The 144,179-nt window shown below is 36.9% G+C and overlaps 1 protein-coding gene across 1 annotated transcript; it reads left to right on the top strand.

Annotated features, from left to right (window-relative positions):
* The first annotated feature begins 61,677 nt into the window (after positions 1-61,677).
* LOC132370190 (transmembrane protein 59-like) lies at positions 61,678-143,704 on the top strand. The gene is given in 4 exon segments (XM_059929932.1): positions 61,678-62,044; positions 62,148-62,233; positions 143,190-143,439; positions 143,442-143,704. Coding segments are annotated over 4 exon segments (966 nt in total).
* Positions 143,705-144,179: the final 475 nt, after the last annotated feature.

Below are 144,179 nucleotides of genomic sequence, written 5' to 3'. Positions count from 1 at the left end.
GGGCAAACCCTAAGGTTAGAGATTCTCACTATTGGAATAATACTGCTTTCAGCCCATTTGGAGAGACAAAGAAGATGTTTAGAAGATATTGGGTTGGCCAAAAAGTTCATTTGGGTTTTTCTGTAACTTCATCTTAAGGAAAAGCCCAAAAGAACTTTTTGGCCAACCCAAAACATTTTATTTTTATTTTTATTTATTTATTTATTTGATGTGGACCATCTTTAAAGTCTTTATTAAATTTGTTACAATATTGTTTCTGTTTTATGTTTTGGTTTTTTGGTCCCAGGCATGTGGGATCTTAGATCTCCGACCAGGAATCAAACCCATACCCCCTGCATTGGAAGGCGAAATCCCAACCACTGGACTGCCAGGCAAGTCCCAACCCAATACATTTTAAAAAAATGAATTCACATTACTAAATCCAGTTCAATTTTAACATAACAGTGGACTTAACTTAAATTCTTTGAGTTGTATCCATCCTCAAATTGTATCTACCTAGTGTAGCACTAATAATCTTAACTCAAAATAATTAATATACTTACTTGCTTCATCTCTTTATATAATAGAAATAGTTTCAAACTATTATTATTAACGTTGCTATTATTAATTAAATTTCTGAATGGAATAAAATAATTATTTCCATTTGGTTCTGCGCTTATTGTGCATTTTGCTAAGGTTATACAGTCAGATTATATGCTATGAAGTCCCATTCTTTGTGTGGCTACCGTTAAGATTAATATACCCTTGGGTTGACTTGTTTCAGTTTGTTTTTAATCTCAAGGAATTATCTTGCTTGTTTTTGAATAGTAATTCATTTATAGGATTCAAAAGTAAACTATATAGATAGGTATACAGAGATTTTTTGGTTCTTGTTTACATCCCTGCAGTAGCCACCCTGTTCTCCATGTCCCTCCTTCATTAGTAAATTTCCCTATGGACCAGCTATTAACAGGTGACAAGTGACAGGTAAGAGTTATTTGCAGGTGAGAGGAAGCATTTAGAGTAGCTGTCTGGGTTTCTCAGCTCAAGGGCTCCCTCTTCTGTTAAGTGTCAAACAGTTCATTTAATAAAGGCTTGTACTTTGTTCTTCAAATTTCAAAATCTTTTTTTTAATGCTTTCCCTGTTTTCCTGTCTTGATCATTTCATTCTCAGACTTTTTCATAGCAGTTACCCTAAGGATGGTGCTCTCCCCTCCCTGGGGATGGGGGTGGGGGGAGCATTGTATCTGCAGGGTTTTCTGGGCTCTGCCACTGCTCTTGCTGATACTGTAGCTCTCCCACCAACCAAACCAGCCATTCTGATGCCCACTGGCCTGCCTCACTGTTGTTAACTTCCCCTCTGACTCTGCTGCCTCAAGCAGATTTCTGTCCCTCTGCATGCACACTTGTTTAGTGTGAGGGAAGATGAATCTGTAGTTTTTCTCTACCTGAAGGTACTGATTGGTCTGTTATTATTAGTACTAGTCCTATAGGACTGCTTAAAGAATTTTCTTGTTCTGTAGGATTTTTAAAGAGAAAAAGTGAGGGAATTGGAGTCAGGGCTGTAGCCATACTCCTACAGGAATATAAAACCCTTGAGGCTTTCTCAAGGCATCTGCCATTAGAACAATCTTTATCCTACCCCTGAGTGTAAACTTTGCCAGAAAACGGAGAAGCCAGCTGAAGGAGGACTTGAGGATCAACAACTAGAGTAAAATCACACACAGAGTCAAGACAAGACGCTGAAAGCACTCTGCTTTTCTTTCAGATATTTCCTACAGAGAGACCCATCTAAAGCAAAGTGCCCTCAACTCTGTTAAGTATCCTTAAATGCCTACATAGTAGAAAAAAAATGCTGGCCATCAAAGCAGTCTCCGAGAGCAACAGATATTTCTAACATCTGGAACAAGGTTTTAAACTCGGTCCCTTAATTCAGTGATCTAAATTAACACATACAATTCTCAGAAATTGTTTTCATATTTTTAAAGAAAATGTACATACTAAGAAACTATGGAAACCTATTTGACGTTGAAATGATTCCATCACAATTAAAAAAAGGATTCTAGTCCTTACATATACTTTTTAAAATGTTTGTTTCTGGTGTTGATTTCCTAAATTATTAAAAGTAGTAGAGGGGAGGAAAAATAATTTCCCTTCTACTCTTGGCTAAGACACCCTTATAACAAAAGACAGATTAACAGTAGAAAAATAGAAGTTTAATAACATGCAAACCTCCTGTATACATGGGAGATACCCAGGAAAACTAAGTAACTCCTCCAAATGGTCCAAGTCACCACCTTAAATATTATATCCAGCTAAAGACAAAGAAAGATGTCAGGTGGGGAAGTCCAGTCATAGGAAGTTACCAGAAAAAGCACAGTAAACACAGGTATAGTTGTTATGCCTTCTCTGTTGACAAGAATTTCTGGAGATTTGATCATCTTTCTCTGCCTGGTGCAGAGAGGGAAACAGCCTTACAAGTGGAGGTTTATCTTATAAACGTAAATGTCTCTTATAAAAGGTAACTTTTACTTTTATTCAGTTTTCAGAGCTTCTCCTTTGCCTGCAGTTTCTTAAAAAAAATAATAAAAAATAAATAAAAACTGTAAAATAATTCTTACGCCAAAAAGGCATATTTTGGGGTGGCAAATTCTGCTTGCCTAGAGTAGCAATGGTCCAGCTCTAGCTCAGAAAAGCAAAACATGTTGATATGCATAGCACATCAAGACAATTACTGTACCAAGTAGTTTTGTTTTGGTTTTGGTTTTTTGGTTTTATTCATTTCTTATTTTAGTTTCAAAAGCTTAATGTGGGGGCTTCCCTGGTGGCGCAGTGGTTGAGAATCTGCCTGCTAATGCAGGGGACACGGGTTCGAACCCTGGTCTGGAAAGATCCCACATGCCACGGAGTGGCTGGGCCCGTGAGCCACAACTACTGAGCCTGCGCGTCTGGAGCCTGTGCCCCGCAACGGGAGGGGCCGCGATAGTGAAAGGCCCGCGCACCGCGATGAAGAGCGGTCCCCGCACCGCGATGAAGAGTGGCCCCCGCTTGCCGCAACTAGAGAAAGCCCTCGCACGAACCGAAGACCCAACACAGCCAAAAATAAATAAATAAATAAATAAATAAAGTAGCTATAAAAAACGCAGCTTTCTAAAAAAAAAAAATGGTGCACATCAAAAAAAAAAAAAAAAGATCACTCAAAAGCTTAATGTGGTTTTACCTGGTCATGGTCTGATAATTTGCAATCCAGTAGGGGAAGTGAAAGAAAGAAAAATTCGACAAAAGTTAGGAAGTGGTAGAAAGAAAAAATAACAACAAAAAGAAATCAGGGCTTCCCTGGTGGCGCAGTGGTTGAGAGTCTGCCTGCCAATGCAGGGGACGCGGGTTCGAGCCCTGGTCTGGGAGGATCCCACGTGCCGCGGAGCAACTGGGCCCGTGAGCCACAACTACTGAGCCTGCGCATCTGGAGCCTGTGCTCCGCAACAGGAGAGGCCGCGATAGTGAGAGGCCCGCAAACCGTGATGAAGAGTGGCCCCCACTTGCCACAACTGGAGAGGGCCCTCGCACAGAAATGAAGACCTAACACAGCCATAAATAAATAAATAAATTTTTAAAAAAAATTAAAAAAAAAGAATAACAGCAGATACTATTTAAAAAAAAAAAAAAAGAAATCAGAAAACATAAAATGGGATTAATAAATCAGTCAGTCAGTCAGTCAATTTGTTAGAGGATGAATAATTTATTGAGTAGCTACTATCAGCTCCAAGCATGACATAGCACCGTACAATTTCCCAAGCATTGATAAGAGCCATGAAGAAAATAAGAGGGTTAATGAAGTAAGACTAGGCAACTGATTTCATTAGGATGAGCAGAAAAGTCTCAAAGAACCTGATATTTGATTTGAAATTTGAATAAAGAAAATTGTTCCAGGCTGGTGGATATTCACCTCACATTTCAATGTCTCAGGACATTACAACTTGATTCCACTTTTATTCTACTTCTCTTCTTCTAGAGAGAGCACATTTTGTCATGTGTATTTCCAAAAAATGAATTAGGTTAAATTGCCTGTAGTGGTTTATTAGAATTGTTTTAATCTTCTTGGGGTCTATATTTATTTCATATATTTTTTTTTTTTAGAGAAAGAGCATTTCTCTTTTATGACTTTTTTTTAAATTAATTAATTAATTAATTAATTAATCTGTGTCGGGTCTTCATCACGGCACTCGGGATCTTCGTTGCAGCATGTGGGATCTTTTGCTGCGGTGCGCGGGCTTCTCTCTAGTTGTGGTGTGCAGGTTTTCTCTTTTCTAGTTGTGGCGTGGGCTCTGTAGTTTGCAGCACGTGGGTTCTAGTTGAGGCGCATGAGCTCAGTAGTTGTGGCGCGTGGGCTCAGTTGCCCCACGGCATGTGGAATCTTAGTTCCCCAACCAGGGATCGAACCCGTGTCCCCTGAATTGGAAGGCAGATTCTTTACCACTGGACCACCAGGGAAGTCCTCATACTTTGATTTCTAAAATTATTTGTTCCTTATCTCTTTTTTCATACTTCCAAAGTTTGTATATGTTATTATCATTTTTAAAGTTTCTGTTTTTATTAACTCTATTCATTTTTATTACATAAATTTCTACTTTTCCTCTTTTAATTCCTTCTTATAATTTGCATGGGCTTATTTTGTTTGTTTCCTAACCTAATATGAAAGTATAGTTCACTAATGTTTAATCTTTTAATTTTTAGTACATTAATTTAAGGCTGTCAATTCTCTCCCTTCTTGTCTCAGGGCCTTTGCAGTCCTTCTGCTTGAAGATGTTGTTCTGTTGCCATCTTGCCTCCAGTGGCCCTATCTTCATATTTTTCTGGAAACTTAAGATTATATTTTTAATGTAATTACTCTTTGTCACTATGTCTAAATGTTCTAGTTGATTTTTTTAAATTTATCCTTCTCAATACAGGGCAGATTCTTTTCATCAAAGAACTCTTTCTTCAATTCTACAGATTATCTGTTTTATTGTCTATTTATGTATTACTTGTACTCCTTCTGGACCTCCAGTTAGATGTTGGAACTATTGGATGTATCCTCCATGTTTCACAACTTTTCTCTCATATTTCCCAGCTCTCTCTCCATCTGTGGTGATTTCTTGTTTAATTCTTTAACAAGATCGTCCAGAAACTAATTAATCTTCTTTTCAGTCCATTCTCATCTTTTATTTTTAATTTCAACAACAGTTTTTATTTTTGAGATTTCTAGCTTTTATTCCCTTACTTAATAGTTCTTATCTTATGACTACGGTTTACTCTTCTACATACTCCAGATGAAGTTAAAACATATAAAGTCTTAGAAAGGTGCTGGTCACATGGAAATAATCAATGATAGTTTTTGTGATTAGTATTATTATCCTTATTTGAAGGTACAATTCTGCCTCCTCTGTTATCATTTTTCTCATGTTTCAGTTCTTCCATATGTTTAACTTTTTTTTCTGTCTTGGATATTTTGCTCTGTTAGATGTGTTGATTGTGTGCTCATCTTAGGGGCTAAGTTTTCATTTAGACTATCTCCTGTATCTATTTGTGCAGACAGTTTAAAGAGAGTAAAACATATGTTGGATTCTAGCACAGTTGCCAAAAATGGTAGTCTTTTAATGGTATTCTCAGTGCTAGGCTTCCACATATTTCCAGGGGAACGCTAATATGGTTTCATGTATTTATCAGATCTGTTAAGAATAAGTAGAAGTTCAGTATTCAGGAATGTTTAGAAAAGTCTGGATTAATAGAATTAATTTTACTATCAAGTTAAGTCAAGCTTTAGAATTAGAAAAATAAATGTAATGAGAAAATTTATCATACAAACTCTGAAGTCAAACATGATTTACAGTTGAAATATTTTAGTTTCAACTCTTTATTACTGGATATTCCTTTGGTGACTGCATTTAACTTCAGTAAACTAAGATGAAAGAAAAGTTGCTAGGTGCATTATTATCATTTGCTCTTTTGTTTTGCCTCAGTTTTGATATTTCTTAACGTCACTCTCTTGTTATATCTGTGTTTCTTTTCTCCCAATCTTTATTTTTAGAATACTCTTACTTAGTAATAAATTTTACAGCTCCATTTTTATAATCCATGAGGAATTGCATATGAAGTTAGTAAAAATACTACTATGGAATCCCTCTTAATTGTAGTGTCTTCAATGTACAACAGATGGAAGATGTCTTGGTATGCATCCAAAAGAACTATATACATATCTACTACTGTTCAAGGAAGTAAGGCTCATTTTCTTTAAAAAATAATTTTAAGGGCTTCCCTGGTGGCGCAGTGGTTGAGAATCTGCCTGCCAATGCAGGGGACACGGGTTCGAGCCCTGGTCTGGGAAGATCCCACATGCCGCAGAGCAACTGGGCCCGTGAGCCACAACTACTGAGCCTGCAAGTCTGGAGCCTGTGCTCCGCAACAAGAGAGGCTGTGACAGTGAGAGGCCCGTGCACCCTGATGAAGAGTGGCCCCCGCTCGCCGCAACTAGAGAAAGCCCTCACACAGCAACGAAGACCCAACGCACCCAAAAATAAATAAATAAAAATAAATAAATTTATAAAAAATAAAAAGTAAAAAATAATAATAATTTTAAGTTTAAGCGACTACAAATTAAATTGTTATTCGTTTCCTAAACATTCTGGGTATCTTTACAAATTCTTTAATCTGGATGTAGTCAAAGAGAAATTTAGGGGGCTTCCCTGGTGGCGCAGTGCTTGAGAGTCTGCCTGCTAATGCACGGAACATGGGTTCGAGCCCTGGTCTGGGGGGATCCCACATGCCACGGAGCAACGAGGCCCGTGAGCCACAACTACTGAGCCTGTGCATCTGGAGCCTGTGCTCCGCAACAAGAGAGGCCACGATAGTGAGAGGCCCGCGCACCGCGTTGAAGAGTGGCCCCCGCTTGCCACAACTAGAGAAAGCCCTCGCACAGAAACGAAGACCCAACGCAGCCAAAAATAAATAAATAAATAAAAATTTTTTAAAAGTTTAAAAAAAAAAGAAATTTAGAAGAGTAGGTTTGATGATTGCATTAAATATGTGACATCATTGACTCAATACCTAATGCATGACCCAATACTTTGCAGTTGAATCCATATATGATATATTTGGAAGTGCAGAAAACTGCAAAATGATTGTCATTTTGAAAAGATTACTATCTTAAGGAGGTTATATAACTCTAATAAAGAATCAGATGATTACTCTCATTCCTTGGCTATGTTATGATAGTCTTGCAAATTGAAAGAGAACATAATTTTCAATGAATGAACGAACAAACATTAGAATCTAAATTTGAGCCTTAGTGTCTCAAATTTTTAACTAGTACAACTATTGAATTGTTGCCCGTTTAGGCACATGACAAAAGATAAATTTCTAAAACATATAAAGGCATGTCCTCTGATGTAAAATATTCTTTGATACATAAACATGACTTCTGTACATTGTCACAATGCCATATATAATTGTGTTTTATTTTTCATTTTCTTCTTTCATAAAATGTGGCATTGTAATTATATTCTGGGCCTTTACTCTGTATTTTAACATGATTTTATCAGAATTGTATATCTCCCATATAACAACAGCACCACTGACAAGTGGACAGAGTTCACATATTGCCCAAGAATTTCAAATTAAAATATTTATGAATTCATTGTGCTATATAAGATAATAAGTGCAATAGCAGACCCTTTATTGGCCAACTGTCCATCTGTTCCCACAGTAATTCATATCTGGAAGAGAATATAATCTTGAGCTGGAAGAGACAACTGCTGTCAGTTGCCAAACCCATATTTTTCCTTGGTGCATTAATCTGGTCAGTAACAGCACTGTTACCCAGGGGGACATATTTAGAGAGGAGAAAATAAATCAAAATGTTGAAAAGGTTTTGTAATAAGAATGAACAGAGTCAGAATAGAATTCTGCAGACCTATTTGTTCTTCAAAATAAAAGACCAATTATGAACGGAAACAGAGCCTAAACTTTCAGAAGCATTTAAAGGTTAAAGTAAGTTTTGAAATTAGAAACAATTTTAAAACAGTAGAATTAATGATTCATAGACTATTTATAAAATATTTTTGAAAATGGTGAGAGAAGGCTTATGGTTTTTTAATGAAATGAAGTAATTGGCTTTTGTCAATTCTAGTTAAAATGTATTTCCCACAGCTGTGCAAGTGTCATATTTGGCTGAATAATGACAAAATTCAAAGTATTTTGTTGTCTTAAAGATTGGTAAAATATAGTGGGTAGGGAATAACCACATAGTGTGTGAGAATAATGTTGATATACACATATAGACATTTAACTTCAGTTTTCCAAGATTGCAAAAGAACAATATGCTAAAAACAAGAAAGTTTTCTCCTACTGGCTCTAAACTTTCTCACTAATTTTATCAGTCAATCACAGAAGCAGAACTACTGCAATACACACATACAACAGGTTACTGGGATTGGACCTTACAGAATTTAGGAAGCTGGTTAAATAGACTTTGGGAGGTTGTTTATTCTCTGTCTGGTGCTACAGCCTAAAGTCAGCTAGGCAGGCAATAAGGAAGGGAAGATGGACATCCAATGGGGACAGCAAGACTAAGAAAATTTCAAGGGTAAGTGAAATCTATGTGGACTGAAACCTGCAGATAAGTGAACCAGCAGATAAGTGATAATACATGTAAACCTGCCTTGTGCCTGGTGACCTGCTTTTACCTCACGAGTGTAAAAAGAATACAGCTGCTATTTCACTACTCTCTTCCAATTTTCACAAAGAAATCTGGCTCAAACTAGCCCAGAATGACATAGGGAAGAAATTTCTGCGAAATGTAGTTCTAGCTTTGACAAGATGACACAATACAATTCCACTACAATTTACCCCTTGTCAACCTGACATTTCTATACACCTTTATTAACTATAGTTATCATAATTTCTAAATAAAACAAGAGCAAAATTCTGTTTCCATATAACATAATACAACTGTCTTGTGTACAACCTTCTCCTCAAAATAAGATACAAAACCCCTTTATCTGTCCTTCATGTTCATTTCTCTTCTACATAAGTCACATTTCCTCTTTGATATCTTATAAATCAAATAGTATGACTACTACTAATACTTCTTACATTACATGTTAGGCAAATTTAAGAGGAAAAGATTTTAAAAGTTAACACATACACAAGTATATACATATCAAAGTAAGGAAAACTATCCATAACAATTACAGTTCTCAGTTTTGCCATTGGTCATGTGATCATAATTGATATCTGTAACTATATTGTTCTACCACCTTCTGCCTTCAGCAAGAACCTTGGCTAGTTATGATTTTAGTTGAGGTCATGAGACTCCCTCCTATGTTAAATTGTTCTCATTTTCCCAGAGACTTAAATCACTGTGTAGGGAATACTAAGAGGTATCCCAGAGAATCTTCTGCAATTTTTACCCCATTGTGTCTTAACAACCCAATTGCTTTTTGACAATCAAGATCAATCGCCTCAGCCAGAACACCAATGATCTCTGCCTATTGATTCACTAATATGAGGAGCCCAAAGAAACTAAGTTCTAGTTTAAACTTTGAGTTTAATGAAACTATTGATGTAGACCTTAGTTAAAATACTTCTCCCTTGGTAACTAAGACAAGCAGAGCCCAGAGGTGTTGAGAACAGGCAGAAATAATGATGTCAGTGGATCTCTCAGGGAAATAGTGGGAAAAGTCACTTCTTTTTCTTCCCTTGTTTCCTGGATTCATGAATCCCAGTTATGAAGGAAATAGAACCATATGTTAGTTGCTCATATAGACCATATTTCACATCCTGGAGGACATTACCCCAGCCCCAAAAGATTTAGGCATCCAGTTGGCATTTCAGAAGGCCACGGCTCCATCACATCAGGCCAGTTGCTCCGAGTGGTAGGTATCAAAAGAACAATAAATTTCTTGAGCATTTCTGCACTTTATGACCTATAAAACAAATTTCTTGGTCCCAAGCTATGCTGTATGGAATTTCATGATGGGGAATGAAACATTCCTTAATATCGCAGATGATGGGCTTGGCAGAAGCATTGCAGGCAAGGAAGACAAATCCACATCTAGAATAAGTATCTGTTCCTTTGAGAACAAAATCCTGCTCCTCTCTTGATGGAAGAATGTAGGTGGTGTCCTGGAGAAACCCTGCTGGAGAGTATTTTTTTGGAGATGTATTTCATAGACACCACACCACCCTCGTTCCTCATGAAAAGGCATTTGCATTAAAATTGGCTTCTTATGTATTGTGTACTTATCTGCTGCAGGCATTGATGCTTTTGTAAAGTCCTGATTGTTTTTGTTTATGACATCTCGGTTGGGGGCTGTAGAAATGATTATGACAGCAGACACAATGAGAGGGGAAAGCTGTAAAAAATTAAATTTTCATGTCCATATCTTCAGCAGCACATTTTTAATATTTTGAGCACATATTATAATTTGCTTAAAAATTAAATATCTGTCCATTCTAGGTTTAATTTGAGAGTCTGAAAGTCTGAGACATTTGTTCCATTTAGGTGGGCCATATCCTATATCCTACCTATTATTGCTAAAATTGTGTCCCCTAATTTCATATGTTGAAGTCCTAGCTCCCAGTACCTCAGAATATAACTGTATTTAGACATAAGGTCTTTAAAGAGGTGATTAAATTAAAATGAAGTCTTTAGGGTGGGTCTTAGTCCAATATAACTAATGTCCTTATAAGAAAAAGAAATTTGGACATATAGAAAGAGATACAAAATGTGCACACACAGAAAGACAACAATGTGAATACACAATGAGGAGACAGCCAGCCATCTGCTAGCCAAGAAGAGAGGCCTCAAGAGAAATCAAAATTGCCAACACCTTGATCTTGGACATATAGTCTCCAGAATTGTGAAAATATACATTTGTTATACAAGCCACCCACTCTGTTGTATTTTGTTATGGAAGCTCTAGGCAACTAATATGCCACCTAACTGGTATCGAAAAGTTTATGTACATGTTTTTCTCTTTGCAAGGTTATAAACACTTGAGAATAGTAACTATGCCTTTTCACTTTGCATCATCATCACAGCAACATGTGGGACAAACTAATTTATCAATAAAGATTTGTTAAATTAATAACCAAAGAAAAATAACATTTAGATTTTGATGTGATTAAGTGGTAAGAAGATATTTTAAGTTTGGAATGGCATAGCCATTAAATCTTGGAAGTTATTATATTTTTGGAGCAAATATCTTTTATTTAAAAATAATGACAGGGCTTCCCTAGTGGCGCAGTGGTTGAGAGTCTGCCTGCCGATGCAGGGGACGCAGGTTCGAGCCCTGGTCTGGGAAGATCCCACATGCCGCGGAGCAACTAGGCCCGTGAGCCACAACCACTGAGCCTGCGCGTCTGGAGCCTGTGCTCCGCAACAGGAGAGGCCGCGATAGTGAGAGGCCCGCGCACCGCGATGAGGAGTGGCCCCCACTTGCCACAGCTGAAGAAAGCCCTCGCACAGAAACGAAGACCCAACACAGTCCAAAGTGAATAAATAAATAAATAAATAAATAAATAAATAAAAATAATGACAAAAATGTCTTATGAAAATAATTTTTTTTAAAAACTGTAAAACCTTTACCAGTGACACTTGGGACAAATAATGAGACTCAAGCATATGGCACTTCTTCACGCATGTTTGTGCTAGAATCACAAAGCACTTACACGTCCTTCCTTCTTCACTCTTCATTCAACTTTCTGTTTGCCTTTCAACCATTCATTCATTCAGCAAACATTTATTAATGGATTGCTTACTGTGTGCCAGTTACTAGGACTAGAGAGATAAAGGGATGGTCATTCTTTCAAGAATAATTTATTTTTATAAAAAATAATTTGGTGAGTTACATACATTAATAAAAAGGTCTATTGAGACTATTTCAAGGCAAAACTCTCTATAGAGTAATGGCACCTTAATTACTCCATAAATTGATAATAAAAGACAGTTGAATTCACCTGAAAGCACTAGTGTCAAACAATTTTCCTCACCACTTTTCCACAAAATATAGGATCCAGATGTTGGAGAGTGGTGATTGGTGGTGGAGGACAATTACTACAGTTTTTCTCTTGATATGTGCTGTCCAGCCAGGCACATAGCCCTGTCCAACAATAGAATCTCATTATTGGACTGAAATTCATAGTAGACATTGCTCAGTATAGGACAACATGCCATCTGACTACATTAAGAAGACTGCATTGAAAATAATTTCTAAGCAACATATCCTCTTCAGATCTTGTGAATTCCATCTTCAAAGCATCTGCTTAATTAATTAATTTGCTCCTCTTCAACAAAAATAACACTTTGAATCAGCCTTTCTAATTCCGTGGTCTTATAGATAAAAGTTCATCATCATACCACCAACCAATTCTCTCTTCAAAACACTGACCTGATCATCTCATTTCCTGGCTTAAGTCTTTCCAGGTCTCCTCTTGGTCTACAAGGAGCCACCAAACTCTCTGGCAAAGTAAATAAGGCCCTTCACAATCTAGAGCCCCATCTTCCCTTTTAAGCCTCTGCCCTTCTGTATTCTTGTTCCATGCACATTGGATAAGTCACCATTGCAAAGACTCAGGTGCTCTCTTGAGTTCCTTTGCCAATGCAGACACTCCTCCCACGCCTGGAACTCTGCATGCCCTGCATCATCTGCCTTGTACTCAACTACTCATCCTCACTTCATTCTGCAAGCATGTATTAAACACCAACTAAGTTTTAATTACTGCACTAGAAATGAAGGATAAAACGATGATTAGAATGTGTTTCCTTTATTCCAAGGTAGTACTGGGGAAAATGTGCATGTAAATAAATGTCACGATTTTACAGAAAAAGTTGTACTATAACAAACGAGATAAAATGATATATGAGAAGAGGAAAAATAATGAAAAGTCTAAAGGAAGTGACTTTGGAGCTAAAATTTAAAACAATGTAAGAGGCACAAGTGTGAGGAAAAGCAGAGATTGAAAAGGGCACTCCAGGCAAAGGGAGCAGAATATACAAAAGCACAGAGGTGAAGAAGAGCTGGAAGTGGGTAATTTGCCATGATTGTCCTGGAGGATAAATGTGCAGAAACAGAGGGAGAAAGAAAAGTATACAGATTCAGTTCTGTGGTTTAAATGTGTCAAGACCTACCTTCAAAACCACATTTCTGTGACCACTTCATTAAACTAACTTATATGTCAGAGCCTTCCCATCTCAAATCACATACCAAGACATTTGTTCTTTTCATATCTGATATGTATTTAAACCTTTATTTACAACATGTCTGTATGTATATAAACATGTATGTACTCTTAATATAGAATTTTCTTCTCATTATAGATTGTTCTAAAATACTATTCAAACATGAACACAAAAGCTTGGGAAAATATCGGGTACATTAATATTTTGTAAATATTTTAGCACATCTCTATTTTTTGTTTAATCACACTTACTTGCACGTGCTTCAAAAATAAAGAAAATGTAATTATTGTATAATGGCTCATCTGAATTTCTATTTATAAACTATTTTATTCCCAGAAGGGCTTACTTTTAAGAGAATTTTATAAAGGCAAATGAGCAAGTAGTTTCACTCATTAATTAGACTTCTTGTGAGATTTGTCCAAAAAAAGATAATTGATGTTCTTTTCGAAGGACAAAATGAGTGTTCTATAATATAGAAACTATAATTATCCCTAAACAGGTTGACAGGTCATAAAATAATACATTCATTACATAAAGTTACAATAAAATATCAATTTCAAGTTCAGCAATCTGTCTTTATGTGTAATATATTTGCTTACTTATCAAGTGTTCCTGTCAGATGAACACACCTCTTTTTTTTTTTCCAGTTCACTAATTAACATTGGTTAAAGGCTTTCACTGAAACCTCTAAACACATCAATATAGCTTCCTTACAGTTACTGAGTAGAAATAGTAGATGTCTCCTTTACCAGTTTCCTAACTTTGCTCCCACTTAAAGTTGAAAGAGAATCTCAAAAATTATGAAAAATAAGAAGTGAAGTTAAAAGAATTACCAGAAAAATACAACAGTGGTTAGAAATTAGAAACTGAGGTATGACCTTTATCTTACTCTTTAAAACTGATGATTAACTTTCCCCTGTGTGTGATTGTGTGTGTGTGTGTGCATGTTTTAAATCTTTAATTATTTTTCTTCTTCTCCCTTCTATTAAGTACCACTACACGGCTCACCTACCTCAACCTCAGTGTCCCTTCCTGATAAACACTTTCTCTTTATACTTCTCATGTCACCAGAACTGCTCATTCTGTTTCTTGTTCACATGTTGACAGCATGGCAGAGAGGTTCAGAGTATAGGTTCTGAAGTCAGAACACAGGGGTTTGAATTCTAGCCATGTTGCTTATAAATTGTGTAAGGGTGGTGGGAACAATTAACTGAGAAGTTGTGGGCATATTAAGCTTCTAGAGGCAATATACCTGGGATCAAAGCTTTATTCTTCAATTCACATTCTCTGTAAAATCCTGGGTAAGTTGCAAATGTCCATGGGCTTTGGTTTCAGCAACTGCAAAACATAGATATCAACAGTACCTACTGTTTTAAGTATTAAAGTAGTGACTGTCAGATAAATGTCAGCTATCATATAAGATATTGTATAAGATTCTTACATAGGTAAGAATGTATCTTGGTACCTGGCATATGTTAAGCAGTCAATAACTTATTTGATGCATTGATTTTATTAGTAATAATAGATACCATGATGTAAATATATTGTCAGTTATATGGTTGTTTGTTTAATGTTTTCCCCCCATTATACAGAAAGATCTGTGAAGATAACAATGGTATCCATCTGTTGGATACTGTATCCCTAAGACCTAACCCAATGTCTGGCATATAGAAAATGCTCAATAAATATAGCCAGCAATGAATGAATTGATCTTTCCCTTCAAGTGAAAATTATGCAATCAGCTAACTTGCAGTAACTTCTTGGAGCTTTTGTGAGATTTCAATTAAATACATACATTAAAATTACCTAGCATACTGCCAGAAACATGGTGAGTACTCAGTAAAAGTACAGTGTTTCCTCTTCTTCCGGATCACTAAGAAAACCCGTATATCTCTTCAATGCATCACATTTGTGATCTGTGTCTATAATATGCATCTCTATTCTGTTATTAGGATAATTTCCAGGACATTAAATGGTTGTTCTTTTATAACTTTTATCCATTATTGTAGTTTCACTGCGAAAATCATTTATGGAGCTTCTTACAACACAATTCCAGAAGTTTTCCTTAAACTGACTTTTAACATTTGTTCCTCCTGTAGTTTTTTGTACCATTTTGGAAAATCACACTGAAAATGAGGTTAGACCAGGTGATCTCTAAATGGTATTCCAACACATATTTGTTTGTACTCTCTGTTAAGAGAATAGTGAATTTTTAGCAACCATAGGAAGAACATGCGTGTCCCTGAACAACACTGTGCAAGCATGCAATCACACATACACATACACACACACACACACACACACACACACACACACACACACAGTCCTAACTGAACTGAAATTTATCTCATCTTCTGTCCTGCATTCCACTGAGGTTTTCCAGTAGCTGGTGCTCTAACCAAGACTTCTAACATTTTAAGCCATAGACACTAAATGTGGACAGCTACATTTGTCTCCTCTCACAATTGAAATTCAAAGACTATAGAGCTTTGCTGAGAAGAAGCACAGGGAAAGCTTTTATCTCTAGCATGTTTAAGGGACAGGTCAGAAGAGGCACTTGCATCATTAGGAAGCTATAGGAGGCCCTGAGTGGCTGTCTCATCTTTCACCTCTGCTGTGGAATAATTCTGGTATTGAGCCCCTTTGTCCATGGGTATGCTGCCAATTTAGCTAGTTCCTTAGATTTCATGTTTTACTGAACATTATTTGAGGCAGGTCAACAACTCTGCTCCAGGTTTAATGACTGTGATAGTCATAGGTTCAGATCACTGTCGGGACAGTTCACAGACTTTCTCTCTGTCACTTATAATTTACTTGAATAACAATGTGCGGCTGACATTTATGAAGCAATATTTAATAGGAGACAGATGCTTTATTGAGTGATTTGTATACCTGTTGTTTAATTATAATCTTGAGACATTGGTTATGACTAAATAACGTAAGAATTGTTTGTGGTGTAGGTTACACAATTATGTGAATATACTGAAACTGCTGAACTGTACAATTTAATTGAATGAATTGTATGCATGTGAATTATATCTTAATAAAACTTCTATAAAATCAGTTTGAGTTGTTTTTCCTTTTCTACCGCTGCTGGACAGAGAATCCATAAACATTCCAGTGCAATGCAGTTCTCTCTGGATCTTCATTCTTACCATACTCCAAACCCTTCACTCTCCTACTTGACACAGAGAGACAATTTTCCCCCATCCCTGCCCCATTTGTTTCTGCTTCTGAGATTGTTTTTACTTATTTCTCTCTGAATGAATACTCTTTTTGCATATATCCATATTCCTAAATCATTTAGTCATGTCATAAAAATTGAGAATCTATTGATTCTATGTGCTCAGCACTGAGCAAGGCACTGGAGACTTCAAAACAATATATGAGTAATAAAATATATAAAAGATTCCTTTTGTACTTCCCTGATGGCGCAGTGGTTAAGAATCTGCCTGCCAATGCAGGGGACACAGGTTAGATCCCTGGTCTGGGAAGATCCCACATGCTGCGGAGCAACTAAGCCCGTGTGCCACAACTACTGAGCCTGCGCTCCAGAGCCTGCAAGCCACAACTACTGAGCCCATGCGCCGCAACTACTGAAGCCCACGTGCCTAGAGCTGGAGCTTTGCAACAAAGAAGCCACCACGATGAGAAGCCTGTGCACCGCCACGAAGAGTAGCCCCAGCTCGCCGCAACTAGAGAAAGCCTGTTTGCAGCAAGGAAGACCCAACGCAGCCAAAAATAAATTAATTAATTAAATTAAATAAATAAATTTTTTTAAAAATTCCTTTTTTGCTGAAAGGAAACTCTCTCCTTAAAATTCTCTAGTGCTTCATTAGAGCATCTCTTGGTATCATCTAGTGCTTCATTAGAGCATCTCATGGTATCCTCTACCATGCCTTATGATGTCTGCATTCCTTATGAAACTTCCTAGCTATTCTGTGGACTTCTGGTACAGAGACTCACAGTTAATTGTCCATCTCCCAAACCACATGATTCTTTAAGTTGAGCATTACGAAGACTTCATAAATAATTTGTTTAAAGATCGAAAAATATGTAAATGGTAGAATAAACATCTTCAGCATCAATTCAAGAATGTTTACACCCCCCAAAATCTCAAATCTTTATGGATTTATGCTATAAATTCTTGGCATATTCATTCATTCATCTTTTTGTCCATTCATGTAATGCGTTACTTTTGAGTAAACACCATGTGCCTGACGCTGAATTAAGAAATGGAATCATGGAGACATATAAAAAGACCTAATCTTTAATTAATATCAATTTGGAGAAATTGATATATGAACAAATAAATCCATGCTTAGTGAAAAGATCGCCAAAAATTATGTAAAGGGAAAAATTATCTATAAAGGAAGAATTGATTCTACTTGTGAGGGAAATGATTAATCAAAGAGGTGCTTTTGGTGTGGAGGTGGGGAGAAGTGATTCAACTCAAAAGAAATAAACAGAATCAGGGTCAGGAAGAAAGCCTGGTTTGACTGGAAATTTTCAGATATGTGAGAGTATTGGAATATAACTGCAGATGGGAGATGTTTAAAGAAATGATGAATGGTGAGGACAGACAATGGCTATATTACGGACAGCCTAGTATATCATGCTGAGGATATTTAAACCTGGAAATCCACAGAAATCTGTCCTCTAAATCACATGACACTCTACTTTGATCATTATAAATGTTTCCATATAGAATTTACTGAAAGCATTCTGGTGACATTACCATTTTGTCCTATAGTGTATTGAAGTTTTTTTTAATATTGTATTGATTTTCTATTTTGTATTAACTTTCATGCTAGACTGCTAGGTTTGGATTTAGGCTCTGCTATCTACTAGGCGAGCTGCTTTGGACAAGTTATCTAAATTCTCTGATTTCAATTTTGACATTTGTAAACTGACAATAAAAATAATGCTCACCAAGTAGGCTTTTTTAATGGAGACTGAATTAGTATATATATATGTTAAGCACATAGAACAGTGCCAAACATGTAGGAAGCATTTCCTGCCTGTAAGGAAAGTGATTCTTCACCTTTGCATGTTGCAAAGGGGTAAAATACATTTTTTTATACCATGCTATAGCAATGCATCATTTAAGCACTATTATATGTGATAGTTGTCACAGTGGTTTCTTTTTTGAAATATGGTGTAGAAAGCTTGAAACTTTGCAAAGCAAATATGCCTCATTTATTGTTAATTTAAATAGATACATACAGTCATGGGTGAGGATCAGACCCTAGACAAGACTGTATTATATTACTTTCTGTTTGAAATCTGATCAGATTTTGATTTATATCATTTTGATTTTATTTTACATCACTTTGATTTTAATCCCTATTTTTAAAACTAGTACCTATTTAAATGAGGAGACTAGTCTGTTCCCTTGACTTATCTCTCTCTACTCACCATCATGAATTCCTATCAGAGCCAACCTGAATTACTCCTGGTCCTTCATATGTAATATGCCTGCTTCCATCTAAAATAAAATAGTAACAATAAAATAACTCAAAATATAGAATTTATTGGAAGATTACTTTGTGCAAGTCACTTTATATACTTGTCCAGTTTAATCCTTCTAACATTCCTATTGAGAAACTACTACTATAATTCCAAAATATTAGATAAGGAATGTGAAGTACAGAGAGACTAAACCACTTTCCCAAAGTTACATTATTCTTCTCATTAGAAAAACATTTCATCATCTGTCTTTACACTTCCCATGTACACACCAGCTGATGTGGTCAGTGAGTTCTCCTGGAAGGTAGGACATGAACTGGTGCCCAAAGAAGATTCAGTTAGTTACAGAGGCAAAGTAGGTACTAGCTTTAGAAATAGAGATAGTAAGCCAAAACAATGTCAATACAGGTGTTAAAATGTACTACAAAATTATAGAAACAATTAAAAATTATACCACTAGAATAGAGAATCCTGAAATAGGCTCACACATATATAGCTTTCTTATATGTACAGCTTATAGCAACAAAGATGTCCCTGGAATACAGAGAGAAAAGGATGAATTTTTGATTTAAAAAAATGCTGAGAAAATTGGATAATGTTATATCCTTCACCTCATACTATACACAAAAATATAATGTATCAAGTACTTTAAATTTAAACATGAAAGGTTAAAAGTTAATGCTTCATAAGAAAATATAGAAAACATGCTTCAAATGATTCCTTCTGACATAGCAGTAAATGCCTAAGTGTTTTTCTTGGATGGAGATCTTGTTTACTGAGAATATAGTAAGCCCTCATATACAACTGCTGGATATGGCATGAAACAGAGGCAGAAACAGTGTTTTGTTTTATTCAAATCAAAAAATTTCCTGTTTTTTAAATGAAAATAAGAATCTTATATACATCAGTCATTCAAAATTGGGATCAGGACAGAGTAGCTGTTCTAGTTTTAACTTTGATTCAAAACAAGATTCTAATAAATCAATCAATGATTGACAATCAATTAAAAAGTATGACTTCTATTATTAAATATACTATAGATCTGTTAACTCACCTCCTTTTAATTAACTACTCTAATATTTGGTAATCAGTTCCTGTAGCCTTTTTCTTTTCCTTTATGTTTTTTTAATCTATTCTTGAGTCTTGGTATTTCTAAATATATTTTTAAATCAACTTATTTACATATAAAATGTTTAAAATATGCTAAGATGTGGAGTGATAGTCTATTAAAAATAAAAATAACATGGTGGAGAATTAACACTTTTACAATATCGACTCTTTGAGTCCATTAACATGATGTATGATTCTACTCATTTAAATCCTTAGGTTCTCTCAATAATCTTGCAGTTTTCAGGGTTGAGTTCTTGCAAAATTTTCAGTATTTATTCCTTGTTAATATTTCATTTTATTTTCCATTTTTGTGTTGATATATTATATATAAACATTTTTAATCCAGAAAAAGAAAATTTCACGTATTAATTCTAACAGTTTCTCTGCATATTCATTCAGAGATTTTAGGTACACAATCCTGTCATCAATGAATTATGGTAACTTATTTTTCCTTTCTAAACCTTATATATTTATTTTCTTATTTTATCCTCCTATAAATTACCCACAATAAAATGTTAAACAGAAATATTATTAATCAACAGACTTGTCTCATCTCTGATTTCAAGAAGAAAAATTTTAATGTATTGTCAGTAAGTATGAAGTTGCTTTAGGTTTTCTGTAAGTACTCTTTATCAGCTTAAGGAAGAACTCTACTAGTTTGCTGATAATTTTTTAATTATAAATATTGAATTTTTATATTATTTTCTTCATTTAGTAGGATAATTATATATTTTTCTCTGTGCTTGCCTTATCAATTAGTGATAGTGGTCTCAATTTCTCTCACTGTTTGTGGATTTGTCTACTATTACTTTCATTTTTGACGATTTTTCCAAATTTACTTAAGGTAATACTACTGAGCATAAAAATTTAGAATTATGACATATTCCTAGTGGACTGACTTCCTTATAACTATGAAATATCGTTCTATCTCTACTAGTATTTCTTACCTCAAAGACTGCTTTGTCTGATATTACAATATTTTTTTTTAACTTTTTTTTTTTAATTTATTTTTTATTTTTGGTTGTATTGGGTCTTTGTTGCTGTGCACCGGCTTTCTCTAGTTGCGGCGAGCGGGGGCTACTCTTTGTTGCAGTGTGCGGGTTTCTCATTGCGGTAGCTTCTCTTGTTGTGGACCACGGGCTCTAGGTGCACGGGCTCAGTAGTTGTGGCACATGGGCTTAGTTGCTCCGCGGCATGTGGGATCTTCCCAGACCAGGGCTCGAACCCATGTCCCCTGCATTGGCAGGCGGATTCTTAAGCACTGCGCCACCAGGGAAGCCCCAATATTGCAATATTTTTATCCGCTTTCTTTGAGTTTGATTATGGATGGTCTACCATTTTCCATTTTGGGTCTTTATGGTTAAGATGTGTCCTTTACCCCGAATAGCCAAAGCAATCGTGAGAAAGAAAAATGGAGCTGGAGGAATCAGGCTCCTGGACTTCAGACTATACTACAAGGCTACAGTAATCAAGATAGTATGGTACTGGCACAAAAACAGAAATATAGATCAATAGAACAGGATAGAAAGCCCAGAGATAAACCCATGCTCATATGGTCACCTTATCTTTGATAAAGGAGGCAAGAATATACAATGGAGAAAAGACAGCCTCTTCAATAAGTGGTGCTGGGAAAACTGGACAGCTACATGTAAAAGAATGAAATTAGAACACTCCCTAACACCATACACAAAAATAAACTCAAAATGGATTAAAGACCTAAATGTAAGGCCAGGCACTATCAAACTCTTAGAGGAAAACATAGGCAGAACACTCTACGACATAAATCACAGCAAGATCCTTTTTGACCCACCTCCTAGAGAAATAGAAATAAAGACAAAAATAAACAAATGGGACCTAATAAAACTTAAAAGCTTTTGCACAGCAAAGGAAACCATAAACAAGATGAAAAGAAAACCCTCAGAATGGGAGAAAATATTTGCAAATGAAGCAAGTGACAAAGGATTAATCTCCAAAATTTACAAGCAGCTCATGCAGCACAATATCAAAAAAACAAACAACCAAATCCAAAAATGGGCAGAAGAACTAAATAGACATTTCTCCAAAGAAGATATACAGATGGCCAAGAGGCACATGAAAAGATGCTCAACAGCACTATTAGAGAAATGCAAATCAAAACTACACTTGGGAAAGAACAAGGACTACTTTGAACCTTTGAAGTAGTGTTTCATATTTTAAAATACCTTCCATTTGTATTTTAATTGGCTTATTACAATTATGCAAGGCATCTGAATAGGTAAAATTTTATTTTTTCTTTTACTTTTGTATTTTAACTTTTATCATTCAAACATTTTGTCATCACCTAAATAAGCTAATATTCAACATCATTTAACAAAATCTTTATTTTTTTCCTTTCTTACAAGGGGAAATATATGACCCATAAAAAAATACTTTGGTCTTTAAAATTCAACAGAAAATTTAAATGGCTTTAATTATACAAGCATACAGGAAGGATGACTGAAAAATCTTCCCCCAGACCAGTCAACTTTATTCAAATGTTTAATAACATATTCCAGCCATATCAAATATGTATGTTTTATTTAATCTTAAAAAGTATTTGACTTTATATATTCATAAAGGTAGATTGCTCTACTATTTAAGAGTATATTTCAACTGCATATTTTTATTCATATTCCTTTAATTTCTCTGCAATACCAATTTTTAAGGCCCAGTACAAAAGTATCTTACAGCTAATGCATATTGAGAAAATCATATACATTATAACCTTGCTCTGCATAAAAACTATTTTTTGAGTAGTAATATTTCTGATATGTGATCCAGGCAAAGATATCAAGTAAGTTATTCCGTAGGACTAAACTAGCACATCTTGAAGACTGTGGTAGCATTAGAAAAAAAATGTGTTCCTTAAAAGGAACTGTCTGTTAATATATTGATAACATTCCTGTGTCTACCTTAAATTCTTGTCCTCAAGAATACTTAGGGGGCTTCCTTGGTGGCGCAGTGGTTGAGAATCTGCCTGCCAATGCAGGGGGCATGGGTTCGAGCCCTGGTCTGGGAAGATCCCATATGCCGTGGAGCAACTAGGCCCGTGAGCCACAACTACTGAGCCTGCGTGTCTGGAGCCTGTGCTCCGCAACAAGAGAGGCCGCGACAGTGAGAGGCCTGTGTGTCTGGAGCAAGGTGATGAAAGAGAAAGTCAACAAAAAAGAACTTTGGAGAGGTAAAAAAGAAGTAGAAACATACATGGCCTTATAGATTCACATGAAAATTTATATTTTATTATTCTAAGAAGTGATATTTTTAATCATAAGAAAGACATTATCTGTTCCGTGTTTTTTTAAAGTATGTTGTAAAAGGGCCAAAATGGAAGCAGGGAGAACAGTTAGACCTAGTGAGAGATGGCGGTCACAAGGACTAGGTTTGTACCAGTGAAGATAGAAAAAAGGATATATTTGTGGGTTAACTCTCAAGGACTTGGCTATGGATTAAGTACAGAGAAGAAAGGGGAAAAAGCAATCAAGAAGTAATCTTAGAATTTGGCTTAATCAGAGAGTAATGTCATTTACTGAGACTGGGACAACATAGGAGGAATAAATTTGATAGGGGAAGGAATCAAAGGTTATATTTTGGTAGAATAAAATTGAGATCAATGAACCTCATAGTTTTTTTTAACTTAGAAATAGCCTTAACAATCATTTTATGTGTTCTGTCCACAGAATAGACTTGTGAGGGGAAATGACTGCTGTCTTCAAAAACTGGAAGACATGCTCAGTAGAAAAGAAATGAGACCTGTTTTGTGTGAACCCAGAAGGCAGAACCATTTGGTGGGAGCTATAGGAAAATCAGTTTTGTTGAATATAAGAGTGGTCTAGGGGACTTCCCTTGTGGCGCAGTGGTTAAGAATCTGCCTGCCAATGCAGACATGGGTTCGAGCCCTGGTCCAGGAAGATCCCACATGCCACGGAGCAACTAAGCCCATGCGCCACAACTACTGAGTCTGCGCTCTAGATCCCACGAGCCCCAACTACTGAGCCCACGAGCCCCAACTACTGAGCTCACATGCCACAACTACTGAAACCCACACGCCACAACTACTGAAGTCCGTGCGCCCTAGAGCCCACGCTCCGCAAGAGAAGCCCCCACTCGCCGCAACTAGAGAAAGCCCACATGCAGTAACGAAGACCAAACGCAGCCAAAAAAGAATAAATAAATAAATTTTTTTAAAAAGAGTGGTCTAATAATTACAGTTATCCAATTAGTTAATGTGCTATATCATATGAATGGAAACTTCATCTCTACAGAGGATTCTACAAATTAGACAGCCATTTGGAGAAATGGACATGGGTAAAACAAATATTGAATAGATATTTAGACTAGATGGCCTTTAAAGTTCTTTTTAACGTAGAAATGTAACATTTCAGGAGAATAATCATTGTATAAGCTGAATAAATAAGAAGTCAGTTTAAGTTGACAACTAGGCTTGGTGTTGAAACTTAGATTTGAGTCTAACGAGGGCATATTTAATGTGATATAATTAGATAATAGGAATTCAAGGCTTCTTGACTTGAACTAAAGAATTAACTTACATACAAAATCTTTCCTGAGATCAATGAAATATTTTTTATATATATAAGGCTTAACTTACATCCAAAATATTTCCTGAAATCAATGAAATACTTTTATATGAATAAGGAATTTCATGGCAGCCATTACTGAGTTTACTCCATTAATTTTTTTGTTTTTTAAAGTATATTTTTAAATTTGGGGCTATGTTTAGATTTACACAAACACTGCAAAAATCTTACAGTTAGTTCACATACACCCCTCATCTTGCTTCAGTTCCTCCTATTGTTAACATCTTACATTATATACATTTTTTTAAATTAATTAATTAATTTACTTATTTTTGGCTGTGTTGGGTCTTCGTTTCTGTGCAAGGACTTTCTCTAGTTGCGGTGAGCGGGCGCCACTCTTCATCGCGGTGCGCGGGCCTCTCACTATTGTGGCCTCTCTTGTTGTGGAGCACAGGCTCCAGACGCGCAGGCTCAGTAGTTGTGGCACACGGGCTTAGTTGCTCCGCGGCATGTGGAATCCTCCCAGACCACGGCTCGAACCCGTGTCCCCTGCATTGGCAGGCAGACTCCCAACCACTGCGCCACCAGGGAAGCCCCATTATATACATTTTATAGGTAAAAACTAAGAAACCAACATTGGTACATTATTATAAATTAACTCCAAACTTTATTTGGATTTGACCAGTTTTCCTGTCAACGCCCTTTCTTGTATTAGACCCAATCTAGGATAACACAGTACATTTAGTCATCATGCCTCCTTAGTGGCCCTAGTATTTGTCTGTATCATTGTTTTTACTTTTTTTTTGTGACCTTGACTATTTTGACGAAGACTGGTCAAGGATGTTTGTAGAATGTCCTTCAAATTAGAATTGTCTGATGTTTTCCTCATGATTACACCAGGGTTATAAGTTTTTGGAAAGAACATGAGAAGTACCCTTCTTATAACGTCATATCAGGGGTTACTTGATATTACTAATGATGTTGACCACGATCACTTGGTTAAAGTATTGCTTACCAGGTTTGTCCACTACAATGTTAGAATTTTTCTTTATCGTATTCTATTACTTGAAGTGAGTCACTAAGTCTAGCCCATACGAAAGTGGGAGAGTGGAGACTAAGTTACACCTTGGTCTTTCTACGTATATTATTTGGCTCCAATAACTTTTAAAGGCTTTATTTTTGTTGTTATAGCTTGTTTAAGAAAGGCAACATTTCCTAAAATAGAACTAAGTATTCTAGATTACCTTTTTCTCTAACATTTAAAACATTAGCCCAAAGGTTATACAATATTAAATATTCTCATGAAATTGCAAAAGAGCATAACTATACCCTTTAAGTTTGTGTATAGATATTAGAGGATGTATAGTTAATATTAAAAGTACAACTTGTCCTATCTGTGTATCCAGAATACCAATTTTTTTTTTAATTTAAGCAGAAATGCACATTAGATGCATTCTTATATAATTAAAGAAATTGAACTTAAGAATGATTTTACACTGGAAAGAGAAACACAACTTATCTCCAGGATAAACACCACATAACCTTTCAGTTTAACATATAACCTTTGTCAGGGAAATAATTTAACAATGTATATATGAGCCAAATTTTGTGTTTAGTTTATCTTTTAAAACACTTTTAGTTTTTTTTTTTTAATTTTTTTTTTAAGTACATATATTTTTTTTAATTAATTAATTAATTATTTTATTTTTGGCTGTGTTGGGTCTTCGCTTCTGTGCGAGGGCTTTCTCTAGTTGTGGCAAGTGGGGGCCACTCTTCATCGCGGTGCGCAGGCCTCTCACTATCACGGCCTCTCTTGTTGCGGAGCACAGGCTCCAGACGCACAGGCTCAGTAGTTGTGGCTCACGGGCCCAGTCACTCCGCGGCATGTGGGATCTTCCCAGACCAGGGCACGAACCTGTGTCCCCTGCATTGGCAGGCGGATTCTCAACCACTGCGCCACCAGGGAAGCCCCCACTTTTAGTTTTTATGCAGAATAAGGATTTTTTTTCATTTTTCATTCATGAATATCCATTAAAACAATTTATTCTTTCTATTACTTCCAGAGTAAGCTATAAGAATGTAAAATTGAAGACAAATCATTTATAGACCTTTGTTTAAGTCTTCTAAAATATGAAGATTGAATACATGAATGATATAATCAAACAAATAAGATTTGAAGGAACCTAGTAGAAATTTTGTTCATAGTAAAATCGATATTCAAGTGGAAGTAAAATAAAGCAGAATTACCTAAGACTCTGAATGGGAAAGAACTACTGCACTAGCGGCCGCCTGGGCCGCCAGACCCGGTGCCACCCCAGCCCAACGGCGACCCCCACCGAGGGCGGGGACAGCCTGTTCGCTCTCAGCCAGACGCTGAGCCCAGTGCTGAAGCCCCATCAGGGGCCACCGCAGAGGCTCAGTCCTCTTCCCTGGGCGGCCGTTTTTAAACGCAGCAAGCTCAGGCGGATGAAGGCCGTGTGCACAGCCGAGCGGGAAAAGGCAAGCTCTGCCCTGAGAGGATGGTACGGCCCCAAACGGGTCCCTGATAAAACTTAACATATTTATCAGTATGCTAAATCATGAATATTATCCATAAATAGACATCCATCCCAGAAGTAAACACTTTCTATATAAGGTAGTTGATGAAGCTAATGAAATCATTTGGACCTTATACACAATGCTATATTTATGTTTATTGGCCCATATTTCAGTTTCCTTCATCCTTGCTCATTAATGGATGCAAACTTGAATTATTTAAGTATTTAATAATGTTTTCTGTTCTTAAACACTTATTTCTTTGTTTGCCAAACTTTGCAGATCTCTGCAGATTTTTATTTCATATGAAAATTTTAAATTTTGTAAAAAAAACACTGATTTATAAATACCATTTTCAATACATAAGAGAATCTAAGAACAACATTTATTAAAAGTCTCACAAAGCCTCCCTACTTTGAAAGGTTCTTATAGATATCATGGAAAGATGGTGGATTTACTGCTTTCATTCTCAGTTGATTTCCAATTACAATTTTACTTAATTGGCTTCTGTATAAGTATTAACATTTGCTACAACACAATAACTAGAGAGTTGTAGTGTGTGGCAAAGAGAACTGTATATTTAAGATAAGAAAAATTGGGTCAAAGATTGTTGGCTTCAATGACATTGATCCAAGACATTTATCTTAGAGTTAACATCCAACCACATGGACAATAAAATCACCCTGACAGCGACAGAATTTGAGGTATAGAAATAATCTATGATTCAATTGCCAAAATCTTCCAAGGTCTTCTGTGACAGTAACACAGAGGCTTATATAAAAACTTATACAAAAAGAGGCAATAACACAGAGGTATGAGGAAAGGTCAAGAGGGCTAATGAAGAGGTTTTTAAAATATGTTTGTTTCAAGAAAGTGAAAAGTAATAGCCTCAGCCTCTAGTTTAAGTTCCTCCATGTAAAGAACTTGTAAGTTATCATCCCCATGCTTACAACAGAAAAAACTGAACAAAATGAAAATAAATAGATTTTCTTTAATCTATAAGAGAACTGAGGTTGCAGGACAAAGAACGAGCCTGATATCTGAAGAGACAAACATATGCAGAGAATCATAGTCATGTTCTGATTATTGCAACAGAAGTCCCTCAGGCAATAAACTGATATGAATACTCAAACATTAACTTAGACTGATTGATGGTGGCTAAGTGCAGACCAGAATGAGAGTGAGAAACTCCGAGGGGCATAATTTTCGGGGGAATCCCATACTTTGTGGACTTTACACTCAATCCACCAGGTTCTCTAAGCAAAGATATAAGAAAGCCTTCCATGACTCTGGTTGGGAAAGGTAAAGAGCACTTATTGATATTTATGATATACAGCCAGAACCTTCTGCATGACAAAAGCCTACTCTGTACCACGCCAACAAGGCTTACATAATAACAGTGGATTACAGCTAGAAGAGCTATAAGATACAGTTTCTTTGAGGAGGAGTACTTAGGGAAGCTCAAAGTCAATATAGAAGACAAAAACAAGGACACCTGAAAACTCTGAAACCTAAGTGATCTATAGCTATGTTAAATATTAAGCATAGTTCAATTCCCACCTTAATTAACATAAATCCTCACATTGAAGACCTATATACTCAATTACTAATACTCAATGCAATATGTCTGCACTTCAACAAAAAATTACCAGGCATGTGAAAATGCAAGAAAAAACAATCTGAAGAGACAAAGAAAGCATCAGAACTAGTATCAGATATGACACAGATGTTGGAATTATCAGACAAGCATTTAACTATGATTAATATGTTAAGAGCTCTAATGGAAAAGTAGACAATATAAAAGAATAGATGAGTTATGTAAGCAGATATGTGGAAACTCTAAGAAAGTAACAAAGATAAAATCTAGCAATTAAAAACATTGTAACAGAAATTAAGAATGCCTTTGATGAGCTCTTTAGTAGACTAGATATAGCTGAGGAAAGAATTACTGAGCTTCAAAATAGTTCAGTCAGTACAAACTTCTCAAATGGAAATACAAAGAGAAAAAGAATTAAAAAAAAAAACTAGAACAGAACATCCAAGAACTGTGGGACAATTTCAAATAGTATAACATACAATTAATTAGGTTACCAGGAGGAGAAAAAAGAGAGTGTGGAGCAAAAAATATCTGTATGTGAAGTATTAACAGCTAAGAATTTTCCAAAATAATTATGAAAACCAACCCACAGGCACAGGAAGCTCAAAGAAAGCCAAGGAAAAAAATTACACCACCATTACTGTCCTCTCCACACACATACACATACATCATCTTCAAACTTCAGAAATCCAAAGACAAAGTGAAAATGCTGAAAGAAGCCAGAGAAGGGAGAGATAGCACCCATAAAGCATAATTATAAAAATTACAGTTGACTTCTTCTAAGAAATCATGAAATTAAAGAGAGAATGACATGCATAAGGGATTGAATGAGGGAAAGGAAGTCCATCTAGAATTCCACTCAGTGAAATTATCCTTCAAAAGTGAGAGAGAAATACTTTCTCAGAAAAACAAAAACTGAGGGAATTCATTGCCAGCAGATCTACCCCAAAAGAAATTTTAAAAGAAGTTCTGACGTAAGTCAAAAACTTAGATCTACATGAAGAAAGGAAGAGCGCTGAGAAATGAATAAATGAGGTAAAAAATATTTCATTTTTCTTACCCTTAATTGATTGAAAATAGAACCATTTTTTAAAGCAATAAGAGTAGCAATGCATTAGGTCCGGGGTCTCCAACCCCCAGGCCCAATCCGCAGCCTGTTAGGAACTGGGCCTCACAGCAGCAAGTGAGCAGGGGGCAAGCAAGCGAAGCTTCATCTGCCACTCCCCATCGATCCCCATCGCTTGCACTATCACCTGAACCATCCGCCCACCGTCCGTGGAAAATCTGTCTTCCATGAAACCAGTCTCTGGTGCCAAAAATGCTGGGGACCCCTGCATTAGGTCATTATATTATATGAATAGAAGAAATGAATGACAGTAATATCACAAGGGACCAGAGAAAGGAACTGGGGACACTGTTATAAGGTACCTTCACTACACATGAAGTGGTACAATACTATTGGAAAATGGACTTAGAGTAATTTAAAATGAATATTGTAAACTCCAGCACAACAATGCAAAAAAAAAACTTTTGAAAAGAAGTATAACTGATATGCTAAAAGAAGAGATAAAATGAATCATAAAATTCTCAATAAAGCCAGAGAAACCAGTAAAGAGCTTCTATGTAAAAGAGATATATGGGAAGTTACCATCTTGGAAGATGGTTTTGGTTAAGGCAAGCAAGTAGAGATGATATTGTGCTGACAGAAGAAAATATAGAAAGTTTTACTTTAAAATGTTAAACATATATTGAGTGGTAAGGAGGGCCTAGTGGGAAGTATTGGGAAGAAGATTGGGCTAAATAAATGTAAAAAATTAAATTACAACAAAACAAAACATTGAACTAGTTGAACAGCATCAATGAATATTTAAGGAAATTTTAATCAACACTTTTGAATAATTTTTATATAAAAAATTCTAATTTGAATCAAAATTCATTTATCAAAAGAAATTTCAATATAATATTTGTCATTTAAAGAAAAGAGGCCTTTCAGTTAAAAAAAATAATTGCACCCTTGGAAATACAATTTAAAGAATTTAAATTATCTGAATTTTTGTTAGTGGCAAGAAAGATGTTCCAGCCAATAAAAAACAAAAGTGATAAATATTCTTCTGCCATTTCTTACCACCTACTCATACCACGTTCATCACAGATGGCAACTATCAAACATTAAGGATTATAAATAACCATTTTGAGTATAATATCTGATTTATAAAAGAAGCCACAGAAGCAAGCTCATTTTCAAAAATGGAAAAAGTTCTTTTCCTTATAATTTTAGAATCTAAATAAAATGTGGTGGCTTATTTTAACAGACTCCAGGTAGACTCACCCAAACCTTCTATGTTTTGGCCTAAGTTTAAATGCAAATATAATTTTCTATATAGACTATGACATGGAAATCAAAGATTGTTCTTGGATTGTCTGGAAAACAGAAGCAGATCTGATTCCACAGATGACTAGGTAACCCAGGAAAGCTAAAAACCTCAGTCAAATAAATAAACTGCAGGCAATAACATTAAGAAACCATGCTAAAAATACTATTTTACAGAGAGTTGAATAAAATAAGAATATAAATCATTGGAAAAACTAACACAAAATGACAATGAAAGGAAGTCTTTGTGTTTCTTCAGAACTACAGCAAAGACTTTCTTTTCAAAAAAGAAATTGATCTTTTCAGCCAAGTAGATTATCTGAGTCTGCTGGAATAGACTTTGAGATATGAATAGATCATGAAAGCTCAAGAGATATACTAACAAGATTTACCTAAACAGCCATGAATACAGCGACCATACAATTTATTGTTCAAATGAGAACATTTCCAGGATAGAAAAGTGGCACCAATAATGCAAAGATGACAGACAGAAACCAGTACTGTCCCGAGTGAACCACAACATCTAGTCATCCTGGCATGAATCACAATAATATAAAAGCTATACTTTCCTCAAGCTTACCAACACTTGTGTGGAACACAACTGCAAGGGGCACATTACCCATGTTATGTTGTGTTCCAAGGGCACCAATCACATAGAAATCACTGTGAATAGCGCCCCTGGAGCTGTGTAGTGTGGTGGTCCTTGGTCCTTATTCCAAGCCAGGCAATTTTCTTAGGATTTAATCCATATTAATTTACTTATTACTCAAAAACTCTGAAATGCTTTTTACAGATGAAGAAACAGAGATTGATTGAATAACCTGCCCAGAGTCACACAGCTAAAATTGGTTGAGTAAAGATATGAATCCAGAAGGTCTGGCATTCCAATTCCTATTTTAATCACTGCCTATACACCTCCCCATTAATTCCTTTTCTCTAGTATAAATTTTCTTTAATAATCAGGACAATAAGAGGATAAAGCTTTTAGGATGCATAAATTTCCCAAAAGGTATTCTATTCAAATAATTTCCATTACATTAATAGGGGATCTGCATGCAAAATAATAACTTGTGAGTTGGGAATATTTCACAAAGAATAGGTTAAAGTGATAGACTGTAAGTCAGAGCTTTACCTCTGGCAATTTTGTTTTGAATTGTAAAAATTAAATGAAGAAACCACATGTTTTTTAGAATTGTATTCAAGTATTCAATATTCTTGTTTCATACTTCCAGGCTCAATGAAAAGGGGAAATTGTGTGAAAAAATTCATACTTCTCCTCCTCCTGACAGTCAGATGACAATTTTTTGAACTAGTATCATAATATGAATGTTCTCCCAATAAATTATTTTCCTAATGAAGGAATTCTAAAACCTGTTTAAAATCAGATCAAATGTGAAGTAAAATACATATATAGTATTCCCACACATTTGTATACCATGTTTGTCCTCAATCCCAAACATAACTATGCAAATCACCCAAGAGAAAAGTGGGTGCAGAATGGGAAGAGAACTAATCTAGAATGTGTGTTAGGAGGAGACTATTCAGAAAATAGCAAGAAAAAAAAGTGAATGAATGATCAAAGATAAAATATTTAGCATAGGGATAGTTCTTTTCCTCTTTATTTAGCTTCTAGCTTTTCAACATTCAGTCTAGGGAAAAATTTACGTCATAACGAACAATGAATATTACTAATGTGTTCCATTTTTCTGTGCGACAAGAATCAACTTCTTGTTGTTACAGAGACCCCTTTCTATAGAGGTTGCTACAGAGGTTATTTGACTCCCTGGACTAGTTGCTACAAATAGTGGGTTGGCTTCTAGGGCTGACTGTTGCAGATTGTTGGTCATTATTCTATAGTTATGTACGGTGTAGCTATCGCCATTTGCATATTCAGTGTTTCAAGTGTATAAAGGTCCAGCCCCCTCCATCCAATTTTGGACAAATATGAAAGATTTTCTAGCTCTAAATCTACCTGTAAGGTCAGCTGAGGACTTTATTGGAATTCTCCATCTTCTCAATCCTGTTTCCTTTCCACCCCATGCATAGATATTGCCACCAAGATCACTCCCTAATAAAGAACTGATCTTCAATTTCCATTTTAGAATCTTTTTCCTTGGGAACGCAACCAGCACCAAGCCATAAGAGCTCTGGCTGCCCCAGGTCCTGCTTGCCTAATCCATAGACTGAAGAGCTCAATATATGGCGCACCCCTAGCCCATGTGTATCACACCAGTGTACTGAGGCACATTAGTGCCCAAGAACTACTAGTTCAACCTACTAGGGTGTAGTTCAAGCTGCTAGGAAATAACTTAGGGAAAACTCCTTCAAAGTTACTTAGGAAAAAGTTATTACAAACAGCAGTAAGCAACTAGCCACCCTGGCCCCATCTGCTGTTCAAAGAGCCTGGAGAGACAATGGGAAAACCACTGTGAATGTAGAAATCCCATTGATTCAAGTTACATTTAGTGATTTATCATAAGAATTATCCTCCTACATGAATTATTGTGAAAAAAATCATACATATATTCATGTAAGCAAGCATTAATAAATGAGAGTAAATAACTGCTTAAATGTGAGTGAATGTTTTGTATTTTCTAATATGAAAAGGTAAAGATATATTTTGACCAAAGGTTTACCACACTCTCAGAGGCTTGAGACCCCTGCTGTTGATAATTGTTTTTTCTAGGGTACTATTTATATCATGGGAAGTGGGTTCTCCTTTCTCCTAAGAATTGCAGAGCAAATGAGTAAACTCAATGAGTGAAATAAGGTAATACGTTAGAAAACAGAGAAACTGGTGCGAGAACACTATGGTTCTGCAATCTTGCTTTTATTGTTCTGTTATCCTTCTCATGTGCATCGGCAGGGGTCCCTAGGAAAATCCTCTATGTGCAAGATCTGAACCCTTCAAGCCAATGCTAGCCTTTGACAGAATTTTCCCTTTTTTATCACTAGGTTTTAAATTATAACCACAACAATGCAACTTCTGTAATACAGTAGTTCAAATATAGGTGTAAAGGCTGTGTTTGAATTGTAAACATGTAATAGACTTTTGGTGATATAATTTGAAAGAAATAAAGCTTCACTTGTACATGGGAAGCCAAGCCTATAAATGCTTGGCCACTTCTAGTATAGAAGTCTTGGCTACAAATAAACAACATAAAGGGTGGTCTTCTCTCCAAGGCAGTAATTGTTAATGCACTTAAAGAGCTAAGAAAATTGCAGAGTATTTTCTTTTAGCAACCCATTAAATTTCAGGACTATGTCTCAGATATAATCTAACTTACTACATTTAAAGTTTATCTGTAGTACTTGCAATTCTTATTACCCAGGAGACCTCAGCCTGTCAAAGTAGAACTTTTGTTCCCCATGTTTATCGTTGTTCTTCTTCAGAGGGTTTTGTAGGAACATAATATTTAAAAGAAAGGTTGGTCTCAAATGGGTAGCCAATACCATATCCTTCCAACTGGCCTTGGTTGCATACACACATTCACTAATTAGACCTCTTTTACCAAATAGAAAACTCATATTCAGGCATATTCTTAGGTCATTTTCCAAACTACTTCGTCATTTCTTCATGGCAATTATTCATTCTAAAGTCGTAACATAACCATTCCACAATGGGCAAAGCATTTGCCATTCATCTGCAATCATAAATACCTAAGAACAAAAGTGATTAACTGAGGATGAAAATATATGAAAGCCCAACAAAACATGTACCTTAAGATTTTTTAAATTATCTGTTCCAAATGGCTCTGCAAAAACAAACAAAAAAAAATTGAAGCATAATGTTTGACAACAGTTTCTGGTTATTTTTTTCTATTTTGTACATGTCTGCCTTTCATTACCTCCTCAGGTTTCAGGAAGACACAAGCTAATGAACAGAATTACTAAACAGCATGCTAATTGCCCTTGAGTGCAGACCACATTTAACAAAATGTGTCATGTTTCTGATCTATTTCTGCCCCCACGTTCAGTGAGATGACAAAAGAGGGGTTGAAAATGTCTTCGTATTCCCTAGAGAAAATACCTTTGATTTAAAGGACATAAGGCAGAGATTTAATTGCTAACCAAAAATATAAGCTACTACCTTCACGACTCCAAAATTTAACAGCAAGCTTTCATCATCTTCCCATGTCTTGAAAATGATCAATACTTATCTAATGGTTATAGCTTGCTATAAAGAAAACAACAATAACTATAACGCTATTTATGTGAAATAAATAACCACTGTGTTTTAAATCTTAATAAAACACTGATCTGATGCTTAAAATCTGTCAACCAAGTCTTTTTTTTTTTAATTAAATTACCTAAAGCCTAAGAATAAAACACAGATATTCTCTGCAGTTTTCTTACTTTTTCATAGTGCTCTTTAAGTAACTTAAAAGTTTGTTCCCATAATCTATGTTTTCTTTGGCTTAAAGACACAAAAGTTAGAAGTAGCTTTGCCTCAGGTCCTCCCCAAGACAGGTCAAAGGCCCAGCCACCAACCATCATTATAGGTAAGGTTGCCCAGCAACCAATCCTCCCCACCAATCTGGAGCTGCCTGAGTACATCAGTTCCAAAAGCAACTAAACACAGATCAATTATTAAGAGAGCAAATAAGAAAAAAAGAGAACATGTTAGTGGAGTGCCCCGTGGATAAATGGTTTGAGAGTTTTAAAGAGAAAAATTTCTGCAAGATCTCTCTCCCTCTCTCTTTTTCTTTGTGTAAACACATGTGCAAAGAAAGATCTTAACAGAAAGAACTTCATTAATGATCTACTTCACAAGTAATTCTTGTGCTATAGCAAGACTTTGTGGTGTATTTATACTTCATATCACATCTTAGCAACTTTGGGGGTGATAAGTTTTGTTCTTTTTAATATAGTTTTTCTTTATTTTGGATACCTTGAGCTTCTGAACATCTCACTCAGACTCTACTCATTGAGGAATGGTTTTAATCAATTATTGTATGTCCAGAGAGAATTTATTCAGTTTAAGAATTAATCACTGGATTCCTTTCTTTCATAGACTTTCTAGTGTCTCATTGGTACCACTTCTAAAAAGGTGAACAGATTGAATGAGAGAAAGTAAAATGAAAATCAATCGCAGCTCAATTCCCAATATATGATAGAGAAAAACTTCATTCATAAAATGAAAAATTTGAAATGGACGCTATTGCAGTATGGCTACTTTAGGAAGCAAACCTTAAATGAAGTTTAGGGTTCACGATATTTATTAGGGATTGTCTTTGGGATCAATATATATGGAAGGGAGTGGAAGGAAGCAGCACTAGGTAGAGGGTGCAGTTGAGATGCAAGCTTGACTATTTCAGTGGACTCCACAGGGAATCTGGAGCTGCAATGGCCCCATCAACGTTGTCTCATGGGTGGCAGAAAGAGCCAGGTTAATATACTTCCATCTTGATCAGTCATTGGATGTTGGCCATGCATGGAAGGGCATGAGCTTGGGCAAGGCAGCAATCCCTGGAGAGGCTGAGAGCTGAATGCTGTCCACTGACAGCACTCCCAGAAGCAGAGGCAACAAGAATTCTCTTGAAGGAGGATCTAGGTGGTGAATCTCCATGCCCACAACAGACGCTCCCCAAAGTACTTTGCAGTCATCCTCCGTTCCTCCACTTCTTGATGATGCCTCATTTCCCTTTCCTTATATTTGCCGTCAATGCCAGTGTTTCTCAAACTCAATTATGGATTTCATTTAATAACAATAAAAAAGTATATCAGAGATATTCAGTGTTGATTTAAAGTTCCATAAGCATAAAGTCTTTTAAATATCTGCAAATTTAAATTCTTTAAATTTATACCTCTTAAAATTTTATAAAAAATTAAGTTTAAAATATAAATGTAAGCAAATAACAAGAACTTCCAATGTAACATTAATATGTTAGATAATCTTCTCTTGGTTTAATAGCTGAAAGATCAAACCTCAAAATAGATATATTTCTCTGGTTTGACAATAATAATAATAGTAGTAGTAATAAGTAATGCAAAGTAAGCTAACTGTAATAAGTTTGGAGAAATGGTATCATACTTAAAATTCTTCTACAGAACAGTCCTTCAATGCTTGTTTCAATAAGATGACATTTAGCCACCCTCTAAAGTTCTGCTTTTCCTTGCAGATATGGTTATCATTGAGGCATATAGTACGCCACACTGAGAATCAGGAGAGAAAAACTCACATAATAATAATAAATAATGTTTCCTCACTATACGTTATTCAATCTTTAAAGCATTTTACTTGCATTCCTTCATTTAACTCACAAGAGAGAAGTATGTGGTAGGTTCTACTAATAACACATTTTATAAAGAGTAAGACTGAGGCACAGAGAATTTTAAAAACTAGCACAAGATCTCAAAGCTTGACTGTGTTTCTGTGTGAATATATACTCACATGTATTTTGAATTTTATAATTATATTATTACATTTTTTATTTGATGCAAATATACTATTTTGTTATATAATCCAACTGTCTCAAAATCATTAATTTTGTTATATTTTAGCGTGAATCATAAGCACAAAGTATTCACGTTTTCTACAATTACAGTATTTCAAATTACCTAGTGATTTCAAAAATATTTTATAAGATATTATGTAAATAAGGTTCAAAGTTAAAATATATATGTTATAGTTAATGAAAGAAAGAATAATCTGACTAATTTGGAATATGGAACATCTTACTACCAGGAAAGGGAGAGGAGAAGCAAAATCCTCTAATTTTATGTATGAGTAAAAATGGTTCTTATAAAGGTTAATAACCTCTGTAGCAAGTGACAAAAAAAAAAAAAAAAAAAACTGACTTCAGGGTTTAACTCTTGATAATTATGTTATAATGTTTCCAAAATTTACTGAGGAAAAATATTTCAGACAGAAGATAATAAGAGTCTGAATTAATGAAGTTGAGATAGAGAAACAGAGTTTATATTTCAAATGCCAGAGAAAGTCAAAAAAGCATAAACACTGAGTATTTGTCATTGACTAATCTAGTAAATGGTAAACTTAGCTGTATAAAAACCACAGTGTTAAAAAAAAAAGGAGATGCAGTTATATAATGATTTCTTTGCATAAAGAAACATTTTAGGGTCGGAGGAGAGAAGATGGCGGAAGAGTAAGACGCGGAGATCACCTTCCTTCCCACAGATACAGTAGAAATACATCTACACGTGGAACTGCTCCTACAGAACACCCACTGAACGCTGGCAGAAAACGTCAGACCTCCCAAAAGGCAAGAAACTCCCCCCGTACTTGGGTAGGGCAAAAGAAAAAAGAAATAACGAGACAAAAGAATAGGGACGGCACCTGCACCAGTGGGAGGGAGCTGTGAAGGAGGAAAGATTCCCACGCACTAGGAAGCCCCTTCACGGGCAGAGACTGTGGGTGGCAGAGGGGGGGAGCTTCGGAGCCACGGAGGAGAGCGCAGCCACAGGGGTGCGGAGGGCAAAGCGGAGAGGTTCCCGCACGGAGGCTCGGCGCCGAGCAGCACTCACCAGCCCAAGAGGCTTGTCTGCTCAGCCGCCGGGGCGGGCGGGGCTGGGAGCTGAGGCTCAGGCTTCCGTCGGATCGCAGGGAGAGGACTGGGGTTGGCGGCGTGAACACAGCCTGAAGGGGTTAGTGCACCACAGCTAGCCGGGAGGGAGTCCGGGAAAAAGTCTGCAGCTGCCGAAGAGGCAAGAGACTTTTTCTTCCCTGTTTCCTGGTGCGCGAGGAGAGGGGATTCAGAGCGCCGCCTAAACGAACTCCAGAGACTGGCACGAGCCGCGGCTATCAGCGCGGACCCCAGAGACGGGCGTGAGACACTGGGGCTGCTGCTGCCGCCTCCAAAAAGCCTGTGTGCGAGCACAGGTCACTCTCCACACCGCCCCTCCCGGGAGCCCGTGCAGCCCGCCACTGCCAGCGTCCCAGGATCCAGGGACAACTTCCCCGGGAGAACGCACTGCGCACCTCAGGCTGGTGCAACGTCACGCCGGCCTCTGACGCCGCAGGCTCGCCCCGCCTCCTCCGTACCCCTCCCTCCCCGCGGCCTGGGTGAGCCAGAGCCCCCGAAGCAGCTGCTCCTTTAACCCCGTCCTGTCTGGGCGGGGAACAGACGCCCTCAGGCGACCTACACGCAGAGGCGGGTCCAAATCCAAAGCTGAACCCCAGGAGCTGTGCGAACAGAGACGAGGAGGGGAAATCTCTCCCAGCAGCCTCAGAAGCAGCGGATTAAAACTCCACAAACAACTTGATGTGCCTGCATCTGTTGAATACCTGAATAGACAACGAATCATCCCAAATTCAGGAGGTGGACGTTGGGAGCAGGATATATTAATTTTTCCCCTTTTCCTTTTTTTTTGTGAGTGTATATGTATATGCTTCTGGGGGAGATTTTGTCTGTATAGCTTTGCTTTATAATAGCTTTATTTTACTTCACTATATTATAGCCTCTTTCTTTCTTTCTTTCTTTCTATTTTTTCTCCCTTTTACTCTGAGCCGTGTGGACGAAAGGCTCTTGGTGCTTCAGCCAGGCATCAGGGCCGTACCTCGGAGGTGGGAGAGCCAACTTCAGGACACTGGTCCACAAGAGACCTCCCAGCTCCACGTAATACCAAACAGCAAAAATCTCTCAGAGATCTCCATCTCAACATCAAGACCCAGCATCACTCAATGACCAGCAAGCTACAGTGCTGAACACCCTATGCCAAACAACTAGCAAGACAGGAACACAGCCCCATCCATTAGCAGAGAGGCTGCCTAAAATCATAATAAGGCCACAGACACCCCAAAATACACCACCAGACGTGGACATGCCCACCAGAAAGACAAGATCCAGCCTCATCCACCAGAGCTCAGGCACTAGTTCCCTCCACCAGGAAGCCTACACAACCCGCTGAACCAAGCTTAGCCACTGGGGACAGATACCAAAAACAACGGGAACTACGAACCTGCAACCTGTGATAAGGAGACCCCAAACACAGTAAGATAAGCAAAATGAGACGACAGAAAAACACACAGCAGATGAAAGAGCAGGGTCGAAACACACTAGACTTAACAAATGAAGAGGAAATAGGTAGTCTACCTGAAAAAGAATTCAGAATAATGATAGTAAGGATGATCCAAAATCTTGGAAATAGAATAGACAAAACGCAAGAAACATTTAACAAGGACGTAGAAGAACTAAAGAGGAACCAAGCAACGATGAAAAACACAATAAATGAAATTAAAAATACTCTAGATGGGATCAATAGCAGAATAACTGAGGCAGAAGAAAGGATAAGTGACCTGGAAGATAAAATGGTGGAAATAACTACTGCAGAGCAGGATAAAGAAAAAAGAATGAAAAGAACTGAAGACAGTCTCAGAGACCTCTGGGACAACATTAAACGCACCAACATTCGAATTATAGGGGTCCCAGAAGAAGAAGAGAAAAAGAAAGGGACTGAGAAAATATTTGAAGAGATTATAGTTGAAAACTTCCCTAATATGGGAAAGGAAATAGTTAATCAAGTCCTGGAAGCACAGAGAGTCCCATACAGGATAAACCCAAGGAGAAACATGCCAAGACACATATTAATCAAACTGTCAAAAATTAAATATAAGGAAAACATATTAAAGGCAGCAAGGGAAAAAAAACAAATAACACACAAGGGAATCCCCATAAGGTTAACATCTGATCTTTCAGCAGAAACTCTGCAAGCCAGAAGGGAGTGGCAGGATATACTTAAAGTGATGAAGGAGAAAAACCTACAACCAAGATTACTCTACCCAGCAAGGATCTCATTCAGACGTGATGGAGAAATTAAAACCTTTACAGACAAGCAAAAGCTGAGAGAGTTCAGCACCACCAAAGCAGCTTTACAACAAATGCTAAAGGAACTTCTCTAGGCAAGAAACACAAGAGAAGGAAAACACCTACAATAACAAACCCAAAACATTTAAGAAAATGGGAATAAGAACATACATATCGATAATTACCTTGAATGTAAATGGATTAAATGCTCCCACCAAAAGACACAGGCTGGCTGAATGGATACAAAAACAAGACCCATATATATGCTGTCTACAAGAGACCCACTTCAGACCTAGAGACACATACAGACTGAAAGTGAGGGGATGGAAAAAGATATTCCATGCAAATGGAAATCAAAAGAAAGCTGAAGTAGCAATTCTCATATCAGACAAAATAGACTTTAAAATAAAGACTATTATAAGAGACAAAGAAGGACACTATATAATGATCAAGGGATCGATCCAAGAGGAAGGTATAACAATTGTAAATATTTATGCACCCAACATAGGAGCACCTCAATACATAAGGCAAATACTAACAGCCATAAAAGGGGAAATCGAAAGCAACACAATCATAGTAGGGGACTTTAACACCCCACTTTCACCAATGGACAGATCATCCAAAATGAAAATAAATAAGGAAACACAAGCTTTAAATGATACATTAAACAAGATGCACTTAATTGATATTTATAGGACATTCCACCCAAAAACAACAGAATACACATTTTTCTCAAGTGTGCATGGAACATTCTCCAGGATAGATCATATCTTGGGTCACAAATCAAGCCTTGGTAAATTTAAGAAAATTGAAATTGTATCAAGTATCTTTTCCGACCACAACGCTATGAGACTAGATATCAATTACAGGAAAAGATCTGTAAAAAATACAAACACATGGAGGCTACACAATACACTACTTAATAACGAAGTGATCACTGAAGAAATCAAAGGGGAAATCAAAAAATACCTAGAAACAAATGACAATGGAGATACGACGACCCAAAACCTATGGGATGCAGCAAAAGCAGTGCTAAGAGGGAAGTTTATAGCAATACAAGCCTACCTCAAGAAACAGGAAACATCTCGAATAAACAACCTAACCTTGCACCTAAAGCAATTAGAGAAAGAAGAACAAAAAAACCCCAAAGCTAGCAGAAGGAAAGAAATTATAAAGATCAGTTCAGAAATAAATGAAAAAGAAATGAAGGAAACAATAGCAAAAATCAATGAAACTAAAAGCTGGTTCTTTGAGAAGATAAACAAAATTGATAAACCATTAGCCAGACTCATCAAGAGAAAAAGGGAGAAGACTCAAATCAATAGAATTAGAAATGAAAAAGGAGAAGTAACCACTGACACTGCAGAAATACAAAAGATCATGAGAGATTACTACAAGCAACTCTATGCCAATAAAATGGACAACCTGGAAGAAATGGACAGATTCTTAGAAATGCACAAACTGCCGAGACTGAACCAGGAAGAAATAGAAAATATGAACAGACCAATCACAAGCACTGAAATTGAAACTGTGATTAAAAACCTTCCAACAAACAAAAGCCCAGGACCAGATGGCTTCACAGGTGAATTCTATCAAACATTTAGAGAAGAGCTAACACCTATCCTTCTCAAACTCTTCCAAAATATTGCAGAGGGAGGAACACTCCCAAACTCATTCTACGAGGCCACCATCACCCTGATACCAAAACCAGACAAAGATGTCACAAAGAAAGAAAACTACAGGCCAATATCACTGATGAACATAGATGCAAAAATCCTCAATAAAATACTAGCAAACAGAATCCAACAGCACATTAAAAGGATCATACACCATGATCAAGTGGGGTTTATCCCAGGAATGCAAGGATTCTTCAATATACGCAAATCCATCAATGTGATACACCATATTAACAAACTGAAGGAGAAAAACCATATGATCATCTCAATAGATGCAGAGAAAGCTTTCGACAAAATTCAACACCCATTTATGATAAAAGCCCTGCAGAAAGTAGGCATAGAGGGAACTTTCCTCAACATAATAAAGGCCATATATGACAAACCCACAGCCAACATTGTCCTCAATGGTGAGAAACTGAAACCATTTCCACTAAGATCAGGAACAAGACAAGGTTGCCCACTCTCACCACTATTATTCAACATAGTTTTGGAAGTGTTAGCCACAGCAATCAGAGAAGACAAAGAAATAAAAGGAATCCAAATCGGAAAAGAAGTAAAGCTGTCACTATTTGCAGATGACATGATACTATACATAGAGAATCCTAAAGATGCTACCAGAAAACTCCTAGAGCTAATCAATGAATTTGGTAAAGTAGCAGGATACAAAATTAATGCACAGAAATCTCTTGCATTTCTATACACTAATGACGAAAAATCTGAAAGTGAAATTAAGAAAACACTCCCGTTTACCATTGCAACAAAAAGAATAAAATATCTAGGAATAAACCTACCTAAGGAGACAAAAGACCTGTATGCAGAAAATTATAAGACACTGATGAAAGAAATTAAAGATGATACAAATAGATGGAGAGATATACCATGTTCCTGGATTGGAAGAATCAACATTGTGAAAATGACTCTACTACCCAAAGCAATCTACAGATTCAATGCAATCCCTATCAAACTACCACTGGCATTTTTCACAGAACTAGAACAAAAAATTTCACAATTTGTATGGAAACACAAAAGACCCCGAATAGCCAAAGCAATCTTGAGAACGAAAAATGGAGCTGGGGGAATCAGGCTCCCTGACTTCAGACTATATTACAAAGCTTCAGTAATCAAGACAGTTTGGTACTGGCACAAAAACAGAAATATAGATCAATGGAACAGGATAGAAAGCCCAGAGATAAACCCACACACATATGGTCACCTTATCTTTGATAAAGGAGGCAAGCATATACAGTGGAGAAAAGACAGCCTCTTTAATAAGTGGTGCTGGGAAAATTGGACAGGTACATGTAAAAGTATGAAATTAGAACACTCCCTGACACCATGCACAAAAATAAACTCAAAATGGATTAAAGACCTAAGTGTAAGGGCAGACACTATCAAACTCTTAGAGGAAAACATAGGCAGAACACTCTATTACATACATCACAGCAAGATTCTTTTTGACCCAGCTCCCAGAGAAATGGAAATAAGAACACAAATAAACAAATGGGACCTAATGAAACTTAAAAGCTTTTGCACAGCAAAGGAAACCATAAACAAGACCAAAAGACAACCATCAGAATGGGAGAAAATATTTGCAAAGGAAGCAACTGACAAAGGATTAATCTCCAAGATTTACAAGCAGCTCATGCAGCTCAATAACAAAAAAACGAACAACCCAATCCAAAAATGGGCAGAAGACCTAAATAGACATTTCTCCAAAGAAGATATACAGATGGCCTACAGACACATGAAAGAATGCTCAACATCATTAATCATTAGAGAAATGCAAATCAAAACTACAATGAGATATCATCTCACACCAGTCAGAATGGCCATCATCAAAAAATCTAGAAACAGTAAATGCTGGAGAGGGTGTGGAGGAAAGGGAACACTCTTGCACTGTTGGTGGGAATGTAAATTGATACAGCCACTATGAAGAACAGTATGGAGGTTCCTTAAAAATCTACAAATAGAACTACCATACGACCCAGCAATCCCACTACTGGGCATATACCCTGAGAAAACCATAGGTCAAAAAGAGTCATGTACCAAAATGTTCATTGCAGCTCTATTTACAATAGCCAGGACATGGAAGCAACCTAAATGTCCATCGACAGATGAATGGATAAAGAAGATGTGGCACATATATACAATGGAATATTACTCAGCCATAAAAAGAAATGAAATGGAGGTATTTGTAGTGAGGTGGATGGACCTAGAGTCTGCCATACAGAGTGAAGTAAGTCAGAAAGAGAAAAACAAATATAGTATGCTAACACATATATACGGAATCTAAGGAAAAAAAAAAAAAAAAGGCCATGAAGAACCTAGTGGCAAGACAGGAATAAAGACACAGACCTACTAGAGAATGGACTTGAGGATATGGGGAGGGGGGGGGTGAGATGTGACAGGGTAAGAGAGTGTCATGGACATATATACACTATCAAATGTAAAATAGATAGCTAGTGGGAAGCAGCCGCATAGCACAGGGAGATCAGCTCGGTGCTTTGTGACCACCTAGAGGGGTGGGATGGGGAGGGTGGGAGGGAGGGAGATGCAAGAGGGAAGAGAAATGGGAACATATTGTATATGTATAACTGATTCACTTTGTTATAAAGCAGAAGCTAACACACCATTGTAAGGCAATTATACTTCAATAAAGATGTTAAAAAAAAAAAAAAAAGAAACATTTTAGGCCAAAATGAGATGCATGATACACAGTTTGTTGGTATTAAAACACTAACTTTGAATAACTGCTTCTCTCAGAGAAGATACTTTATCTCAGAGAAGATACTTTATACTCATGACTGCAGAATAAGAAAACATTTTCATGTTTCATTTTCACTGTGTATCAAGTCTGTCCTTTGACATAAGGATAAGAGCAAAATTTGGGGTAATGAAAAAAGATCTGTATGAGATTTTATTAAAAGAAAAAAATACCACGTTTTTCTCTTTTTATTATTTCATTTTCAGCAGACGTCATTCTTATCTCAACAACAGGTATCGTTTATGAAAACAGGTAAACAGAGTCCAGTTCTTTCTCCTTCATAGGACATATGTACTTGAAAAGTCATGGTGGTTTTTGTAAGAGCAGATTACCATGCACGGGTTGCCAACCCCAGGGGAGGACTTCAACTACACGGAGGATAGGAAAGATCATCACAATGCCAGCCACCAGGGAGAGAAGTCCGAATACTTCTACCCACGGCATCTTGCTATCGGAGTGGCTAAGAAGAAAACAATACAGTCAAGCACTGGATGGAATAATGATTTACTTACATGGAGAAGAGACAAAACAAGATCAGCTTCAATAGCTGGTGGCATTCTCCAGTGGCCAAAAGGTTCTCTCTCCGAGGCCTGCGTGTACCCCATTCCCACCCTGCAGTGGGATTGTGCCCTATGACTCACATGCTTCAAGAAAAGACTAGGTGATGAGCTTGGCACAGGATGTGGAGGATCTTTATCTCTAGGTAAGATAGTGCTCCAAGCCCAATAACCATTTTCATGCGGCTGAGTGGGGGTGAAAAGACTACATGCACAAGGACTGCCTTTCCCAACAATTTTCGTCTCTGGATTAATTCTGCAGTATCTCTAAGACATCCCAACATCTCTTAAAAGATTTACAGGACAAAAGTCCAACTTTTTTCGTGGTATCATAGAGCATTGAAGGGTTTCACAAAAGAATTCATCCCACTGAGAATTTCTTATAATTACGGATGACACCTTATTTATTGTGGGATCAATATGCTGAGTAATATAATAGACAGAGATTCAAGATAATATGCTTTCGGACAATATAGACCAAGATAGTTTAATATTGCCTGACAATACAAATATTTTTGCTTTTAATTTGGTAAAACTTATTTCTTCTCCAGAAGTATTTTGTCTTGATTCATTCTCTACAAGACCTCTGAAGCAACACTATCACTTGATAAAACTGTCAGTGACAGTTTTAGTTCTCTCTGCTCTGCTCCATAGTATAGATTTCATAAACGTAGTTAGATTTTGCTTTTATCAATTTACCTCTTGATAATCGGTCTCTAAAGACATACACCTTAGAATGACAAATACTTGGTAACTGCCTCAATATCTGATTTTTGATCCAATTATTAACAATTCTAAAAGGAAAAAATTAAAAGTTGTTTATCGCTTTTTCTCAGTGACATCTTGGAGTCAGTGGGAAGAATATATGTGCAGAAATGAAAAGTTTGATGCCAAAATTTGCTGCAGATCTTCAACTCAGCAACTTCTTAGATGGTTCAGTGAGTGTTGCTTTACAAAAATATATAAATATTGCTAGAGGCCACTGCTTCAACAGCGCTTTGTTGGCACCAAAGTAAATATCTGGGGCTCCTTTATTGCTATCTCATTGCCTCAGTAAAGTAATCTTAATTTCACTTTGCTAATAGCCTGTACATTGAGACAATATATTGAATATTCATAACTCACACAAGAACCAGGATATGACAATGGAAGTATGGTTGGGGAAATTTAAAAAGGAGAATTTATTTAATTTGCAAAATCTGCTAAGAATGTAGATCCTAAACCCCAGTGCATTTCTTCCACAGCAGGTGAAACCAACTGAATCAGAGATTCTGTTGAATTATGAAGTCTCATATTCTTCCTGGATATTTGCAGATGCACAGTTGAGATTTGGGCAATGATTACAAGGTGTTTGGGTAATATGACATTGTATGTAAAAATATTATAACATTTAGGTATTAAGCAGGATGATTATTTGAACAATCTGAGACAGAGAAAAACTAAGAGAGCTAGCATCTAGGAGAACAAGGAGGAAGAAAGAGGTGGGGCTTGGAGGCAGCATTAAACAAGAGCCTGGCAGTTGATATCCAACAACTGAGGATAATGACAAGCTTCCCTGGAAAAGAGTTCAGACAAGAGCAGTATGAGATTTCAGGTTTCCATGAAAATGGGGTAATGGGAACCAGATAGAGCTATGATCTGTGAAACACCACAAGTACTCTGTGATATTCAAAAGAGCAAGATGCCTTTGGTCTCAGTGAAAGCTAAGAGAACGTGAAAGGAAACAAGCCTAGCCTGGAGAACTACAATCTACTCTTAACCATCATCCTTTTTAACAATTTATTTCTAATCTCCTCATCATTGCCCAGCTATATATTACACATATATATTTGCTTGTGTGATTTGTTTTGTTTTTTTGCTAAATTATATAATAAGCAAGGAAGAAACTAACCTACATTTTATTATTTTTCTTTCTCTGCCTATTTTTTTTTTTTTTTGGAGCAGTGCTAAAAATAGTAAAATGAAAAATGCACTAATCTTTATATATTCTAATCTCATCAGTATTTATGTATGCTTAATATCTTTCTCTTCTTAAAATCACAACCTATGTCTTCAAGACCTGGACTAGAAAAACTCAGCTTTCTGTAGCTATCACCAGCATATACCCGCTGCCCTGTAAGCACCTCTCCACTGTTCTGATCACTATCGTGTGTAACCATTACACAACTCCCCTTATCATTACACTGGTGTTACATTGATTAAAAGAAGCAAGTATGAGCAGTAGTATCACTGAATTTCTAAATGTTAAATATATATAAGTTAGAAATGAAGATATGCATTACTAAATTAAGAAACAGACCAGGCAAAGTTGCTCAATGGGGGTGTATGAAGGGAAGAAAAAGTTTGGCATGTGAAATGCTACTCAGAAAGCACAGGACAGAGAGAAAATGCCTGAAAAGAAAGAAGAGATGAGATCACAGAATCGGTACTTATATTGCTCTTCATGGTTTACATACCATTTTCACAATATTATCTTATTTAATCTCCACAACAGTTCTGTAAAGAAGCTGATTTCATTCTTATTTTACAGATGAAGGAACATGTTAGGGATATACGCAAAATCTGAATGCAGCCCCAACTTTAGATTTCAGCACAACTTTAGATTCCATGGGCAGCGCAGAATGATTCTTTTAGCACGCATGCAGTTAAAACTCACCCTGGCAACACATTCTACAGGTCCCTGTAGTCCATAATGACTAAAAATTAAATTGAGCTTCAGGAGCTTACAATTAAATGAATAATCACAGAGAAATAAATGGAGAAAATTTGATTCCAGGCAGATCGTAATAAGTGCTCTGATGGAGTTACAAACATACTGGAGGAGAAAGAAAGGCATATAAAAACCCTGGGTGTATCTGGGAGGCATCCTGGAGAGTGTGAAATTTGAGTGGGCTTCAAATAAAATTTTTTATTAGGTTTACATGGTGGCAAAGAATATTCTAGGCAGAAGGGAGCAGCTTGAGCAAAGAGCTAGAGACAAGAAAAGGAATCAGGGTTGCGGAGGATAGCTTATAAGTCAATAAGACTAAAACACCAGGTGCATGGGGAAAGTAATCAGAGATGATTAGAAAGGTAGAGAAAGAACAAAATCTGAAGAGTTTTTAAAGTAAGGCTGAGGTTTTGAATTTAGCTTTTTTGCGCAGCGCCTGCCCTGGGCTAACTTTTCTTTTTATTTTAACCCAGAAGAGACAACATAACTATGGGAAAAAGAGGAAGAAGTTATCGATTCATTAAAGATGTTCGCATCTTCTCAAATGGCTATGTTTTTGAGTGCAGCTTCCCAAGACTTGAAACGTCATGATAAAGGATTTGGACAAGCATGTTCACGATACTGCAAAATCTAAATTACTCCAGTGCAAACTTCTTTGGGAAAATACAATGTGCAGAGAGAGGATTTAAAATACCCTTCAGAGAATGACAAGCTAAAATGAAATCCTAAGAAGAAGCCCTCTCCCAGTTGAAAGGGAAGGGAAGGGAAGGGAACACTCCATCTACAGAAAAAATTAAATGCAGGTACCAGCTACTTAATAAATGATGGTTGAGCAATAAACATTATGAATAATTTAGAACCCAAATAATTTGCAGCTGAAGGATGCATTCCCCCACCCTCATCACCCCACCAAACACTGCACTTTAGAATAGCCTTGAAAATGGCAGCTGTGAATATGATAAACAAAGAGAAAATTAAAATAGAAAACAATTTACTAAATGCTTTCATCCAATTGCATACTTCTTTATTGAAAGAACTTGTCAGTAAATAGGAAAGAAGTAAACCTGGAGAAAAAATCTTGAATCTTTAAATTATAACTTGAGTTATCTACTCTGTTGTTATTTGTCCAAAAAACACATGTAATACCTACTAAATACAAGGTATATACTTTTCTAAGTATTTAACAAGCTGCAACTCATTTAATTGTTATAACAATCTTAAGAGGTAGGTACAGTTATTATCACCATTTCTCTAATGAGAAAACTAAGGTACATCATTAACTTGCAGAAAGTTACATATATTATCAGGGGACAGAAACTGTGGGTCCATGTGCATAACAACTAGATGATGCTCTCTTCTTTTTCTTTGCAGATTGTTTTCCAAGAGGTAGCAAAAATGTTATTACTCACTTATATAAAAAAGATTTATTAGCCTTTATTTTAATAGCAGGCATTTTCTAGCTGCTTGGGATGTAGTGATGAACTAAAGACAGGTTAGGACTCTGCCTTTCTGGACCTCACCTTCTGTTAGACAAGGCAGGGAATGCATAATTAAACCATTAAATAAGCAAGACTATTTCAAAGAATAGGAATCATGAAGAAGATAATGGGTTATCTGAAGGGAGTAGCTGGAGGTGGACCAAAATTTATAAACATATGCAAAACTAACTTTGTGGATGGGAGACTCAACTGTCCCTTCACCAGATAAAATTTATTTGCATATCTCCAGACAAGAATCATTTCATTTATCATTTCAGTTATCTACAACTTACATAGTTGCACAACAGCTCAAAGACAATGAAAGACCAATTCCTGTAAAGTCAAATAACCCAGAAGGTTGTGCTAAAGATGAGACATAGTTTTCCATTGATTACACCCAGTAATCTTGGTCTGTTTGTTTTCAAAACCTTTCACAATTTTTCCTAACGCTATATGTGTCACAGATAGTTGGTGTCATATAAGTTATATTTTAATGACTTAGAAATGTATACCTCAAGTCAACATTTTTTCTGTATTCTGACTCATTTACTACCTACCAGACATCTCTACAATGTCTAAAAGGCATCTCGAACTTAACGTACAAGAATTCACTGATTTTCTTCACTGAACCTATTTCTTCTTTACTTTTCACTAACACAGTAAATGACATCACTATCCAACCAATGACTCAAACCCAGAAACCTCAGGCGTCACACTAGGCTCTTTATTCCATCAGACTCCACATGAAATCCACCGTGCTCTTCCTCCAAACTGCATTTTGATTCATTTACTCTTGCCCCTCTCCATTGTCACCATCCGAGTTCAAACCATTTTTATCTCTTAGTTGACAACTTTAATAACCTTGAAAGTCTTCTCCCTTTTTCTATTCTTGTCCCTCTCCCTTCCATTATCCTGACAGCAAGCAGGCAGAACATCCTTCATAAATGTGAATCAGATAATATTATCATGAGGCTTAGAATCCTTTGGTGCATTTCCACAGAATAAAGAACAAATCACTCACCATGGGTCTGTAAGGCTGTTTATGAACTGCCCATCTTTCTCTTCAATGGCATCTAGTACTCTGATGGCATTTAACATATATATAGTACAGACACCTGGATTCTCCAGCTCCTCAAATATAACATGGTTCCTATCTAAAGAACTTTTCACTTTCCATTCACCATGTCTGTCCTGGTCTTTCCTGGCTCTTCCCAGAGCTGGATTCTTCTTGAACTTCAGATTTCAGCTTTAATATCCCCTTCTCAGAGATGTCTTCCCCTAACTCCCTGTCAGAAAGAGGTCATCCCTTCTCCTTATTTTGCTATATTACCCTGTTAAATTTCTTCAGAGGATTTACATCAAACTTATTTTACTTGGTTATTGATTTATTTTCTATGTCCCCAGAAAAGAAAAGTCTAGGAGGGCAGACGTCCTGATTTTCTTATTCTTGCACATATTGATGCTTAATAAACATGCGTTGACTAACTGATTAAAAATAGTTACTTCAGTGAGTATTTCCCAAAGCATATTTCATGAAATAATAGAATGTCAATGATTGACACAAAAAAATTATTTCATTAACATCACTAAAATTAGTAAATGTTGAGAAAATACTTTTCCAAAATTTTCCATGTATTTTTTTCTCACCTGGCACATATATAAATTTAAAAAACTTTTCAATAATATTATTTGATTGTAATACCTTTAAAAAGATATTATATGAACAAAGAATATGAGTTTTTTTCCCCCTTGATATAAAGTAATCTATCATTCTGGATTTGTTGATGGGTCTTTGAACTTTAGAGTAGGGAAGGAAAGAACTGATAAGTTCTTTGCATCCAGATATACACATCTGTAATGGACTGATTGCCAATGAGAGGGAAGAAAGAGGAAGATTTCTCGAAATTTCAACCATAATCTTTCCTAATTCATTACATTGCAAACACTGTACAAACATATTGACTAGGCCTTTACTGAAAATGTTAAGAGAAAGAAACATCTGGGTGGCTATGTATGAATACTCCAGCCTCATTTAGATCAGTTACTTATTCATTGATTAATTTTATAAATATTCACTGTACATCTCCTCCTGGTACTGGGGATTCAGCAGGGGGAAAAAAAAAACTAGCCTTTGCCTCTATTAGAATTTATAATATCATGAGGAAGACAGACATTAACAAACAGCAATTGAGCAAATAAACCCATAATTACAGATCTGATCATTGCTATGAAAAAGAACAGTACAGGTTAAACACACAGTAGGGGCAGCTAATTTAGATTTGGAGTTCAATGTAGGCTTCTCTTAGGAAGGGACATTTGAAATGTTCAATGAATGTAATTTGATATTAAGTAATTTCTGTTTCTGTAAAAGACTGGCCATTATTACCTATAATTTGGTTAAAAGTGACATGTAAATATATAGATATAAATATATAAATGCATTTGCTCTTGAATTTCTCCTTCACATTGTTATTCAAAAGAATGACAACTTAAGAAAGAATGAGAATGAGCTCTGCTCAGTATTATCTTACTATCTTCCACAGAAATATTCCCATTAACACGTTTATTAATTTATCTTTTTTTAAGTAGAAGTCACAGAGCTTTTTTTTTTTTTCTAACATCTTTATTGGAGTATAATTGCTTTACAGGGGTGTGTTAGTTTCTGCTTTATAACAAAGTGAATCAGTTATACATATACATATATCCCCATATCTCTTCCCTCTTGCGTCTCCCTCCCTCCCACCCTCCCTATCCCACCCCTCTAGGTGGTCACAAAGCACAGAGCTGATCTCCCTGTGCTATGCGGCTGCTTCCCACTAGCTATCAGAGCTTTTTAAAGAACATAAAATTAATATGGATTTTGGCATTTGCCATGTAAGTTAGTTTCAGTTTTTGCTATCAGATCTTAAATTAATGAGATTTCAAACTTTGTAAACAGGATAAGAGCGTGTCAATGAGGCTGATAATTTATAGTTAATAGGCTTTGCCTTTATGTATTAAAAAAAGGAAGAAAAATTTAGAATGGAAATTAATAACCCTTTGCTTCTAGGGAAGAGAAAAAAAATCTGTTTTGAAGGTTCAAAGACTCTTTTTTGAATCGCAAAATGTGTCACATTCACCTCCATTTTTAAAAACCTTTTGAAAATATGTAATGAATCCTAGACAATCTTTCAGATAAGTGGTGATTATGTAAGCTATTGAAATTTTTAGACAGATGCACTTGCCAGCCTAGCCTTGGTTTTCAACCTTTAATAAAATCAGAAAATCCCCTTACTGTAAAAATTAATACTGAGTATTTTCTAGTTGTTTTCTGTCTAGTTGAGGAATTACAGGAGTTATTCTAATTCAATTTAGACATGAATTGGCAAATGTGATTGCAGTACCTATACACAAGATCCTTTAAATACTGATATACTTACATCCTAGTCCATACAAGTAATAATAGATGATAAAACTAATACATAGGTTTTGATGTAAGTTTCCAGATTTACTTTAATGACACTTTATGGAGTGTTTACTATGTATTTGCGGCATTGTGAACCCCACAAATTGGGAAATCACACAGTTCCTAGACTCTGTTTAGTGGCAAATTACTCTCATTTTGAAAATACTGACCACCAACTGTGTGCCATGGCCCTTGACAGGCACAGGCACAGATGTCAAGGTGAAAACAGCATGGATGGTGGCACCAAAGAGCTTACAATATAGAAAGGAAATTAGGATATTATTATAAAGGTTAGGTGACTATTGTAAACATAAAATAACATCCTCTAAGTAAAAGTAAAAATAAGATAAATCCCCTAAGAATAGAACATAGTCAATGGACCTGGTGTGGCTAACAGAGATGCAAAATAAAATGGAGGCAGGCAGTCATGACAGACCTGGGATTCAGTCACGTAGTCTGTATTCTTAGAAAAAGCACAAACAAAAACTATAGAACTGTTGATCCTGCTAAAGGGTCCTGTCTGAAAAACCGCCGTAGAGAAGCTCTGATGACAGCCACTCATCGAACACTTGTGGTCAGACTGCAAGGGCCACCTAGTCCCTTGCAGGGACTGAATAATAACTGAAATTATTGCTTCTTTCTTATTTATATCTTGCCTCATTTAAATGTAACTTTACATATGATACGTATGATAAAAAAGAAAAAGAAAACAAAGGAATTTATATTGTAGAAAAGTAATACGGAGAGCACAGAGATTTTTAGTATGGTGAAACTACTCTATATAATACCATAATGGTAGATACATATCACTATACATTTGTCCAAACGCATAGAATGTACAAAACCAAGAGTGAACCCTAATGTAAACTATGGACTTCTGCTGATAATGGCATGCTAATGTAGATTCATTGCTTGTAACAAATGTAACATTGGATGAGAGATTTTGGTAATGGGGGAGGTTGTATGTGTGTGGAAGAAGAGAGCACACGGGAAATCTTTTATCTTCTGCTCAATTTTGCTGTGACCCTAAAACTTCTCTTAAAAAATGTATTTAAAAATTGAAAAAAAAAGTAATCTGAAGAAAAATAAAATTTCAAGTATACTCCTCAAATACATTCCATAAAGCCCCATGTAGTTTCTAGGAGTGAGCCAAAAATGTGACTTTTGACAAGTGCAAAGAGGAAATTAATATCAATGCCTCAGTGTTAGATAAGACCGGGAAGTTTTCCGAATAACGAAGCCTGAGAAAAATGCCCCTTTCTCTCGTTAAAAGAAGGCATCATGTTTTGTAGTGGAATACAATACAATAAATATAATAATGATGCTCCTAAAGTTATTTCTGACTCATGAACAATCCAGCTAGTGTAATTTTAGGAAGCACCAGAATAGTGATTTCTGCATGTGCAGCTTTTTGAAGATCTGAATGTTTCAGAGATAAAATTTAGACCATTTGGAAGGTGTGCTTCTCAAATTGTGTTAAGAAGACACCTGAAGATGTGGAAGTGTGCAGGGGTATTCAAAATCACATTTTCCTCAGTGTTGAACCATTTTAAACATTAATTTTACATTAAAAGAAACATGGCTACAATGGAGCAGCATAACCTTTCCTACCCACAAAAAAGGGAAGAAAAATCATTAGACTTTAAATTTCACTCCCTCTTCACAGCAGGTTATTTGGCTTTGCTCTTCGTTTTCCTATGAACACCAGTTTACTCTTGTGCCATTGGTATGACTCTGGTAAAAACATTTGAAATCATGATTCGAAAGCAAGGGTATGAGTCTATATGCTTGAGATAATGTTTGTGATGTCTTTCAGGGGGCTACAAACTTCGGCCTGGCCACACCCTCCACTTTCCCTCCAAAGTCCATCATCCCCTGCTAGCAGCAAGATTTCCATGGTAAGTTAAAAATGAAGAGACTAGAGATAGATAAGGCCGACGTAGAGGAGAAAGCTTTGAAAGACAGTATGCGGATTAGGAACACGGGCTTTGGAGCCAGGCAATCCTTATTTGAAACCTGGTGATGCTACATATTTGTTCAATCAAGTTACTTTACCTCTGTGAGCCTTAGTATTCTCATTTGCAAATAAGGATAACAATAATATCTACCTCACTGGTTATATTGAGGATTATATGATATGATATTGCACTGTCCCATAGGGCAGCCACTACCCAATTGTGGTTATTGAGAACTTAAAATGTGGCCAGTCCGACTTGAGATGTGCTATAATTGTAAAATACACCCTGGATTTTCAAGGTTTAGTTTGAAAAAAGAATACAAAATATTTTGTTAATAATTTTCTATATAGTTTATATTTTTTCATGTTGTAATTATATTTTGGATATAATGGTTTAAATAATATTATTAAAATTAATATCACCTATTTCTTTTTACTTTTTAATATTTTTATTTTTTTTAATATCCTTTCTGAAAAGTGGCCAGGCTTGCTTTCATTATTCCAATTTACAGGTGAGAAAACTTAAGTTCAGAGAAACTAAGACATTCAAAATTCCACACAAATAGGGGCAAAACATAGAAACAAATGCCAGTCCTCTGTGTTTTTTATCACTTAACTGTGCTACCTCTAAAAATCAGCATCACTGCATGATAATAGTAATAATAACATCATCATCTTCATTTACCAAGTGCTCTTCATGAGCCTGATACTGTTTTAAGTACTTTAAATGGATTAGCTAATCTGATACCCCTACTGTTGAAATACATCCAATTACGACCTCACGTTTTACAAATTGGGAAAGCAAGGTGCAACGCCGCCTGTATGTACTGGCTTCCTGTACTCTGATCTCACCCACAGACTTTGACTTAAATTAAGGAGCAAATTAAAGGGCCTTGAAATTTGTTTAATCTTCAGTCCTTAAAGTCAGAACATCTCTGCACCTCCAAAGCACATGCTGAATTTTACTTTATAATCCTGGATTGTTAACCATTACTCATGAGCATCTTTTTGCATTTTATCAATGACTTAAACATTAAATCTGTAGTGTGTATATATCATAGTGGTTCAAAGTGCAAGGTCTCAAGCCAACCTGCTAGGTTCAATTCCTGGATCTAAAGCTTCTTACTGTGAATTTGGACAAGTTACTAATCTCTTCAAGTCATAGGTGTTTTCATCTTTAAAATATAAAATGATAGAAAGTAAAGGAAGGCAGCTAGCTAAACAGTCTCCTATTTCAAAAATTGCCATGTATCACTGTTTCACCAAAGGTTTATTTTTCAAAGGTGCCACTGAAAATATAAAAACTAAAGTCCTTCTGAAATGCATGATTTTAATGGATTTGTTTTAATCACTTTATGTTTTGTATAGTGAACTGAAGATAGGAGTAATGAACAGCATACCATTGTTTAATCAATATCTATTGCTCGAATCATAGATTGATATGGATATGGTGTGTGTGATTGGTGATTGTTACTGTGTTGTCCTGTTTCTTAAATTTAAATATAATTGAGAAAACCTTTATATAAGTTATAATTTAGGAGATGAAATTATATGTATATAAAAACTGGCATTATACCTTTATTGCATCTTTTTTTTTTTGTATAAGAAACATAATGACACCATTTTTACTGCAAGCATCTTTTTTTTTTTTTTTTTCCAGGAACATAAACTATTTAAGCATGGGAATTGCCCACATTGATCGAGAGCGCTGTGTACTTACTTTGTAATAGCTAAGTCTGGGGCAATAAGCTTACAATTTCTCTAAGGAAATGATATAAGGTTGTAGAATAAATGTAGACAGCACTCTCTAAACATATGAAGTTTTAAGCATTATCTTTGGCAGCCATGAAATAAATATCATTCAATTCCAGTTGGATGGTATCTCCCCCAAACTCTATTTGCAACACTCTCTTAGTACTTTATCCCTCACACTGTTAGAAAAGTAATGAAGATCGTGTATTTTTAAATTAATAAATAACCCTGAACCTCTTAGTTTCTACGTTCTGTTCACAGAATGAAATAAACACTAACCCTTTCTTTGATTCATTGCTACAAATTTTCTCTCTCTGGATTTGGCAATTTAATTCTCTATGCCCCGGCAGCTACTAAAGCATATAAATTGTATATGTAAAATCCAAATGCTCTTCAACCTAAGACTGTTAAAATAACAGAGAGGACATATTTCACATTCAAACATGATAACACTTGATAACACATGATAACACTTATTTGACCTATTTTTTTCTAATCCTAAAAATGCTAACATCACATTACTGAATAGTTTATATATCTGTTCAATCAGCAGATGTTTTTGAAGTGTTTGTTTACTCTTTTATGAGGTACTGTGATAGACTCTGCTGTTAGAAAGATGTCTAAGAAATAGTACCTGCCCTCAACTAACTGGAATATACTTAAATCAATGTCAATATTTTCCATCGAGAATAGAGAAAAACGAGTATGTAAGTGAACCCAGGTGAGGGTGAACGGAAGACAGGGACTAAGAAAAGATTCACCAAGGAGCAATATTTAAACTGCCTCTTCAATGAAAATTGGCCTGATGGACAAGGCAGAATAGGTTTTGAGGCCTGGAGCAGTCAGTCTATGCAGAGAAAATCACTCACAGAGGGAAATGCAAACATAGAAAGATAAGAAACAATGATTTGTTTAAGAAACTGTCAATAGTTACATAAACTATGTTCTAGGTACATGTTACAAGGGAAGAGACAGGGTTGGAAAAAAGATGGGGCTCAAGAGAAAATTAGGGGTTTATTCATGAAGCAGAAGTAGTCCTCTCTTCAGTATTTGTGAAACATTAGGGAAGAATATAAATGAAAATTTACAGGTCATATGTTACAAGCCTACCTAGCTCCTGAAAACAGGTCACCATTGGGCAAGAAATTGTAAAGCAAGATCTGAAAGGTGGGAGACGCAGAAGCAAGGACTACATATCTCCCTGGCTCCAAAGACTGGTGTAGCTAGGGAGGGCCATATGGTACTCTCTAAAGCCCAGTGACATGGGCATGGGTGCCCCTTGCTTGAATCTGAGACTGGCAGCCTTATGAGCTCTGCATAAGAGTTTGGACTATAAAGATGTTAAAAAAAAAAAAAAAGAGTTTGGACTTTTTCTGCAGCCTAAAGAGAGGCACTGAAGTCCTTTCAGTAGTGAATGTCTTAGATAACAGTTTTATTGTTTGCATATCTACAAATCAGTGAAGATCACAGATTGGAAAATTTTCTTTTCAGGGTAAAGTAATGCTATATAGATATTGTAACCTTCTTTGAAAGGACTCATTTATTAAGGTGCTGTACAATAGATATAATTAAAATTGGCAAACTACATAAAGTATACATTGCTATTTATCACATGTAATGCTTTATTATTTAAAAACCCCTCAAAAACTATGCCACACTGTGGATTTAACCCTGATAATGGTCACTCCGAGCACTGAAAGTAATCGACTTCCCACAAAGGAGATTCCTAAATGTCTGGGCTGAGCCTCATAGACTGCGGAGTAGGTATGGGAGAAAGGAAAGAGACCCCATTCAAAGGATGCAGACTTGGGAAGTGAATCCAGGTAACCTGGTTTTCAAACAGCCCAACCCTATTTTTCTGCATTTATTCTTCAAGTCCACAGAGCCTGTCCACAAATCCTCCAGTAATTCTTTGCTTTAAAATTGTTCGCCCACACAATGACTCGTTCAATTTATAAATATAAGAATGGTGTTGAAACATAGTAGAGTTTAAATTTCAAAAAAAAAAAATGTCACACACTGGAGTGGGTGTTGTGGTGTGCCACCCAGATCCCCAGGTGGCTGGTGGCTGAGTCCCTCTCTGGGAATCACCCTTTTCAGAAGAGAACTGCCTTTGCCAGGGTTTCACCTCCTTCCCAGGGCAAGTCAACATGCTATTAGTCAACGCACATCCCCTTCTAAAGGTCCATCCTCCTCGCCCCAGTGCATGCCCACCATGCAGGGCCTTCTCAACAACAGAGCTGATCATGTCACAGTTCACTCTCTGCCGTTGCTAAGTCTGTTTGAGCAGAGAAAGGGGGACAGGGGCCACACAGCAGGAAACCACATAGCTTGGAAACAGCAGGGGTCCTTGGGCAGACAAAGAAAAGCAGGAACCTCCAGACTGACAGGAAACCACGCATTTTGGGATGATAAGTCCTGGAGGCCGACAAAGAAAGTTGGGAAAAGGCAGGAATCTCAGGCATCCAAATGTAACCTTTTGTTCATTAGGCCGTCATTACAATAAAATTAGCCTTGCAGATAAGAAGTTCCCATCCTGCACTGATGCCATGACACTTCAGATCAAGACTAAACGCGGACAAAAATCCCTCCTCCCCTCTGGAAGGTGCAGCTGGGGTGAAATCAGGGACTATGACCCCCTACCTCCCCCCTCCCCAGTGAATATTCTGCCCCTTCACTTCTACACGCCACCTAACCAGCTTGCCAAAGAAACTCAGGGCAGCTACTCACCTAAGACTGCCCTCTCTCCCCTTGAGAGCCAACTATCGCTTATATAAATCCTCGCTTTTCTTTCTTGACTTCCTGTCTAGTCTCTGAATTCTTTCCGTGAGGACACAAGGACCTGCCCTCCAGGAAGAAACATCTTTGGCGGAGCCACCAGGAGAAGCCTCTCTCCTTCCTCGCGCTTGAGAGGGGCTGCCTTACTTCCCACCATTTCTCTCCTGCTTTCAAATCGTCTGTCCCATTTTTGGACCTACTGCCGCAGAGATGTGACTGCCGGTTGAGCATTTAAAAGCCGCTGGGTGCTTGCCAAGAGAAATCTCCCACGAGAGAGGAGTGGGTCATGGAACGGACTAGAGAGATGATAGGTCTGTCCGCTCACCTCAAGGCAATTTCCACGCAAAGCTTTTAGAAACACATTTAAAAACATAACACCGCCCCCCCCCCACGGCTACCCTTATAGACTTATTATTGGTCCACCTATTCTGCCAGCATTTTCCAACCTTGCAGCTAGGTCTTCCCCTTTCACCGTTACACATGCGCAGGGCAAGTCAGGAAAGTTTCCCGCCGTTCTCACAAGCAGCTAGCGTCCGGACCATAGGAGCTTTGCCCTCTCGGTTTGCCTTATCCACCATTTAATTAACTGTAATCAGGTCCAACTGTGTGAAAATACAAACTGCAACCTTACTTACACAGAGCTCCAGCCATGGTTGCTGTTGCAGTCCCTTCAGGAGCTCCCTCCGGCCATGGATGGTCTGTGCCCCGTAACGCCGAGCGTTGGGAAGGGGGACAGTCCTGCCCCGAGCAGTTGAGACCCATGGTGGTGGGACTGGGTCCGGGCTGCCATCCTTCGCCGCCCGCCTCCGCTTGCCCTTGGCCTCCGGCCGCCCCCGTCCAGGGTCTGCCACAGGTCTGGGGTCTATCGGCACCACCGCCCTCTGACCTCACGCTGTGGGGCGGGGCAATACGTGGCCACGCCCCCGGGATAGATGGAGGGGGCGGGGAGTGACCCGCGTTTGCCGTACTTGCCTACCTGGGTCTGGGGAGTAGGAGCGTCCTTGCAGGGCCGGCGGGCCCTCCGTCACAGTGCCTCCACCTTGGGCTGCCATATTCCCCCATGCGCCTGGCCCACCACCAGCTGGACGGAGCTTCTGTAGCAAGGGGTTGGGGCAGGGCAGCACCGAGGCCTGAGGTGCGCCCACCACAAAAGGGAAGGGAAAAGAGAGACTTTTTCACAGACCACCTCCTTTAATGGCTAGTGCCTGTTTTCAGAAACTTACCACCTTGTTAGAAAAAATAAAAGCTGGGACCTTCGGTTCCATGCCAATCTCCCTGCAGTACTCGAATCCTGTACAGCTGTAACCTGTCCTCCAACCAAATGGGGAACATAGCATGGTCCAAGATCTCCGAATCATACATGAAGCTGTAATTCCTCTTCATCCAATTGTTCCCAACCCATACACAATCCTCACTCAGATCCCGAGGACACAGCCTGCTTTAAGCACAGTCCTCGATCTTAAAGATGCCTTCTTCTGCATACCTGTTCACCCTGATTCCCAATACCTTTTTGCTGTTGAATGGACTGGCCCAGACACTAATGAAAACCAACAATATATCTGGACTGTCCTTCCTCAGGGATTCAATGACAGCTTACACCTGTTTGGCAATGCCCTAGCTAAGGAATTAAGGAAACTAAAATGAGAGACAGAGGCGTCATTACAATATATAGATGACTTCCTTATCTGCAACCGCTCAAAGGAAGCTTCAGACTAAAGTACTGTACAGGTCCTCAATTTCCTGGGCTCCAGGGGGTATATAGTATCCCCGCAGAAAGCCCAATTGCCTTCCAGAGAGTCACCTAACTGGAACATGTTCTAAGCCCAGGGGAAGAGCTCCCTTACAACCCAGTGTAAGGAAGCAATCCTCCACTAACAACCACCACATACAAAGAAAATTGCTCTGAACCTTCTTAGGAATGGCTGGGTTTTATAGGATTTGGATCCCCAGGTTTGGTGTCATGGCAAAACCATTGTATGAGGCCTTGAAGGGACTGGACATGGAACCTCTAGATTGGACAGGGAATTTACAAAGAGCATTTGACAAGATTAAGACCATCCTGACTGGCGCCCCAGCCCTAGGGATTCCAGATCTTAACAAGCTCTTTACTGTATTTACCTCAGAAAAACAGGGAATAGCCCTGGGAGCTCTCACCCAAAAAGTAGGGTCATTTCCATGTCCAGTGACATATCTCTCAAACCAATGGGACTCAGTGGCCTCAGGATGGCCAGGCTGTCTGAGAGCTGTAGCAGCCACAGCCCTGCTAGTTGAAGAGGCCACAAAAACTCACCATGGGTCAACCCCTGGAAGTATTAACCCTACACCAGGTACAGGGAGTATTAGAAATTAAAGTGTATCAATGGCTGACTGGAGGCTGCCTTACAAAATATTAGGCCCTCCTTCTTGACTTTCCTGAATTAACCCTTAAAGTATGTCAGACCTTAAATCCAGCCACCCTTATGCCAGTAGAAAGCCCAGAAGAATTGTCTCATTCTTGTACGGAGACCATCAATCAGGTATATTCTAGAAGATCTGACCTTAGGGACTAGCCCCTTGAGGACCCTGATGAAGTCTGGTTTACTGATGGAAGTAACTACATACATGACGGTGTCTGGAAAGCAAGGTATGCCATAGTAGATTTACATAAGGTCATAGAGGCTGATGCCCTGCCCCCTCAGACGTCAGCACAAAAAGCCAAGATTATAGCCCTAGCTCGAGCTCTAAGGCTAGGAAAAGACAAGAGGATCAATCTGTACAGATGCTAAGTATGCATTTTTGGTGTTACTTGCACATGCAGCCACTTGGAAACATAGGAGAGTCCTGACTGCACAGGACTTTTTTTGTCTGCCTCCAGGACACTTTTCATCCCAAAATGTGTGGTTTCCTGTCAGTCTGGAGGTTCCTGCTTTTCTCTGTCTGCGCAAAGACCCCCACTATCTCCAAGATGTGTGGTTTCTGCCATCTGGCCTATGCCCCCCTTTCTCTGCTGTAATCTAGCTACCTGCCTGCTTTAACAAATCCTGCGACCGTCACTCTTCCACAGTGTTGATCCTAATAATTCCCCATTACACACCCTGAGCATGAATTTCCATCTCAGAGTCTGCTTTCTGGAGGGCAGGACCAGAAACACATATTAAGTTTGTTTGCCCCTAAAACTGTTATCTCAATGGATGGGATAGATGGGGGGAAATTCCATTCTAAAGATCATATGTGAAGCCAATGCCACATCTTTTTCTTAACTTTGTAATTCTAGAAAGGAAGTATTTTACCCTTGTAAGGGTAATTTTTTTTTCCAATTTCCCTGATTTCAGAAGTCAAAAACTTTTCTCCACCCGCATTTCCTTGAGAAACCTCTTATTCATAAATCCTTTCTCTGTCACTTTGATATGTACGTAAATGTAAATCTTTTTAAAGGGTAAATAAGCTAGGAAAAACCAGGAAAATTTTTCTTAAAGGCCTGGGAGCCGTGTCTTTGAAATGTAAATATCAAAGAGAATCTGTCTAGACTCGAGGGAGTCCCCATTTCCTTGTCATCAGAATTTTAGCCCAGAGGCCTTGTTCCAAGCTATAACCACCAGCTTATCACAGAGATACAGAAGTTTTATTATTGCTTGAGATAAAAGCAATTAGCTAGCCCAGCTGGCTACCCCAATTACCAGGTGAATTTGAAGTAAACTATGAAAGAATACATAGCAAACAGTTCTGCCCAAGTCTTCTTCCAAACAAATTATCATTAATCTTGAGAATATGTATGTAATAGATTATATCTGCTTGTTGGTATTCAAAGGATGGAATTTCTTTGTGTCTTTCTAATATCATTAGAAGATTACCTGTGATGAACAGTCCTGTTTGATTTAATGTTTATTCAATAGTAAAACTCTTTTCTTTCTTTTCTATATTTGAGGAAAGGATTTTCTAGGTTGACAGGAATTTTATTTTCATTTTTCCACAACACATGGAACAAGTTTCTGTCACAATAAAAATGTAAAATAAAACAATGGTCTCATCAGTGCTAACTGTGCTGATGCCGGTGGTTTTCCCGTCACTTGATCAAATCTGGGGAAGTAGTTGTACAGCTAGACGGATCTTCACAGTGGAAAGAATTAGAGAGATGGAATCTCTGGTATCTTCATTTGTTCAAAAGGGCTCTGGGCAAAACTCACACTTTATAACACCATAGAATTGAAACTCCCATCCCCATGTGGACCCTGGGTATTAATGAGCTGGCTTGCATAAAAAGGAATGAAATTGGGTCTTTGGAGAGACATGGATGGATCTAGGGACTGTCATACAGAGTGAAGTAAGTCAGAAAGAGAAAAACAAATATGGTATATTAATGCATACGTGTGGAACCTAGAAAAATGGTACAGATGAACCAGTTTGCGGGGCAGAAATAGAGACACAGATGTAGAGAAAAAACGTATGTACACCAAGGGGGGAAAGTGTTGGGGGGGGGTCGTGGGATGAACTGGGAGATTGGGATTGACATGTATACACTAATATGTATAAAATAGATAACTAATAAGAACCTGCTGTATTAAAAAAAAAAAGAGCTGGCTTGGAGCATATGTGTTGAGAGGACTTTCCTCACTTAGAACTAAGTGACCAGGTCCAAAACCAGTCTTCTTTAGCCCATTATCCCCAGGACAGTGGTTATTAATATTTTAGAGAATGTCATTAATTCTTGGGAACTCTGATGACAGCTTTGAACATCCTACTCAGAAAAGTACACATATCTACCTGAAGTCAAATTTTTGCATGCAAATTTAGGAGAGTTCTGAAACTTCTGAGCCGGCCTCTTTCGGTCACTAATCATGAGATTTAAATATTCTCTAAGACTGTACAATTTTCACCTGGTAGATATTCAGTAAATATTGGTTGAGTAAATCCTAGTCTTCCCAAAAGTAATAAATGATGCCCATGAGTAAAATGACAAACCATTTTTTTCTCGTTGTCCTATGGAAAACTGAGTCTCCAAAAGAAAAGTGTTCTTAGCTATCCTTGAATCTCAATTTAACTTCACCATGCTTCTAGCAAGAATCTTCTCTGTATATATCACTATGCTATATGTGTGGGGATAATGTAGTAATTAAGAACATAGACTCTGGAGTCAGATTGCCTGGGTTTCAAATAATAAACCACTGTCCTCAGTTTCTCATAAAAAAGAAGATAATAACAATATCTAGTCCATTTGTTTTCTGTGAGAATTAATGCAATTCACATACTACATTTAGTCAATATTTGACGAAGTAAATACCCAATAAATGTTAGCTATAATGATTATAAAAAGAAAATTTATATTAAAGAGATGCTATTTAAGGATTCATCTGGCAGAAAGCGACTGTTGGAGAAGTTAAGAAGTACTTATATTTATATTAATACTTGAAAAGTAAAAATTTTAATAAAGGGTATTAGAAACATGTACAAACCTCTTTTCTCTGAGCCTAGGCAATTAGAATGAATGTAGGAGTAGAGGAGAAGAGAAAAAACAGTAATAATAGCCTGATTCACACAGATGGGTGAAATCAAATATGGGCTGAGGAACAATTCCATATTTAAAGTTTTAACAGTTGGAGAGAAGTTTGAAGAGTTTTAAGAGGACACACATAAGGGTCTTTCCCTTTGAGGTAGACCACTTTTTCTACTTAAGATAGATCTATGACACTTTCAGATAGATCACATTTTCTACACAGACAAATTTGATGAATGGGGAAATAAAAATGAATCTTCAGGTTGCAGTTCTAAATGATGTGATAGAAGTTGAATAATATAATTTGGGAGTGATTGGAAAACAAAGCTCATATTGACACTTTGCTCTTTTTCCCTCTCCCCCCACCAAAATTATTTAGATTTTTGGTTTTCTGGTGGAAAATTATGCTGTGAGAGAATATAAACACTATAAATTTGAATAGGTATTATTCTTCTTTTAATACAACTGTCCTGAATGTGAAAATACATATCATTCAGCGGCTCTGCGTGAACCACTTGAAAATGCATATAATGAGTTAATAAGGTTCCAGGTTTTTATTTTGCAATTTAATTTCGCTAGGTAGCCAGAGAGCAAAAAACTTATTTTTTTCTACTTCATTTCCATTGCCGGCCCCAAAAGAGATATGCCTAATTGTCTTTCTTTTGCAGAATGTCCTAGGGGATCAAAGTTATAAATCCTGCCCACAAAAAATAGTGATAACTTTTCACAGCCAAAATAGTCAAGGTGGATTTAGTACAGGGAAGCCCAATTTTGTACTTCTTTCTTCTCCTTCCATAAACTCAGTCTTTTGGATTGACTATCCAGAAAACGGAATCATTCTCTTTGTGTTTTTATGCGACCTGAAGATGAAAGTTTAATGACCTCAATTTCACGTATGACTGTGGGATAGCAGACTACTTCCTAATAAATATTGGCAACATCCACAAAGCACTATTTTGTGTTGTTGCTTTTATGACTTCCAGAAATTATGTGTACTTACTTCAAATTAACTGTATCACCCTGATTCTTACTTTCACTTCCTTGCTCACATTGTTTCCCATACTTGGAATTATTTTTCCCTACATAAATGTATACAAATTCTATTTGTGGATCTAGATTTTATTAAAGTTCTACCCTCTTCACAAAGCCTTCTGTGTTCACCTAAATTTGAAATAATCTCTCTGTCCTCTCTACAGCATAGATTGTGATATTTATCTAATGTTTATGACTTGCTGCCTGGGCAAAATCACAGCTGGCTATTTTTTATGCAAGTGGACATGTTAAACTCTCAGAATGAGTTGTCAACTCCTCCAAGACAGAATCATGCCTTACACTTTGAGTGTATGGCACAGGACACTGGCACTTTGCTTCTCCATGCTCTAGAACCCAGAGGTACGTTCATGGTGTAGCTGAAGATCCTTAAACTGCAGATTTGCTCACTGACAAAGGCCCCCTTCTAAAGCTCTGAGTGTTCCCCGCTTGGGACAAAAGGGAAAAATAGAAGGCTGAGTCATGGGTTTGAGATTGAGAGAGTTGCTGCAGCCTGAGATCACTCTCTGTTTTGTGGTGACCCTGGGGCTGTGGATGATTATAAGAGTTGGCAGGGCAACCTGCCCTGGTGGCCTCCTTGTGCATCTGGACCCCATTTTGTCCCCAGGAAGAACTGAATAGATTACTTTTCCACTTCCAACTTAGGCAGCTCTAGAACCCAGGTTTCATGAACACTTTACCCTTCACAAAGAATGTGTTTGGGCTGGCATGGAGGACTGGGGACATGAGTGATGTGGGAGAATGTTGAAGAAGTGACTGAGCAGAATGGGATCCATGTCAAAGCTGATGTTCCATAAGCAAGAAGCTCTGCTTGTATAAACAACTACAGAGGAAGTTCTAGACATGACATGACCAATAAGGGATGTAAATATGTTAGTCTAAACTATGGTAATAAAAGGACACAGCTCTGCCAGAGGAAAGATGGATTTATATTTCTATTTCTCTCTATGAAATGTTATTACAAAATGTTGATCATATGAAGTGATAGTCAAGAAATATGAATTAAAAAATCTAAGAACAAAAATATTACAGAAGTATCTCTGACAGTTAACTAAAAGTACTAAAACTGATAATATTTTTGCTGAAAGGACCTGTGATGTTCTGGTGCTTGTAAACCTTTTAAAATTTGTATTTCATGGTAATTTCATTTTTATAAGAATAAGGAAATAAGCATTTATTTTTGTTGCTAATTTTGTATTCTTTTTCTTAATGAAAATGCCCAGTTATTTAAGATGTGAGTCCTAATGTGCATACACCTTGCCGGCCCCTCATGCCCTCTTGAACCTTTCATCTTGATGTCCCACGTGTACTTCACACTCAATATGAACTCATCAGCTTCCCCAGCCACAAACCTCCTCCTCCTTCTCTGTTTGTTATTTGATTGAATGGCTCCACCATCACCATCTTGACCCCCAGGACCCAGCTCAAAAGAAAACTCCTCCAAGAGAAATTCTTAAGCTACCCCAATCCCAATTCATCTGATGAAGTGTCCCCTAGTGTCCTCCTCTAAAAGAGCAGTCATACCCTGAGCCCTAAATCCAATACTTTAGCCTCTCTTTATTTATCCATCATCTCTCTAAATTGTTCTCTTTATTTAAGGATAGAGTCTACTAAGTCTTACCTGTTTAGCTTCTCATTATTTAACATATGGCCTGACAATAATTGGTAGTAACAGAATAATTATTAAATCATTGAATAATCGTTCCTGAACTTCCTGCAAAGGTTTATTCCTAATTTCATCCACCCATTGGTACATTTACTCAGTAAACAAAATTTGATCATCTACAAGGCACCAGGAACTATGCTAGTTACTGTGTACACACTGTTGAATAAGAATCAGAGTTTGCTTCTAAGGTACTTTCAACTTTCAGAGAAAGAAACATAAATAGACAATTATAAAGAAGTTTGATATTGCCTGGGTAGAGGAAAGCGCAAAAGATGCTGGAAACACATCAGAGGAGCAGCTAAAGCAATCTGGGATTATCAGAGAATGCTCCCCTAAGAAATGAGACCAAAACCAATTCTTGATGAATGAACAGGGATTAAATTAGGTTAAGAAAGTAAGAAACAAGAGAGATTTTCCAACAAGAAGCAGCATGGGCAAAGGCACTGAGGAGTGAAAGCATTCCTCATTAATGCTACTGCAATTCTTGTATATGAGGGGTATGCAGGGAGCATGGACCAGTGAAAAAGACTTGGTTGCAGAGGTGGGTGGGCCCAGAGCTGATACATTTATCCTTTTACCATCACTCTGTCTATGGCATACTTTTTTTTTTTTTAAGTATCATTTTAACTTTATTTATTTATTTATTTTATTTTTGGCTGCGTTGGGTCTTCGTTGCTGTGCATAGGCTTTCTCTAGTTGTGGTGAGCAGGGGCTACTCTTCGTTGTGGTACGTGGGCTTCTCATTGCAGTGGCTTCTCTTGTTGCAGAGCACGGGCTCTAGGTGCTCAGTCTTCAGTAGTTGTGGCACGCAGGCTCAGTAGTTGTGGCTCATGGGCTGTAGAGCGCAGCCTCAGTAGTTGTGGTACACGAGCTTAGTTGCTCTGAGGCATGTGGGATCTTCCCGGACAGGGCTTGAACCCATGTTCCCTGCATTGACAGGCGGATTCTTAACCACTGCGCCACCAGGGAAGTCCCATACTTTTGTTACCAAACAATATTTGTCACATGGTCAGTTCCATTACTAATCTATTTGGGCCTTGAAGTCATGACTATATCTTAATCACCTCTCTATTTGTAGCTCCTAGCACAGTTTATGGTGCTGTATTCAATAAAGATCCAATAAATTGTTTTGTGCACATTAAACGCTCTAAAACACTTCATTATACATGCATGGAATTGATTTAGCATTTGTTTAAGGTCAGTATTTGAATCAAAAACTCTAATTTAATACAAAATGATGAACCAATAAAATCAACAGGTGTAAGGGAAACTACATCAGTGCTTTTGACTCAGAATAATTGTTTCTTTGTTATAGGGATATTATTTGTGCCTTTAAAGCATGCTTTATACATATTCCTACCTTTATATGCAACATATTCCTATGAAAAATTAATAAAGAATTAGAAAATGAAGATAATATTCTATGCTTGGAACAGACTAAGAGGATATTTATTTGGATACTTTCTCCTTCTAACTCTTTGTTTTATATTCCACACCTCAGCTTCAAGAATGTCTTCTGTCACACCCCAACTATCAACCTACTGTTCTATGAAGAAAACCAAAGGATTGCTAAAGTATTCAGTGTGGCAACTGACAATTATCGATCTAAAATTCTATGGCTTTGAATAAAACACAACAGTACATTTAAAGTAAGAGTGAGGGCAGCAGCCATAACTTAGTCACCTATACATCTCCCAGAAAACTAAGTTCACTGCTTTATCAACAGGAGGTCTCAACAAATGTTCATTTAGTTGAATTAAACTGCACATCAGATTATTTTGGATTCTCATGTGTTAGGGGTCTTTATGTCAACAATTCTAATATTTCAAGGCACATGAGAGGAATAATCAATATCAATTTTTGTGGCAAATCTAAAATTAAGCTGTTAGACCCAGCTTGTTACAGACCACATAAGAATTAAGGCACCACCAATATTTTTTTCGTTTGAAAATTAATTCCAGGGGCTTATTCCAGGCAATTTTGTGAAATAGGCCACTTTAATTTTGATTCCCTTCTTTTTGTTGCTAAGTCCCAAATCCTTTTGGTGGATTCTCGCTGTAACCTTTTTGCCAGTGCCCTTTGGTACTCAGCCCCTTCCCTGTCATGCTTCACTTAAAGGCTCCCAGTTGAAAATTTGCACCTCCTTTCCTGCCATTAATTTTTTTTTTTTGCATGTGGGATCTTAGTTCCATGACCAGGTATGGAACTCGTGCCCCCTGCAGTGGAAGCGTGGGGTTTTAACCACTGGACCACCAGGGAAGTCCAGCCATTAAAAATTTTTCATGTGGGGGCTTCTCTGGTGGCACAGTGGTTGAGAATCTGCCTGCTAATGCAGGGGACACAGGTTCGAGCCCTGGTCTGGGAAGATCCCACATGCTGCGGAGCAACTAGGCCCATGAGCCACAACTACTGATCCTGCGCGTCTGGAGCCTGTGCTCCGCAACAAGAGAGGCCACGATAGTGAGAGGCCCGCGCACCGCGTTGAAGAGTGGCCCCCGCTTGCCGCAACTAGAGAAAGCCCTCGCACAGAAACGAAGACCCAACACAGCCAAAAATAAATAACTAAAATAAATAAGTAAAAATTTAAAAAAAAAAAAAAAGCATCTTCAAAAACAAAAAAAAATTTTTTTTCATGTGATATAACATTCCCCCAAGACTTGGGAGCACAAAGTGTTGAGGATCATTCTACTTAAATATTGTATTACCATGAAAGAATAGTAAGGAAAATTCAAGAAATCTAGAGGGGCAAACAGAGTATCTATAAGAAGATTTTTACAGGGACTAAGAACTTTCATTTGTTCACTACTTGTAGCTGATGTATATTGGACACTAACTATATTCCAGCACTGTTCTATCTATGTACTTCACAGGTACCACATATTTCACCTTTACAACAACACTGTGATGTAGGCTTTGTTATTATACCCATTTCACAGATGAGAAACTCAAAGCACAGAGAGATTAAGAAACTTGCCCAATGTTGTGTAGTTTGTAACTGGCAAAGCTAAATCAAATTCAGGTAGTCTGATCCCAGAGTTCATGCTCTTAACCACTTTATTATCTACCAAAATTGGTGGTAAGCAACTTTTGTTTGGGGGGCACATTAGGTAATAGGGATACTGAGATGAATTAGACATCATCCCTGCTCTCAAGGAGCTCACAGTGGAGCAGTGAAAACTGTTATTTAAACTAGTAATAGTAAAGGTAAACACCTTATACAAAAGACTTTTATTATTTTATGGTATTCATTTATTTTTATTTTTAAACATTCAAAGCAATTATTTACTGTAAGAGCAACGTAGCAAAAGTACAAATTAAAATTATGATGAAAGAAAAAGAAGTTCTCAAACCCATTACAAACAATTTTTTTCCTTTTTTTCTATACCTTCTCAAATACTTAGAATCATTTCATATTTTACTTTTCCCTACCTACTTGCCTAATTTGTCATTGTGTAGTAAAGAATTTGTCCTTGGCAAAGAGAGATTACTCTTGCCTTTGCCTTCAGCTTCTGGTAGATCATCTATGTCATACCTGATAGGAGTGTCTTTGTTTAGTGTGGAAGCTGATCACACTGGCTCTTAGAGTGGAACTAGCCATATCCCATCATCATAGGGTGGATACTGGCCATTCGAGAAACACCAACCATGTGATTTAGGGTGGGAGTTTTGGGTTATGCAATATCAGTTGACCTGGAGGCTGAGATAAAGTTCTTGGGCACTCAGTTAATCAATGATGCTTACACAATGAAGCCCTAATAAAAACTCTGGACACAGATGCTCAGATGTGCTCCCCTGGGTGGCAATAATGATCCATGTGTATTATCACAGATCAATGCCAGGAGGTTCAGCACATCCTAAAGACAACAAAACCTCCATGTTTTTAACCTTCACAGACCCTTCTCTATGCATTTCTTCCTTTGGCTGATTTTACCTAATCCTTCCCTTGTAGTAAACTGTAACCATGAGTATAACAGCTTTCAGTAAGTTCTGTATGTCTAGTGAATTATTGAACCCAAGGGTAGTTTGGGGAACCCCTTGAATTTACAGTTAGCATCAGACATGGGGATAGTCTTGGGGACTAACTCTGGGTAGTCATTCAGTGTACATACAATATCATCTTTAATCTGTCAGTTTTAGACATTTAGGTTATTCCTAATTATCTGCTGTTAGGGGTAATCCTGAAATAAATATTTCAATGCAAATAATTTGTCTCTTCTTGGCTATAAATATGTACTTCTTTTACTTCCCATGAAACTAATTCACACAAGAAAATTTCTCCTTGTAACACCTAGTTTTCTCACAAACTGAATGTTGGGGGTTTTTTGGGCTTTAGTTGTCCTATTTCTTTTATATAATTTTTTTGGTCTGTATCAGTTCTGTTTGTTTTTTTAATAGTTTTATTGATATACATTATATACCATAAAGTTTATGCATTTGAAATCATATTTCAGTGGCTTTTAGTATATTTACAGTTATGCTTTTATATTAAAAAGAGCTTCTAGTAATGCAAAATAGGGACAAAATTTCATTATTTAATTTTAGTGATCCTGGGATGCCCAAAATGGTAAATTGTAGCATTCACTCAACTCTGGCATGCAACATTACAAAAAGTATTTCTTCTGTTCTTTTCAAAGGTGCTTTGATTATACTAATGATTATAACTCTTCGTCCTGGAATTTTGAGTCCTTTTTTATCATTACAGTAGTCAGATTAAATCATCTCATTCTTAGCTTTTTGTCTCTCATTCTTATTAAGATGATCTACAGCCTAGCAATGAGCACTCTTCCTTTTAAAAAGTGCTTGAACTCAAGGGAAGATGACGGGCTTAAAAATATCTCTTAAGAAGTGTGGAACAATGAATCAGATCAGGTTTTATGAATCTTTTATTTGACAAGTTTTTTAAACCTTACAAAAACTGCCTCCCAGCTTTGCCTACTCAGTAGTTCTTCATGGATACCTACAGAGCATCTTGTCAAGGAGCCATTCCTTTCAGTTTTTTGACTTGCATTTCCTTAGAGTTTGCTGTGGGGCTTGTTGTCAGCTGATGAAATTGGAAGCACCAAACCTTTAAGTTCTTTTGCCTACAGTTACTTTGATGAATTGCTCCAGGATGTAGAAGAAGAACTACAGCACTGTCAGAAACTGGCCTGGCATTGCAGCACATTTCCTAAACTAGAAGAAAAGCACCATGAATTCTTTGGAATACCCTCAAGGTTGCATTTGACCTGTTTTCCAGAAGGTGATTCTTTTCTTTAAAAAATATTTTTTTCTCTGCAGTGGAAAAAGAACTACCGGTTTCTCATAAATAGACAGTACCGTAAACTGCATTGCAATTTATGGCAAAAGTTATTCCTTCTTTTAATTGCCACTTGCTCTATTCTAACCAGGGCACTATTTATAATCTCCTTGGTCACTGAATTAGTCTTGTGGCTCCCTGAATTTAGTATCTCTTCAAAATAATGCACTCTATTGCCATACTAAATTTTCTAAAATACAGCTGTTATCATGTTCTTTTATGGCTCAAAAATCTTTAACTGGTCACCCATTTCCTCAGGATAAAAGTAAAATATTTTAGGCAATATTTAATGGGAAAGTAATTCGTAGAGACATGAGTTTGTATCCCTAGTCTGTTACTTTGCTTTTTTTTTTTTTTTTTTTTTTTAAATTTGAAGGCTATTGTGAGTCCATTAAAGTTAGTTTCTTTTTTGATAAAATTGACTCATTTCAAAGGTATTGAGAAAGTTTAAGTTAATGCGTGTCTAGTTCCCCGGGAACACTAGGTGCAAAATAAGTGTTTCCTACATTTCCTTAGCCTCATTTTCAAACCTTACTTCTATCTTGCCTCAATTAAAAAAAAATTTTCTTGAACACCTACTGTGCACTATGTATAGCAAAAACTTTGTAAGGGATGTACAAAAAAGACCATGTTGCTCTCCTCAAAAATGTTCATTGTAAAGAACATAAGGATAGGGCAATGGAAGAAATGTGGATGGATTTATGAAATATATAAGTGGGAGAGTTGACAAGACTTGGCGATTGAATGAATGGAGATGTAATAGATAAAGGAGAGGACAGTGTAAATGAAGACCCCAAGGTTTATAGATCAAGCCAGTTGTTGGATGGCAACTCTTTTTAATTATTTTTCTTAATATCTCCCTTTTTCTGTTGGATGCCCTATTCTCTCAAATGGATTGGAAGTTACTTAAGCTCATAGACAATTGTGTAGAATTATTTAAATCCAACAAAATGCTCTGTATGTAAAACAGACACCCCATAAATCCTTAATGAAGGAGTAAATGCTTGTAGAGAAAAATACAATTGAGGTGAATGAGGTCTGCCAGGGATCGGTAGTGTCTTTTGCTGTTAGCTAATCAGTTCAATCCCATTAAATAATAACAAGACTCACTCTCACAGTGAATAGAGTTATTTTAACAAGCTTTCAAAGACTCTCACATCTTTATTTTAGTCGTTTTATTTCCATCTCCTAGAGTTGTTTAAAAAGCCAAAATGACTGACTTAGTTTTTGTTTTTATTTTTTTCTTAATAGTGGCAAACTGAAAAAAAATCAAAATGTATGCGGGTATTAGGAGGAGAAAAATTCAAGAAACAGTTTATATAAAGGAAAATTATATTCTAAATTTACTGACATGATAAACACACTGTAAATAAAGGGATGTTTACTAAGGTACTCTAATATATATAAATGTCTGCATATACACATATAAAATATATAAATACATGTATTTTATTTAAACTATGAATTAGTTTTTATTTGTTTATTAATATTGTGCAGTATTTGAACTACTATTAAGTTACAAGGTTATGTAATCCATTTGAGGCTTGCAGGAGGATTTTAAAAATCAAGCAATAGAGTTATTTTCTTATTTTCTATAATGTGTTACTCTAAGAGAAGCTAAAAGACTGGAAATATAGGTACATTAGTTCCTGGTAAGAATTTGTAATAGGTCTTTTAGAAAAATATGAACTTGATGAAGGAATTAAAATAGCCTTCAGTTTCCATTCAGAAGCAGAATATTGGATGGAGTTGAACATGGTGATGGCTAGGTGTGGTATTCCAATCATTACAGTAGACAGTACTTTCTGAATGAACAGAAATATACCTAATTACCACTTATAGTTCTTGCCACTGTGGTGCTGCCCATTAGGTAGTAAAGAATAGTCGTTCATGTGTAAACTCACTACTGGAGGCCAGGCATTGTGTTTGTAAATGATGATACTGTGATAAATAAAGTATTATTTCTGTGTTACAGAAGCTTATACTTATGGGGTGATAGACATGTTAACAGATAATTATAAGAAGACGTGATCATGCTGAACCCAGGCCCACAGAAGGCATCAATCTTGCATGAAGCTCTTTTCTGCTGAGTCATGACTTGGTCTCACACTCTTTCTCAACACTGTGGTCCAGGCTGCTGCTCTGCGTCATTTGGAGTTGGCATGTGAACTGAGGCTGTATGCAATTAACAAGAGCTTCTTATTACATGGATGGACACAGTTGGGCAAGCATAGACTCCCTATCTGATCCTCTCTCAACCTATTTCAGACCAAGTGATTTTGACCATGCTACCTGAATGAATAACAACTAGAACCTTGAGACAAATGTGACACCATAAATGCAAGCACCTTGAGACCAGTCCTTAGTAAATGTAGTAAATCATTTTGTAAATGCTAGTTTCCTACAAAGCAAGTTGGAGCACAGATGGCTAAATGAGAAGTTGCTTACTATATTTTCAGTGGGACATCTGTTAAATTTTACATTACCCACATCTTCACTTCTCTCTCTCTCTCTCTCTCTCTCTCTTTAAAAAGCTGTACCAGCCACTGGGAATTCTTTCCACTCCATTTAGTATCTCTGTGTGTTTGGCACACAGATCCTGAATTTCCCTCACAGATATCCTTAAACAGTGAAGTATTCGGAAATCATTTTCGCAGATAGATTATAGAAAAATAGATGCTATACAAAGTCAGGCCTGAGAGCGCCTTCTGTATCCATTTCCTGCCTGCTGTGCTGTGACACAGGCAAAGGCTCAGGCCACATGTCAAGCTCAGGGATATCCCCAGAGAGGCAGAGTTCTTACCCCTGTATAGGTTGTTCTCCTCACCTGTATTTTTTATTGTTATAAAGAAAAGGAGCTTTTGAATCATAAGAGTTTTGGAAGTAGTCTACTCTTCCCTAGGCTGAGTGCCAGAGAATGGGAAGAGTTTAGGAGATTCTAAAAGTAAGAGGCAGAATTTATAGAGCATTAACTCTAGAGTGGGAGCTCCTGGCTCCCACTAAGTTGTTCATAATTTTTAGTGTATGTGTGGATAAAAACATAGTTGCCACCTGAACTCAAATTGAAAGTTGTCTTCCTGACAGCTGGAATCTAAATTGCCTCTCCAGTCCAGAAGATGTAAGATTGGAATGGAGAAACTACATTTTGACGTTAATCTTAAAAATATAAAATTCTCTAACTAAAAGATATTACTGAAATTTGCCTTGTTTTCTAGATTTTTTAACAGTAATATGAAGAGGGTTTTTTTGTGTTTCTAATCTGAAAAAATGGAAAAATCATCTAATTTAGGTGTCTGTCACTGGAGTGATTTTTAATGATCCTAATCTTGGATCCCACCCCTATGTATTCAGATTCATTAGATTATAATTGGGGCCAAGTAATCTGTATTCTTTAAATGCTCACTGAGAAATTCTGATGTGCCTCTTTTAGCTCAACCTCCCCTCCTATTCATCCGTGTCTTGGAGAGGTCATTTGCCATCATTTGCTTGATTTCTATGACAGGAGACTCACTACTCTTGAAAATAATGTACTTTTAAATTAAAATAATTATTTTACTAGTTCTGGATAGTATGCATGCTGACAGAAAGCAAGGATATCTGTGTGCTAAACACAATATAAAATGTTAAACATGTTTGAAACATCACCTTCAGCAGAATTAAGGAGAATATAGACCCAACCATGCAACAGGAGTTTCTGTCCATTTTTTGAGCACTCGTACCTAACACGAGACTGAGATCTTTACATTCATTCTCTCATTGAATTTTGCAGAACTAAATGAAGACTACCCAAATGAGAACAAACAGAGATTTATGCAGAGTTTGTTATTTACCAAGCCACTTCCACTTGCCTTTGGCAGAGACCCAAAGGTAGGCAAGGAAATGGGAACTTTTATAGTGAAGAAAAATAATAAAATGGAAGGTTTCTGGTTTCCAGTATCCTCTGATTGGAGGGAAGTCATTGGGCAGAGGGGGGCGGGGAGGTGGGCAACTAGGGGAGGAATAACTAGAAGCAGTGATTGGTTTGGGGAGCATATTCGGCTTTGTATGATTGATCTTGCATTGGGAATAGGGGCAAAAAATAGGGAAGCTGTCAATTATGGACAAAGTCCTGATTATCCTGGGCTGATTGCTACAGAGGTTGTTGATCTAAGTCCTATCATCATATACGGTCTGGCCAGTGTCTGTCTGTATATATAGCCTCTCAATCTTTACAAATACCTGTCAGGTAGGTTCTATTATCTCCATTTTAAATTGCAAAGAAACAGAGGCATAGATAAGTTAAATAACTTTCCCCAGATCTTAAGCTTAGGTAAATGGAGGAGCTGAGATTTGAAATAAGGCTCATCTGACTGAAAATACTTGCTCTTAACCACTACTTAGCTTGTTTTACAACAAGAAATGATACTATTTAAAAATAATAATAATACATTATATCTATATCTATATGTCTTCAAGATTTTTCCTTTTGTTTTTATTTTTCAGAGGTCTGCATTTATTCCAATGGGCATTAAGGCTCATGTAAGATCAAAAGTTCTCAAGTACAAAAAATGATTCAAGACATGGAAAATTATAAATATCTTTAAAAGTCTGTGAGTTCGGGGACTTCCCTGGTGGCACAGTGGTTGGGAGTCCGCCTGCCAATGCAGAGGACACGGGTTAGAGCCCTGGTCCCGGAGGATCCCACATGCCGCGGAGCGACTGGGCCCGTGCGCCACAGCCGCTGGGCCTGCCCTCTAGAGCCCACGAGCCACAACTGCTGAAACCTGCGCGCCTAGAGCCCTGACTCCGCAGCAGGAGAGGCCGCCACAATGAGAGGCCCGTGCACCCCAACGGGAAGTGGCCCCTGCTCACCGCAACTAGAGAGCGCCGCGCGCAGCAACGGAGACCCAATGCAGCCAAAAATAAATAATAAATAAATAAATAAAACTTTTAAAAAAGTCTATGAGTTCAGAAAGGAAGAATTTTTAAAGATTTTTTAGGAGTTAGTATTTTTCAGAATTAAAGGTTTATTTTTAAGTTTCTTAATTAACTGGTATTTTTGTGTGGGATTCAGTATGTCTAACTACAGAAAAGCTTGTTACATTTTGTATAAGGAGGTAGTTTTCTCTTTGGAAGATTATCAAGAACTAGAGAAGAGTAGCCTATTGTGAGAATTCTGAAGAGTTGAGTAAGAAAAAGACACCTTCTCTATACTGCTACATATTTTCATCATGGCCGTCTCTTCATTTTTCCTTCTTTATAAACAAAATAAAATGTTTTATATTTCTCTATAAAATATCCATTTCCTCACATCATTTAATTGGCAGTTTCTGAAAGTAATCACAGGTATATTTTCTAGAACTATCTGAATTCCTTCAATAATATTTTTCAATGTCAATTTTTACGGACAAAGTCAAAATACAAAGAAAAAGTAAACATTGTGATTCAATTCATAGGTTTTACTGAAACTGACAACTCAAAAATATTAGTCTGATGATTGAAATTTTTCAGCCATTTAAAAATATTAATGTTTTCAATACCTCCACAAGTAAAGAGATTTCAAGCAAATAATGTATTTAGTAAATGAATATAGTTTTAAATCAGACATATGCAACTAAGTTTCTTTCACTTAAATGGGTATCCTTATGTTAGCTTATGAGGTAAAATAGACCATAGTACCTAAATAGCTTAATATAAAAAGGAATTTCAAGGGCATTATTTTTACTTTATATATTTCTATGTTTGTAGTGAAGAAATATGAGCCCTAAAAGAAATAATATTTTTAAAAAGGACATTTCCTTGTAAAGAGTTTTGTCAGTTCAGAGTAATTTTATTTATTTATTTTAAATAAATTTATTTATTTATTTATTTATTTTTGTCTACATTGGGTCTTCGTTGCGGTGTGCAGGCTTTCTCTAGTTGCAGCGAGCGGGGGTTACTCTTTGTTGCGGTTCGCGGGCTTCTCACTGAGGTGGTTTCTCTTGTTGCGGAGCATGGGCTCTAGGGGCGCGGGTTTCAGTAGTTGTGGCATATGGGCTCAGTAGTTGTGGCTCGCAGGCTCTAGAGCACAGGCTCAGTAGTTGTTGTGCACGGGCTTAGTTGCTCTGCGGCATGTGGGATCTTCCCAGACCAGGGCTTGAACATGTGTCCCCTGCATTTACAGGCTGATTCTTAACCACTGTGCCACTCGGGAAATCCAGTTCCGAGTAATTTTAGATGTCCACCTTACTATTCATGAAATAATTACTTTTCTTCATCTGATTAATCAAATTAATTCCATTACCTGCCAAAAAGCTTATTTAAATGCAGAGAAAAACTTTCATCAACTATTTTAGTAGCAAAGGAACCTTTTACTTTGAAGCATAGAGAGGTGATTATATGTCTATTCTTCCTAATTTCAACCTCTCTCTTTTTCAAAAAGAAAATAAAGGGACAAAGTTCCACAATTTGAAAACTAATTTAAATAAATTACTTAAAAGAGAGGCATGACCTATTTAATTAGATTTTCATAGTCAGGATGTAAAATATATCATACTATAAAAGTTTTTGAACTTAAAAATGACTCATGGTAACTCATATAAGTAATAGGTTAGCAATGCCAGTCCTTTACAATAATAATTATTATTGCGGCAAAATTATAATCATCATAATAGATGATGAGTCATTTGTCCTTCTTTTGAAATAATATTTGAAACCTGGGGTTATCAGTAAGTACTATCCAAGGTCTATTATCATTGAAGAATAAACCTGAAAAAAATCTGATTCACTCCAAAGGACAGCATAGATCTCCCCCTGTATATTAAAACAGATTTATCTTAATATTTAGGCAAAAGCAGATATCTTCATACATTAGTTTTAGCATAAATTGAAGTAAATTTTGTTATTTGTATATGATATTAAGTTTTCAACTGGGCCATTTATTTAGAGTTCGGGAAGGAAAAAAGGGAAAGGATGAGGATGACATAGCAGGAGTATGCATTTTCAAAATGCACTTCCAGATCGTTAATGTAAGTTCAAAAAAGTAATTTTTTCCTGGGGTGGGGGAAGGACTGACATAAGAGGAGTTGTTGAGAAGGGTCAAGAGTGCACTGCTATTGTTTTTGGTGTTGTCAGGAAGTCATGGGTTGAGTTAGTTTTATGCCTAGTGGGGAGAGAGGTTGAGACCACCTTTGGATCCAAGAAGAAAACCATTCTGTGTGAAAATGCTGACTGCTAACAGAAAGGATTTCTAAAGTTACCTTTACGATACAATTCTCTTTTTAAGGATTTGTTCTAAAAATGGGTATTTATTGTGAACTTAGCACACACAGGACACTGTGAAATATGTACTGGAAATTTAGACTATTATCAGGACGTACTTATTATTATTATTATTATTATTATTATGTGCAAATTGTTGGCTTTAATGCAAAGCGGGTTAAATAAAGGTTTTGAGAACAAACAATTACTTGAGAACAAGTAATGAGAATTAATTAGGTTCAGTTGGGTCATGATCCCACTGGAAGAAAGCATGAACTTCAGATACCTAGGTTTAAATTTCTCCTCTATTATTTACTATCTTGGATAAGACATGTAGCATTTTTGATCCCCGAAGTTTGATAAAAATGTATCTGGGGATACACCACCCACCTCAGTGTTCTGCCATGAAAGTACTTAGCCCTTCTGCTGGTGACAAGTGACTGTACATTGTCCAGTATCAACAAAATATTTTTATTTTTCTACTTATTCATGGAAATTGGATATTGTGTTGGGCCTTCCAAAAGAGATGATATTGGAAGAAGAAGAAAAATTGATTTATTGACCCACTCTAAGTTTATGCTCTGAGTTTAATTAATAGACAATTTAGTGTCTACTTTTTCTGGTTGATATTTAATCATCTAAGAAAAACCTGCTCAAAGGTTGGTAAGGTTGGATGAATTCTCTTCTCTTATAGATTTTCTGTCACAGTCACCTGTCTCTGTACCAGGATCCAAATTTTGCAGGTAACACAAGTTTAAAGATGAATTTCAGAAAGTGTAATAGTACTAGAACTATTATTCTGTATAGCAGTAAAAAAAAGTTCTAATGTGTAGGAAAAAAGCATAATGTTAAAAATGTATGCTTTTAATTATTAAATACAAATTCTGATCACTTTAAATTTAACTTAATCTAGCCTTTAGTTTAAATTTAAAACAACTTTGTCGAGTTGTTTTGAAAAACAACTTTTTCATTTTATTTTTCTAAGTATTTACTTTGCATTTTAAACATCCAGAAGGAAAGCAAAACTATATCCCTTTAAGATATTTAGTTTTGATAATTCTTAAATTTCATGGAATTTACTGAAATGCAGATACTGGCCATTCTCCAAAGGACGAATTGAACATTGGATATGTGAGGAGAAGGATAAACTATTTTGACAAAATTCTCTTTAAAGCAACTCATGAGATAATTGTCAAAATAAATTATGTAAGCAATTTTGTAAAATAAATATAAAAACACTGAACTGTTATCATTTGGTCCAGCCCAAAATCATTGGACATGTTAGAAAGAATGAAGGTTTAGTAATAAACAGGAATTTATAAATCAGCCATAAAACCACTAATAACAATAGTAAAGATGATAATATTAATAGCTAATAAGAACTTCTATAAAGTATAAGAAGCTTACAATGCATCTAGTATATTCTATGCATTTACATGTATTACTTCAAATTAAATTATTTTAAGTTCTTTTTTTAGCTATGGAATCTCTAGCAACTTCCTGCCTCTATGACAGGCTCGTGGAAATCTAAGTTTGTTTCCTTCGTGCTTCACTCAATTTTTATGCTGGCGACATTCATGTTCAGAGTTTTCTGCACATTGTCAGAGGTAGGAGAACTGGAAAAAGGGTGAGGCAAGTGGGGCACTCACCTAGGGGAAAAGAAATGTAGGGAGCACCAAAAAATTCAGTCAAGACCAGCAGTATTTTAATGCACTATTTCTAGAAAACAAAAATGAATGCAAAAGCTCCATGATGAACAAAATATCAAAAATTTAAATAAAGACATGATAAATAAGGGCCACACTGAAGCCTGAGGTAAAAAGACAAATCAGAAATACCAGTATTTATCATGAAGTTTTCTCATTCATTTTTATTTTTTAAAATTGTATATTAAAATATTATCTCAGTTACTGAGTTTTTTGGCTCCCCTAAATCTCATGCCTGAGGCAAGCGTCCCACTGGCCTCGCCCTAGTGTCATCTCTGTCAGGAGATATTTTCATATAAGGTTTTCACCACAGTTGGAGTGGCCTAAATATTTTTCAAATAAAGTCTTTCGGCGTAAAAGGGAAAAATGACTAATTTCTTGCATAATACTATCAGGACAACTCACACCCCAGGCACAAGACCATACACTGTCTCTCCAGTATGTTCTATTTCTCTAAGGTACTAGCAGGAGAAGCAAGGTGTAAAATGGGATTTTAACTCTTCACTCAATATATGTTAGTTATGTAAGCATTATACAAAATGATTGAGGAATCACAGTAAACACTATTTTTTCTAAATATTATTATATTTTATATCTAATTAATATCTAATAATTATATCTAAATACTTATTGTATTTCTAAATAGCAACTACCATTTCTCAAAATATTGTTCACTAAAATGCAAATATCAAAAATTGATAAGGTAATTATCATTTAAACCTCCTTGACTTTTTCCCAATGATGTACTCTGTAGTTTATTGATGGCATGAACATTCTAACAAAAATTCAAAAGAGATAAAATGATTAAAAAAGAAAAAACTCAGGTTTCAGAGGCTTTGCTTTATTTAAACTAAAGAAGAAAAGAGATGTTATAATGATTCTCCAGAACACCAGCAACAGAGACTGGGGACCATTTACTTTCTTTTTTTCACTTTCTATCTCTAGTAGCTTCTGAACATAAAAGACATCAGCAGGAGTCATATATTCTTTCAGACATATTTACTCAGGGAATAAAGGTGAATATGACATAGTCAATGCTCTTGAAGAGTTTAAACTTTGAAATGTCTTTTTTTTTTTTTTTTTTAGGAAAAATTAGAATAAACTCTTGTCTGTTTTTGATGTGTTTAAAATTCATGTTACAAATGAATTCTTTTAAATACTTTTCTAAAACTGGTTTCATGGATATCTTGAATTTGACTATTATTTGTTAAGGAACTAGCTGGGAAGTTATGATAAGCATAAAATAAAAACTTCCATTGTTTCTTGGAATTCCAACTGTGGCTCTCTATATTCCTGTGCTTATCTTAACAATCTTTCATTCACTATGTCTTTGCTGTGTACCTTGCAGAAAACGTAAAGATAATCATACTGGTAAATTTATAATGTGAATATAAGGAAGGAATTCACATTTTCTCAGTATTTACTATGGGCCAAGCACTGTAGTAGGAAAATCTGTGTATTATGTATCTCATATAATTCCCACAGCAATCCCCCAAAATACGTTTTATTATCTCTGTTTTATATGAAAGGAAATTATGTTACAAAACAGTGAAGGGATTTGTTCGAGATCACATAATAAATGGATTTCAGAATTTCTGTTTAGTGCATTCCAAAACTCACATCTACCATATTTTCATGCAGACACAGCCCCACATACCTGTGAGTGATTTGGGTCACTGTGGAAAGTGTCAGGGTACACAAGTGCACTGAGGGAGCCAAGCTGTAAGGAGGCAAGAAGTGACTTTCTGCCTGTCCACAGGCAACAGAGAGGACACCTGAGAAAGAAGAAAGAAGATGATTACAATCAGAGAAAAGAAATAAGGCCCCCAACTTTCCAAGTAGGTAAATATGTAAAATTTGTGTATGTTCTTTACGTTATTGAGAATTAGGGAAAAACTAAGTGAAACTGAAAAATAACCAAAGTCAACTGTGGTCAAGAATGGGAATAGGTAGAGAATATAATTTTGACCCTCTGTGTAGTTAGAACATAGGTTATAAGTGTTACTAACCAGGGCTCTTGGCCTCCTTAATCAATATAAACTGATAGGAAGCCAGACAAGAAATCCAGGCAAGGCTTTACTGGGGCGTCTGCCGCAGCAGGGGGGAGCTAGAAGAAACAATAGTTTCCATTGCTTGCTCGCTCCCCAAGGGTGTATCCAGGGGTCAGGCCGTAGGGGTGGCTGAGGTGGTTTGCCCACCCCTTTGTGGTGTTGTGTGCAGGGGGCATGCGCAGTACCCTGCTTTTGCTCCCAGCTCTTCAGAACTGGCAGTTGGGCTTTTTTTGGTCTTTTTGTATCTTTTGTCCAGAATTTGCCCCAACTGCACGTGCACACAGTTATTTTTAGTCTCTTATAGTTTCTTTGTATTTTGTAGCTCGAGGAAACATTTGTCCAGGTGCAAGCATTTCAGCACTGCAGCAAAGGGTCCCAGGTCCCAGCTCTGCCTAATAAGAAGAACCTGACCCAAAGACAAAGTAGCAAAAATGGAGAGTCATCTTCAAGCAACATGGTAATTGACAGCCTGAGTAAAAAGTCTTGTCAGTTTTATCTAGAAACCATTGAATCGATGCTGCTAAATTTTGTGTTTTATATTAATAAAATCTTAAATCTATGTCATGCACCTCAAAAAATGTTATGAATGGGTGAAGAGATCTACCTAATTTATATTTTATAAAATTTCACAGGATGAGAGGGAGGTTTAACTTATCAAGATTGATTCCCTGATGTCTGGTCTCCCAGAAGCAGAAATTTACTTCCTGCAGAGCTCCATGAAAATCAGTGTTTAAGGCAGTAAGTCCTGTAAGATTTGACCCTCAACCTCCCTGCTGGAGGCTAAGGGAGGAGCTGGCAGTAAGAACCAACAATGAATGGGAGCTGGTAAGGTAGAGCCGAAGTCCTACCATTAATATTACTACTTAACTCTGGCTCTGATTCCACCAAGAAAGGGTCTGGATCTTGCCTAATCATGTGGCTTAAAAGCCACAGAGCTCAAGGGGTTTGTTTCTCTTCTCCCACTCCTTAACCCCACTCTGCTAATACCATCATTTCTTTTCCCACTGACTCTGTAGATTTCAGATACACCCCTATGTTTTGAGCCAGATCTATCTTCCTTGGCTTATAAGCAAAGACACTGTGCTTCTTTGTTGTTTTTGTGTTTATCTTGATATTTACAGATTTCTCTGGTCCAAAATAACAGCAGCTGTGAATGAAATGAGTCTTCTCATTCATTCCTTCCAAGGAAATAACATTAGGTGTGGATAACTTGGACATTTACTCACCGCCTATCTGTGTAAACTTTTCTGATTTCATTTTTCATACCAGAGCCTTTAGGAATTTTGATGAATTTCTTATAGAACTTTCCAGATGGAGACAGCCACTGATGAAAAGTGTTGTTGTCTTTTTTAAGTCAGTCCTAGAGATTAACATAAAATCCTGCTTTGTAAATCAATAAATCCCTATTACACTAAAAAAAAAATTTGTTTGCTTTAAGTAGCAAAATAAATATGGGTAGGATAGAGGTTACAGTTGCAATGCTGTAATAAATAATTTAAAAGCAACACAGTAAAGCATGAATTCAGCATAAATATTTATTATTTGTTTTTAAATAATGCATTAGGAAAATAATATCTATCCATAACAAAAAAAAAAAAAAGAGCTTTGGAATGTCATTAGTAATATTGCTTTGAATTGGCACTTTTACTTTAGGAAATTATCCTCTAATTAATCTGGACAAATACAAAAGAGTTGAAAATCTCTGATGCGGTCTTGTATTTGTTCTATAGCAAGAGAAAAATCTGATTAGCACCTGGTCACTATGAAACAATCTAATGATTTTCACTATAAAACAAATGTTTTATCCAGATTTGAGCTTTAAAAATGAATAAGTTGAGAACAGATTGAATAACATTTAAATATAATCCAAAAAAACTCTTTTACTTAATACCAATTACTCCTTTTTACTCTTTGTAATAGAAATACATAGGGAGGTTGGTTCAAGATGGCAGAGTAGAAGGACATGTGCTCACTACCTCTTGTGAGAGCACCGGAATCACAACTAACTGCTGAACAATCATCAACAGGAAGACACTGGAACTCACCAGAAAAGATATCTCACATCCAAAGACAAAAGAAAAGTTGCAATGAAATGGTAGGAAAGGTACAATCACAATAAAATCAAATCTCATAACTGTTGGGTGGGTGGCTCACAAACTGGAGAACACTTATACCACAGAAGTCCACCCACTGCAGTGAAGGTTCTGAGCCCCACGTCAGGCTTCCCAACCTGGGAGTCTGGCAACAGGAGGAGGAATTCCCAGAGAATCAGATGTTGAAGGCTAGCAGGATATGACTGCAGGACTTTGACAGGTCTGGGGGAAACAGAGACTCCACTCTTGGAGGGCACACACAAAGTAGTGTGCACATTAAGACCCAGGGGGAAGGAGCAGTGACCCTATAGGAGACTGAACCAGACCTACCTGCTAGTTTTGGAGGGTCTTCTGCAGAGACAGGGGCAGTTGGGGCTCACTGTGGGGACAAGGACACTGGCAGCAGAAGTTCTGGGAAGTACTCTTTGATGTGAGGCCTCCCAGGAGTCTGCCATTAGCCCCACCAAAGAGCCTGTAGTCTCCAGTGCTGGGTCACCTCAGGCCAAAAACCAACAGGGAGGGAACTCAGCCCCATCCACCAGCAGACAAGCAGATTAAAGTTTTACTGAGCTCTGACCCCAGAGCAACACCTAGATATACCCACCACCACTTCCATCAGGAAGCTTGCACAAGCCTCTTAGATAGCCTCATCCACCAGAAAGCAGACAGCAGAAGCAAGAAGAACTACAGTCCTGCAGCCTGGAACGAAAACCACATTCACAGAAAGATAGATAAAATGAAAAGGCCGAGGACTATGTATCAGATGAAGGAACAAGATAAAACACCAAAAAATTAATTACATGAAGTGGAGATAGGCAACCTTCCAGAAAAAGAATTCAGAATAATGATAGTGAAGATGATCCAGAACCTCAGAAAAAGAATGGAGGCAAAGATGGAGAAGATGCAAGAAATGTTTAACAAAGACCTTGAAGAATTAAAGAACAAACACCCAGAAGAACTAAAGAACAAACAAACAGAGATGAACAATACAATAACTGAAATGAAAAATACACTAGAAGGAATCAATAGCAGAATAACTGAGGCAGAAGAACAGATAAGTGACCTGGAAGACAGAATAGTGGAATTCACTGCTGCAGAACAGAATAAAGAAAAAGAATGAAAAGAAATGAAGACAGTCTAAGAGACTTCTGGGACAACATTAAATGCACCATCATTTGCATTATAGGGATCCCAGAAGGAGAAGAGAGGAAGACCTGAGAAAATGTTTGAAGAGATTATAGTTGAAAACTTCCCTAACATAGGAAAGGAAATAGTTACCCAAGTCCAGGAAGCGCAGAGAGTCCCAGGCAGGATAAACCCAAGGGGAAACACGCCGAGACACATAGTAATCAAATTGGCAAAAATTAAAGACAAAGAAAAATTATTAAAAGCAACAAGGGAAAAATGACAAATAACAAACAAGGGAACTCCCATAAAGTTAACAGCTGATTTCTCAGCAGAAACTGTACAAGTCAGAAGGGAGTGGCATGATATATTTAAAGTGATGAAAGGGAAGAACCTACAACCAAGATTACTCAGCCCGGCAAGGATCTCATTCAGATTTGACGGAGAAATCAAAAGGTTTACAGACAAGCAAAAGCTAAGAGAATTCAGCACCACCAAACCAGCTCTACAACAAATGCTAAAGGGACTTCTCTAAGTGGGAAACACAAGAGAAGAAAAGGACAAAACAAAACAAAACAAACCCAAAACAATTAAGAAAATGGTCATAGGAACATACATATCGATAATTACCTTGAACGTGAATAGATTAAGTGCTCCAACCAAAAGACACAGGCTTGCTGAATGGATACAAAAACACCCATATATATGCTGTCTACAAGAGACCCATTTCAGACCTAGGGACACATACAGACTGAAAATAAGGGGATGGAAAAAGATATTCCATGCAAATGGAAATTAAAAGAAAGCTGGAGTAGCAATACTCATATCAGATAAACTAGACTTTAAAATAAAGAATGTTACAAGGGACAAGGAAGGACACTACATAATGATCAAGGGATCAATCCAAGAAGAAGATATAACAATTCTAAATATTTATGCATCCAACATAGGAGCACCTCAATACATAAGGCAAATGCTAACAGCTATAAAAGAGGAAATCAATGGTAACACAATAATAGTGGGGGACTTTAACACCTCACTTACACCAATGGACAGATCATCCAGACAGGAAATTAATAAGGAAACAGAAGCTTTAAATGACACAATAGGCCAGATAGATTTAATTGATATTTATAGGACATTCCATCCCAAAACAGCAGATTACACGTTCTTCTAAATTGGCACAGAAAATTCTCCAGGATAGATCACATCTTGGGTCACAAATCAAGCCTCAGTAAATTTAAGAAAGTTCAACTGATAACAAGCATCTTTTCTGACCACAATGCTGTGAGATTAGAAATAAATTACAGGGAAAAAAAAACGTTAAAAACAGAAACACACAGAGGCTAACCAATAACACTACTAAATAACCAAGAGATCACTGGAGAAATTGAGGAGGAAATCAAAAATACCTAGAGACAAATGACAATGAAAACATAATGATCCAAAACCTATGGGATGCAGCAAAAGCAGTTCTAAGAGGGAAGTTTATAGTAATACAATCCTACCTCATGAAAAACAAAAAATCTCAAATAAACAATCTAACCTTACACCTAAAGGAACTAGAGAAAGAAGAACAAACAAAACCCAAAGTTAGCAGAAGGAAAGAAATCATAAAGATCAGAGCAGAAATAAATGAAAGAGAAACAAAGAAAACAATAACAAAGATCAATAAAACTAAAAGATGGCTCTTTGAGATGATAAACAAAATTGATAAAACTTTAGCCACACTCATCAAGAAAAAGAGAGAGAGGACTCAAATTAATAAAATTAGAAATGAATAAGGAGAAGTTACAATGGACATTTCAGAAATATAAAGTATAATAAGAGACTACTACAACTCTATGCCAAAAAAATGTACAACCTGGAAGAAATGGACAAATTCTTAGAAAGGTATAACCTTCCAAGACTGAACCAGGAAGAAATAGAAAATATGAACAGACCAATCACAAGTAATGAAATTGAAGCCGTGATTAAAAATCTTCCAACAAACAAAAGCCCAGGACCAGATGGCTTCACAGGTGAATTCTATCAAACATTTAGAGAAGAGCTAACACCCATCCTTCTCAAACTCTTCCAAACAATTGCAGAGGAAGGAATACTCCAAAACTCATTCTACAAGGCCACCATCACCCTGATACCAAAACCAGACAAAGGTACTACAAAATAGGAAAATTACAGACCAATATCACTGATGAATATAGATGCAAAAATCCTCAACCAAACACTAGCAAACAGAATCTGCCAACACATTAAAAGGATCATATACCATGATCAATGGGATTTATCTGAGGGGTACAAGGATTATTCAATAAAAATCAATCAATGTGATACACCATATTAATAAATTAAAGAATAAAAACCATATGATCAAGGGTAAGCTGGGACAAAGTGAGAGAGTGGCATGGACTTATATGTACACTACCAAATGTGAAATAGATAGCTAGTGGGAAGCAGCCACATAGCACAGGGAGATCAGCTCGGTGCTTGTGACCACCTAGAGGGGTGGGATAGGGAGTGTGGGAGGGACACGCAAGAGGGAGGAGATATGGGGATATATGTATATGTATAGCTGATTCACTTTGTTATAAAGCAGAAACTAACACACCATTGTAAAGCAATTATACTCCAATAAAGATGCTAAAGAAAAAAAAACTGATCATCTCAAAAGATGCAGAAAAAACTTTTGGCAATATTCAACACCAATTTATGATAAAAACTCTCCAGAAAGTGGGGATAGAGAGAACCTAACTCAATGTAATAAAGGCCATATACAACAAACCCACAGCAAACATCATTCTCAATGGTGAAAAACTGAAAGCATTTCCTCTAAGATCAGGAACAAGACAAGGATGTCCACTCTCGCCACTATTATTCAACATAGTTTTGGAAGTCCTAGCCATGGAAATCAGAGAAGAAAAAGAAATAAAAGGAATACAAATTGGAAAAGAAGAAGTAAAACTGTCACTGTTTGCAGGTGACATGATACTATACATAGAGAATCCTAAAGATACCACCAGAAAACTACTAAAGCTAATCAATGAATTTGGTAAAGTTGCAGGATACAAAATTAATGCACAGAAATCTCCTGCATTCCTATACACTAACAACGAAATATCAGAAAAATAAATTAAGGAAATACTCCTATTCACCATTGCAACAAAAAGAATAAAATACCTAGGAATAAACCTACCTAAGGAGATAAAAGACCTGTACTCAGAAAACTATAAGACACTGATGAAAGAAATCAAAGATGACACAAACAGATGGAGAGATATACCATGTTCTTGGACTGAAAGAATCAATATTGCAAAAATAACTATACTACCCAAAGCAATTTACCGATTCAACGCAATCCCTATCAAATTACCAATGACATTTTTTTACAGAGCTAGAACAAAAATATCTAAAAATTTTTATGGAGACACAAAAGACCCCGAATAAGCAAAGCAATCTTGAGGGGAAAAAATGGAGCTGGAGGAATCAGACTTCCCGACTTCAGAATACACTACAAGGCTACAGTCATCAAGACAATATGGTACTGGCACAAAAACAGAAATATAGACCAATGGAACAGGATAGAAAGCCCAGAGATAATCCCATGAACCTATGGTCAATTAATCTATGACAAAGGAGGCAAGGATATACAATTGAGAAAAGACAGTCTCTTCAATAAGTGGTGCTGGGAAAACTGGACAGCTACACGTAAAAGAATGAACTTTGAACACTACTTAACACCATACACAAAAATAAACTCAAAATGGATTAAAGACCTAAATGTAAGACCAGACACTATAAAACTCTTAGAGGAGAACATAGGAAGAGCACCCTTTGACATAAATCACAGCAAGATCTTTTTTGACCCACCTCCTAGAGTAATGGAAATAAAAACAAAAATAAACAAATGGGACCTAATGAAACTTAAAAGCTTTTGCACTGCAAAGGAAACTATAAACAAGATGAAAAGGCAACCCTCAGAATGGGAGAAAATATTTGCAAATGAAGCAACAGACAAAGGATTAATCTCCTAAATATATAAACAGCTCATGCAGCTCAATAGTAAAAAACTAAATACCCAATCCAAAAATGGGCAGAAGACCTAAATAGACATTTCTCCAAAGAAGATATACAGATTGCCAACAAACACATGAAAAGCTGCTCAACATCACTAATTATTAGAGAAATGCAAATCAAAACTACAATGGGGTATCACCTCACACCGGTTAAAATGGGCATCATCAGAAAATGTACAAACAACAAATGCTGGAGAGGGTGTGGAGAAAAGGGAACCCTCTTGCACTGTTGGTGGAAATGTTAATTGATACAGCCACTATGGAGAACAGTATGGAGGTTCCTTAAAAAACTAAAAATAGAATTACCATATGACCCAGCAACCCCACTAATGAGCATATACCCAGAGAAAACCATAATTCAGAAAGACACATGCACCGCAATGTTCATTGCAGCACTATTTACAATAGCCAGGTTATGGAAGCAACCTAAATGTCCATTGACAGAGGAATGGATAAAGAAGATGTGGTACATATATACAATGGAATATTATTCAGCCATAAAAAGGAAAGAAATTGGGTCATTTGTAGAGATGTGGATAGACCTAGAGACTGTTATACAGAGTGATGTAAGTCAGAAAGAGAAAAACAAATATTGTATATTAACGCATATATGTGGAATCTAGAAAAATGGTACAGATGAACCGGTTTGCAGGGCAGAAATAGAATAGAGACACAGATGTAGAGAACAAACGTATGGACACCAAGGGGGGAAAGCAGGGATGGGGTGGTGATGGGATGAACTGGGAGATTGGGACTGACATATATACACTAATATGTATAAAATAGATAACTAATAAGAACCTGCTGTATAAAAAATATAAATAAAATAAAATTCAAAATGAAAGAGATTGAGATAATACACACACACATTTTTAGGTGAAATGAAGTTACAACTTAACCAAGGAAATAATAAACAAAACAATATTTGAATTGTTTTATTAGTGTCAGATAAAAATATTTATAGAATAGGACCTTATTATAAATAGTCACTTTATGATGATAAAGAGTTTAAATTCACCAAGTATATATTACAATTTAAAAATGCATATGCACCTGGTGATAAAGTCTCTGATTATTTTAAAATAAAATAACAAAATAAATTTTTATATTGACAAAATATGTCCAAAATGAGATATTTTTCATGTTTCTCTCTATAACTGACAGAACAAGAAATTAATATAACTATATATCTATAACTGACAAAGAACAAGAAACCCAGGAAAAATATAGATTTCAGTAGCATAGCTAACAAATAACTGTACACACTCACACACACACACACACACACCACTGCATCCAACAGCTATAGACATTAGGCTGTTATTAAGATTATAAGGTAATAGAAATAGATTTGGAATACTTACTTAAAATTTTAGAAAATAATTTACATAAAGTAAACACTATCTATTATTGTTATGGTTTTGAAACACTTCTATAAACTGTTCCTTACCTACTTCTCTAAACTTTTCTCTTGCCAATTCATCTCAGTTTAAATATTCAAGCTATTCAAGTTTATAATTCCCTGAAATCACATTTAATTTCATGCTCCTCTGACTTTGTCCTTTCATATCCGTCTGCCTGGAATATTCTAGGTTATTCCTACTCTTGTGTATACTGTATTGTGATTGAGCTTTATGGAAATAGCTCCCCCCCGCCCCGCTTTTTTTAATGAGCATGCTCTATTGCAAGTGACCTGATGGAAAAGTTTTTCCAATACCTAATTTACCTGATAACTCTTACTCTGCTTAAATTGTACTAGTTCCTTAAAATTGTCACTTACTTGAATAAAACAACTAACTTTTAAAAAATTTTCCCTATCCTTGTGCTGAATTTCTATACTTAGTACCCACACTGGTCCCAAATTTAGAAACCTTTGCTAATTCACACACACACACATACACAATTTCTATTGCCTAGATTATTCCTTTCCCTCACATCCAAGTTGAGCCTTCTCTTTTAACCTATGATTATAATAATCATATATTAATAATTTACCCTTCTACCTTTCTTCCTAGGGCTCAACAAATTAGCTTCCTTTCAGGGTGCAAACAACTCCACAAATGATGCTTCTCACTGAAGTTAGCTCTGATTATTTGGAAGGTTGACCAAACTAAATACATTCCACCTTTTCATAAACATAGTGAAGAGTCAGGTATACATTCTTGCCAAATATGTGAAACAGTGTTTAGTGTATATTTATAACATGAGTAAATTACTTGACTTAGGTTATAAATTCATGGAAAAAAATAACAAAATCAACCATGCTTTTAATATTCCTTTAAACATTATCTGCTTTATATTAAATCATTCATTAATGTTGGTGGAAAAAAAAATACATAAAAGACCGTGTAATTACATTCAAAGAACATATCTAGCTTGGAGAACCCATGATATAAATCTATCAAAATTTAAATATTACTCAACAGTAAATGCAACTAACACTATAAAAGAAAGATTACTTCTGTAAATGCAGAATAAAATGAAGGTACAGATAATAACTGACCTCAGAGAGGGAGAAAATCCTCACAAGAAATATTAAACACCTGAATTCCCATGCTAAGAATATCGCTTGTTGGATCAAATGTTTTTGTCTTTCTTGGATTCTTTTTTTTAACAGCTTTATTGAGGTATAATTGATATACAGAAATCTGCACATATTGAATGCATGCAATTTGATGAATTTGGACATAGGCAAACACCTGTGATATCATCACCACAATCAAGGTAACAGACATATTCATCACCTTCAAAAGTTTCCTTGTATCCATTCCTTTTTCATCTTGCTTTTTTTGGTTTTGTTTTCTTATAAGAATACGTAACATGAGATCTACAGGTTTAATGACATTTTTATGTGTACAATATAGTATTGCTGACTATAGGCCTTATGATATACAGCAGATCAATAGAACTAATTTGTTCTGCATAACTGCAACTTTACCCCAACTGAACAACTCCCTGTCTCCCCCTCTCCCCCCAACCCTTAGTGACCACTCTTCTCTTTTCTAGTTCTATGATTTTGACTATTTTAGGTACCTCATGTAAGTGGAATCATGTAATATTTGTCCTTCTGTGACTTGCTTAAAATTTCACTTAGCACAATGTTCTCCAGATTCATCCATGCTGTTGCAAATGGCAGAATTTCCTTGTTTTTTAAGGTGGAATAATATCCCGTTGTATGTCTATCCCACATTTTATCTATTCATATGTCATTGGACATTGTGGTTGTTTCCATAACTTGGTTATTGTGGATAGTGCTTCTATAAACATGGGAGCACAGATATTTCTTTGAGATCCTGATTTCAACTCTTCTAAGTATATGACCTGAAGGGGTTTGATGAATCATATGGTAGTTCTGTTTTTAATTTTTTGACTGTTTTCTACAGTGGCTGCACCACTTTACATCCCCATCAACTGTATAGAAGTGTTCCAATTTCTCTACTGCCTTGTCAACATTTGCTATCTTTTGATTTTTTCTGTTTTTGTTGCTGTTATTGTTTCTGCTCTGTGAAAGTTGATATCAAGAGACTGCGCAGATAAACCACAGACTGAGAGAAAATATTTTCAAAAGAAATACCTGATTAAGAAAGAACTATTATCCAAAAAGTACAAAGAACTCTTAAAACTCAACAATGAGAAAACAAACAATCCAATTATAAAAAGGCCAAAGATCTTAACAGACACCTCATCAAAGAAGAGGTACAGATGACAAATAAGCACATGAAAAGATGGTCCACATCATATGTCATCAGAGAAGTGCAAACTAAAGCAACAATGAGATACTATTGCACACCTATTAGAATGGCCAAATTCCAGAACATTAACACCACCAAATGCTGACAAGGATGTGGAGCAACAGGAATGCCCATTCACTGCTAGTGGGAATGGAAAGTGGTACAGCCAATTTGGAAAACAGTTCAGTGGTTTCCTACAAAAGTAAACATACTCTTACCATATGATCTAGCAATCATGCTCATTGGTACTTACACAAAGGAATAGAAAACTATGTCCACACAAAAACCTTCACACAGATGTTTATAGCAGCTTCACTCATAATTGCCAAAACTTGGAACCAACCAAGATGTCCTTTGCAGTGAATACCATAATGATGAATGCATGTCATTATACATTTGTCCAAACTCCTAGAATGTACCACACCAAGAGTGAACCCTAATATAAACTATGGACTTTAGGAGATTATGATGCATCAGTTAGGTTCATCAATTGTAACAAATGTAGCACTCTGATGAGGGATGTAGATTAAGTACAAAGCTATCCATGTATGGGGATAGGGAGTATATGAGAAAGCCCTGTATTTTCTCATGCAGTTTTGCTGTGAACCTAAAACTGCTCTAAAATATAAAGGCCTAATTTTTAAAAAATGTTATTTTAGCCTTATCTGAGAATGTGGTATGGATGTAAGAGCAGGGGAAGCACAAAAATATATGTAGATTTTAGGTACGAATGTATAACATTATGAACATTAACATAATTAGATTTCAGAATTGCTTCTTGCTTTTTTACTTTACATTTTAATTACTTCATTTCCATTCATTTGCAGTTATTTTAATTCATTCAAAATTAGCTTAGTTAATAAATCTGTGACTAATCTTAACTTTACAGTGGGTGAAATGTTTGAATGTATTTGCTACTGAATAAACAAGAATTTACTTCAACTGTAACATTTATTATATTTATTATATTTTGCTTTTAGAATCCTTATTTAGCATATCTTGAATTGCATAATGTCCCTGAAAAAAATATTACACAGTTGATTTATCAAAGTAATAATTGACTTCAGTTTTATATTCCTACATAAGCAAAAGAGGTTCTAAAATATTAGTACATTTGGAAGAGAAAATAAGACAGTCCATCTGATTGCATCTCCTTCTACCGCTGAAATAATGGCTAATATTCTCCATAGTATAGATAGATTCCTTTTGAAAGCAAAACACATATGCAGACCTCAAGGCATGGCCAGTAAGGCAGAGATGTGAGTTTGTTTTTTGTTCTTTTTTAAAGGATGTAAGGATGTTTGTATGTTGGAGAAGAGGAGGAATATTAGGAACCCTGGATGGAGAGACAAAAGAAGAGACAAATATCCTGGCAGAAGTTGAGGATGAGATTGGTGTAGGGAATCTCAATATGGAATAAGGAAGGCCATTTAAGAACTTGGATGTCCTATATCCAATTTTGTGTTCTTATGTTGTAGAGATACAATATGAGTTTAAGGCTTAACTCTTTGAAACAGGCAATACAATACCCCAGTCATCATTCCCAATTACAAGCAGCTCTGGAAACCATGTGATGCAGACAGTGTTGCTGCAGGAAAGAGGAGCTACTTGAACCACAATTGTCTTTAAGGCTTCATTGTATTAAAACACTGTGACTTCAGGGTGTATTTGTTAATGCATCATTACCTGCCCTGCTTGATTAATGCTGTAAATACATTGGGGAATGGTGAGATTAAAGTGCTATCTAGTGAAGATAACGCAGGTGGACCAACCAGAGTACCACTGAGATGGCAAAATCATCCATAAACTGAATTCAGTCAGTAGAACCAGTACCTTGGCACCCAAGGTGACAAGGAGAAATGCAAGCCACTTTAATTTTCCCTAGAATAATTTAGACAGATATTGCCTTTATTACGTGATCTGGGCTGGTGTTTAAAACACAAGTAACCTCAGTGACGACTGGGTTTCGAGAATAGCCTACTTTTACTGAGGTCTTTTAACATGTTAATTACTGTGTTAAGCCCAGAATATTTGTCATTCAGCCCTCAATTTAATGCTGACAAAACATTCTAGGATAGATGTTATTACTATTATTTAAAGGTTAAAAAAGTGAAGCTTCAAGAGGTTAAGTAACTTGCTCCAAAAGGATTAGAGCAGAAACTTGAACACAGGTCTTTTTGCTTTAAAGCAGGAACTCCCAATCACGGTACCTACTGCCTTTCTAGCCCACAAAAGTATTCCAGGTAAATTAACCTAGGATCTTCTAATCCACAGTCAGACATATTTTCCTTTGTACCACTGATCTTGGGTACTAATGTATATATGTTTTTGGTAACTATCTCTTCACATTCCATTAATATGTATAAAAATGCCGTTAAATCATGTCTTAATAATTAATTGTGAACAGGGTTGATGACTACTTAATTTTTAAGTGTCACAACTAGGCAATTAAAATAACAGTGTCTATTTTCTCAAAATCATCACACACACCCCACCCCCTTAAAATTTTCCAATATTTTGCCATTGCTTTCTGAATAAAACCTAGACTCCGTCACCAAGGTATTTAAGGATCTGAGTGGTCTATTGCTTACTGTCTCTGACATTACCTCCTTCCCATTCTCTCATCACTTACTACACTCTAACTATACTACTTTTTTTTCTGATCATAGAATCCTCTAAACTCATTCCCCACTCAGGTCTTTTACATTTGCTGTTCCCTGTGCCTAGAAAACATCATTTTCCTGGGTATTCAAACAGCTTGTTCCTTCTGAATATTTAGATTTCAGAGAGATATTTTTACTGGTCTACTAATTAGTTGGCTTAAATATTTTCTTTCTCTTTGAATTCTCCTTTGAATCATTATGGCATCCAACTAGTTCTTTCATTGACTGATGAGTTGAATAAAGTGTTTGATACATGTTCACTTTCTATTTGTATTAGAATTATAATTTTACAATTAAAATTTCTTTCAAAAAATCATTCATTATATTTTGGGCCTTATTTTAGGCACTTTACATCTATTAATGAGTTTAATCATTTTAATAATACAATAAGGTAGTTAATATTATTCCCATTTTACAGATGAGGAACCTGAGATAAAAGAGGTGAAATAACTTGTCCAAGGTCAAATGGGCTTTAAGTGACAGTACTGGGATTTCAATCCAGGCAATCCAGCTCCATATCTTTTCTTTTTGACTTCCATACTTAATTATTATAGAGATGCCAAATGGCCAGGTTTTAAAACTGTAAGAATTAATGAGATCCCTTTGGCAGAGAATATGGATAGAGAAGAAAAGAGGGCTGAGGATCCAGTTCTATTAGTGAAGCCGTGAGCAGAGAGTATATCAAGAAGGAAGGTATGGTCAACTCTGAGGTCCAGATAGATGGAGACAGGAAAGGAAGCTATTAGATTTGACAACACAGTTGTTTATTTTTTGACAGTGAAAAGAGCATTTTTTTTTTTTAACTTTTGGGTTTATTTATTTATTTATTTATGGCTGTGTTGGGTCTTCGTTTCTGTGCGAGGGCTTTCTCTAGTTGCGGCAAGCGGGGGCCACTCTTCATCGCGGTGTGCGGACCTCTCACTGTCGTGGCCTCTCTTGTTGCGGAACACAGGCTCCAGACGCGCAGGCTCAGTAGTTGTGGCTCACGAGCCCAGTTGCTCCGCGGCATGTGGGATCTTCCCAGACCAGGGCTCGAACCCGTGTCCCCTGCATTGGCAGGCAGATTCTCAACCACTGAGCCACCAGGGAAGCCCGAAAAGAGCATTTTAGTGGAATGTAGAGAAGATATAATGAATTGGATTGAACAGAGAATGAAAAATGGGGGCAGAAGGAAGTATAAATAGACAAGTTTTAGAAAAAGTACTTTTTTTTCTGTAAAGAGGAGCAGATAAATTGATTGTTTTAGGGAAATGCTGTGTGAGTGTGCAATAGATAAATTTTGTTAATTAGGTTGTTCAATTAACAAATGTTCAATCTGCTATATCCATTCATTAATGGGAGAGGTAATACATATCTTATCTGATGTGGGTTTCTAATTTTCTTCTTATAATTCTGTCCATATTTACTTTATAGACTTCCAAGACTGTTGGGAGGTATCAGACAGTGAATTTCATGACATCTCATGAAGTGAGTATAGAAGTAAGCTCCACTGGGGAAGTGTAAAATCCAAGGGTCAGCATGAGGAGGCATGTGGCACCCATATTTCTCATCTTTCCTTCAAGAGGGATGTGAGGGTCAGTGTGCTGCTGGACACATGAAGCAGACGTTCTGTACATGAAGAATCTTGCCCCTCTCTTACTCTACCTTTGTACAATGTAGGTGAGAAACAGACTTGGATGTGAGATATAAACAGACAGGAGTAAGGTTCCAAGCTGCATGAGTATGGAAGACAATTAAGCAGGAAATGAATGAGAATACCAGTAACAGCAGCTGGTAACTTGGAAAGAAAATTGACTTAGGCTGTTAGGGAAAAAGCTATTACCAGGTTCCTTGAGAAATTAAGTTCAGTACAATCCCTCCCACTGAAGAAGAAGAAGATATCCTTGATCCTGGGCCAGGCATTCTGAGCAAGACTGACTACACAATGTGCAGGGCCCAGTACTAAATGGCTACAGGAAACCCTTAGTTCAAAAATTACAAGAATTTTGGGACTTCCCTGGTGGCGCAGTGGTTGAGAATCTGCCTGCCAATGCAGGGGACACGGGTTCAAGCCCTGGTCCGGGAAGATCCCACATGCCATGGAGCAACTAAGCCCGTGCGCCACAACTACTGAGCCTGCACTCTAGAGCCCACGAGCCACAACTACTGAAGCCCACGTGCCACAACTACTGAGCCCGTGTGCCTAGAGCCTGTGCTCTGCAACAAGAGAAGCCACCGCAGTGGGAAGCCCGCACACTGCAACAAAGAGTAGCCCCCGCTCTCCGCAACTAGAGAAAGCCCACGCGCATCAATGAAGACCCAACGCAGCCAAAAATAAATAAATAAATTAAAAAAAAAATTACAAGAATTTCAAAATGGTGAAAACAGAGCATTAAATCAAGCATGCTGGTCTTCTGAATGTGGGACCTTGGGCAATTGCACAGATCATAAATCCACAAATCTGGCCCCAATCCTGGGCTTCCAGGACTGCTTCTCCCTCACCTACAGGGCTTGGTGTATGCTTATAAAATGCACTTTCAATCTATTATTTTTCTGTTTTACCATTATGCAGCATTCCTCTTTATCCCTAATTATGCTTTTTGCCTCAAGTTCTGTTTTGTCTGATCAAAATACAAATGCAAAGCATTTTTATTTGTTTTGTTTTGTTATGAGATTTACCTTCTCAAAGATTTCTATCGCTGCTGTTGTTGTTGATTTTGTATTTAATTTATGTATTGACAGAGATATTCAATAATGTTTTTACTCCCAACTTCAAGCATGGATGTCTGTTTTACACAACCCAACAACTTTTTTATTTCCTTTTTTTTTCTACTTTATTTCTGCAAATAACATGGCATTCTGAAGAATCAACTAATACGAAAACATAATTTATTTTTCTAGCTGTGACTACAAACTATTTGAAGGGTTTTGCAGAGAAAAAAATGGCCTTATGCATTCAGTTTAATTTTCAACTTATAAAGAGTTTAACAGTTATTATTACTGTTCTTAATAACAACAAAAAATCTGAACAAACTGGAAATTAGTGATGTTTCTTGGACTCATCAGAGAAGTGAGTTATGGGGCAAATTGCCACCCAAAATATGGAGAGATGAGTTCATCCACGGGGAAAAAACCAATATCTATTTAAATGGAGCAGAAGCTACCGGAATCCTAAACAGGCAGGATCACTTAAAGGGTAATTTTGAGAAATTGCTGGAGGCTGAGTGTGAGCTAGCATGAGAGTGAGTATCTCCTGGGTCGGGGGGAAGTGTAGATGTTGCTATGAAGGTGATTCTTTTAGATGAGATTAATGTTTAAATCAGTATACTGAGCAAAGCAGATTACCACCCATAATGTGGGTGGGTATTATACAATCAGTTGAAGGCCTTAAGGGAAAAAGACTGAGGTCCACTCAAGAAGAAGAGACTGAACAAAAAGCTACTCACATATGCAATTACCAATTCTGTATAAACCAGTGAATGCTCCAACTACACAAAATGTTGGCTAAATATGTTCGATTTCATTGAACTGTATTTTCTCTAAGGGACTGGATACCTTCATCTTGCTGGTATGTAGTAAGTAGATAAAGTGCTTCTAATTTGTCTCTTGGATTGACCTAAAACTGTAACCTATTTGCAAAAATAGGGGATAAATCTGCTGAAGACTCTTGGACATACGTTCACTGCGTCCCATAGGTAGACACAGAACTTCCTCTCTATATTAGGAAGAGAGTAGAGTTGTAGCCAGGAATAATTTCATTTGCACCTCCTACCTACTATGGTGTTTTTCCTTAATGAATAGAACAGTTTTAGGACACTAGGGGCAGAAAATGGAAAGCATCAATTCACCTATTAATTCTGAGTCTCTTAACCTAGCCAAAGAGTCACTGGAAAACAACCAGGCTTGGCAGTCATTTCACAGCATTTGTGTAAGACCTAAAATTTAACATAAATTATAATGTTTAACCATTTCCTATAAAATTTTGGATGTTAACAATTTAGAGAAAACCTAGTTATAACAATATACATTAGTAAGTTTTAGGGAAGAAGTGAGCCTAAATTCAATAGTTTAAAATTTGGAGTCATGTCTGTTAGTGTTAAATTAGTTTATATTTAACAATTAAAAAAATACTTTACAAAACAGTTTATTCAGAGCTAACTAGCTGACTAACTTCATCCAGACTCAAGCTACATCAACACTTCCATAGGTCTCCAGCCTGCTGGCCTGCCCTACAGATTTTGACAATGATTAAGTAACTAAATATGTAGGTGAGAATAGACAAATCTCCTGTGCATAAAAATTCCAAATAATTCATGTAGATCCTCCACCCTCAAAGAGATATAGCATAACTCTCCACTCTCTAAGTGTGGGTTATGCAGAAAGGCTTCCTCCCAAAGATTACAGAATGGAAAGGGAAGAAACCTGATACAAACTACCTCAGCCAGATGATTAAGGTTAATATCAATAGTGATACATCATTTTGAGAGCATATACCCTTGACATGATGGGATGAGAATGGCACTTTACCTCGTGGTCTTCCTCTTCAAAATATATAACCCGTCTAACCATGAGGGAAACAGTGAACAAATTCCAAATGTGGACATTCTGCAATATATCTGACCAGTACTCCTCAATATTATCAAGGTTATTAAAAGCAAGGCAAGTCTGAGAACTGTCACAGTCAAGAGGAGCCTAAGAAGAAATGAAAACTAAATGTAATGTGGTATCCTGGATAGCATTCTGAGACATAAAAGAGACATTAGGTAAACACTAAAGAAATATAAATAATATATAGACTTTAGTTAATAGTAATGTGTCAAATTGGTTCATTAATTTCAGCAAATGTACCATGTTATGGTATATAGTATGTTCCATATTATGGTTCATAGTATGTACCATATATAGAGTCTTAATAATAAGAGAAACTAGGTGTGGTACATGGAAACTCTCTGTACTGTCTTTGCAATTTTTCTCTAAATACAAAACATTTCTATAATAGTGTTGTTTTTTTTTAAAGGAAGGTATTTGAATCTATATTTCCAAACAAAAGCAATGATCTCATAGGTAAATTTCTTTTCTTAGTGTTATCATTTCTAAGGAAAAAAAACCACTTTTATCAGTGGTTTTCTTTCTTCATTCATTCATTTATTCATTTATTGCAAGGTAGACAGCATGTTACTTTGATACACTTACATACTGTGAATTGATGACCACCATAGCATTAGCTAATACCTCTGTCACTTCACATAATTACCATTTTTTTTTGTGGTGAGAATATTTAAAATCTACTCTTTTAGCAACTTTCAAGTGTATAACAGTAGATACAGTTATATGTATATTATATATAGTGTGTGTATATATATATATATATAGTTTCAAGTATATAACAGTATTGTTAACTATGGTCACCATGCTGTGCATTAGATTCCCAAAACTTATTCACCTTCTAACTGAAAGATTATACTCTTTGACCAACATCTCCCCATTTGCCCTGCTCCTCAGCCCCTGATAACCACCACTCTATCAGAAGCAGCTATGGGTGTACTAGCCAATTCCTTATTCAGAACATTCCAAATTGTTCTCTAGATCTTATCAATTACCAACCAGGCTGTGTATTGTTTTGTGTCAAGCTAAAATGCAACCAAAGCTTAATATTTTCTGAGAACTTAAAGTTTATAGTAATTGGCTATTTTCAGGTAATAACTTTGGAATTATTGCAACTAGCAAAATTGATTAGTTCATTCACTGAATGTCGGGGGAATGCCTTACTTTTCTTTCTGAAAGGTTGTAACATTCTGGCACACTGTCATATGCAAATTGGTTCAAAAATACCAAGTCAATATCAATATCAAAACTGACTCCAAAAACATGTCTATGTTCAACTGCTTTCAGTCTAGGTGTTTTGAGAGTATTTCATGTCTGCCTACAGTTAGTCAGCTCTGAATAAACTGTTTTGTACAGTATTTTTTTAATTGTTAAATATAAACTAATTTAACACTAACAGACATGAGTCCAAATTTTAAACTACTGAATTTAGGCTCACTTCTTCCCTAAAACTTACTAATATATATTGTTATAACTAGCTTATCTCTAAATTGTTAACATCCAAAATTTTATAAGAAACGGTTAAACATTATAATTTATGTTAAATTTTAGGTCTTACACAAATGCTGTGAAATGATTGCCAAGCCTGATTGTTTTCCAGTGACTCTTTGGCTAGGTTAAGAGACTCAGAATTAATAGGTGAATTGATGCTTTCCATTTTCTGCCTCTAGTGTCCTAAAACTGTTCTATTCATTAAGGAAAAACACCATAGTAGGTAGGAGGTGCAAATGAAATTATTCCTGGCTACAACTGTACTCTCTTCCTAATATAGAGAGGAAGTTCTGTGTCTACCTATGGGACGCAGTGAACGTATGTCCAAGAGTCTTCAGCAGATTTATCCCCTATTTTTGCAAATAGGTTACAGTTTTAGGTCAATCCAAGAGACAAATTAGAAGCACTTTATCTACTTACTACATACCAGCAAGATGAAGGTATCCAGTCCCTTAGAGAAAATACAGTTCAATGAAATCGAACATATTTAGCCAACATTTTGTGTAGTTGGAGCATTCACTGGTGTATACAGAATTGGTAATTGTATATGTGAGTAGCTTTTTGTTCAGTGAACATCTGTTTGCAATCCAAATGTGCTGGTTAATGGAAAGGGAGATAGCAGAGAATTGGTAGCATCTGTCTTTTGAAGATTTACCTTTGATATTTAACACACAATACACAAACTTCCACTGTCACCTAAGCATAATTTCTATGCCCTAAAAACATTCTCTGTTTTAAAAATTGAGAAAGATTTTTAAAGAGATAGATGGGCTCTAGGCTAGAAATTTACAACTTGCCTCCTGTTCACAATTCCTGGGGTGAGAAGAGGATGGGCTCCAGGCCCGACATTCATTACCAGCCCCCTGTTTACATTTCCTGAGGCAAGAGATAAATGGTCTCCGGACTACATATTTATGACCAGACTCCTGTCTATATTTCAAGATCTGCACTTCGATATAAGAAACAACAGGAATAATGTAGATAACCGGACATTGGACACTTATGGCAGGGACAGAGAGGGGCTAAACCCTGTTAAAAGATCAAGAGGTCATACATTTCCCATCCTTGGGACAAGGAAAACATTGCACATGCGCAGAAAGCCTCCTTGGGGGTCAAGAGGAGGGGCCCCACCCCATAATGTGATGCTAAGGCCGTCCCATAGACCTCTGGGCTGTAATCCATCTTGAAAAAAGTTGCGCACGCATGTTGGGCAGGGTCCTAGTGCAGGTCAGGTGTGGAAAAAGAAACCAGATAATTGGCCAAAGGTAAACAAAGACCTGGAAGAACTGCCCTATATAAATGATTTAACCGCCTCTTCACTACACTCTTCCTCATTAGGGAGGACGCCCACACCCTTTCTCTCCAGGTGTGCATCTCTGCCTTGCTTCTATCTTAACTAAACAAACTGTCCTCTGTGAACTCTCCCACTTATTGTTGTGCTATGTCCCTAATAATAAATTTTGTACCTGTTTTTACAGCTTTTGCCTCTGTGAGGAATGCATTTTTCACTGGGGGCAAGAGCCAGGGGGTATGGTGGCTAGGATTCCTGGTTTTCATCCAGGCTACCCAGGTTCAATTCCTGGGCAGGGAATCAAGATCTCGCTTCATGCCACCACTCACTGCTGCCTCTCCGAGATCAGGATAATCATATGTACTCATGAGGAGCTACTATATTCTCATCTGTCAAAAAGTATCTATGAACCATGTAAAAATATGTGACACAATCCCTGTCCTTACCAGCTTTATAACATATTTAGAAAGATAAAACTAAATAGCTAAATCAAAAAATGAACAGCTCAAAACATAGTTGTTTGCAAAGGGTAAACAACTGAGGAAAAAGTGTATGCAATTTTGAGTTAGAAGAGCTGGGTTTAAATGTCCAATATGACAGAAGTGGCAAATTGAACTTGGGCTAATTAACCTCTCTGAGTAGTAGTTTCCACTTTGATACAAAAAAGATAATGTTACTACTGCATCTCACTGGACTCTATCTTGAAATACACATTGAGCATTGATGTGTAGGGAGCAAGACAGGGTAGATTGGTATCACCCATGCTTGTGACCTTCAGATACACAAGTCTATTTGTATCAGCAGGGCTCTGATTGCATTCCCTGAGCAAGTAATTGTTGCTACTTGGAGATGAGAGTACTCCAGGGAGAGCCACAGCTGGTAGGTGAGCTACACTACCTTTAATCACCAAAGTGCGTATATGGTTGTCTGTTTTCTTCACTGATAAATCCAAAGAGACTGACAACAGAAGATCACTAATAATTTTTATATTGACCTTATATCCTGTATCCTTATTAAATTCACTTACTAGTTCCAGTAATTTGTGGACTTCTGAAGATCCTCTTGGGTTTTCTATACATGATCATGTCATCTGCAGTAATGACTAAATTTTTTCTTCCCAATCATTTTGCATTTTATTTCAATTATATTTCTATACAAGCAATGGGCAATTAGAAGATGAAATGTTAAAACATCCTCATTTACAATAACATCAAAATATTTATGAATATATTTAATGATAGATGTGAATGACCTGCTCACTAAAAAAGATTGCAAAGAGAAAATAAAGAAAATCTAAATAGAAAAAAAGGAGATCATTAATAAATATTTCTTAAAGAATAAATAAAAGTGTTTGTCACTGGAAGTTCAGTTACCTAGTTACCTTCTAGTTACCATCTCAGACATCTCAAAACAGTGCATCAGGGACCACAGCAAAACTCTATGTACTGAGAGTGTCATATAATTATAATATTTTTCTTTAAGTTTTGTAGAGTGATTCCATACAAACAAACAAACAAAAAAGTGCTGTTCTGTTTAGGATGACAGCAAGAAAAGTAGTAGGAGCTGGAACTAAGGACAAAAGAAACTATCAAGGGATAGAGTAGGTGGAGAAAGAGGAGAGAGAAGTATTTAACATTATTAAACTTTGAGTTGATTGGTACTAATTGCAAGCCTTGTTAGAATTTACTGAAAAGGGAGGAGTGCTAGGAAAGGAAAAATGAAAATTCAAACTTTGTTCTAGGATATTATCAGTAGAGTCTAGAAAGGTGAGAAGAGTGGTCATGGAAGAAATGAACAAAAGCCTGAGTGAAGACAAAAACACAAGTCAATTTACCTGAAGTAAGTAGCCTAAAAAGATCACAGATAGATTCTATTCTCATACCTTCCTGCTAATTCCTAATGTTGTTTGTTTATTCATGTTCTTCAGCAGATGCTGCAAGATCTCAAACAGTCCTTCAGCAAGGGGTTCCTGAACCATGACGCCTACACTAGATATGGAACTGAATGGTGATTAAAACCAGCACTGCAGGAAGGAAGAGAATAATGTGTCTTGTGGAGCAACTGGAAATAATATTGGTCAAGCACTAAAAAGTCAAAATTGTTTGGAAGGTGGTATAATTTGAAGAGAAGCTAAGAAGGACCTAGGAAGCCACTGAAGATTATGAGTTGGAGAAGGAGAATGATAAATATGTCTTCAGGAAGATTAACTACAGTAATTTAAAAGAATATACTTGAGAAAGAAGAGGCTAAAAGCATAAAGGTAGGAAGGAAGGCTAATCCAAATACACTAAGTCCCCTACATACAAACCTTCAAGTTGTGAACTTTCAAAGATGCAAACGTACATTCGTGTGTCCAATCAACATAAGTTAGTTCATGTGTCTGGTGTACATTGTCACATACATGCATCCTCTACGCATCCTTGTGCTTTTGTGTACTTTACTGTACAGTACTGTATAGAGTACAGGAATACAGTATGTTTATTTCAAGCCCAGGATGTCTGGAAGCAAGCATAAAAGCAGCGATGATGTAGCTGGTACTGCTTAGAAGCACGTGTGATTACGATGGAACAAAAGTGAAAATAATTGAGAGAGTGGAGTGAGGCGAAAAGAAGGTAGACGTCTCTCGTTCTTATAACATGAATCAACCATCGGTATGATTCTAAAGAACAAGGACAAAATCATGGAACATGTTAAGTCTGTTGTGCTGATGATGTCGACAATAATATGGAAGAAGCGTGGAAAAGTGACGGAGGAGATGGAGAAACGTCTCAATGTGTGGATGCAGGATCCGCATTGGTGTCGAGTCCTGCTCAGTTTAATGCTGATTCAAGAGAAAGCCAAAGGCCTTTATGAAGACTTGAAGAAGAAACACGGTGAAGAATCAGAGGGCACATTTTTTAATGCCAGCCATGGCTGGTTTCATTGGTTCAAGGCTAGAGCCAACCTTCACAATGTAGAAGTAAGTAGCGAGGCAGCAAGTATTTACCTGAGCAGGTTTTTAATGTGGATGAGACAGAACTGCACTGGAAGAGGATGCCAGACTGAAGTTACATCAGTAAGGAGGAAAAGTTGATGCCAAGCTATAAAGCAGCAAAGGATAGGCTAACTCTGTTGTTTGGTGGCAATGCTTCCGGTGATATGAAGCTGAAGCCTCTCTTAGTTTATCATTCAGAGAACCCAAGAGCCCTTAAAAACATAACCAAGGGCTTTCTTCCTGTTGTGTGGAAGAGTAACCCCAAAGCCTGGGTTACACAGGCCATTTTCCACGACTGTTTTTTCCACCACTTTATCCTAAAGGTAGAGAAATATTGCTTGGAGAGAAGGATGTCCCATTCAACATCCTTTTGCTGCTCGACAATGCTCCGGGCCACCCCCGATTCACAGACGACTTTCATCCCAGTGTCAAAGTAGTGCATCTGCCACCGAATACTACGTTGCTCGTCTAACCTATGGACCAGGGAGTTATAGCGACTTTCAAGAAATATTATTTACTTCACACTTTTCGCCAGGCAATAAAACGACTGATGAATCAGGAACAACCCTGCAACAATTTTGGAAGGACTGTAACATCTACAAGGCCATAAAAACATTGACTTTGCTTAGTGTGAGTTTATGGCCATCGCCATGAATGGGGTTTGGAAGAAACTTTAGCCACGGTTTGTTCACGGTTTTTGTGGATTTGAGAAGGTGGATGAGGAGTCCAAAGAGATCTTCAGCAACTTAGTGACCCTCAGCGAGAAGCTGGAGGTAGATCTGCAAGAGGACAACGTCATTGAACTCCTTGCTGTGCAACACGAGGAGCTTACGAATGAAGACCTGATGGAATTGGAGGCCCAGAGATAGGACAAGGAGAGACAAGAGGAAGAAGAAGTAACTGAAGAACCAGAGAGATTCACGATGCAGGAAATGGCAAGAGGATTTTCTTTATTTGAGGAGGCACTGCTAGTTTTTGAGGCACAGGATGCGAACACAGAACGGTACACGAAGGTTGCAGCAGCCGTTCAGAATGCAATCCAGTGCTACTGTGTCATCTATGATGAGAAAAAAAGAGCTGCTACCCAGACATCACTGAATCATTTCTCCAAGGGAGTAGAGAGAATTGAATCCAGCAAGGAACCAGAACCTGTGCCATCAATGTCAGGCATGAGTGAAATTGCAGCTTGCCCTCCGTCTCCTATTGCTGATGATCCCTCAGCTCTACCATCTCCCACCTCCTCTCTCTCCTCCAGTCAGTAACTCTTCTTGCCTGTAACTTGATGCTAGCCCCTGTATGCCAGCTGTTGTACTGTACTACTGTACTTTTCAAGGTACTGTACTATAAAATTAAAAATGTTTTCTTTACTTTTTGTTTGTTTGTTTTTTATGTATTATTTGTGTGAAAAGTATTATAAACCTATAACAGTACAGTACTCTATAGCCGATAGTGTTAGTGGGGTACCTAGGCTAACTTTGTTGTACTTATGAACAAATTGGACTTACGAACTTGCTCTCAGAATGGAACTCATTTGTTCATAGGGGACTTACTGTAAAGGAAAAGTATTCATGATTAGAGCAATGAGGGAAAATAAAGGAAGTAGTTATGAAGAGATACATTCTAAAGGAAGTGTAAATATACTTTATATTTACAAAATTACAGAATGAAATTAAAGATGATGGCATGATATTACTTCTGAAAATGCATATATTTAAAATAAAGTTGAGAGAAAAGACAGTATTTTTCATATTTTTAGAGACATTCTATAATTTGCTATTCACTGGACTGAAACAGATGTTTAATTTTTACATTGTAAATGCCATGTGGTCTCAAATTATTTGCCTTTTCTTAACTATTAAATGCTCTTACAAAATAAATGCTCTTCTTGAATACACTTCTTTTTTTTTAAACTCTTCACTGAGCAGCAGGGGGAAGGCAGGAAGAATTGTAAGAAATTATAATTAAAACATAGAATGGCTGGTTTAATTTGTGTACTTAAATTTCAGATATCTGAGTTTACTGGAAGAGATTGTTCATTCATTAATTTCAAGATCACAAATTTCTTTTTGACTAGGGTTGTCAGATTCAGCAAATAAAGTTATCAATGAATAATTTTTTAGTTTAAGTATGTCCCAGATGTTTCAAATATTTGTCATACTCTAATCTGCTAACCCTACTCCTGTCATGTAACTTTTTTCAGTTAAAGAAAAACAAAATTGTTAAATATCTTGTGTGTGTGTGTGTGTTATTCCTAAGAGAGATTTGTACATACAGAACATCAGTTATAGCTTCTATGCTCTCTTTCCTGAAGTCCTCAAGACAATGGCTTGATCCATTCAGGTAAAACAAAAACAAAACAACAAGAAAAAAACATCTTTTGGGGTACATGTTATTACAAATGAGAGCAGTGATTTTTTTTTTTTAATAGGACAATGTCAAATGTTGATTCCATTCTAACCTGAAACATTATGCAACACAAAACTGAAAATTTGGGAGCTATTTTAAGTCTCAAGATGCCAAAAAAGTTAAAATTTAAAAAGTATATGTTTAAATGATTTATGAATCTTTGAAAGATTAAATTTTCATATATTATGGGAATTAAATTCAAGTTAACCCTTGGTGTGAGAAAGAGATCCTTTGTCCCAAATGAATCTATCTCAGCTTTATAGACCTTTGTATTTTAATGTGCTGTGGATGTGATCTTTGGCTGATGGCATTTTGAAAAAGCTGGAGTTTAGTTTGAAATATATAGACATTTTCTGTTTTGAAGACAGAGAGGTAATAATCTTCAGAAGTCTAGTTGCCAACAAGACTATTAAGTTCAGAAGAGTTAGAAATTTAAATGCTTAAAGACATATACTTATAGATACAGTTATATAATTTAAAATAAACTTGCTAATGGCTTACAAGGCTGGGCTGAAGGCTTGAATCATTTAAACACACCAGCATACATTGCAAATCTGAATAATTTATTTTCACAGTTGAGCTTTGTCCAAAAAACAGCTTTTAAAAGATTGCATAGTATTTCTAACTCCATGTAATAAATTATGAATGATATTTTAATCTAAACTTGTCCACAATATAGGAATAGTATTTTCAAGACTGGGTATGACTTTATGAATTGTCATATACATGTGCCTGGTGTAAAGATATGTTGGAAACTTTAGAAAGACAGATTGCCAATATCCCTTATCTAAAATTAAAATTACATCTGCCATCACCTGCCGTTTCTGGACATCAAATGCATTGCAAATTCTGTCGTTATTCTTTGTTTTTAAGAAAAATAAATACATGGTGGAGACAAGAAAATTATCAGTTCTCAAGTTCTTCTGTAAAGCAGCTTCCCAAGGAAAAGAGAGAATATGCATTCTCAAGCACCTTTTTTTAACCATTTGGCTCCTTTTCTGGAAAGATGAAATTAATGTCAGCATATTTGTCTTACTGGGTGAAAGACTGTTTTGGAGAGAAACAATGTGGGCTCGTGTATTTCACTGGGGCTTTCTTACTAGCCTATTGCATTTCATTATAACACAATATGCCTAGTACTTTCTCAGCATGCTGGGCATATAGCAAATGTCTATGGACTAAATGAATGGGTTCATTCCCAGCAGCAATAATAAAATGAGGCTTTACAGTTATTAAGATTGTTGTTGATGAAAAATCATATAAACCTTAAAAATGGAAATTCCATTATTTAAACTTTTAAGCAAAACCAGACAAACTTGCCTGCAGTAGTATTGCTTATCAATAGAAAAGCAATATATACACATATAATACATAGTGGAAATCTGAAAATATAATTTTAATATTGAGATACATATTTCTGGAGCTATATTCTCATTAATTTTGATAGGCTTTATTTTTTAGAGCAGTTTTAGCTTCACAGCAAAATTGAGTGAGAGGTAAAAATTTCCCATATAACCCTTGCCCCTACTCATGTATAACCTCACACACTACTAACATCTCCTACCAGAGTAGTACATTTGTTACAATTGTAAGCCCACATTAACACACTATAATCACTCAAAGTCCGTAGTTTACACCAGGGTTCACTTGGTGTTATACAGTCCATGAGTTTGGACAAATGTATGATGACGTGTGTCCACCACTATAATATCATACAGAGTAGTTTCACTGCCCTAAAAATCCTTCATGCTCAACCTATTCATACCTCCCTCCCCATTAATCTCTAGCAACCACTGATTTTTTACTGTGAACATAGTTTTACCTTTTCAAGAATGTCATATAGTTGGAGTCATACATTATGTAAACTTTTCAGATTGCCTTCTTTCACTTAGTAATAATATGCATTTGTTTCCTTCATGTCTTTTCAGGGTTTGATAGCTCATTTCTTTTTAGTGCTAAATAATACTCTGTTGTCTGTAAGTACTATAGTTTATTTATCCATTCACTTACTGAAAGACATCTTGGTTGCTTCCAGGTTTGGGCAATTATGAATAAAGCTACTATAAAGATCTGTGTGAAGGTTTTTGTGTGAATGTTCAGTTTTCAGTTCCTTTGGGTAAATACAAGGGTCACAATTCCTGGATTATATGGTAAGAGTATGTTTAGTTTTGTAAGAAACTGCCAAACTGTCTTCCAAAGTGGCTGTACAGTTTTGCATTCCTACTATGAATAAATGAGAGTTCCTGCTATTCCACATCCTCACCAGCATTTGATGTTGTCAGTGTTCCAGATTATGGCCATTCTAAAAATGTGCAGTAGTACCTCATTGTTGTTTTAATTTGCATTTCCCTGATGGCACACGATGTGGATCATTTTTTCATGTGCTTATTTACCATCTGTGTATCTTCTTTGGTGAGGTATCTACTAAAGTCTTTGGTTGTTTGTTTTCTTATTGTTGATTTTTAAGAGTTCTTTGTATATTTTGGATAGTAGTTCTTTATCAGATGTGTCTTATGCAAATATTTTCTCCCAGTCTGTGGCTTGTCTTCCCATTCTCCTACATTGTCCTTTACAGAGCAGAAGTTTTTAATTTTATTGAAATCCAGTTTATCAGTTCTTTCATTTATCATGCCAATTTTATTGTATCTAAAAAGTTATTGTCATACCCAAGGTCATGTAGATATTCTCCTATGTTATCTTCTAAGACAGCTACAGTTTTTCTTTTTATATTGAGTTTTGTGATCCATTTTGTGTTAATTTTTATGAAGGGTCTAAGATCTGTGTCTAGATTCATTTTTTTGCATGTGGATATCCAGTTCTTCCATTCTCATTACTTTTCATGATCATTTAACACTTTGGTACATTTACTATTACCAGGTACCAGACATTAAATAAGTACTTTGTAGTCATTATCTTATTTAGTCATTTCAACAATTCTATGCATAGACATTATTATTATCCCCATTTTTACAAATGAGGACGCTATTTATTTTACTTTTTAAAAATACACAGTGCTTATTAGTGCTAGAAATCACCCTAAGCATTTAAAAAAGATTAACTTGCTTAACCTTCATATCTACCCTCTGAGATAGGTGCCATGATTATCCATAAATTTCAGATGAGGAAACTGAGAAGCAGGGAGGTTAACTACTTCACACAAAGTCATACTGTTAATTACTGGTGGAGCAGGAATTTAGACCAAGGCATTCTGGCCCCAAACCAACACTTGGAGTGGTTCAGTTAGTTGCCTAAGAATGCACAGCTAAAAATGGATGAACAAGATTTAAACCAAAGTCTAATAGCAGTATCACCATTAGACTCAAGTAAGAGGAGCCTCTGTCCCAGGTCCTTTTCTTTAAAGAGCTCCTCTCTAGCTCTTCTCTCACCAACCTATATTCCACATACCTGCACCGTATCCCTGTTTTCAGAACCATACCACTAGCAACTATTTCCAGTTGCTCTTTCCAGCCATCATGCCTGCTCTTGCTTCTGCTGCCTAGGTGTCTCCTAAGATCTTATGGCACCATTAGATGTGACTCCCCAGGTGTGAGAGGAAGCTGGGCAGAGCTTGGACATGCAAGCTCAGGACTTCCATGCATGTGCACAAGAGTCACCTTGTGGTTCAGGACACATCAGGGATGAGAAGAAAAGAGGGTGGGCCACGGTCCAAAAGGCAGCAGCCTCCTCTCTCCAGGATGTCACGTTTCAGTGCAAAACTCCAAAGAGTTTTAGCATTCTAAATTTGAATATGGTCTTCCAGGTTATTATGAAGACTATTTGGGAAGGTAAGAGGATAGAACATATCTTATCAGTTTTTTTAATTTTGTAACCTTCATCTATTTAGATCTGTGGCCTCCATTTGAACTCTTGACTGGCCCCCTCAGATGTTAGGAGTGGACCTGTCCATCTATTCCAATAAACACTCATTTCTAATTCTCATGCTATTCCCTTCTTCCACACTTTTTTTTACAACATATTACTTGTGAAATTTGGCAACCTGAATGCCCTTCCTACAAATTTCTGTGATACTGTGTTTTCATAGATGGCATCAGAACTTTTCCTAGATATTCCATTATGTTAGCAATCCACCTTATTCAAAAATTTTGAGTAGTAGTAAAGAAATAGTATATCATTTGATTTGAAAAATGCTTACAATTTGCAACAAAAGGTAACTTCAAAGAAAATGAAATATTATATTAGCTCTGAGTTTAGCAAGAATATATGAAAGAGTCAAACATACTAAGACTAGCCACAAAGAGTTCAGGAGAAAAGACAATTACAAAAAGTCAAGCTTCCTTATTAGAGATAGAATTCCCAATAAAAAAATCTTTTCGGGCTTCCCTGGTGGCGCAGTGGTTAAGAATCCGCCTGCCAATGCAGGGAACACGGGTTCATGCCCTGGTCCGGGAAGATCTCACATGCCGCGGAGCAACTAGGCCCGTGAGCCACAACTACTGAGCCTGCGAGTCTGGAGCCTGTGCTCCGCAACGGGAGAGGCCGCGACAGTGAGAGGCCCGCGCACTGCGATGAAGAGTGGCCCCCGCTCGCCGCAACTGGAGAAAGCCCTCGCACAGAAACGAAGACCCAACACAGCCAAAATAAATAAATTTATTTTAAAAAAAAACAAAAAACTTTTCATTATAAGTTAATATACTACCATTTTGAAAAATGGGTTTTGAAAAGTCTAGTCACACATGAGTAAAAACAATATTCATAGCCAACCCAGTATATAAAGCCAAACATGTTGGGAAAAGAAAGAGCAATTATTGAAAAAGTTCAAAAATTTTTAGTATTCCATTAAAAAGGTTTCTATCTGATCATTTTTAATAGATTTTCTATTGGAAGGTTTTTATTTTATGAGGGTGAAATTAAATGCTAGTCATATATAGTTCATTAAAAATTATCCAAATTATATAGGGAGAGCTCAAACTAGATAGAATGTTAAACCAGATTTCAGCTTTTTCTCTCCTCACAGTCTACTTTTCTGGCATGCTGCTATTTCATGGTCCAGTTCAACTGCCTAGTTAAGAGACAGTTGCATTGATATTGAACAACACCTGTCTTCCTAAGTCTTGGTCTTTGCAACAAAGAACCATGACTCATTTCTTTTCTATGGGAAAGTTCAGGTTATTGAATTTGAGAGTGATCCCTGGACCTGGGCCCACTGATTTCAATTTTGCTTTTATAATCACATTTATTAAAGTTAACAGCTTTACCATAGTATCCAACATTAGCATTCCATTAATTCCAAAGCACCTTGGGCTAAGCTTGATACAAAGATCACAGAAGTGGAAAGAAGGTTATATTCTTACCTCTATTCTCTAAATTCAGCCCCTGCCACCCATCAGCACCCTCAACTCTAATTCCCCAATTATTAAATCTAAATCTGGGTGCCGTGATGTTTCTAAATGTCCCAAATCACTAAATTTACTACTAATAGTTATAGCTAACACTTACATAAAGCTTACCATAGGCCAGGCACTACTTAAGCATTTTAACAACTTTAAATATTGTAAGAACTCTATGGGTAAGTATTATTCTTCTTATTGATTTTTACAGATGAGCTCTTTTTTCCGTTATCCAGTAATCACTTTCATCACATTTAATTCAATTACATATACATTCAGCAGATACTTATTGAGCTCCTGCTTTGTGCAAGGCACTGTACTGGGCATGGAGGGAACACAGCAAATATATACACCCTTAGGGTCGCAAAGAGGGCCATCTGAATGAGACCAGGCGGGTCCTGGAAGACTTTCTTGCATAAGGAAGACTTAAGCGAAATTTAGAATGACCAAGTAGGAGTTAATTAGAGAAAAATGTTTGTTCCATGGACAGCAAGTGTGTGTGTGTGTGTGTGTGTGTGTGTGTGTGTGTGTGTGTGTGTCTGGCAGGTGGCATTCCAGGCAGAGGAAACAATATGTGTAGCAATGATTTTGATTAATTGTAAGCAAAACTTTGACCTGTGGCAAAATATAATTTTGATGAGATGAAACTTTTAATCATAAAGCTGGTGGTAGCAGCGGAGGAAGGTGGGGAGTAAGGTGAGGGTGGGGGGAGGGAGGGTTACTGAGCTAGTGGCAGAGCCCAGCCATATTTCAAAGATGTTATTTTCGTCCATACTTACCTAATCATAAATTTCACTGTGAAATAAAAATACATTTCACGGTAACTTTTAACAATAAAAGTTAAGATTATTGACTTAGTGAATATACACCCTGGAAATATAAGAGGAAAGATGGGGAGGGATTTCGAAATAGATTCTGAAGAAAGTTAAGAAGCTTTGCAATTATTTCTGAATTGAGGAATACATAAAGATCTTCCAATGTACTCATTTTGGAGATTCTTCTTGAGTATAAACTCTCTTCTCCAATCTGCTATCATGTTAAGATCTAATTGATTCTAGTTTGAAGCAATTTGTTCTTTTCCTCTCTCTTGTTACCCTCTGCCGATATAGATATGCCCCACAGACAAAACAGATTGCTTTGTATAATAATTTATGTTATTTTTTATTAATTCATCTATGACAAGTATTCTATCGCATGTATTATTAGTTATATTATTATAACACAGCATACAGGATCATGGACATTGCAATCAGAGAGACCTTGCCCCACTCATTCAGAGAGCGCAGGCTAATCTCAACACAGTAATCCTCTTCATAAGCCTCCTCGCCCCGCCCTGCCTCCACCACACACACGCAACTCTTTTTTTTTTTTTTTTTTTTTTTTAAACATCTTTATTGAAGTATAATTGCCTTACAATAGTGTGTTAGCTTCTGCTTTATAACAAAGTGAATCAGTTATACATATACAATATGTTCCCATTTCTCTTCCCTCTTGCATCTCCCTCCCTCCCACCCTCCCCATCCCACCCCTCTAGGTGGTCACAAAGCACCGAGCTGATCTCCCTGGGCTATGCGGCTGCTTCCCACTAGCTATCTATTTTACATTTGGTAGTGTATATATGTCCATGACACTCTCTTACCCTGTCACATCTCACCCCACCCCCTCCCCATATCCTCAAGTCCATTCTCTAGTAGGTCTGTGTCTTTATTCCCGTCTTGCCACTAGGTTCTTCATGGCCTTTTTTTTTTTTTTTCCTTAGATTCCGTATATATGTGTTAGCATACTGTATTTGTTTTTCTCTTTCTGACTTACTTCACTCTGTATGACAGACTCTAACTCCATCCACCTCATTACAAATACCTCCATTTCATTTCTTTTTATGGCTGAGTAATATTCCATTGTATATATGTGCCACATCTTCTTTATCCATTCGTCTGTCGATGGACATTTAGCAAAAATCAATGAAACTAAAAGCTGGTTCTTTGAGAAGATAAACAAAATTGATAAACCATTAGCCAGACTCATCAAGAGAAAAAGGGAGAAGACTCAGATCAATAGAATTAGAAATGAAAAAGGAGAAATAACCACTGACACTGCAGAAATACAAACGATCATGAGAGATTACTACAAGCAACTCTATGCCAATAAAATGGACAACCTGGAAGAAATGGACAGATTCTTAGAAATGCACAAACTGCCGAGACTGAACCAGGAAGAAATAGAAAATATGAACAGACCAATCACAAGCACTGAAATTGAAACTGTGATTAAAAACCTTCCAACAAACAAAAGCCCAGGACCAGATGGCTTCACAGGTGAATTCTATCAAACATTTAGAGAAGAGCTAACACCTATCCTTCTCAAACTCTTCCAAAATATTGCAGAGGGAGGAACACTCCCAAACTCATTCTACGAGGCCACCATCACCCTGATACCAAAACCAGACAAAGATGTCACAAAGAAAGAAAACTACAGGCCAATATCACTGATGAACATAGATGCAAAAATCCTCAACAAAATACTAGCAAACAGAATCCAACAGCACATTAAAAGGATCATACACCATGATCAAGTGGGGTTTATCCCAGGAATGCAAGGATTCTTCAATATACGCAAATCAATCAATGTGATACACCATATTAACAAATTGAAGGAGAAAAACCATATGATCATCTCAATAGATGCAGAGAAAGCTTTCGACAAAATTCAACACCCATTTATGATAAAAGCCCTGCAGAAAGTAGGCATAGAGGGAACTTTCCTCAACATAATAAAGGCCATATATGACAAACCCACAGCCAACATTGTCCTCAATGGTGAAAAACTGAAACCATTTCCACTAAGATCAGGAACAAGACAAGGTTGCCCACTCTCACCACTATTATTCAACATAGTTTTGGAAGTGTTAGCCACAGCAATCAGAGAAGACAAAGAAATAAAAGGAATCCAAATCGGAAAAGAAGAAGTAAAGCTGTCACTATTTGCAGATGACATGATACTATACATAGAGAATCCTAAAGAGGCTACCAGAAAACTCCTAGAGCTAATCAATGAATTTGGTAAAGTAGCAGGATACAAAATTAATGCACAGAAATCGCTTGCATTTCTATACACTAATGACGAAAAATCTGAAAGGGAAATTAAGAAAACACTCCCGTTTACCATTGCAACAAAAAGAATAAGATATCTAGGAATAAACCTACCTAAGGAGACAAAAGACCTGTATGCAGAAAATTATAAGACACTGATGAAAGAAATTAAAGATGATACAAATAGATGGAGAGATATACCATGTTCCTGGATTGGAAGAATCAACATTGTGAAAAAGCAACTCTTGGTAAGCCTCTCTTGCTCTCTTTCCCAAGACTGAGATCAGGTCAGATCATTCTGACATTCATTCTCCATGACTTTTACTGTAGGAAACACATTTTCAAGTTCTCCGTGAGGAAGTTTTATTCGAACTGGGGGCCAGAAAACAGCCCACTCCCACCCATCACCATGGGCACACTTGCAGTACAACCACGGCTCTCCAGAGAAGAAGCTCTTCACAAAAAACTTCTCCCCTTTTGATCTTTTAAAATCTTACACGTGGGTGAAGTGGTTCATGTGTTGCAGAATAGTTGTCTCCAATCCCTTTGTTAAAAAGGTATGGGTGCAGGGGATGTATTCCATCTCACACTCACTTTTGTATCCTCAAAATATCTAAAACTAAGCCCAGCCTTCCTAACATGTTATTACATAAGAATTTGATATTAAATCCAAACAATATGAATTTAAACATTTCTTTCAGAAATGTCTAACATCATTATATTATTCAAACGATATTAAATTAGGAAAATAAAATATTTTTCAGAAGATATCCTTTAAATATCAGCTCTTGGTTCAAACCCCTTTTTCTGTACCTAGTAGGATGGAAAAATATCCAAGGTTATTGCTTGAAGTAAATTGAATGAAAAATTTATAAAGCAAAAGCATGTTTATAGGAGAATCATAGATCAGGAAGAGAACTAGGAAACTGTCTTTTTCCTCTTATTATAATTTTGTTAAGATTGTCTTATAATAGTTTCTAGTGAAGAGTAGTCCATGTTATTTAAAGTAATCATAAGTCACCTAACAGTGGCACTGAAATAGTTAAGCCGTAAAACTATGGCCATTAAGGCATTTAATAGTTCTATTGCTTCTAAATAAAAGTGTAATCCAATTTGAAAAATGGAGGTTCTTGCTTTTATAGATTTATAATCCCTTATCTGAAATCCTTGAGGGCAGATTGTTTTGGAGTTCAGAACTTTTATGATTTTTAGAGAAGGAGTAAGTGCGTAATCTGGGTATTACGCTATACCCCGGAGGGATCTGAGGTAGTATCCTCTAACCTAACACACTAATATTACTGCAATGAAATGTATGACTATTTACAGTAAGTGGTAGAAATAAAAGCCATTAATAGATTCAGATCAGTTCATTTCAGGTTTTGCATGAAATAAGTTATGAAATCTTTTAATATGCTGATACTTTTAGTTTTCAAAATTGTGGATATGGGCTTGTGAACTCGTACCAACTTGAGACAGAATACTTAACCAGCTGACCATAAAGCATAGAACATTTAAGTTATAGACATATAGGAAATCTCAGGGCCATGTAAATAGAAATAAAGCCATTCTCCCATAAGAAGTAACTATTTGCACACGGGAAGAAGCTTAAACCTCCTCGTTAATAAAGTTGAAAAAGATTGTTTTTCTTCTTAAATATCATCTTAGCAAGCACACATAATGGTTTAGGATTAACGTAGTGTACGGGAGCAAAACTTGCCATCCAAAAATGTCTCTTTGGCATGTGAATTATTTCGAACTGAAAACTATCAAGGCCCAAAAGACTCAGGAAGAAACTTTGACCTTCCCCCTTACTGCCTAAAAGAATGTAGATAGAGGACCTGTCCCAGAAATGAACTAGGTGTGTAGACAGGGATGAACCTAGCAAAGTCTATTTGTTAAAATTTCTCTCTGTGTTCCACTGTCAACTCACATACCATCAAACGTTTATTTACCAAACATTTGCTTTTACACCTCCATATGAATTTCCTTCCTCCCCTTTGATGTCCTAAACCACTACCACCAACATTCTCATTTATCTTTAGCTGAAGATAATCTTTAAGGTGAGGATTTCTGCCATTTTGGTGAGTTACTCAGTTTTCCTGGGTCTCTCCCATGTATACACATTATCAAACTTTTGTTTGACTTTCTCCTGTTAATCTGTTTCATGTCAGTTTAATTCTTAGACCAGCCAGAAAAACCTAGAAGGGTAGAGGAATATTTCTTCCTCCCTGACAATAGCAAGGGATGCTCACAAGACAATAAGTAAAATCTAGAAAACTGAAGGAGAAATAAGTTTCTTAACCACTTTGGTGAATTGATTTCATCAATTTTTCAGAGGAGAAAAATGATTGGATATTAAAATCACTAACCTCTTCTATATGTTATAGTTTTGAATGAATGACTATTTCTAAGTTAACTCTCTAATAACTAACATAATATCCTCAATCTATAGTGAGAATTAAGTGACTTGTCAATAAAGCCTGAGCTGAAAAATCTTTATATGTATTTCATTCATGCAGAACCCTTTTCAGTTCTGCAGCTAAACCTCTAATTCCAGTGTAGGCAGGCTTGGTGGGCACAGTTCTGTAATGGGTGCTGCCTATCATCCTGCCAGATTTCCTGTATGCATATGCCCCCTGTTTTATAAGATGTGAAATAATATGTATAGTTAGAAAATTACTTAACAACACGGCAATTTTTATCCTGCCCTATTCCAAAAGAGATTGATGTTCGACATGAAAGTACAGTCATGCTAGACCTAAACAATAGACATAAAAAATAAAGAGTATAAAACTGGGAGTTGGGATATACGGAGAAAAACAATATTAATTTCTTTCTTCTAAGAAAGGATAAAGTAATTGAGTCCAAAAACTTAACCATGACCTTCCAAGTAATCATGACAAAAATCATAGATATAACTATGTTTTCAGTGAAATAAGGAAAGAGTCATTGACAGAGTTTGGAAATTTTTCTTGTTTTATAATTAGTATTAGGAATTGCATGTATATGAAATTATTTTTGGCATAAGCATTTAACCTCTGTCATTTGAAATATCTATGAGCACTACATACAGATATAATAAGTTGGGAGATGTCCACACAGATTTTAAGAATTCCTATTCTCTTTTTATTTTGCAAAAAAAACTTTGCCAAAGTCAGGTTTTTTGTTTTTTTTTTTTTTTAAATATATCTGAAATGCAGACAGTTGAGATCACTAGTCTAGATAGAAAGTGAGGCTAATTAGTTAAATTGTACTACAGTGGAAAAAATTCTATGAGGCAAGGCCATTTCCATCCTCCTTTGGTAAAAGTATTTACTGAGTAGATATTAAAATTTTGTATAATATAAAAAAATAAAAAACACTGAAAAAAGTACTTTCTGTGGTTGTTTTACATCAAAATGATTGTAATAAAAGTATTTTTTAATATATTTAATGAAGAAAGATAATTTCACATTTACTTATATCATTGAATACACTTTATTGCCACGTTCCACTGCCTGAGTTTCTCAAGCTGGTGCACAAATACCCCACAAGATACACAATACATGAAGCAAAAAGATAACTATGAAATATACCTGGAGTGTAAACTTCCCTGAAAGATTTTAGAACAGTTAATTTTATATTAAAACAAAATATATTTTAAAGTAGAATTTAAAAATCTGCATGAGAAATTAACACACCATTGTAAAGCAATTATACTCCAATAAAGATGTTAAAAAAAAAATCTGCATGATCTTTTAAAGTAAAATTCTAGACTTCAAAGTGTGACTGGGCCATTGATGGGCAACTCAGAAAGTAACAAACAGCCTTGAGGAATAACCCTTGAGAACATGAGATCTTTCCATATGGCATAATGTGCTTTTCCCTCCACCCCCAGTCAGAGGAAATAAAAATAATTTATGTTCCTATTTATAAAAAATTGTTGATTAAGGATAAATGGGAAACTTCTATTTTTCTTGTCTTTATCTTTAACATACAACTGAAGTAAAAACAAGAAATATCTTCCAGCCCCTTTTCCAACTAGATTGTTTCCCTAAGCCCCACTTTATATATAGACATTCTGGAGAAGCCCCTGCTCCTAGAATTCCTGGGGTCACACATTTACTTTTCTCTACAGAAAAAAAAAATTTAGGCAGAAAAATTTTAGATGCAAACCCTAGCGCATATGATCTCCAAGGGCAAGGAATCTTATCTGATTTCTCTGAGTGTTTCCAGGACCAACATGGTGTTCAAGTTTAATAAATGTTTATTATAGTGAATTTTCTTCACATCTCTCTACTTAAATATTCCAAACCCCCCAAATATATAAGTCCATTTCCAAAATTTCACAAAACAAAAGCTCATACAGAGATCTTGATTCAAATTATTTTCTTTCTTACTGGGTTGTTCAAATCAGAATGCTCCTGATAATTTGCTACTTAGGGAAACAGCTACAGTGGCCTTTAATAGTTCAGGGTCTATTGGTGGACCCAGAATTTCCTTGTCAAAGAGGCTTTGGGGTGGCAAACTTGTTAGACATGGGAGATAGAGAACTAGAAGAAAAGTCTTGAAGTTGCATTATTATACCAGGCACATTGTTTTGTTCTGTTTCTTTGGGAGGTCTGACTACAAACATATACTTTAGTACTGTGGTATATAATAATAGCAAAGAGTTTTTATAAGAATTTAATTGAAAAGCCAGTAATTAAAAAAGAAAAACATTATGAAGAAGGAAACCTAATAGAATAAAAGATTACTTTTCTAAAATATTCAAACTAACTATTGAAATTGAAATAACACCAATCATAATTAACAAGCAAAATTCTAAACAAAAATTATCTGAGTATAGGTGAAATTTTTAACTTTTTAAAATTCAAAGTAAGTTTTATTAAAATTGCTTTTAAAAATAAAACTATTCACAATTTTAGTGTTCATTGTCTGTCTTATTGTCAATGTAAAGAATACATATAAATCACTTTATTTTTATATCTATATATATGCAAATTTAAGAGTGATATGAACAGTATAACACTGTAAAATATTCCTTAGTTTCCATGTATTATGGTTGTAAACACTGCTGGATTGTGAGTAATCATAAACTATAACAGAAAGAGAAGCAAAAAAAAAAAAAGGACACTCAGCACTACTATAAAAGTGTACTAGTATGTGCAAGAATAACTTGCATTCATCCTATTGTAGAGAAATAATTTAACAGATTAATTAATTTGTCGTTTCCCTTGAGCAAGCATTTCTGCCTCTCAAATCATCCTTGCCCTCTAAAACAATGTGTTCTTTTTATTTTATTTTTTTACATCTTTATTGGAGTATAATTGCTTTACAATGTTGTGTTAGTTTCTGCTGTACAACAAAGTGAATCAGCTATACGTATACATATATCCCCATATCCCCTTGCTCTTGAGCCTCCCTCCCACCTTCCCTATCCCACCCCTCAAGGTGGTCAAAAAGCACTGAGCTGATCTCCCTGTGCTATGCGGCTGCTTCCCACTAGCTATCTATTTTACATTTGGTAGGGTATATGTGTCAATGCTACTCTCTCACTTCATTCCAGCCTCCCCTTCCAACCCTGTGTCCTCAAGTCCATTCTCTATGTCTGCATCTCTATTCCTGCCCTGCCACTAGGTTCATCAGTACCATTTTTCTAGATTCCACATTTATGCATTAATATACGATATTTGTTTTTCTCTTTCTGACTTACTTCACTCTGTATGACATTCTCTAGGTCCATCCACGTCTCTACAAATGACCCAGTTTATTTCCTTTTTATGACTGAATAATATTCCATTGTATATATCTACCACATCTTCTTTATCCATTCGTCTGTTGATGGGCATTTAGGTTGCTTCCATGAACTGGCTATTGTAAATAGCCCTGCAATGAAGATTGGGGGGCATGTGTCTTTCTGAATTATGGTTTTCTCTGGGTATATGTTCAGTAGTGGGATTGCTGGGTCATATGGTAGTTCTATTTTTAGTTTTTTAGGGAACCTCCACACTGTTCTTCATAGTGGCAGTATCAATTTACATTCCCACCAACAGTGCAGAAGGGTTCCCTTTTCTCCACACCCTGTCCAGCATTTATTGTTTGTAGATTTTTTTAATGATGGCCATTCTGACCTGTGTGAGGTGATACCTCATTGTGGTTTTGATTTGCATTTCTTTAATGATTAGTGATGTTGAGCATCTTTTCATGTGTTCGTTGGCAATCTGCATGTCTTCTTTGGAGAAATGTCTATTTAGGTCTTCCACCCATTTCTGGATTGGGTTGTTTGTTTTTTTTGCTATTGAGCTGCATGAGCTGCTTGTGTATTTTAGAGATTAATCCTTTGTTGCTTCATTTGCAAATATTTTCTCCCATTCTGAGGGCTGTCTTTTTGTCTTATTTATGGTTTCCTTTGCTGTGCAAAAGCTTTTAAGTTTCATTAAGTCCCATTTGTTTATTTTTGTTTTTATTTCCATTACTCTAGGAGGTGGGTCTAAAAGGATCTTGCTGTGATTTATGTCATAGAGTGGTCTGTCTATGTTTTCCCCTAAGAGTTTTATCGTATCTGGTCTTACATTTAGGTCTTTAATCATTTTGAGTTTATTTTTGTGTATGGTGTTTGGAAGTGTTCCAATTTCATTCTTTTACATGTAGCTGTCCAGTTTTCCCAGCACCACTTATTGAAGAGGCTGTCTTTTCTCCATTGTATATTCTTGCCTCCTTTGTCAAAGATAAGATGATGAAAAAAGAAGATTACAGGCCAGTATCACTGAGGGACATAGATGCAAAAATCCTCAACAAAATACTAGCAAACAGAATCCAACAGCACGTTAAAAGGATCATACACTATGATCAAGTGGGGTTTATCCCAGGAATGCAAGGATTCTTCAATATATGCAAATCAATCAATGTGATACACCATATTAACAAATTAAAGGATAAAAACCATATGATAATCTCAATAGATGCAGAAAAAGCTTTTGACAAAATTCGACCCCCATTTATGATAAAAACTCTGCAGAAAGTGGGCATGGAGGGAACCTACCTCAACATAATAAAGGCCATATTTGATAAACCCACAGCCAATATCATTCTCAATGGTGAAAAACTGAAAGCATTTCCTCTAAGATCAGGAACAAGACAAGGGTGCCCACTCTCACCACTATTATTCAACAGAGTTTTCGAAGTTTTAGTCACCACAATCAGAGAAGAAAAAGAAATAAAAGGAATACAAATTGGAAAAGAAGAAGTAAAGCTGTCACTGTTTGCAGGTGACACGATACTATACATAGATAACCCTAAAGATGCCACCACCAGGAAACTACTAGAGCCAATCAATGAATTGGTAAAGTAGCAGGATACAAAATTAATGTACAGAAATCTCTTGCATTCCTATTCACTAACAATGAAAAATCAGAAACAGAAATTAAGGAAACACTCCCATTTACCATTGCAATAAAAAGAATAAAATACCTAGAAATAAACCTACCTAAGGAGGCAAAAGACCTGTATGCAGAAAACTATAAGACACTGATGAAAGAAATCAAAGACAATACAAACAGATGGAGAGATATACCATGTTCTTGGATTGGAAGAATCAACATTGTGAAAATCATTATACTCCCCAAGCAATGCAATCCTTATCAAATTACCAATGAAGTTTTTCACAGAACTAGAACAAAAAATTTTACAATGTGTGTGGAGACACAAAAGACCCCGAATAGCCAAAGCAATCTTGAGTAAGAAAAGCAGAGCTGGAGGAATCAGGCTCCCTGACTTCAAACAATATGTTCTTAACATCAGCAGTGGCACAAGCTGTGTATCTTCACAGAGTGAATGTTATTATCTTATTCCAAAGACATAAGGCAAATGATATTGAAAAATATTTCCCTAGGGCCCAGATATTGTTATTCACCAGTGTCTGGCACATGAACACCTCTTGTTGCAATCTAAGAGTGTCTGCAAATTTTCTTTAACTGGATATTAGAGTCCTGCTGAGCAAAAGAATGTTCTTTCTAGTCCGGGTTTGTCCTTCACACCTTAGACCTTCTAGAATTCCTAAACTCTACCAACCCAATGCCAGTGGCACCATCAATCACTTGGGCTACCATATAGACTCCCACAGATTTTCTAAATACTCTCACTTGGTTTTACAATCTACATTGGAAAGTACTGTCCTAGAGTGAGCTAAAAACTATTAAAATTAAGACACTAATGTTAATATGGCTTCAATTAAACTTAAGCTAGTAAGAAATAACATTTGAGTTACAGCTCTTAGAATGGCAGAAATAGTTATCAACACTTTTGCACAACAGAGGAGCTGTTGGTGATCAGTGCTGTGGCATGCTTCCCTCTTCAGAACTTCATCTTCAGTGGGATTACAAAGTACAAATGATTAATTAATTATTGTTATTATTATTGCTTCACCAGCTTATCTATATTGACTATCATGAAGTCATGTAGATCCAAGAAGGCAGGAACAAGGAATATATATGCCTTGACTCTTCCCACGGAAGATGTGACCGACTATTTAATCCCAGCACACTTTCCTGCTAAGCATTATGGGTCCTCTTTGTTATTCTCAGATCCATACACCGGGTAACCACAGCTAGGTGAGCTAAGTAGAACGTGAGACGAAATTTGTTTGCCATCCTTCATGTAGATAAAGATTAATAAGCTATTAATGAGGCACTAATGTAAATAAAGGAGATTGTTAAGTTCATTTGTTAAGTCTTTTTTTAAAAAAATAAATTTATTTATTTATGGCTGCATTGGGTCTTCGTTGCTGAGCACGGGCTTTCTTTTTAGTTGAGGCGAGCGGGGGCTACTCTTCGTTGAGGTGCGCAGGCCTCTCATTAAGGTGGCTTCTCTTGTTGCAGAGCACAGGCTCTAGGTGCGCAGGCTTCAGTAGTTGTGACACATGGGCTCAGTAGTTGCGGCTCGCGGGCTGTAGAGCGCAGGCTCTGTTGTTGTGGCGCACGGGCTTAGTTGCTCCGCAGCATGTGGGATCTTCCCGGACCAGGGCTCGAACCCGTGTACCCTGCATTGGCAGGCGTATTCTTAACCACTGTGCCACCAGGGAAGCCCCATTTGTTAAGTCTTAAACACCTCTACAAGAAAAGCTACTTCAGGTTTAGGCATCAGGGATCACTACAATGTGGATAAAGGACAACAGTGCCAAGGCCTTTATTTTCTGTCAGAAGAAGACTGAAATTTATCTGACAGGTATGTATCCAGGTAACCAGTCTACTCTAAAATGCTCTTTCAGAAAGATTATTTCATTACATCAAAATTACTGAGATAACACATGCTCTCATTCTGAGTAAAATGGAGTAAACATACCACACCATCTTTCTCACACTGACTGTAGTTACAAAACATACACAGAATTCAGGGAGCAACTATTTGCGGACTCTGAAAAGTAAGCAAGAGCAGGCAGATTGAGGAGGAAGATCAGTATTTGAGGTACCACGGAACCATGAGTGAGTTTACCTTTTTCCCCCCTTTGATATATTCCTCTGGTTCTGACTCTAGGAGCTGAAAGTGGGTTTCTTGATGCTTGGGAGTTGGGGAGACAAATCCCATGTTTGTTTTCTCATGCTCTGGTGTCCAACCTCCAGACAATCCTGCAGCGACATTGGTGACAACGGGTCTCACAGGACAAAAGTTTTTTTTTTTTTTTTTTTTTTTTTTAAATTGGGTTTTTGTTTTTTTTTTTTTAACTTTCGGGTTTTATTTATTTATTTATTTATGGCTGTGTTGGGTCTTCGTTTCTGTGAGAGGGCTTTCTCTAGTTGTGGCAAGTGGGGGCCACTCTTTTATCGCAGCCTCTCTTGTTGCGGAGCACAGGCTCCAGAAGCGCAGGCTCAGTAGTTGTGGCTCACGGGCCCAGTTGCTCCGCGGCATGTGGGATCTTCCCAGACCAGGACTCGAACCCGTGTCCCTTGCATTGGTAGGCAGATTCTCAACCACTGCGCCACCAGGGAAGCCCCCAAAAGTTTTGAGGAAAGGGAAACTTCCTCTCTGATCAAAGGTCCCAATAGACTGGGAAAAAGTCGCACTTCCTTTTCCTCTCTTTCTGTATTCCCCCTGTTTGGCCCTAAATATGGGCAGAGTCATGGGAAGTGTACAGCTTGAGTAAGGTAAATAAAACCAAGATTTCTGACCAGGGGACAGAAAAGGAAAGCCCAAGGGAACCAGAAAGGTCTGGATAGATTACTGAGAGGGAGGAGCTCAGGAAAGAAACCTCATAACATTGTGAGGTGATTATGCATGGATCTGACACTAAATAGCATACCAAAGACTTTAAAAATTGAACTTTAGGATAGATCATGCCAAAGTCCCAGCTAGCCATTGGGTGGTACATGCATGGAAGAGATTAGAACGATGCTACAAAATCTTTGAAAATGTAAATGACATTGACACCAAAACTCGTAGAAAGCTGGTTGGAACTTGCAGCCTGAACCCAGTTGGGTCAGTAGCCTACTAAAACAAAAATGTCTACATTTTCATGTAATGTAAACAAAAACCAGAATTCCATATCATATTTACAATATCCAAGATACAACCCCAAATCATTTGGCATACCAAGGGGCAGGAAAATTACATCTCACATGGAAAAGACAATTAATAGACATCAATCTAGATGACACCAATATTGAAATTATCAGAAAAAGACTTTAAAGTAGTTTTTGTAAAAATACTCTAAGAATTAAACGTAAAAACCGTGAAATAAATGGAAAAGCAGAAAATATGAGCAATTAGTTGAAGACACAAAGAACCAAGTGGAAATTTTAGAATAGTAAGTACAATAACTGGAATTAAAAGAAAAACTCAGTCTAGTGCTTCAATAGCAGAATGTACATTACAGAGGAGGTAGTGAACTTGAAGATAGATGAACAGAAATTATCTGATTTGAATAACAGAGGGAAAAATAAAAAAGAGTGAAAAAACAAAAGAGGCTCAGGATCCTGTGAGAAAATAAAAGATTAACATCCATGTTATTAGAGTCCCAGAAGGAGAGAAAAGTTTTAAGAAGTAATTTGTGAAAACTGCCCAAACTTGGCAGTAGACAAGAAGACAAAAAAGAAGTTCAGCAACTCCAAACAGGAGAAACCAAAAAAAAATCCATATCCAGACCCATTAACATCAAACTGCTGAAAACTAAAGACAGAGGAAAAAATGTCTGAATGGCACCAGAGATAAGTGGCAAATTACTTGGAGGGCAGTGGTTCTCAACAGGGGTAATTTTGACTCCCACACACTCAGGGGACATTTGGCAAAGTCTAGAGTCAGTTCTGATAGTCAAAATAAGGGGAGAGGTATTACTGACATCTAGAGGCAAGGGATGCTGCTAATCTTCCTGCAATGCCCAGGAAAGTCTCCCACAGCAAAGAAATTTTGGCCTCCAAATATCATAATGCTAAGGTTGAGAAACTCTGCTTTTGGGGAATAACAATTTAAATGACTGAAAATTTCTCATCAGAAACCATGGAGGCCAGAAGAAAGTGAAATAATATTATTAAAACATTAAAGGCAGGCAGGCTTCCCTGGTGACACAGTGGTTAAGAATCCGCCCGCCAATGCAGGGGACATGGGTTCGAGCCCTGGTTGGGGAAGATCCCACATGCCACGGAGCAACTAAGCCCGTGTGCCACAACTACTGAGCCTGCGCTCTAGAGCCCACGAACCACAACTACCGAAGCCCGCACGCCTAGAGCCCGTGCTCCGCAACAAGAGAAGCCACCGCAATGAGAAGCACATGCACCCCAACGAAGAGGAACCCCTCCTAGCCACAACTAGAGAAAACCCACGTGCAGCAATGAAGACCCAATGCAGCCAAAAATAAATGATAATAACAAAATAAATATTAAAAAAAACCCATTAAAGGCAAAGAAATATCAATCTCAAATTCTATATCTAATGAAAATATCCACCAGTAATGAAGATCAAATGAAGACATTTCCAAATGAAGGAAAAATAAGGATTTGTTGCCAACAGACCTGCTTTTAAAAACTATAAAAAAAATATGTAAAATACAGTTGATCCTGTAACAACACAGGTTTGAATTAAGCAGGTCTACTTATATGGGGATTTTTTTCAATAAATACAGTACTTCATGATCCAAGACTGGTTGAATCCATGGATGCAAAACCTTGGATACAGAGAACCAACTTTGGGACTTGAGCACCTGGCAGATTTTGGTATCTGTGGACAGTCCTAGAACCAACCCCTTGCAGATACTGAGGAATGACTGTACACAGATTTTTGAATGTGCAGAAAGGGGGTAGGGGTTGGAGCCCTTAACCTCTGCATAGTTCAAGGGTTCATTATATACTAATGATAAATTAAAATGTAATATTAAAGTTGTTCAAATTAATAGAAAGGGGAAATAGACAAATAAAAAAGAGAGGAAAAACAGAAAATCCAATGTTGAGTAAAAGAAGCCAATCTCAAAGGTTACATACTAGATGATTCCATTTTTAGGATATTCTTTTTTTTTTTTTTAATTTTATTTTTTATTTTATTTATTTATTTATTTATTTTTGGGTGTGTTGGGTCTTTGTTTCTGTGCGAGGGCTTTCTCCAGTTGTGGCAAGCGGGGGCCACTCTTCATCGCGGTGCGCGGGCCTCTCACTATCGCGGCCTCTCTTGTTGCGGAGCACAGGCTCCAGACGCGCAGGCTCAGTAATTGTGGCTCACGGGCCTAGCTGCTCTGCGGCATGCAGGATCCTCCCAGACCAGGGCTCGAACCCGTGTCCCCTGCATTGGCAGGCAGATTCTCAACCACTGCACCACCAGGGAAGCCCTAGGATATTCTTTAACTAACAAAACTACAATGCCAGAGAATACCTCAATCATCATCAGGAATTAAAGTTAAGGAGAGAGTATAAGTAAAAAGGAATAGCACAAGGAAATTTTGGGAGGTGATGAAATTTTTCTGTATCCTGGATAGTAGTGGTAGTTATAGAACTCTATATGTATGTGTTGAAGTTTCTAGAACTGCCTAAATAAATGAATAAATGAATGAATGCATGCATGCATGAATGAATGAATGAATAAATAAATAAAATTTGATATTAGCTACTTTTATCCAAGCTCTAGCTCGATATACCACAAACTGAGATTAAAGAATATTCATTCCCACAACTTTGTGAAGAGACTCTTACACCTATAGAAATAGAAAGTGATATACAAAGATTAGCCAAGCTTTCTGAAATAAAAAGATTAAAATACAGAGAAGATTGCAATTAAGTATATCTGTACATTCATGAAGAAAGAACATGAGAACTCAATGAAAATTTCAGAATCCCCTTTCTAATTGTCCAGTGTTACTCATTTTCTTTCCCTCTCTCCCTCTCTTTCTCTAGTTATTACTGCTGTAGCTGCTGACATAGGTTATCACCATGACTTACACTTTAATCATTTATATTCCCAGAAGTTGTATTAGTCATGCAAACCACGAAATGGTAAAGCTTTAAAAGAAACTTTAGATCTGGAATAGAAGTAGCCCCATAGTCTCAGGCCTGGTCATATACTGCCTGGTGAATCTGAGCATGGCGTCACTTTAGGTCACCTAGAATATGCCCTCCTGTAGCTGAGGAAGCTGAAACCAAAGGAGATTAAGTACTGTCTGCCTGTGTTAGCTTTGATCCTCTCATAAGAGAAAGGACATGAATAATTACTGAGTACCCATTGTGAGTTTTCCATCTTGCACACACGATATTAATTTTTCTAAACAACCATTCTCTCTGAAGTATTATATTCTCCATTTCTCAGATGAGGATATTGAAGCTCAGTTTCTTATGTTTCCCAAGTTTACTTACTCATGAAGGAATAAAACTGGCTCTCTCCCTCCTGATTAATTCATTTTTCTCTCCCTCTTTCCATTTTTTTTTTTGTTCTCCTGCTTTACATTAAAACACTGAAGAGGGCTTCCCTGGTGGCGCAGTGGTTGAGAATCTGCCTGCCAATGCAGGGGACACGGGTTCGAGCCCTGGTCTGGGAAGATCCCACATGCCGCGGAGCAACTAAGCCCGTGAGCCACAACTACTGAGCCTGCGCATCTGGAGCCTGTGCTCCGCAACAAGAGAGGCCACGATAGTGAGAGGCCCGCGCACCGCGATGAAGAATGGCCCCCGCTTGCCGCAACTAGAGGAAGCCCTCGCACAGAAACGAAGACCCAACACAGCCAAAAATAAATAAATAAATAAATAAATTTATAAAAAAAAAAAAAAAAATAAAACACTGAAGATGTGAACAACTAAAACCACTTGAAGGAATAGAATACTATCATTCAAGCATTCAGTTTCCATTAGTCATTTGTTACCAGAATACCAATAAATACCAGAATACTATACCTGAGTTTCTACTGGGCGAAACCAAAAAGGTAGCCTTACAGTACAGCTTTGGTAGACAATGGCAGAGTAAAGATGGCATGAGCCATGGGATGTAGGTTTCACATACTCATTCTGTAGAAAAAGCATACTTACCTGTGAACATACTCATGTTTGGAGATAGAAGGCAAAACAAAAGGCACAAACCGTACTTAAAGAGAGTCATTCCTCTCCCCATGTTCCCAGTTATTCTTAGCAGTATCTGAGCTACACAGTATCTACAGCAGTATCTGAGTTAAGACATCCTTGGCAGGTATACCATTCGTTATTTGTTAATTAATAAACAAAAAGGTAAATAAAAGTTAGAGAAATAATTTGAAATACACTAATGATTGAAATAGTCTAATCACACATTGTAAATCAAATATATATAATTTTAAAATAAAAATGAAAAAAAGAAATAGTCCAATAATTCATTATATTACTAATTTATTATTTGGGAAATGGTGCTTTTGTCATTAGCACAGGTCAATGAAATGGCATAATTAATTAAATTATATACTTTTACATATGGTTAATTAAAATTATATTACTCAAATGACTCTATAGCCCAAGCAGACTAAGTCCCTCACTGTGTTATGTATCACAACGGCCAAGGGCATGATACATGGGTATACAAACAAGTAACCCTCAAATCCATGGCTAATATTAGATTATTTTTAGATTTTCTCTCTCCATTCCCAGAAACCTAGGGATTATGCCTCTACTTACTTCCTCATCAAGGATCCAACTGGTTTCTTGGATATTTCTAACTCGTTTCAGTAAATTCTAGTTCTATTTATTACCATCTCATTAATTCAAAAAATGCACATATCAATGAAATTTCCAAAATATACCTGGGCAAGGATCTTACTATAGTCATCTTTTATCAACTGGGAGAGGTTGAGACAGCCTTCAATGTGTGTGCACACACACATGCACAATCTTTAATAGGAATTGTCAATTGAGTTGATATTTATCAATGAAATGTTTCTTACAGTTAGTAGAAGTGACTATTTTGGGTGTATGATCATCCTTTTGTGATTTTTTAAATCCCCTAATCACTTGAAGAATGATCTTTCTCTCTTAAGAGACTGATGGAAAGTTAAGAATTTATTTAGCTATAAACAACTGAAACCCCAACAAATAATGACTTAACATAATAGATGTTTGATCTCAGACTTCCAGCTTCCAAAACTGTGAGAAATAAATTTGTGTTGTTTCGAAGCTATCCAGTCTGTGGTATTTTGTTATATCAGCCTGAATGGACTAAGAAAATTGATCTTGGGAAGCTGGGGTGCTATTCTAACATATGCCTGTTTCCTCCCTTTTGAACTTTCCTATCAGGTCTTCTAGGGTCAAACAATTCCTTCCCTGTCTCTGACTAGGTATTGTGCTGTTGGTTTTAACAAAAAGGGTTATGTCCTTCAGGGACTGGAGTCAGGAGAGATGTTCATATTACCTGAGAGCTGGGAGTCTGTGCTAGAAGGCAGAGCTGAAAGTTCTTTTTCTCCTAGGTGCAGAGATTCCCGGGGCATCGTTTCAGGAAGCTGATACCCCACAGTACAGTCACCTCAAACAAACAAGCCACCAAGCTGACCCTAACATCCTAAAAGACAGGGGCAATGTCAGTTATTTCACTTCTTGCACAATCCACTTGTTATTTGCACATCTATTAATGGGCATTTTCAAAATCTGAAAATGTTAAAACCTTCAGGGATGAAATCAAATTCACTTTAATTATGTAACTTCTGAAACTTAGGTCCCTTTAGCAAAAACCTTGAAAACCTACTCCAATGCAAACCTGAAGCTATATATACATGATATCCACAAAGGAACACATTTTTCTCAGCCTTAGGGATTATGTGCTTGAATCCCTTGGAAATGCATTTATATTAGCTGGACTGCTCCTCATGATAAGAAGTCAATGGTTCACTATATAGCTAGACCCACTGTAGATCAGTAAAGTTAATACGTGGAATAGAAATGTAGTGTCAGCCTCTGCAAAAGGTATGGTTTGCTGTGAAAAGAATCTATGCTGAAGGGCTAGAGAGCTATTATATTTCTGATCATTTCCTCCAGTCCCTTGTTCCTAGTGACTGCCAGCCTTAATAATGTCATTACAAAACTTGTCTCCTGGGAGACTACTGGGACTTTTGTTCTGCAATCTCATCTGACACAATTATTTGCAAATTTCTAGAAGTAAATTAGCTTGCGTATCAATTTTTCTACCTGGCTGATTTAGAGCTATAACTAATTGCAATGAGTCTAAATTTTAATAAAAGAAACTTTTCACCTAGTCTAGCTCCACTAACAATAAAAAAATACCCTTGTTGCAGCCAAGGAGTCAATTTTGCACTAATGACTGGCAGGGAGTGAATTTTCATTAAGTTTGTATGCATGTGTATATGTGTGTGTGTGCAGTCACATCCACACTAGACAGTCACCATTTCTTCATCCAGTCTACTCTCCACCCATCTCCTTCTTGATCTCTGCCTTTATGAGCTGATTTGTATGGACTAAATCAGAGCTTTCAGCACCCTCTGGCTTCCATTTGGATTCACCCAAGGGGCAGCCCCAGCAGTTGCTCAAAAGGAGCAACAATATAAGATCATGGTGTTGATTTCACTAGCTGTCTCTTTTCAAGTAATCTGTCTCTTGGTCAAAGGCATTTGTTCCAGTTGAGATAAGGATCTTATTTGACTCTGTCTGTGGTCCTGTAACAATTTCTTTTATCCTTTTGGGCCTTAGGGAGACGAGAGATGGTCATATGGTTTGTGATCTTTAAAATGCACAAAGTCTGGAAGTTTTTTATTGCCACCTAAGTAGCAGTGGAAGGATACATAAAGGAAAAAAACGGAGCCTTCCCTTTGACAAGTTTCCAGACGTCGACGGGAAAGAGACTACAAGATGGCAGTCCCTGGGATTAAGGGAGTTCCTTCCTGCTGAAGGATTCATTATAAAAAGGAGATAAATTATTATCAAGGGGAATGCCATGAAAGCATCTACTCTGAGAAGAGGGTTGCCCAACATCAAATATCACAAAGGTTTTGGCCTTAAGGAAAGTAGAAATTTTCTTATATAAGATTTTCTAGGAGTTTCCTGTGATTTTTATGATGCTGAACATTGAACCAAAGAATATAAGTATTCAATAAAATTATAGTCTTTTAAATTAAGCTGAGTATTTTATTGCTTCTTTGTTAATTAAGTCTTTTTTTATAATTATGCTTGTGTTAGTCTGGCTTCCATGACCTAATATTTATACTCATCCCAATGGATCCAGGTTCTTTGGATTCACACCTTATATAATTTAATGCTGAGTCATTTAATTATAATTAAATATAATTTAATGCTATAAATATATAATTTAATTTAATTCCCAAACTCACATAAAAAATAAGTGTTCTAAAACTAATTCCTGGGTAAAATCCAAGAGTACAACCAAGTCATCATTTCAAGATGCAAGGATGACCCAAGTCATCTAAAAAAAGTGGTTTATTTTAAAGTCAAGTTCCTGAGCCCTGAGGGTAAGCAGTATGATGGGATGGTTAAGAACATTTGGTTCAGGGGTATCAGGTAGATCTGGCTCCAGTGTTGACTGTTACTGACTCTGTGACCCTTGGCAAGTTACCCTCAAAAAACCTCAGTTTCATCACCTGTAAATAAGTAAATCTCTATATGGAGACAATAATACCTACCCCACAGGGTCATTGTACTGATGGCATGAAAAAATTCAGGCAAACAGCACAAAATATGGCACTGAGTAAAAGTTCAATAAATTCAAATATTGTCTATTAGAGATGCTATAAAAGGAGAGCTGAGACTGAGTGACATCCAGGAACCCCATCCTACCTCCCAAAGCAGCTCTGTTATCTAGTTTCCGTTTTGGGACTTTAGGTAAGATTCTATCTGAAGAGAGTTTTTCACTTTGTAAAAGAAAAAATGATGAAAATTAATACTTCAAGAAAGTAATAATAACAAACATTCTTTGAGTATATGTAGGCACTATTCTGAATGGTCTCTGTGCACAAATTATTTAATTTTCACAGCACATTCTTGATAGGTACAATTACCTACACTTTATAGAAGGGCAAAATGAGACACAGAGAAGCGATGTAATTTGATCATGTCTACGCACCTAATAACCTGAAGTGCCAGGACCTGGAACCAGGAATACCAGCACCAGAGCCCACACACTTAGCCCCACCACTAGCCTGTCTTTCTGAGTATAAGTCATTCTCTACAGGCCCCAAATTCCTCTTTCTCCATAGTGTTTTGAAGGGAAGGATTACATCATTCACCTCATTGTCTAAAACAGTATATGGACTGGCTATAAAAGACTTGAAAAGATAGCTATCCAGGAGCAAATGATGGTGGCCAAAAAATATTTCCAGGAGCCTAGATACATGTAAGATACTATGAATTATTCCAACGCAAAGTCATAAACTTTAAAGTCAGGCAGACCTGGTTCAAATTCAAGTGGCTGCATATTCTCTGTTAGGACTTTCAAGGTGGAAATTGATAAAAACTCAACTTTTTACTGGCATAAGGATTTAGGGATTGATTGGAAAGATATTGGATGACTCACATAATCTAGAACAAGGCCAGCAAAGAGACCTCAAGGATTGGGACAGAGAACTCAGAACTGTGTTCTCCTTTTATGTTTTCCCTGCATTCCTCCAGGACTGCCCTCAGCTCTGGGGTTACATTCATAGCACTCAAAGTCAATGATAAAGGAGGAGTTTTCACTGCCAGCTCCAGCACAAAATCCAGGTGAGTGACTCCAATTGCCCCAAGGTGGGCCACTTCCCTCCCTTCCTATCCAGTCACCCCATCACTGTGACCAAGGAGGTGCACTCCTGTTTCCAGATGGGGAGGCCTATCACCAGAAGAATGGTAATAATGAGAATTTACCAAGTAGATGAAAACCATAGTTACCACAGGGACTAAAGTTGTTATCCGAAATCAGACAATTCTAGTCACCCTATTGGCTTATAAAGGATAAGTTGAGTAATGCATGTAAAGCAACTGGAACACTATAGATGCTAAATAAATATTAGGTTCCTCAAGTTGTAGAGCCCTTCCTCCAAGTCCTGGGAAGAGCTGATAAAGGACAAGAAGAGCTAGATGAGAAGGAGTGTGTGTGTGTGTGTGTGTGTTTATTTTTCCCAACCACTGTACTTTTGAAGTATTGGACTCCATGACAAAGTTTCTTCACTCCATCCATCCCACCCTCCTCAGCTCAGGTAATGTTGTAGTGATTTGTGCTGTTCTAGAGTGGGTCTCACTGTAGCTTCCAAGCACATCCGGTGGCTTGTTGCCCACGTGGCCCACAGTAAGAAATGCAACTTATATTTACAATAACCCTCATTATATATTACAAAAATGGAGAAACTTTTCACATAATATTACCCTTACTGGATGTGATTGATGTGCTCTCATATCTTGTGTTTTAGCCAGTTCCTTTTTTAAGGCTGGTTTTGGATCACTAAATTGGTTTAAAGATCCTTTAAAAGGTCATGACCTTTACTTTGAAAAAACACTAGTTTTGGCGGGAGTGAGGAGGATGGAGGATGGAGGGTCGGGAGTTTGGATTTTCTCCCTCTATTAATATATTAGGTCCTTTCCCAGAGTTTTAAGGGTGCCCCCTTGTCGTTGGAGAAGCTGCGAAGCCCATGCTATTAATCATTTCCATAATGCATAGGTGAAATGGCAAAATGTGGAAAGACAAAAACTTGGTGATACTCTCACCTATAAGACGAAAAGCAAAGGCTGATTTGCAGCATAAATGTTGTATTGGAGACCCCAGGATATGGAATTATATGGACCTGGGTACAACTCTACTACTTACTATGTAATAATGCCATATAATTTAATATCTCCAGTCCTCAGCCATATCTTCTGTAAACTGGAAATCAGAATGACACAGTATCTTTCTCATAGGACTTTTTGGATAATTAAGTGGATTAACATATAAGAACTGAAATAACCTGCTGTATAATTTAGTATGTAAATAAATTTCCTGAAACACAACCTTTGCATTCACACATTCTCATCTTATCAAAAAGTCTAGTGTCTGTAACTTACTGAAGGCTTCCCCAGATATGACCAGAAATCCAAGTGCTTACTCTTGTCCAAAGATTATGTTCTCTTTCCTCATCTCCAGAGCCAGAGCTCAGATATGCTCCCTGGAGGCTGGAGGATTGGAAAATTTCTTCTGCCACCTGAAGACGGTTGCTCCAAAACAATACACTATGTTATATGGACTTCATAGCTAGTGTCAAAGCCAAAGCCCAATTGACACAAATTATATACGACAAGGGTTTCCAAAGGGATCCTCTGCTTTTTTCTGCAGGCACATCTGAAGTGCATGGATAGATCTGAATCCCCTGCTCCAGACCTTGCAACTAGGGCTGATGCAAGTGCTTGCCCCAGGCTGCAGTGGATTTCTCTGGAGCTGGAGAGAACATCCTCTACCCCCAGTGCTGTGCTCAGCAGAAAATATTATTGCCTTGGAGGCCAGTGTGGAGTGGATACAGCATAATGTGTAGAGAGGAAAGAGGAGAGAGGATAATATTCCTACACCCCCATTCAAGAATGTCACTGCTGCTTTAGCATCCTTCTACTTTCTGGGCCCTGTCCTAAGGAGAGAGTAAAAACTACTCATTTAATTAGACATATATCACTGCCAGTTCCATTTGTCTTAAGTTCTTCTGGAAACAGGTTGGAAAGATCCCTGAGTAATCTGGAGGAGTGGGATGGAGGTTGAGTACACTATCAACTCAGATGGTTATAGCACATCAATGAAATTAGGACTTACTCCCATTTTGTTGTGTGCTATATCTATACTTTCTATAAAAGCATAAAAATCATGTCATAAATGTGTTGTCTGTGGTCCCAGATAACAATAGAAAAAAGCATGGCAGAGTGGAATGGACATGAGCTTTGAAATCCTTTATGGGTTTCGGTCATGATTCTGTCACGTACTATCTGTGTTATCTCAGGTAAGTTATTGACTTCTCTGAAATGTTTCCTTGTTGATAGTGAACCCATGACATCTGCTTCATAAGTGTCTTCTCTCACAAAATATAGAAAAGTATAACTGAAGCAAAGCATGGAAACTGCAAAAACAAACCAAATAAAGAAGAAAAGAAAAGAGCTTTGGTCACTGCTGTTGTAGGAGCTCATCCAGATGTGATCACTGGTTGACCCACAAGCTAGACCTGGGCAATCAGAAGCTCTTTATCTCTTCTCCTTTCCTTGAAATGTATGTTCTGCCCACTGTTCTCATAGTGGGAGCAATTTTAAGGACACAGCCTTGAGAGAGCAATGTGTAGTTGAGACCATCTGGACTGAATACGTGACTGAACTTATCAAGGCCTCTATATAAACTTTCAAGATTCTAGTGGGTAGATACAGAGATCTACTCATTTTGTGGCCCTCCAAGACACGTCTTGTATGTAACTTTCCTTGTTTATTAAATGTGCCACCTACCAATATGGAGTGGTCTGCCTCTTTTTTCGACCTCTCCTTTCCCTCTCTGTAGAGGGGCCAGTTGCAAATTTTACCCAGGTTTTGAACCAAACTCCCAAGGTTGCAAACCACCTACTGCCTGATTATTTGTCGTTCATTTGGCCACGTGTATTTGCAATCCTTTTCTATTAAGGGCAGTATTTCTCAACAAAGAACTACTGATAATTCTCTGTTGTCATGACCTGTCCTGTGCACTGTAGGATGTTTAGCAGCATCTCTGGCCTCTGCCCACTGTATGTCAATAGAAACCTCACACTCCAGCCAGAGAATAACAGTAAAAAAATGTCTACAGGCATGACCAGATGCTTCCCTCTATACTCATTTCAGAAATTCCTATCCAATGAGACAAATATAATTTCCTACTAAATAAATAGAAAATTCCAAATTCTCATTTTCCTGGCTTTCCTTGCAGTTGAGGCTCAGGGATGTAATCCAGTCTCCTCCAATCACAGGCACCCATGCTGGTCTTTGAATCATATGTTAGTAATGCAAAAGACGGTAACTGCGTAGAGTCTATTCTGCAGAGGGTGGCGTCAGTGGTAAGGCTGAATCAGTAGTAACCTACACCATGTATCCAAAGCTAGTGCCATGGACCAGTGTTGATGGTGTCTGCGTAGTATACTGTGGTGCCCATGACCAAGAGAGTGCAGTGATGTCTAGACCAGACAAGTTCTTCAGTGTCATTTAGGGCATTGTCCTTGGCTACATAGATTCTAACCATTTTCAGAGATTCTGAGAGTTGCTCAATAACCTTTCAACAAATGTTCTGCTCAAATGAGAGTTATTACTGTTGCTTCCACTTAATAATCCTGACTGATACAGTAGCTATTGCATAAATTCAGATGTTTTAGGAAGCTTTGACAAATGACTATGAAATATATATATATATATATATATAATTGATTCCAAGTGAATGTTGTAATACTCTCCTTGAGAGAGGCTGGCCAACCCTTTATTGATGTCTGCATGTTGGAAGAGAAACATCATAGATAGGTATTTCATGATGTATTAGAGGAAGAGATGTTACTGATTTTGATAGATAGAGGTTGCTTTTAAAGAGAAAAGCTAGCTGGAAAGAAAGAGAAAATGCGCCCTTTGCTATATTTTTGCATGGATTTTACAAGGTTCTTGTACGATATGACACTGTTATTCCTGAAAGGTGATAACTGGTCCAGTGCCAAGCTCTTAAAAGGCTCTCAGGAAAGGTTTCTTAACTTGACTATACAAAGCAACATGTATGAAAAGTCCCTAATCACATTTTTACCACTTTCTGAACAGAATGTTGCTTTGGCTGGTGATTTTAGAATAGGAACTATTCTGTAGAAAACCACAACTTTGTATTCAGAGGCCTACAAATCCACTTCTTAACACAAGATGCCTTCCGTGGTTCAGAGCTTAGGGAAAGGGGAATTGAAAAGATGCTGGGATGTTAGAAAAAGGACTCATTTATGTCTATGATGTTGTGCTTTTAAGCCAGGATCACACACTCCTTAGGGGGCAGGAAGGGATCCAATAGCTACCAGCCTTGGACACCCTGTCCTTTTCATGGAAATACACTTCATTCTCTCACTTGACCCATACTCTTGCTTCTGCTCTCCCATAAGAAACTTCTGATCTTTTGTGTTTTATCTTTCATTCTCAGCCTCAGGTGTACTTGAAGGTTATGGTTTTTCCTTGACTTTGAATCCCTAAGCTTCCTGAATATTATCTTGCCCTCATGCAGAGATTTTTTTCTCAACTGGAGGCTTCAGATGCCCACCTCTCCTTAGTCCAGCTCTATCCCACTACATCCTGGCACAAATCCACCAAAATGATGTCCCAGCCCACCTCCAAAATCAAAAGGTACACCAAGTTTATCTGTGAGAAGACCTGCTCCTGAAAAAACAAGATCTTCAATAATCACTTTGCTGTTCACATGAAACCAACACAACATTGTTAATAAACCATACTCCAATATAAAATAAAAAGTTTAAAAAAAAAAAAGAATGTCCAATGTGATGGTATTAGGAGGTGGGGCCTTTGATAGGTGCTTAGGTCTTGAGGGTGGAGCCCTCATGAATGGGATTAGTATTCTTATAAGAGACCCCACAGAACCCCCAGCCCCTCCCACCATGTAAAGATACAGTGAGAAGTCTGCGACCTAGAAGAGAGCCCTCATTTGACCATGCTGGCACCCTAATCTCAGACTTCCAGCCTCCAGAATTGTGAGAAATAAATTTCTGTTGTTTTTAAAAATAAATAAATAAATAACAAATAAAAGGCTCTGGACTCTGCACAGAGCTTCATAACCTCTTCGTGGACTTTTTGTCTTCAAGCTGATGATGGAAAAATAGTTATATTCCAGTCTAAGCCAGAAGTCCAGTATGCACCACAGTTGGAGCAGGAGCCTAAAATTTTGAAAGAACCATCGTTAAGCAAAATGTCCTCAGATCTTCAACTGAGAAGTTCACAAGCACATAGGAACTATCTTGAAGACGGAGAAAGTGATGACTTTTTAAGATGCCTCTCTCTTATTCCGGGTGGATTTTAACCATGACTCTTGTCCTCTCCGTGATGGTATTGCTCTGGATTTGTTGTGCAACTGTGGCTACAGCTGCGGAGCAGTATGTCCCCTCTGAGGAGCTGAGTGTCTATGGTGACCTGGAATTTGTGAGTGAACCAAAGCTAAACAGATATCCAACTTCTTCTCTCGTGGTTGTTAGATCTAAAGGTGAAGATCACGAAGAAGCAGGGCCTCTACCTGCAAAAATGAATCTTGCTCATTCAGAAATTTAAGCTTTTTTTTTTTTAAAGAAAAGTGTAATAGACATCTAAATTTCCATTCCACATGGTGCTTTTTAAAATGGTTTCATTGGCTATAGGGCTTAAAAATCACTATTAAATGCAAATAAAGTTTAAAAAAAACAACAGGTACTTACCATCTCACCAAATCAGAAGTCTAGAGGTAGGAGGGGCCAGCATTGAAGTGGCCATTCAGCAGTGCTACCAAAGACTTCTCCCAACTTTTCTGTCACCATTGCTGGGTTGGCAGCTACTCTCCATGTGGCTGTGAGATTGGTGCCACAGCTGGAGACACAACAGCATTCTGACCAAAAAATAAATAAATAAAAGTCATGGGCAAAATGGGTTTCTACTTACACGGCTCCCTTTGATCAGGAAGGGAAATTATTCTCAGCATATCCCTCTCAAACTTGCCTACATTTCCAACTCCCAGACCAATAAATATCATGTGGCTGGGCATCTCATCACC

This window comes from Balaenoptera ricei, chromosome 8 (genome assembly GCF_028023285.1).
Source record: "Balaenoptera ricei isolate mBalRic1 chromosome 8, mBalRic1.hap2, whole genome shotgun sequence".
Taxonomy (NCBI): domain Eukaryota; kingdom Metazoa; phylum Chordata; class Mammalia; order Artiodactyla; family Balaenopteridae; genus Balaenoptera; species Balaenoptera ricei.
The sequence above is the reverse complement of the archived record's forward strand: the minus strand, read 5'-3'. Positions and strand labels throughout refer to the sequence as shown.